The following is a 121896-nucleotide window of genomic DNA, read 5'->3' on the forward strand; positions in this document are numbered from 1 at the left end:
TTTCTTCTTTTTTAATATAAATTATTCTTGATGGCTATTTTATGTACATCTCACAGAAAGTTACCAAGGGATCCAATGATTTGTGGGAATCCCAGAATACTGGCTGGAATTGTCCCAAATTTGATAATAGACAAGAATGTAAACATCTGAGAAGCTCAACAAACTCCAAATAGGATGAACTCAAGAAGACCCACACTAAGACACATTCTAATCAAACTTTCAAAAACAAAGAAAGAATTTTGAAAGCAGCTAGATATTGTCATATACAAGGAATCATCAATAAGATCATAAGCACATTTCTTATCAGAAACTTTAGAGGCCAAAAGATTGGCCAATATAAATATTTAAAATGTTAGAAGAAAAGAAAAACTCTCAACCAAAAAATCCTATACCATCAGATCTGCCCTGCAAGAAATACTCAAGGGAACCCTACAGGCTGAAATAAAAGGACACTGGACAGTAACTCAAAGCTGTACGGAGAAATAAAGTTATCAAATCAGACAAATACAAGAGCAGTTACAAAAGCTAGTATTATTATAACAATGGCTTGTAGCTGTGTTTTTGTTTTCTGCATGATTTAACAGACTTAACACATTTAAAGAAAAAAAAACAATTCATGTAAAAGCTAGTCTTACTATAATTTTGGTTGTAACTCCAGATATTGTTTTCTACATAATTGAGGATACTGAGGCATTTAAAAGAATTATTAGTTTATGTTTTAGGACACACTGTGGATAAAGATGTAATTTTGTGATATCAATAACAAAAAGGGGTAGGGACAGAGGTTTTCTTATGTTATTGAAGTTAAGCTGGTATAAATTCAAAACAGAGTGCTATAAATTTAGGATTTTAAATTAAATCCCCATGGTAACCACAAAAAATATCTCTAGAATATACACAAAAGGAAATGAGAAAAGAATTTAAATGCTTCACACAAAAAAAAACAACCAAACACAAGAGAAGACAGCAGTGCAAGAGCAAAAGTGGTTATACTGACATCAGAAAAAAATACATTTTATTTTTTATTTTTTAAAGATTATATTTATTTATTTTTAGAGAGATGGGAAGGGAGGGAGAAAGAGAGGAAGGGAAACATCGATGTGTGAGAGAGGCATCAATTGGCTGCCTCTGGCACACCCCCAGCTGAGGATCTGGCCTGCAAAACAGGCACATGCCCTGAGTGGGAATCAACCTGTGAACTTGCGCTTCACAGACTGGCACCCAATCCACTGAGCCACATTGGCCAGTGCGTAATTTCAGACAAAATAAATTTTAGATTGAAAAACATTGCTAGAGATGAGGGGAAAATTATGATAAGTGGAAAACCAGCCATAAGAATCCAAATACTGTATGATTCCGCTTATATGAGGACCTTAGAGCAGTCAAAATCGTAAAAACAAAAAGTAGAATGGTGATAGCCAGTGACTGTGGGGAGGAAAGGAATGGGAGGTAATTTTTAAATGGGTATAGAGTTTTAGTTTTGCAAGAAAAAAAGAGTTCTGGATATGGATGGTAATGATGGTTATACAAGAATAAGAGTGTGTTTAACACCACTGAATTATACATTTAAAATTGAAATTTTATGTAAGGTGTATTTTAACGTAATTTTTAACATGAAGAAAACTACTGACAAATTGAATTTTGTTAGCAGTAAAACTTATGTTCATCAAAAGACACTATTAAGAGAGTAAAAATGAAAATCAACAGTCTGGGGGAAAATATTTGCAATACATGTTTACAGTTAAGAATTCATCTTCAGAATATATGAGGAATCCCTACAAACCAATGTGAAGCAAAAAAAAGCCAAGAAAAAACTTCAGTGATCATTTCTCCAAAGAGGATCTCCTAGTGGCCAAAAAACCTCCATTGAAACCGCACACACCAACAGAATGGCTATATTTTAAAAAGAACAATACCAAGCATTGAGGAAACGTGGAGCAACTAGAATTCTGATACAATGCTGGTGAGAGTGTAATGGCACAACCAGTTTGATAAGCTGTTTGACAGTATCTCCTAAAGCTAAATATATACCTACCCTAATTACCCAACAATTCTACTACTAGATATGTGGAGGGAGCTCTGCCCACAGAGACCCCCCCCCCCCATCTGCCATGGATGAGAGTAAATCTACCAAGACATGATCTGCTTAGGGAGGAAAGGTGGCCGATCTCTCAAAGGAGAAGGGCCAGGAGCCTGTTCCTCAGTGGGCTTTTGCTGGGCTCATTTTGCACAGGAATACAGGTAAAGCTCATCAATCATTATCAGGCAGTAAGGATCAAACAATAGATAACATACAAAGAACTTTGAGGGACTTATTCTGAGTTAGGGTCAGTTAGCTAAAGGGCTATAAACTTTGGAAACAAATTCATTTCATGCTTGGACCCTTATCAGAAATCTGAGGACATTCTTAGCAAAAAGCAGTTTCACAGGATTTTTTATATTCTTTCTTAGGACTAATAGCCCCAGGGGAACCCACCCTTTCCAGCACAGGGATACACTGCCCTCTGTCATTGTTTTAGGCTTAAGTCAGGCAGGGGAGTAAGGCAGCCAAGAGATTAGGAGACTTCTTGCAGACAGAATGAGGACCTCAGGCTATGTCAAAGCCGAGGGGCGAGGGTCCATCATCCCCTTTCTCTATAGCCCCCTGAAGTCCTTCCCTGAGGGCCCCTTCTTGACCATTCCTGTCTTAGGTCATCCCTCCCTTGAGGAATCTTACCCATCATTGGCTAACCAGTCATCCCCTCTGGGCCAAGCAGGGTGAAGTAAAAGGGGACACAGGCGGCACCTCTGCCAGGGAAATAAGCTTTGTCTCCTTAGTGGCTTATAGTCCCAAGGCTCTCACTCAGCCTTAGCCATGGGGGGTTACAGTTTCTGAAATCAGGCATGGCAGTTCCCAACATAGATACACACTCCTCCCAAATGACTGTACACTGCCACCCAAAAACACATGCAAGAATGTTCATAGCAACTAATTCATGATAACCCCAAAATGGAAACAACAAAAATGTTTCATCATTTATAAAATAATTGAATAAATGTTGGAATATTAATACAATGCAATCATGCATCAGTAAAGAAAGAACAAACTGCCCTGGCTGGGTAGCTCAGTGGATTGAGCACAGGCTGGGAACCAAAGTGTTCCAGGTTCGATTCCCAGCAGGGTACATTCATGGTGCAGGCCATAACACCCAGCAACCCGCACATTGAAGTTCTCTCCTCTCTCTCTCTCTCTCTCTCTCTCCTCTCTCCCCCTTCCCTCCCTTCCCTCTTAAAAATCAAATAATAAACCTTTTAAAAAAAAAAAGACCCTAGCAGAAATAAAGGTTACACTAAGTGAAATAAAGAAAATTTAAAAAAAAAATGCAGGATCTGAGGTCCCGCAACAGCCTGACTGAATCAGAATCTGAATTTTAACAAATTTACCAGTTGATGCATATGCATATTAACATTTGAGAAGCACTATTCTGTATAGCATTTTGATCAATAGTTACATGTATACAAGTATATATTTTCATCAATCTGTACATTTAAGATTATACTTCAGATTGTACATATTAATATCTATACACTTAAGATGCACTTCATTATGCCTTTTTAATGCAATACAAAATTAAGATGATCAAATGCAATGATTTTGTTTACTAGTGTACCCCCAAAGGCAACCAGAGGAGTTTTTGGGGGTGGTTAATATAAGTACAAACTCATGGATTCACATATTTTATGTATTTTTAATTTATTGATGTTTTATTCTATTTATGCTATATTTTTCCCATCTTTGACCAAAGGGAACCCATTAATCATCTGCTGGATCTTTTGCAACCCTGGAAATATCAGTAATTTCCTCACTTTCTAATATAAGAAACTGTTTCAAAGGTACGGGCCAAGTGGCCCAATGGATAATGCGTCTGACTACAGAATCAGAAGAAATGTTTCAACTCATTTTGTACATTTTCTGTCCAAATCTGAAAAACAGTCATTTTCCCAAGGATTCCAGGGACCATTTAATTTGAAATGGTAAAAGTTCCAAGCTAGGTACTAAGAGATCTCATTAATTACCTTCAATACTTCTGAAGAAGATAGAGAGTTGTGATTTGCCCTCTCAGATATCAGGAGTTATTAAGGAGGTTATAGATAGCATCAAGACCATGTGATGCTGATTCGGAGGGCAAAGTGATCAGTACACTAGACTCAAAAGCTCAAAAACAGTTACACATGGAACTAGACATATAACACAGGTGGCATGGAAGATAAGTAGAAAAGGAGGGGAAATTATTTATTTATAAAAATTATTAATTGGATGCCTAGTTCACATAATGCACAAAACTCAACTCTAATTAGGTTTAAAACTTAAATGTCTAAGTCAAAACTCTTCATAGAAGTTGTGTTAGGGCTCTTCAGAGAAACAGAACCAACAGGAAATATATGTATGTGTGTAAATATATATCTATATCTATGTATACCACATTTATTTTATGCAACTTTTATTTATTAAATATACATAAATACATATATTTAAATATGTGACTATTGCCCTGGCTGGTGTGGCCCAGTGGATTGAGTGCTGGCCTGAAAACCAAAAGGGTCACTGGCTTGATTCCCAGTCAGGGACACATGCCTGAGTTGTGAGTCAGGTCAGGTCCTGTAGGGGGTGTGGGAGAGGCAACCACACATTGATGACTCTCCTCCTGCTCTTTCCCCCCCTCCCTTCCCCTATGTCTTAAAATAAGTAAATAAAATCTTTTTTAAAACTCTTTTAAAAATATGTGAATATATAGTTTAAATATAAATATAGTAAATTTTTATGATTAACGAATTATATATTTTAATAAATGTAATATAACTGTGAGAATATATAATTATAATAATATAATATACTTTATATAATTATTAATATATGTATGGTTTTACTATAAGGAATTGTCCTCATGTGATTATGGAAGCTGAGAAGTCCAAGGTCTGCCAGTAGGCAAACTGAAGACCCCAAGAGAACCAATGATATATAGTTGTAGTCCAAGTCCAAAGGCTTGAGAACCAGGAGAGCACATGGCATAAGTTCCAGTCAGAGTCCCGAGTCCAAAGGCAGAAGACTCATGTCCCAGCTCAAAGGACTGTTAGGCAAAGAGAGAGCGAATTTTTTCTTACTCAACCTTTTCATTATTTAGGCCTCAACGGATTTGATGATGCCCACTCACATTAGGGGTAATTTGCTTTACTCAAATGTTAATCTGATCCAGAAATACCCTTCACAGACATACCCAGAAGAAATAACACACTTAAAGAGATTGCTCCAACTCATTAGCAAACTGAAACTACAAATCAAGACCAGAATGAGACGTAAATTTAATACTCATTTGATTAGCAAAAATTAAGATATCTGACAATTCCCAATGTTGTAGAGAATGTGTATCAACAAGATCTCATATATTTCTGGCACAGGTATAAATTAGAACAACCACTTTTGATAAGTTTGCAAAGTTGGCATTAGTTTACAAAGTTTGTTATTCGTAGACTCTGAAGGTTAATATTCAAAGTAATAACAACCAATACCACATGGGTACTGACCAATCGGATGCCTGGCCAACCAGACTAGATGCCAGGAGCTCTACTGGTGTGTACTGGCTGACCCTACATACCCTCCAACCCAGCAGTTCACCCCTAGTTGTGTATCCAATGGACACATCTGCTCTTGTTTATCAAGAGACATATTCATACAAGAATATGAATAGGAAGACTGCAGTTGGAGAGAAAAAACTAGAAATAACCAAAATGCCCATTAACGGAAGAATGGATGAATAAATATGGAATAGCCACACAATGGAATATTGTATAGAGCATGCAAAATGTGTCTAAATCTTTATTAACAGGAAGTCAGAGTTCTTAAGTCACAGGAGATTATATATACCATAAAACTCTTTTCAGAAAGTTCAAAAATAACTAAAACTGAACATTATATTTAGGTCACATATATATTTGATAAAACTATAAAAAAAGAGAGGGAATGATACTTACAAATCTGGCAAGGAGAAGCAGAGTGGGAGGGGCACACAGCTCTTCTAGCTCTTGGGTTAGGTGGTGGGATTATAGGTGTTCATTAGATTCTTTTTTTATTTTTTTTAAGATTTTATTTCTTTTTTAGAGAGGGAAAGGGAGGGAGAACGAGAGGGAGAGGAACATCAGTGTGTTGTTGCCTCTCATGTGCCCCCTGCTGGGGACCTGGCCCACAACCCAGGCATGTGCCCTGACTGGGAATCAATCTGGTGACCCTTTGGTTCACAGGCCAGCACTCAATCCACTGAGCCACACCAGCCAGGGAAGATTCTTTTATAAATACATACATACATACATACATACATACATATGTTCATACACAAATAAGAGGTCTAGTCCCCTGATGACAGTGACCATGAAGCAAGGATTATGATTCATCCAGTTCTATCTCAGATTCATTAAAAAATAAAAGACAATTTTGAAGTATGAGCAAAGACTAAGGAATTTTAAAGAATGACCAAGCCAATAAGGAAAGGAACTAAATATAACTTCTAGAAATGAAAAATATAGTAACTATAATTAGAAACTCAGAAAATGGGTTTAAGAATCAAATGGGTGCAGGTACTAATAGCTTCAGTGAACAGAAAGATACAGCCGAAAAAATATATGCAAAAAGCATCACAGAGAGCTAAAGCTCTGAGAGGATAAGAAGCATGAAGGGTGACATGGGATAGCCTAACACACATCTAATCAGAAGCCCCACCAAAAAAGAGAAAATGGGGCAGAGGCAGTATGTGGAGAGATAGTGGCTAATGATTTTCCACTGGTAAAGATATCTTCCTGGTAAAGATGTCAAGCTACAGATAACCAACAAACTTTAAGTGGAAGAAGTAGAAAGAAATTCTCACCTACAACATCATATTAAAACTGCAAAATCAAAGATAAAAAAAAATTTTAAAGGAGCCAGCAGCCAGAGGAAAGGCAGGTTGCCATCAAAGAGCAAGAGATACACTGACAATTGCCTACACAGAGCAACCACAGACACCCAGGGGACAGCGGGGTGGCCTGCTCAGTGTGCTGAGGAAACAAAACGGCCAACCTAGAAATCTATGCCCAGTTACAACAGACTTTTCAAGGGTCATGATGAAATCAAGGCATTTCAGAAAGGAAAAAAATGGAAGGATGGCCATTAGCAGACCATCACTAAATTAAATTATAAAGGAAGTTCTTTGAACAAAACAGGATCTCATATAAGAAGTGATCTTAGGTGGAAGGTCGGGCATGCAAGAAGTAATGAAGAACAAAGAAAATGCTAAGTATGTGGGTACTTACAAACAAATCTTAACTGAATAAAACAATAGTAAGGTCTGCTGGGCTTTTCAAAGATAGAATTAAAACATGACAACAGTAGCATATATCTCTGGAAAGGAAAGGAAAGAACAGAATTAAACTGTCTAAGATCCTTGTATTGGGGAGAGGGGAAGGAGGATAAATGATTAACTTCAAACTTTGGTAAGTTAAGTATATATGTTAAAATTTCTAGAGTAGTCAATAAAGGAATAAAGATAGAGCATAAGACATCCAAATAGCTGTAGACATGTTGAAATAAGAGACACTCAGTGAAAGTGAGAATCCAAGTCCCATTTCAGGATAATTAGACGGTGGGGAGAGGGGCAGGAGATGACATCAATGACAGAGGGTCTGGTGAGCCTGAATGAGGAGGTGGACCCCTGAGCAATGTGGAGTCAGAAAAGAGTTTCAGTTTAAGCATGACATGATCAGATTTGTTTTGAGAAACAGCACTCTGACAACAGGATGGATATAAACTAGATTACACACACACACACGATCTCAGAAAGATCATCAGAAATCTCAAACTTTGCCAGCAGGTGCATACACATGTCATCTATTACCATGCACAACTACATCTTGGTAGTTTAAAACCCAGAATTTTTGCAAGCAAGCAAAATGTGGAGGCTGCAGGCCATGGCCAGCCAAGCCAGGAATCCGCATGCACAGGACCCAACGGCTCGAGGAAGCGCCACTCCACACTGGCAGCTGATTCCCATCACTGCCATGTGCCATTGTTAGTGAAATTGAAATGCTGCTGCTTTGGCTTGATGCTTGAGATTAAAGTTATCTCTTGTGAAATAGAGAGAATGCTTTTTCTATGTTATGCTCAGTTGGAGAGGTCCTGGAGTGAAATTGCTTGAACTGTTGGTTATATCATTCTTTTTCTCATTACCATGGACATCCAGGCAGGGGCTCCATAACCTCAGGCCCTCATGACTCCACAAGTGTCATACTCCTGCTGAGACTCCATCCCTATTGATGTTATCACTACCACCACCCCTAGGAACCAGTGAAGCAGGGCTCAGCCATGCCACTTCTGGTGGAGCTGAAATTCAGCTGTAAACTGAAGGCCACGAAAGTGGGACACTGCATTGCACTCGAGGCAGAAAGTCCATGTCTTCAACTCTTGGAAGTAAGAAAGAGACTCTCCTGAAGAACGTTTAGCGGAAGTGAGACAGCTCCACGGTGTTTTAGAGATCAGTCATTTCCGCCTCTCCCAATTCTCATTAATAACCCATTTCTCCCAGGGTGCACACCTGCCACCAGGGGGCGGGGTTGAAATTTCCTCTACCATCAGCCACTGGTTTGTACCTGGAACCAATGCTCTTCTCCATTACTTAGGATCTATTGCTACAGCTGGTTCATATACTCAAAAACGTGTCCAATTATAGGGGGTTCTTTCTCAATGGCTTCTGGTCTACTTACCTATCACTGGGCTTCTGTTGTAGTCACCCCTGTCCATTGGCTGTATTTGTATATGTCAGGAAAAATCCAGGGCTTCTCTTCAGAGCTTCCTCAAACCTTAAGTAAATCAGTAAATGTAAATGTATCAGTAGATATCAGTGGAGGAGGATTTGCCCAATTTCTCTCAGAAATACTTGAGCCCTAGTTTGTACCCACCATTTATGGCATTTGAAAACAGCTTCTAAAAGGCATTTTTAGTTTCCTGGCTTGTGTGGCTCAGTGGATTGAGTGCCGGCCTGCAAACCAAAGAGTTGCTGGTTCAATTCCCAGTCAGGTCACATGCCTGGGTTGTGGGCCAGGTCCCCAGTGGGGGCCACATGAGAGGCAACCACATATTTATGTTTCTCTCCCTTTCTCCCTCCCTTCCCATCTCTCTAACAATAAATAAATAAAATCTTTTTTAAAAAGGACTAGAAAACAATAGTACCATTGATAGTACTAAATAAATGGAAAGTTTGATATAGAACATTGGCATAATATTCTTAAAAGAATATTATCTTTTGATATTTAACCAATAAAACCACAATATTTCCAGAAAGGAATAAGTATTTTCTGTAGAACTTATTTTGAAACTTGATGATAGAATGGGCCAATGTGTAAGATGGATTTTAAAATAATGATAAAATAAGTAATCACTGTCTGAGATGGAGAGTTTAAAATAAGACTAGTAATTTAATGGGCAATATAGTAACAGAAGAAATTATATATATTGATAAAATTTCAAAAAGTAAATATTACTCCATTCAGGAACAAGAATCATTTTGAATAAAACGCTTTTATTTCCCTATTTTATTGCAGTAAAATACACATAACATAAAATTTACCATCTTAACCACTTTTAAGTGTACACTTCAGTGGTATTAAATATATTCACCTTACTGTGCAACCACCTTCTGTCCCCATAACTCCTTTCATCTTGTAAAGCTTAAACTCTACACCTACTAAACAGTAACTCCTCATTTCCCCTCGCCCAGAGCCCTGGCAGCCACCACTACACTTTTGTCTCTGTCATTTCGACTGCTCTAAGTACCTCATTCAAGTAGAACAGCATTGCCTTTTTGTGACTGACTTACTTCACTTAGCAAAATATCCTCAAGTTTAATTCGTATTGTAATACTTTGCAGAATTTCCTTCTTTAAAAGGGTGAATAATATTCTGTTATATGTATATACCGCATTTTGCTTAGCTATTCATTGGTAAATGGACACATAAGTTACTTCCATGTTTTGGTGATAATGAATAATACTGCTATGAACACAAGTGTATGGATATCTTTTCAAGACTCTGCTGTCAATTTGTCTGAGTACATACACAGCAGATGAATTGCTGAATAATATGGAACTTCCATTTTTAATTTTTTGAAGAACAACCATACTGTTTTTCACAGCAGCTGTACCATTTTACTTTCCCACCGACAGTGTATTGTGGTACCTCAGTATTCATCATTAATTCATTCCAGAACTCATGATAAGTGCCAAAACCAATGAGTCCCAAGCAAGCACCCAGTGCTCAAACATTTTTTATCATCAGAATGTGACCAGTACAGGGTTTGACGAATTCTGAAGCTGATGAGTACCGAGGTGTGACATACAAAGATTCCAATTTCACCATATCCTTGTCAACATTTTTTCTTTTTTTTTAATAGTAGCCATCCTAATAGGTGTGAGGTGGTATCTCATTGTAGTTTTGATTTGTGTTTTCCTAATGATTAGTGATGATGAGCATCATTTCTGATTCTAGTAATTTGAATTTCTCTCCTTTTCTCTTAATGTATGTAGCTACAGATTGTCAATTTTGTTCATTTTTTTGAAGAATTTTTAGTTTTGTTGATTTTTCTCTACTGTTTTCTATTCTCTATTTCATCCATCTCTTCCCTAATCTTTATTATTTTCTTCCTTATTTTTGTTTTGGGTTTAATTTGTCCTTCTTTTCTTAGTTCCTTAAGTTGTAAAGTTAGGTTGCTGCTTTGAGATCTTTTTTGGTTTTTTTAATGTAAGCATTTATAGCTATAAATTTCCCCCTTTATACAGCTTTTACTAAGTCTCATAAGTTTTGGTATGTTTTATTTTCACTCATCTCTAAATATTTTCTAATTTCTCTTGTGATTTCTTTGATCCATTGGTTGTTTAAAAGTGTGTTGTTTAATTTTCACAATTTTGTTAATTTTCCACTTTTACCTTTCCAACCTTATTCAGTTGGGGTCAGAGATACTTTGTTGCTATCTAGTCATTTAAATCTACTGAGACTTAATTTGTGGCCTAATATATGGTCTATCCTGGAAAATGTCCCGTGTTCACTTGAGAAGAATATGTATGTTGTTGTTGGGTAGTGTTCTGTATATGCCTTTTATTCTAGGTGGTTTATTGGTTTATTGTGTCGTCTTCTATTTCCTTAATTATTTTTTATCTGGTTGTTCTATCCATTATTGAGAGAGGGGTATTGAAATCTTTAGATACTAGTGTGGAACTATTTCTCCCTTCAACTCTATCAGTTTTTGCTTCATGTAGCTTGATTGTTATTAGGTACATAAAAATATATAATGGTATATCTTACTGTTATATTAAAGCATGTATTAATACATAAAATCTTTAAACCATGTATTAATATATAATGTCCTTCTTTGTCTCCTGCTAACTTTTTTATTTAAAGTCTGTTTTGTCTGATATTCATAGAGCCACTCCTGCTCCTGTGGTTGCCCTTGCATGGAAAATCTTTTCCGTCCTTTCACTTCCTCCCTGTTAGTGTCTTGGGATCTCAGGTGAGTCTCTTCTACACAGCACAAAGTTGGGCATGTATTTTTATCTATTTGTGTTGTGATTGGTGAGTTTAATCTATTTACATTTTAAACAATTACTGATAACAAGGGACTTTTCTTCTTTTGTATTTAGTTGATTTTTTAAGCAAATGTTTAGATTCCTTTTTCATTTCCTTTTCTGTGTATTCCGGAGCTATTTTTTGTTGTTACCATGGGGTTTACATTTAACATCCTAAAGTTATAACATGCTAATTTGTATTTATATCAACAGAACTTCAATAACACAAAAAAGTCTGCTCCATTACAGCTTTTTCCCCACCCCTTTTAGTCGTTGATGTCATAAAACTACATTTTTATAAACTGTGTGTACAAAAACATAAAATAATAAGTGCATTTTTGTTCTAAATTATGTAGAAAATAGGATTTGGAATCACAAACCAAAGGTACAGTAATCCCAGCATTTACACTGATAATTGTTTTTTTATCTTTAAATGCATTAGTCTCTTAAATTATATAGAAAATAAACAAAAAGTCCAGTTACAAACCACTGTCACCATAATACTGGCTCTTATCATTGTCCATGTATCTACCTTTACTGGTATCTTTAGTTCTCCATTCAACTTCAAGTTTCTGTTTACTGCTCTTTCATTTCTCTTTGTAGCACTCCCTAAAGCATTTCTTGTAGGGCAGGTCTAGTGGTTACCAACACCCTTAGCTTTTGTTTATCTGAGAATGTCTTAACCTTTTCTTTACTTTTGCAGACAATTTTGTCAATATAGAATTCTTGGTTGACAGTATTTTCTTATAGCCCTTGGAATGTATTGACTACCCTCTTCTGGCCTCCAAATCTTCTGATGAGAAATCTGTTGATAATCTTATTGACAATCCGTGTATGTAATGATGTGCTTCTCTCTTGCTGCTTTCAAGATACTGTCTTTGTTTTTTTGAATGATCATAATGTTTCTCAGTGTGGGTCTCTTTAAGTTCATCTTATTCAGATTTGTTGAGGTTCTTGGATGTTTGGTTTTTTCTTTCATAAAATTTGGAAAGTTTTAAGCTAGCATTTCTTTCTATATTCTCTCTGTTCCTTTCTCTCTCTGCTCCTTCTGGGGCTCCCATAATGCTTGATATGGACCCTGGCTCACAGGGTTCGTGTGTTGTGGCTTCAACAAACAAATTCATATGGACTACAGAAGTCCTGTGGAGAAAAAGGGACAGCATGGCTGATCTCTAAGTGAGAGAGAGGGCCCCGACCCCTGCCTGGACAGGCTTTTATTATTTTTCTGGGTACATTACATCAAGGATGGTCCTCATTTACTATGCACAGGTGCACTGCAGGTGATTACCTTTTACAGATAACAAAGGAAAGAATGTTGCCAATTCAATGTTACTTCAAAGAGAAGGATGTTGGAGATCAAGGGGAAAAGTGGTTGAACTGGTTACACTGCATACTTGGGAGGTTTAGCATAGACTTTAGGAAGCCATTTTAAAGATATGCTGTAACCATTTGCTGCCTCAATACAGGGTGAGGGAGTTTTAGCAAAAAGCAAACCTTAAAGCATCCTAGGTACAATTCAGGTCTAATTCCCCACAGGAAAACAGATCTGTGAGTTTGGCTCCTGTGTGCTGACCTCGCTCCCTGTAGGTTTTCTGAATCAGGGGCTGGGCTACATTCACTACACCACACAGAACGGTCCCCTATAATGCATATGTTGGTTCACTTGATGGGGTCCCACAAATCTCTGAGACCCTGTTCACATTTCTTTCATCTTTTTTCTATTCCTCAACTGCAATATTTTCCATTGTCCTATCTTCAAGTTTGATGATTCTTCTACTTGCTCACATCTGCCTTCAAATTTCTCTAGTGAATTTTTAACTTCAGGTATTGTACTTTTTATCTCCAGAATATATTTTTAGTTTATTTTAGGTTTTCTACATCTTTATTGATGTTTTCAATTTGTTCATACATTCTTTTCATGATTTCCCCCACATATTTCTTTAGTTCTTTGAGCATAGTTAAGACAGTTGTTTTAAAGTCTTTGTCTAATATGTCTGTCATTAGGTCTTTTTCAGGGGCAGTTTCTGGTGGCTTATTTTTTTTCCTTTGACTGGAACACACCTTTCCTGTTTCTTTCTATGCTTTGGAATGTTTTGTTAAACAATAGACATTTAAATCTAATAATGTAATTACTGTGGAAATCATATTATTCCTATTCCCCAGGGTTTGCTCACTTTTGTTATTGTTTTGTTTATCGTGGGAGTGTTTTGTTTATTTGTTTCAGGCTGTATTTGTGACAAGGATCAGAGTGAAGTGTAAATTTAGTGTCTTCTTAGGTGTTTTCTGAGCCTTTCCCGGGGCAATGATGGCCAGTTTTTAATTTTCTTCATATATACAGTTGTTTTGAAGTGTCCTAGTTTTTAATATTTGGTTCCCCAATGGGGAAAAGCATGCAAATGAAGGGAGGAAATGGTGCTGGCCCTTAAATCCCCTGCAAGTCACTTCAGCAAGAAGGGGTACATCTTTCAACAACTGAGGTGGTGCAATGACAATGTATCCTTGTCTTTTTGTCTGCACCTCTGTGATCGGAAGCAGCAGCCATATCAAGACCCCCTATATTTGGAGGACAGGATCACTGTTGCCCACCGTGCCTCCCACACTCAGTGTATAAGCTGCTCCAGGGGCACATGCACAGCTGTCTGCCACATGGTGGGAGGTGGGAATTAGGTCACTGCTATTGTGCTAAGAGCTGAAATACACCAAAATTAACAGCAACTTACTGTCCAAGTTTTCCCTGGAAGTTGTGAACTTTCAATAGACCCCAGAGTTCCAAAACAGTTGCAGTGGACAGATTCTGCCAGTGTAATTGTCTAGGTGGGGAGACTGATTCCTGGTGCTTTCTCCTCTGCCACCTTCCTAATATGGAAGTCAAAAATAATTATCACATCATTAGTTTTAGACATGTTGTTATAAGGACAAGATTTCCTTTTTCGTTTGAATATAATTTATATACAGTAAATTGCACAAATCTAAAGTGTATAGATCCATGGATTGTTACATGTGTAATTGCCATCGAGATGAAGACATAGACATTTACAATACCCCATAAAGGCTCCCTGATGCACCATTCCACTTAATACCTCCCGAGAGATATTCTGAAGTCTATCACCATAGAGTAGTTTTGCCTGCACTTTATATGAAAACACAATCATACATAGTGTAATGTTTTGTGTCTGGGTCTTTTGCTCAATTTCATAACTATAGATTCACCCATGTTATTGCACGCAGTAAATTATTTTTAACTTTTGTTTAGTATTCCAGATATGACCATACTATCATTTGTTATCCATTCTACTGTTGATTAACGTTTGGTTTGCCTCCAATGTGGAACTGTTATAGAATGCTCATGCATGTCTCTTACTGGACACATGCATTTGTTTCTCTTGGGCATATCCTAGGAGCTAAGTTGCCCAGTCATACAGCATATGTTTGTTTAGCTTTAGCATATGCTGAAAAGTTGTTTTCTAAATATTTGTATAAATGTATACTCCCATAAGCAATGTACAAGGCTTTTAGTTTCTCTATCTCTTCACTAACTCTTGAACTTGTTACTTTTTAAAGTTTTAGCCATTCTAAAATTAGATGTGTATCAGGTGGTATCTCATTCTTTCTGGTCTTAATTTGACTTTACCTGAAAGATAGTGACAATTGAACTCTTTTACAAATGGGTATTAGCCATTTGGATATCTTCTTTTGTAAATAACCTATTCGATATTTTTATCTTTTTAAGACTTGGGTTGTAGATCTCTTTTTTATTGTTGATTTCAAGAGATTCATTGCATATTCCAGTTGCGAGCTATTTTTATAAATATGTATGGTAAACGTCATCTATAAATCTGTGGTTCACCTTTACACTCTCTTAATTTTATCATTTGTTATGATTTTCATGAAAAATCACCAGCCTTTCTTTCATAGTTTTTTTTTCTTATGTCTTGTTTAAGAAATTTTTGCCTACCTGAAAATTATGATGATATTTTCACCCTTGGTTTCTTCTAGGAGCTTTATCATTTTACCTTTCACATATAGGTCTATGCTCCATCTCCAAATAATTTTTAGGTACAGTGTGAGGTAGGGGCCAAGGTTAATTTTCTTCTATATCAAATATTTCAAAGATCTTCCTTTACCCCCACTGAATTTCAGTACAACTTAAGTTGTAAGTCAGAAAACTGTGCATGTGTGGACCTGTTTCTTCTCCTCTATTTTGTTCTATTGGTCTGTTTGTCTATTCTTGGACCAATTATATACCATCTTAAAGCGGTATCTGTCTTGACTTCTGCCTCTGGAAATAATGGTGTACTAGGCCAATGCTTAACTTTCCACCAAAATAACTAGGAAATTTAACAAAACATGAAAAAAAGTATTTTCATACAGTAGGCAGATAGTGCAGAACTATGAACCTGAGAGAAGGAAAACAAACATAGTGAGCCCTATGAATTACTCAGCTATCTGCCTGGAGATATAGATATAGTATGGGCCATTGTGCAGACTGGAAGATCCCAAGTAGAGTAGGAAGTCTTGTTTAGTTGAGGAGAAAAGAAGTCGGGGTCAATGAGCCTGAGGTAGCTTCAAGTAGCAGGGCAAAGTTACAGATAAGAAGAGCTTCGTAGAAAATAAAAACATCAAAAACAACATTAGTGCATTCTGACATCTAAGCCACATATAAAAATGGTGGATACCACAAGACAGGGCAATAAAAACATGTAAGGAGTTGTAAACTGAAAAATTATCAGACCTCATACAAGATGGGAGACGTTTGAGCTTTGGCCAGCCAGAGTGAAGAGTACTCACGAACACCCATGACATTTTCTGGAGATCTCAGGAGGATCGTGCATTAGCAGTAGGGCTAAATTACCCCCACCAGCCCCAATAAAACTTAAAACCAGTTCACAAAAGGTTAAATATAAGCTGAAAGTAACTTAGCTGCCTCATAGGACAAAGTCCAAAGTTCAAAGAGGAAGACACCAAAACTCAATAACATAACTTTTATAATGCCCAACATCCAATCCAAAAATAATTGACATGAAAAAAGGAGAAAGGTGTGGCACACAGTGAAAAGAAAAATTAGTAAATAGAAACAAAAATCAAGAATGAGAAAATGATGAAATTAGGATATGTTGAATACACTCAAGATTTTGAAGGAAAATATAAACATAAGAGAAATAGAAGATGTAAAAATAACTAAGTGGAATTTCTAGACATGAAAAATTCAGCATGAAAGTCACTGGATGGGATTAATAGCAAATTAGACACTAGAAAATAATCAGTGAAGTTGGAAACACAATAAAAATGATATAAAGTGAAGAACACAGAGGGGGAAAAGAAACAGAAAATGAACAGACTCAATGGAACAATTTCAAGTACTTGAATATGCCTGTAATTGGAATCTCAGAAAAATAGGAGAATACAAAGCTATTTTAAGAAACAATGACCAAAACTTGATGACAACTATAAAGTCATTGAACCAAAAGGCTGAAAGAACTCCCAGCAGGAGAAAAGAAAAAAAAAAACAAGAAAAGCACACAGTGGCACATTAAACACAAATTTCTGAAAACAACAATATAAGGAAAATGTTAAAAGCAGCAAATGAAAGACACAGTACAATCAGAGAAGCAAAAATTAAAAGGGAAGCAAATTTATTGTCAGAAACCATGCAAGTCAGAATATAATGGTAAAACATCTTGAAAGTTCTAAAAGGAAAAAAAATACCCTGTCAACCTAGAATATTACATGCAGGAAAAATATTCTTTTTTTTTTTAGATTTTATTTATTTATTTATTTTTAGAGAGGGAAGGGAGGGGGAGAGAGAGAGAGAGAGAAACATCAATGTGCGGTTGCTGGGGGTTATGGCCTGCAACCCAGGCATGTACCCTGGCTGGGAATCGAACCTGGGACACTTTGGTTCCCAGCCCATGCTCAATCCACTGAGCTATGCCAGCCAGGGCTTGAAAAATATTCTTTAAAAATTAAGGCAAATGGCTGAATTTTATGGTAGGTAAATTATACTTCAATAAATCTGTTATGAAAATAAAAAGAAACTAAAGATTTTTCAGAACAACCAAAAAAAAAAAAAACCTAAGGCAATTCATAATCACCAGACCTACACTTGAAGAGATAAAGGAATTTTTAAGGAACAAGAAAAAGGATACTAGATGGAAACATGAATTTACACAAAGGCGGGGGAAAGTGCTAGAAACAGCCACTGTAAAAACAGTTGTTCCTTTACAGCTGGGTAAAACTGAGTACGTGGAGGGCCGTACTCTGTCAAGGTCCTGTATCTGGAACTTGGTGAAAATGGGATTTCATCCTAGATATCTCTCGCTCCAGACTCCAAGTGTTTTCCCTTCTGTATCCCAAGTTTCTGTCATGCCTTAATTTCCAAGCAGAATTTAACAATCCAAGCAAAAGAATTTGAACAATTTGATTATTAAACTGTGCATTTTCAGTCAAAACATAGTGGTATAAAGTTTTTTCTCAGCTGACATTTTTACAAAAATAGTTTGCTCCTCTGGCTTATTTCCTTCTCTATGAAAACTGCTGCTGTTCTTTGAATTTGCAAGTGTAACCACCCCCACCTCTGTTCCCCTCTAATGCCTCAGGACAGAAGCCTGGCAGGCTGCCACTGAGAAGGTTATTTGACCACTCATCCTCCTGAGTGCCTGAGGCCAATAAACTATTTGATAACAGACTTTTCTTATTTTGTTTCCATTAGTATTGAAATGCTAATGATTCTCTCTTCCCAGAAAAATTACCATGGTAAAAATTTACCCTGTGGCATTAATTACTCATGTTTATTGATAGTTTTGCTTCTAGCAAGAGGTCAATTAATTTGTTTTACTTTTATATATAGGTGTTTGACAAGGGGGAATTATATGTGTAAATGCTACTTATTGGCTTATTCTGCTATACAAGCATCCCAAGTCTTGTCAGGGTTGCCTTCTCTATAATTCTCAAATCAATCATTTCATTTCTTTTTGTGAATTCTATCTTGAAAATAGAATGTTTTTAATCATTTTGTTCATATTTTCCTCTATTTTCTGGAATCATTTTAATTCATTAAAAGTAGGTGTAGTCTTTGTCTTATTGCTCCAACATCTGGGTCATTTATAAGTCCATCTCTATTGTCTGTTTATTCTCTTACTGATCAGTCACATTTTCTTGCCTTTTTGCATGTGTAGTGACTTTCTGATGTATGCCAGGCATTGTATATAAAGGACATTTGGAGGCTCTGTATGATCTCTCCTACCAGAGAAAGTTCTACCTTTCTTCTGTTAGGCAGATAGGGTAGGGACTAGTCACCTCAGTCGAAACAGGGGTTAAGTGAGACAAAGCTGGACTGTAGTGTTAGTTTGATTCAGTCTTCCTCTCATTCATTCCTGTTTTCTGGCTGGTCTTGAAAGATCTGCAGGAGATTCAGTCCCACCCTCTGTAGGTTCTGCAATTGACATTTTAACCTATTTTACTGCCTCCTCTTTATACACATCCAGCTTCAAGATCTGGAAAATTTATTGAGGGAAATAGCAGCTGTGTTTTTGCATCAGGCTGCACTTCTCTAGCTGGACTTTGTGTCCTAAACATTTTAATGAAGTAATCATGGTTAGAAGTCCTTGCTTTTCATCACTTGGAATATTTCTTGCCAATTCCTTCTGGTCCACAAAATTTCTGTTGAGGTATTAGCTGACAATCTTATGGGAGCTCCCTTATAGGTAACTAACTGCTTTTCTCTTGCTGCTTTTAGGATTCTGTTTTTGTCTTTACCATTTTGCAATTTAATTATGATGTGTTTTGGTATGGGCTTCTTTGAGTTCATCTTGTTTGGGATTCTCTGTGCTTCCTGAACTTGTATATCTCTTACCTTTACTAAGTTAGGGAAGTTTTCAGTCATTTTTCAGATAGGTTTTCAATTTCTTTCTGTCTCTCTTTTCCTTCCAACACCCCCATGATATGAATGTTGGTAACTCAAAGTTGTCCCAGAGGCTCCTTATACTATCCTCATTTTGTGGATTCTTTTTTCCTTTTGCTGTTCTGATTGAATGTTTTTTGCTTCCTTATATTCCAAATCACTGATCTGATTCTTGACTTCACCTACTCTACTGCTGATTCCCATAAATTATTCTTTATTTCAGTTTGTGTATTCTTCACTTCTGACTGGTCCTTTTATTATGCTTTAAAGTACTCACTAAGTTCATCAAGCATCCTATAACCAGTGTTTTAAACTGGTTATAGTGCATCTAGTAGATTGCTTGTCTCCATTTTGCTTAGTTCTTATTCTAGAGTTCTGTTCTGTTCTTTCATTTGGGAAATGTTTTTTGTCTCCTCGTTTTGGCAGCCTCCCTGTATTTGTTTGTGTGTATTAGGTAGAGCTGCTCTCCTGAGCTTGGTAGAGCAGCTTTATGCAGTAGGTGTCCTATAGGGTCCAGTGGCACAGCCTCCCTGATCACCAAACCTGTATGCTTGAACTGCAAACCCTATGTGCACTGTGTACACCTTCCTCTTATAGCTGAGCCTTGATTGCTCTTGACATGTCAATGGAAGGGATTTACCCGTAGGCCTATGAGCTACAAGGACTGGCTGTGACCACTCACGTCCAACCATCATGGAGGATCAGCTGTGTAGAGGGTCACCCCACAGATCAGGACTTACTTCCGTGGGGTTCTGGTACCAGCAGAGTCTACCATTTGAGTGTGTCACTTGTGGAGGTGGTTGGGTGGTGATGCTTCAACATAGTCCAAAGCTGTCCATTGAGTACACTGGTTCTGGGGCCTCCCAGGAGGTGCAGGTAAAGGTCATCCACTGCCTATATTCTTCCCTGGGTCAACTGACATGAGCTACAATGCAACCTGTGAATGGCTGCTACTTGTGATGGGCTTGGAGGTGCCCAGGCAAGGCCACACTGTAAACCAGGGCGGGCTGCTTCTAGTGCTAGGCCTGGTGCCACTTAGCAAGAAGTACAGGGCTTTGGACAGAAGTACAGAGGCTGCTTGTTTGAGAGATTTTAGGAAAATCTGAAGTGTGAGCCAAGACAAGCCATTCATCTGAAAAAGCCAAGGAAACAGCTTGGATAGGCCTAAAAATTAGGTGAAGCAGGGCTTCAGGGAATCACCTGAGTGGGCAAACAACATGAGCCTTAATAGTCTAAGGTTGATAGTCTAAGAGCTGCCAGCTCTTTGCGGGGAGGGCTCATCAAAAGAACAATGGCCTCTGCCAGCACTTCTGTCTGGAAGAAAGCTGTCCCCTCCCCTCCTAGCTCTCATCCTGATGCCAGACAATACAGCTCCTCCCCATATGTTTCTGGTGCCTTTTAAGCTGGTGCTCCAGTGCTATAGCTCAGAAAGAGTGAGTCTCAGAAAGTCCCTGCATGCCCTCTTTCTTCCTCAGCCTTAATCTCCACTGGTTTTCACAGCCAAAAGTCACAGGACTTCACTTCCTGGCACTGGAAGCCTAGGCTGGGGGCCTGGTGTGGGGCTGGGATCCCTCGCTCCTCACAGGGAACATCTGAAGCCAAGATATTCCTTCCAATTTGTATCTGCCACACGTGGATGTGGGACCAGCCCATTCCACTTCTTTGCCCCTCCTACCAGTCTCACTGTGGATTGTTCTTTAATTCCCTGGTTAGAGGATTTCTATTCAGCCAGATTCCAGGCAGTTCTCAATGGTGACTGTTCTATAGTTTAGTCATAACTTTGATGTCATTGAGATATACTTTTAATTGAAGAGACATGTGAACAAATTTAGCAACAAGTTGTCATTTTCTGTTTTTTAAAATAATAGTCCATCACTGAAAATTTTGAAAAAACAACTCATGAAATTCTATACGAATATAGAAATATGTTGAACAAAAATGGTAAAAAAAAAATCACATTATGAATGATGGTGATTTGTGTGGTTAAACAAAAATGTTTTATATTTTTGTGATAATAATTTATTATACAGGACCCAAATGCAATGTATAAACATAGTATGTAATGTTAAATTCAGTCATCTTTGATAATTTGCTGACTGTCAGTCCTGAAAACCACAACTTTATACATGTGTTTCTATTCTGCCATTATTAAGGTGTATTTGTCAGGGTAGGAGGATGGAATATATTTTATTTAACTATGTGTTTGCTTGATTTAAAACATTTAAATATTTAGATACATAGTGTGTAGGCCTCCATATGTACTCTTGCCCAGGATCCCACAAATGCTAGAGGCCAGCCGGCACCCAGACACCCCAACCACAAGTGTATTTCCAAACTAGACTGGTGCTCACTGAGAATTAGGGGTGAGGAAGGATGATTTAATGGCAGAACTCTCTATGAGGGCTGGGGGATGGCATGAGTGAAAAGGACAGGCCTGGGGGACTCCTCAAAGTGATTTTTCTGGGTCACAGTCCCTGTAGCTGGAATGTAGTCCAAGCAAGTGGTTTCAGGGTCAGTGCAGGATAGCTGCAGCAACAGGTGGAAACACGATTCTCCTTCTAGGGCTGGAAGAGAGGGAAAAGGCGTCAAGGCAAATAATCAGCTGCATAGAAAGAGGCCTGAAGATGGAAAGAGAATCAAACTGAAGTCTGACAGACTCCTCAGTTGAGGCCGTGGGAGCAAGGTGAGGACTCGGCAGGAGCAGACAGGAAAACAAAGAATGAGGAACCCCAGGCAGTATTCTGCAGAGCCAAGGACCTGGACCAGTCCTGCCCAAGGGCAGGAACAGGGTTGGGCTGGGTTCAGAGACCTGGACTGTGATTGAGCTGAAGAAAAAGCAGAGTGCAGTCCAGAAGGAGAGCTGTGTTCTTCCTGTGTCAGAAGCAGCTTGCCTGCACCACATTTCGACCCAGTTGCTATAGGGGGTGGCCTAGATGGCTGGACCAGGGATTGGGCATTCCTGGCCCTGAATGAGGAGAGGGAGTCTAGGCATATTAACTGATTGCTGAGAACAGTTGGCAGATGAGTTTTCCCTGGATCCTGAAAATAAGGGGTGCCTTACTTTTAATCAAGGACCAACTTGGGCTCCCTTTTCTCCATTGTGGATTAGGCAGGGTTTTATGTCAAATTATTGAAGGTTTGGAATAAGGGGACCAAGAATCCAAGAGGATTGACAGGAAATGCTTCCTGCCCTCTCTCATCCCTCAGGGTCTTTGCCTCTGGGTCCTCACCCCTGTTCTCCTGAGTGATGGGGAGGGAGGACGGGTGGTTCTCAAACATTGTAACTCTAGACAGAGGCTTTCCTTCTGCAGGGTCTGATCTCCCAGAGGCAATCAGCTCTCAAGTTCTTTTGTCTCCAGGTCAGACACAGAAGGCTAAGTTACACATTTCCCAAAGGAAACTGACTACTTTACTAAGGGAAAAGTCACATCAAAAGCAAGATACTACAAGACCGCAGGGATGGATGAGGCCACAGGGAATCATGTTTTATCTGGACAGAATCAAATTCAGCCTCAGGAGATTCAGCTGGCTCTAGTGTGGACACCAGATCATTTCTCAGAGACCCAGCCTTGCATGGTCCCTGGGGCTGAGCAATTCATCCCAACGACAGAGCAAGTGAATTCATGTTGTGGGCCCTGGCTGCCTCCTGGCCTTGCTGGGACTGAGATGTTGGTCAGCGTTGCATGGAATGAGCCAGCCTAATTCCCAGGAACAGAGAGAAAACTAACAGTTACTATGGACCTACCAGTGTGTATGTGGGCTTTTGTTTAATTCCTCCAACAAGCAAGATAGGCTAAGAGTTGGTTGGTGTGAGGTCTTAGGTGACACCCTTTCTTTTCCCATTCCTGCCCCCACCAGGTTTCAAATAGATATGAAGAAGGCTGAGAAGCCCTCAAAAAAAAAATTAACCATGCTCACAGTTGGAATGCTAATAGGAGTCTAGATTCAAAAAGGAGTCAGGTGACAATACCCAGTCCTGGTGAGGAGGTATAAAACAGAAACCGTTACATGTTGTTGATGGGTGTATAATTGATGCAGCATTTGGGGAGGAAATTTGGTGATGCAATTAAACAATTTAAGTGTGCACACACACTCCTTGACACAGCAATTTCATTGCCAGGACTTTATTCTACGGGTTTTCAAGTAAGCACAGATTTGTGGACACGAACATTCATTGCATCATTGTTTACCACAGTGAAAGAATAGAAACAAATGCTATCAATAGAGAACCAATACAGTAAAATAAATATTCTGCACCTATTAAAAAGAATGACATAGATATCTATATGTGCTGATATAAAAATATGTATGAGATATAGTCAATGAAAACCATGCAAAAAAGCCTTCTAATACTTGAACACAAAGTTCATTTGTGAACTTTTGAAGAAAATTGACTGTACATACATTTGCACTGAAATAGAAAGCATCTGGAAGGTACATATAACAAGAAACTGTGAACAGTGGCTACTGCTGGGGGAACTTTATTTTCTATTTTACATTTTTCTCTACTGCTTTAAATTTATTTTCATGAACATGTATTACTTTTTAAATGTAAAGGGAAAAAGTTAAAGTAAGAATAAGAGACAAATGAAAGGTAATTTATCAAAAAGAAGAAAAGAGAGAATTTGTCAAGTTAATCAATCATTAGAAAGCAAACTCAGCAATGGGGCCTGACAGTCAATAAGACATGGTGGCTGATTGGCGGACCCTTCAGCCAACTTGGCATCATGAACACGCTGCTCTCATCCATCAAGCTCTCACTCCTTGAGACCCATGTAGTCTTGCTGTGGGGCCCCCAATAACATGACTAAGGAGAAAACTGGTTCCCTTTCCCTCTTGAAACCAACTCCAGAGTCATCAACACATTAAGAGGGAAAGCACTAGTGGCCAGAACCACTGGTGGGATTTGCACCTAGTGATAAAGTGCTGCTCAGCCAAAGGAAAGGGCAGCAAGTCTGGGGGATCCCAGTCCCAGCTAATAGCAGGGTAGATCTCCAAACTGGTTACCACCAAGTCTTGCTACAGCAGTCTTGGCACAGTAGAGGTGATGACAGAGTTGTGGTGTCCCACAACAGCAGAAGGAAGCAATTAGCAGGACTGGGTCAGGAAGGCACCCAGATAACACAAGCTTAGAGAATCCAAGAACACTTCAGAAAAATCTACCAGAAACTGGAATGTCTGAGTAAGTCCTTCAGCATTTTAATCTAACGATATTCAGGTTTCATTCATTCATCTGATATGCTGAGGTCTTACTAAGTAGAGTAGTGAGCACAGGGGATACAGCCATGAATAAGGTAAGCATGGAATTTATTAAGTTGAACTGGATCAACATAAATACATTCCAGCAAGAGAGAAAGAAAAAAATCGATGAATTACCCAATTAATTGGTAGATTACAATTGTGAAAATAACTATGAAGGAGCAATCAGATCTAATCTAGTCATGTGTGTGTGTATGTGTTTTCTGGTCAAGAAAAGCTATAAAGAGTTACTTTTCAGGAAGTAAGGATGAAGAGGAATAAACATAGTGAAGAAAAGTGAGGGACATCATTCCTGGCAGCCAGGTACAGAAGCCTTGGAGGTCAGGAAACTGGTCTGTTCCAGGAACTGAGAAGATGACTGAATCCATGGAGAGAGGCAGAAGTGGAAGAGGTTGAGGCTGGGTGGGAAGAAGGAGCCAGAACTTTGCAGGTCATTTTGAGAACTTGGGTTTTATCCCAAGAGATCTAAAAAACAATCTTTAAAAAAATAATAAAAATTAAAAAACAATGGCATATTCTTTTTGTATCCAAAAGCTGGCAAAGTCTAGGGAACTTTCTTGTTACAAAGAATTTATATCCCCTTTTATAGGCGAGACTGATGTTCTACAGCTAAGGGGCTAGTTGCATCAGATTCAGAATCTAGCCCTGGCCAGTGTGGCTCAGTTGGTTGGAGCATCCTCCCATAAACCAAAAGCTCTGTTAGATTCCCAGTTAGGCGCATGTCTAGGTTGCTGCTATGGTTCCCCACTGGGGCACATCTGAGGGCCAATTGGTGTATATTTTTCTCCCCTTCTCTCTCCCTCCCTGCCCCTCTCTCTAAAATCAATAGGCATGTCCTAGAGATTAAAAAATAAAAATAAGGATTGGAATCTCGGGTCTCCATAAGAGCTCAATCCCTCTTTCTTCTGTCCCCAAATCACAACCTCATCATCTCAGTAAGATTTTGCTGTCTCCCCATCCAGCCTGCTATAGTCTTCTCCATTACAGAGAAGAAGAAGGAGGAGAGGAGGACAAGAAGGGAGAGGGGAGGGGGTGGAGAAGGGGAGGGAGAAGAGGGAGAGAATGAGAAAGAGAAGGAGAAGAAGAATGGAAATGAGAAGACTTGGCCTTATTGTCATTTAAGAGACGAGGGAAAGCTTGTTTCTAGAGCTGCCGAATTGCAGATCAAATGCAAACAGTACCAGGTGACTATGAGAGGAGAGCCAGACATCTGGCTTTGTGCTACTCTACTCTGCTTCCCTGTGAAAAACAGTAAACAACATTGCTAGAACCAAGGAGCTATGAATAAGGCAATTTTCAGCTTATTTTTATCTTTAGCAATATAAAGAAAATAGGACACATGTCTATATAATGCCATGAGTTGAAGGTAAAAATTAATTATAAGGATATGTTATTAGACCACAGAGAATGCAACTTTTATTTTGGGAATTTTCATGAAGTTCTAAACCAGCATTGCTGAAGTATTGTCTACTGACTTTTCCAAGTGGACCACATACAAATAGCTACTTTTAGGATTTGGGGGGTGGGGGGAAAAAACATATTGAACTTCTGGTCAAAATGGAGGCATAGGTAAAAACACTCCACATCATCATACAACTACAGCAAAAATTACAACTAGACTACAAAACAAATATCACCCAGATACATCATAAAATCAAACTGTATGGAAGTCCAACAACCAAGGATTTAAAGAAGCCATATTCATCCAGACAGATAGGAGAGGCAGAGATGTGGTGTGGCATGGAAAGGTGGTCCAATGGATGGTCCCACATTCACATGTGGTGGATAAAAACTGGGAGGGATACCTCAGGAGAGAGCAACCCCAGCCCCAGACCAGACTACCCAGTCCAGGGTTCCAGTTCCAGGATGATAAATCCCCATAACTTCCGTCTGTAAAACCAGTCAGAGTTGAGGTGGTAGAAGAAACTGCAGGATTCTCAGGAGACTCCTCTTAAAGGGCCCACAAAGGTCTCAGGACTAATGCAGACTCATTTCCTCTGGATTTCAGCACCAGGGCAACAGCTGGAAGGGCACAAGTGGCATACAGGGAGAAAGTGACATGACTGGTAACAGGTGAGTGGCAGGAAATAGCTTCCTCCGAGGCAAATCTCCAGAGGCCAGGCAATGGCATTGTCCCCTCTCTGAGCCCTCCCCCAACCCCGACAGAGCCACAAATGGTGAAATGTGTTGCCCTGCCCTGGTGATTACCTAAGGCTCTGCCCTACACAATTTACAGGTATCTTTTTCTACAATAGGTCACACTACTAAGGCAGGGAGTCAAAGCAGCTCTACCTAATACATAGAAACAAACATAGAGAGGTTGCAAAACTGAGGAGACAAAGAAATATGGCCCAAATGAAAGAACAGAACAAAACTCCAGAGAAAGAGCTAAATGAAATGGAGATAGGCAATCTATTAGATGCAGGGTTCCAAACACTGGTTATCAGGATGCTCAAAGAATTCACTGGGTACTGCAACAGCATAAAAAATACCCAAGCAGAAATGAAGTTTGCATTAAGTGAAATAAAGAAAAATCTACAGGGAACCAACAGTGGAGGGGATGAAGCCGAGAATCAAATCAACAATTTGGAACATAAGAAATAAAAAAACATTCAGTCAGAAGAGCAAGAAGAAAAAAGAATTCAAAAGAGTGAGGATAGAATAAGGAACCTCAGGGACATCTCCAAATGTACCAACAGCTGAATCATAGGGGTGCCAGAAGGAGAAGAGGAAGAGCAAGAAATTGAAAACTCATTTGAAAAAATAATGAAAGAAAACTTCCCTAATTTGATGAAGAAAATACACATACAAGTCCAGAAAGCACAGAGAGTCCCAAACAAGTTGGATGGGAAGAGGCCAGCTCTAAGATACAACATAATGAAATGTCAAAGATTAAAGATAAAGAGAGACTCTTAAAAGCAGCAAGAGAAAAGCAGGTAGTTACCTACAAAGGAGTTCCCATAAGACTGTCAGCTGATTTCTCAAAAGAAATTTTGCAGGCAAGAAGGGACTGGCAAGAAGTATTCAAACTGATGAAAAAGCAAGGACCTACATCCAAGATTACTCTATCCATCAAAGCTATCATTTAGAATTGAAGGGCAGATAAAGTGCTTCCCAGACAATGTAAAACTAAAGGAGTTCATCATCATTAAGCCATTATTATATGAAATGTTAAAGGGAACTATATAAGAAAAAGAAAATCAGAACTATAAACATGAAAATGGCAACAAATTCACAACTATCAGCAACCGAATCTAAAAAAAGAACAAACAAACTAAGCAAACAAGCGGAACAGGAACAGAATCATAGATACAGAGACCATTTGGAGGGTTATCAACTGGGAGGGGGAAGGGAAGAATGGGTGAAAAGGTAGAGGAATTTTGAAGCATAAATTGGTAGGTACAAAATAGACAGGGGGATGTTAAGAACAGTATAGGGAACGGAATAGCCTAAGGACTTAAGGTGCGTTACCCATGGACATGAACTAAGGTGAGGAGGGGATTGTCGGAGGGAATGGGGGTACCAGGCAGAGCAGGGCAAAGGGGGGAAAATTGGGACAACTGTAATAGCATAATCAATAATTTTTTTAAAAAAGAATTGGAATATAGGCTCTTCCAAGGAGTTTTCTCCATCCATAGATGCCACTGGGAGGGTGGCGGGGGATGAAGCAGCCAGGGGGGCTGGGCCTCTCTAGGAGGAGGCCAAGGAGGCCGTTTGGGCTCTCCCCCAGGTGTCCCCAGCCCTGGGGCAGCAGCTTAGTGCCCAGCAGTCCTGGAGGAAGCAGTGTGTGGAAAAGCAATAGATCAGTGGGTCCTGAGGCTCAGCAGTGCCAGGCTGAGGGTATGCAGAACGTAGAGTGTGCAGGCGGCATGGAACTACCGCCCGTGACACCCTCCTGTCTGGCTACCCAAGGCACCAGCAGCAGATGGTAGAGGGCAAAGATCAGCAGCAGTCCCAGCACCATGTTCCTGGCTACACACCATTGCGGCCGGGCCTGGTCAGGCCTGGTAACTCCATGAGAGTCTGCACCAGGATTGTGCAGGCCATGAGCACCAGCAGGAAGGGAACCGCAAAGGCCACTGTAGCATAGGACAAGCTGGCACGCCCAGCCATGCAGGAAACAGTGGACCACACTGTGCAGCCCCTGTTCGTGTACAGCGAGAGCAAGGCACAAAGCGGGCAGGCAGGCCAGCCAGGCAGCAACGCAAGCGGCATGGGTAGGGCCCCAGCCCCGCAGTGTGAGGCTGGCAGCCACCTGGGCCCGAAGTCAGGGCACCGGCCCAGCTGCAGCCTCAAGCGCTGATGATTACGGAGAAAGCCATTGCCGCGTAGGTGGACAGGTAGTAGGAAACCCTAGGCACACGGCAGGCAGCCTTGGGGAAGGGCCAGTTGGCTACTTCCAGGTATTAGGTGAGCCAGAGTGGCCATGTGAGTGTGAAGAGCACGTCGGCCAGGGCCAGGTTGAGCAGGTAGAGATGCAGGGCCTGGCCCAGGCTCCTGCAGCCACAGATGAACACTGCCAGGGTGGCCATGCTGGTGGGCAGCCCCGGGGCCCAGCGCCAATGTGTAGCCATAGCCACCACGATGAAGTGGGCAATGTCATCCCAGTGGCTGCAGCTGCCACCACCCAGGTCCCCAGTACTATTCATCTCGGACCTTGGACTAAGGAAAGAAGGTCACTGCAGAGGCTTACCACCTCCCCCCAACCCCTGACCCCTCCTCCTCAGTCCTTGCTGGGCAGTGAAGGGGGTGAGGACTGAGCTCACCCAGCACCCAAGAAGGATGGAAAGGAAGGGAAGGACTCCAGAGTTATTTGAAGTTGAGTGGGATTGTTGACAAGCTGTGGGAAGTGAGGAAAAGGCAGAGTCCCAGATAGCTTGGAAATTTCCAACCTGGTGCCTGGGAGGGTGGAGATGCCCCTCGCAGAGGGAGTGTGGTTCAGACATGTGGAGGCACAGGCATGTGCAGTCAGCCTGAGCAAGGCTGCACCACCTGGAAGTCCCACAGAGAGCCCTCCCCAAAAAGAACCCAAACCATCCAGATCAGTGGGGGAGCCAGCAGGGTGGCTCCCTGGAGGAGCCGTCTTATGATGCACTGATCCAGAGGACAGGCCCATGTACAGTGATCTTGGACTTGTCTTGGTAAAGGTCTTGCCCTGGGGCTTTCCTGGAGTACCTTGGGCGGAGCTGAAAAGGTTTCACAACTCTCAGGCCTTCCAGACTGTTTCCTACCCTCTTGCCTTTTGACCACAAAGAAGTCCTGTATCTGACTCAAAACACGGGACAGCAAAGCAAAAAGAGCACAGGCCCTGTGCACAGATGACGTGCTGTAGAACTGTGCACGAGAAACCGGTATAATTTTGTTAACCAGTGCCACCCCAATAAATTCAACAAAACTGGAAAAATAAATAAATAAAGCTGGAAATTAAAAACAAACGAACAAAAAAGAGCACAGGCCCTGGAATCAAGCAGATTCTAGATACACACATTTCCTTGCCATGTGACCTTGGGCAAATTACTCGGCTTCACTGAACCTGTCTTCCCTGCTGTAAAATGGCGATTAAAATACCTACCTCGGTGTTGCTGGGAGGATTATGAGGAAACATAAGTAAAACTCTGCGCACTGTGGCTGACAGTGGGGAGGTACTTCATAACCATTAGCTCCCTTCCCCTCTAGGCAGCGCACAGATAACTGTGTACACCCACACAGGCACACACGCAGCGTCAGAGACACAGGCACCCTGAGCAAACAAAACAACACAGAGGCATCTGGGCCTATTCCTCTTCTCTCCCCAAGGCAGGTAAGTGCACCAGCCAGTGTCCTGTTCCTATTTTGGACACATAAGCAAACTCCTAGGGTGCCCCCAAACTCGGTTCCTCCAACACCAAAATTCGTATTGCAATACTTTTGCCTTGGAACCTCTCAGGTTCCAAACCTTTGTGGAAACCTCAGGGAGGGCATTCCTTTCTTGCCCTCCCTCTCAGGCCTGTCCACCATGGCTCTAGTCCCTGGCTGTCCACCCTGAATCTGCATCCCACCTGATCAGTCCTCTCTTACCTCTTGCTGTTCTGGCTGCTGCAGCTCTCTCTGGAGCCCTGGGACCTGGCTTTAAGGAGCTGAGACGAAACAGAATCCACTTCCACCCACACATTCCACGCCCTCCCATCAACAGATTAATCCCAGGACATGACATGAAGGTCGGGCCCAACAGCTGAAGGGGCTGGGGCCCACCCGTGGCAGCTGTGAGCTGGGTTTGTGGTGTGCAGCCAGGACCCCGAGGGGTGGGAGTGTCACTGCAGAGCAAGAGGGCAGGGGGAGGGAGATAGAAAAGTATAAGGAAGCTCTGGCAACAGAATGTCATTGGGCTCACCTGAGGCAGGTTTTGGCTGCAGTTTGGGGAGCACATTTCCTGGTGCCTGGCTTCTCCTTGGGCTGAGGAGCCACTGCTGGAGCTCAAGATACTCTTGCTGCTGTCAATCCCAACTGCTCCTCCACACCAGCTGGCCAGCCCACTCCCCTAGCACCCTCTTTCCCACAGCTGCTGGGTGGGCCCTCCAGCCAAGCTTAGGGGGTGAGGAGTCCTGTAGCAAATAACCAGCTTACAGGCCAAGCCTTAGTAAACAAAAACCCTCAATCTAATGCCAGCTGTGAGGGGTTTCACTCAAAGTCCTGGCGGGAGACAGACTGGCAGTGGCATCCTAGAAGGGGTAATAAGAGGCTGGGATGCTAGGGGATCCAGGCTCTGCTTTCATGGGCTTCAAAATTTTCATGCAGAGGGGCGATTCTGGAAAGCAAGGCAGACTGAATCACATTGGACAGATCATCCTATGTACCATCAACGTGAGGAGAGCAGGGGTGCCCTGCCTGCCCACTTCTGACTTTGGCAGCTGATGGAGTGGAAAGTGTGCATTCTGGAGTCAATCAGGCCTTAATTCTAGTCTCATGTCTGACACAAAGGCATTTAAGCTTCCTGAATCCATTTTCTCATCTGTAGAACAGATCAGTATTTAATAATAGCATTTACTGAACACTTACTATCTGCCAGGCAACACTGTAAGCACTTTAACTCACTAAATCCTCACAGCAACTCAAAAGAAGTATTTACCATTATTAAACAAATTCTTCACATAAGCTAGCAAATGGCAGGAACCATTTTCTACCCCCCTCCCTCCCTGACCAGTGTGGGTAAATCTTAGCTAGTTTAAATCCATCCTGAGAAGTCCATTCTCCTTGCTAGTGATTGGTCTAGGAATGGAAATGTGACATAACCCTGACCAGTGGGATGTGAGGGGAAATCTGGGGTCTTCTAGGAGAACTTTCTCTTTCTTTGCACCTTGGGTGTTGGGTGACCCTGAGGTCAGCAGCCAATAGACTGAGAGCAAAGTTGAAAAAAAATCAGTCCGTGATGTCATCACAAGGCAGCCAGATTACCCAACACTGAGACTAAAACTATGTTATCTCTGGACCTCTTATGTAAGTGAAAGCTTCCTTATTGTTTTGACGCTCTTTATATGTAGTATGTGTGCACTACTACATATATACGTACTATTAGATGTAGATATGTGTGTGTGTGTATGTGAGGTGAAGGATGGTAATGTGATAGTCACGTTCCATTGAGAATTGCCACGCACACATCCTTCTGACTCCCCAGGACCTCCGGGACTCATCCCTGGCTTCCAGCGCTGCTCTAACAGGCGGCATCCCTCGGAGTTGTCCGCCTCCTGCTTCCCTGTAGGGGTCCAAGGAGCACTACCCAGCGTGCCCCGCCTTACCACCAGAGGCTGGCAGTTTCAAGTCCTGTAAAATGATGACTCAATGCCCATCTTTGTTAGCTTTGCAAATGTAAAAGGCCCAAGATAAAAAGAAATAGGAAGGAATGCTTCGTGTGGCTCGGTTCGGAAGGGCACAGGCAGAAGCAGGCACTTATACTCTGCCACACTCAATGAGTAAGTAATAAAACCTTAAAAACATGCATGCCTTTTAAATCCGTGCTGTCACTTCTAGGAAAGGAAAGTAAGTATGCAAAGGTGATTTACTGTGAGGTTTGCAACAGTAAAAAAAAATGGGAACAATCCAAATGTTCCTCAGTGGGGGCTTCAGTCAATACATTACAGTACCTCCCTGCAATGGAGTACTACACAGCCATCAACATCAACAATGTAAAACACACAAGGAATGCCATACAGTACATTAGCTTTAAAAACCAGATAATAAAATTTATTTAAAAATGTAAATAAAATAATTTCATTTTCAAAAACCCATGTAAAGGCATAGAAAAAATTTAAAGGTACCATTATACAAAGGAATTGAAAAGAGGAATGCTAGTAAACGTCAAAGAAGGCCAGTAGATGTCAAGAGAGAAAGCAGGGCCAGGTAGACAAGATATCTGTTTCAACCCTGGCCATAATTTGACCTGGATATATGACATTGGTTACAAGGTGGTAGATTCTGTGTCCTTCTATGTTCTTGCTGTGAAAGTGACATGGCACAGAGAAGCAAGAGACACTCTACTCTCACCCTGCAGTCACTCTACTCTCGTAACTGTACGTGGAGTCTTCTTCCCAGTGGGTGTGATCACCACCTTCTGAGTTTTGACTACAACCTGGCAGATATCCAGCACCAGCAGGAGCACCAGGCAGACGACAGCCGGGATGCAGGTGATCAGTGATTCTTTCAGAGACAGCAAAGTGAAGATAGCCCCTGGAATGGAAAGGCAGGTCTCAGAGGTTCCCTGTGGGCACCCAGGAGATGGCAGGAGCTCAGGGCTCTCCAGCCTAGGCTGACCCACTCCAGCTCAAGTCCTCCCATTAAGCACCACCCAAACTAGCTGCCCTTGTCTCCCTGGCCTCCCAGAGATCAGAAGCTTTTTGAACTAATGTAACCCCTCTTAGGGGTCAACAAAAAAAACAGGAACAATACAACCAAATAGGGCAGGGAGATGGCAAGACAGGCATTGGGAAAAAATTCTCCCTGCCCCAACACCTTTCTCAATCCTACTGGAGGGCAAGAAGACCAGGGGTTGATGGTGGAAGTGAAAGAAAGACCTGAAAATGAGAGAAGCTCCAGAGATGGAAATCAAGGCAGGGGAGGGGTGGCAGTGGAGGCAGCAATGGTGACGTGAGGCCAGAGGTACAGAAGAGCCCACACGTCTGGCCTTTGAAGAAGCAGCTGTCTTTGTACATCAGCAATACCTGGGGGCAGAGCTGCTGTGAGGGGGGACCCTCAGGACTTCTTGCCTCAGGTAAATTCTCTGCCTTTCTATTCAGGGGGCTCAGCTTCTTGTTCCCAACTGCCAGACACATAGGTCAAACAGCAGCTGCTACTCTATCCTGTCATCTCAGGGGTGGGATGGGGGAGAACAGTAGGAGCTTTTAGGCTGCAATACATCCTTATAATGGAATACCATGCAGCCAATAGAATTGATGAGGTAGAAGGTATATTTGGCATGAAATTGTGTTATAGTAGATGAGGTTTGAAAAGCACCTGTCCTAGTCTGAAGACCATGGAAACAGCACCACGGCAGGATGTGCTTCTGGTTCCAGAGGAACAGGGAGGAAGGCAACAGCAAAGGGGAACAGAGGAACAGCCAGGTCTTCCCATCATCCTCCCCGAGGAGTTCCCCTTCCCCCTGCCCAGATGGACCCCCCTTACCCATCATGAGCACGATCAAAAGAAAGTTACTGATCTCTTGCAGCTTCGGTGGGCCCAGGGCCAGCAGCAACCCGGCCAGCAGTTCCAGCCAGCCCACAGCCACTTGGTAGCTCATGGGATCTGGCTGATAGCCGAACACCTTCAACGGGAACACCTCAGCAAACTGCACGAACAGGGCTTTCTAGGGGTGGCAGGGAACACCTGTCAGCCACTCACCAAGGATCCACTCACTGCCCAGGTGCTCCACAGGGACGTTTGGTGCTGACATCAACTTCCTCAACAAAGAGCTAGTACTCTTGGCTGAGGTCAGCCTGGAAAGGAGAGACCCTCCCTGTGGGGCTGAGCTTTGGAATCAGTTACCAGGCTTCATGCTCCAAGGAGAAGGGCTGGATGGTGATGCAGAGATGGACTGTTTTTCTCATTGGACTCTAATGAGTCCCAGATTTCAAGAAGAGGAAGCAAGGAGGCTTGGGCATTCACATCTAGAGCCTAGACCTTGGGAATCCACAGCTTTCCTTTCTGCCTGGCCCCATTTCTCTTCAGGTACTATGCAGGGAATATTTAGGGATGGAAGAGGGGATGAAAAGGCTCATTAAACAGATTCCACCTTCTACAGTATACGCTGATACCCGGATTCTACTGTAGTAGACACAAGGGGAGTTAAGGGGGCTCACTCAGAGCGACTCATCATGCTGAGTCAGGCTCCATCCTGGGACACAACTTCACCCCATCCCTATGGGTGGCTACCTTTGCCTGCTCCCCCACCTCAGCGCTACCTCCCCTGCTCAGCAATGTCAGGAAGCTCTAAGCTGTCTGACTCTGGGGATGAAGTTGCCCAAACCCACAACCTTATGCCAGGACAGAATGGGAGAATCCAGGCCTGGGAGAGGGAGCTGGCAGGGGTCGCCAAGTCTGGCTTGGGAAGCTTGTTTAGTGGGCATAAGAACATGGCCACTAAACATTTCCCTAGAGTCTAGAACTAGACAGACGGCCTAAGGGCAACTTCTAGGCCTCCCCCTCACGCCCCATCCTCAGGAAAAGGTAGCTCATGGAAAAGGTCCCTCTCAGGATTATAAATTAGGAGTGTCCAATTTGGGTGCTACTTCCTGTCCTGCTGTGTAACCTCTCCACTCTCAGGGCAGGTTATCTGCCCTGGCAAGCGGGGATTAATAAAGCCCTGCCTCATGGGGCTCCGGAGAACTCAAGCAAAGGAAGGAGAGGAAAGGAGCAGGGAAGGAACTGTGTCCCTTTTTCCATTCTCCCCCTGGGTCCCGAAGCATTCCTCCTGCGGCTCTGGCTTTGCCTAGGCCGCCAATGCTCAGCTGGAAGGAGACGTGCCCAGTCCCTTCTGTCTACGGAAGATCCACAGAACTCAGAGAAACAGCCCAGGCAGGCGTCAACATCGACGTCAAGGTCCGGTGCTTTTCCCCTAGCTCTAGCGCCATCTCACCCAAAGGCAGGAGGGTCAGCGGGGCACAGGTGCAGGCAGACGGGGGGCGGGGCGCCGGGTACCCGGGTAACGGCGGGGTAACCGCTAGGGACCATCCGCCTGCTACCCACGCCACGCCGCTCACCATCTGCTGCGACACGGGAGCTGCGATCTGCTCCGAGAGCTTGGCCACCCCCGTGAGCGCGAAGAAGCCTCCCAGCAGGACGCGCAGAGCAGCAAGCAGGAGCGCCATGGCCACGCTGGCCCTCCGGGAGGGCGGGCTCACTCGCCGGGGTCAGGCCCGCCGAAAACCCGCCCCTGCCCCGGTTCACTTCCTCCCGTCTCCAGGCTCCCAGAGGACGCTAGCTAGAGCCTCCCTTTCCTCGTCTATCGTGAATGTTACCACCCTCTCTTTCGTCCCAGCACCCATGGGGGGGGGGGGGAATAGAAGGGGCGTTTGCCGCAGACGGGAACCTGGGACCCTCTTGGCTCTTAACTGACCAAATGAGTCCCAATAAATTACGGCAAAATCTCCCAGTCAATACAGACAGGGCGGAGTCAAACATAGGTATCTGGACGTGGCTTGTAGAAGCTCTCCCTTAGGATCAAAAGACCAGAGCTTCATCCCTGCCTGTCCCACCCTAGCTTTGAGATCTGAGCTGTCACCTAACCTCAGTGAGACTGCTACTTGCTTCTGTAAGTGAGGTTAATGCTGCATCAGTCCTCCTAAGTCTGTGACAGGCCTGGCACAATGCCTGGAACACGTATGAGCTCAAAAAGTTATTTGCAAATTAGATTAATTTATGAAATTATTAGTAATAAATAACTAGTCGTAAGTTGCCTTTTACTTTGCCTGAAACCTATTTTCCCTCTAATTTCTCACATCTGAAATTAGACTATAAAAATTGAAAATTCAGATATTTGTGCTATAGTAGGCAGTTAGGCATGAGCAGAGTAGATAAGTTACCATGGCCAGTGGTCCAGGGCTGGGGCTCCAGGTGCCTAGCAACAGTCAAAACTGGGAACAGAACTGTAGGGTGGGACTTTGCCCCCAGAGTGACAGTACCTCCCCTTGCATATCGCTGGTCATGTGATTTAGCCTCCCTGACCTTTCATATGGCTGGTCCTGAAGTTTGGATTCTCCCCTAACCTTTCCTCCCCTGGCATATAGTCAATTCTGCAGCAGACTCCCTTAGAGGAACAACAGGGGTCAGGACAACAGCCTCATCAGACTCCCTTGTACTACCACTCCCTTAAGTAAGCCCTCAGGACAATGAGGTTTTGACCCTCATCAGATAAGCTTAGCAACAGTCTCAGGTCTGCTGACCACAGTGGCAGAGTTTTGGTCAAACTACAGATAACATCTAGGCCTTAGTTATGTTTCTGCACTAGGCCCAGAAGAGCAGCAAGGTCAGGTAGGGCAACACCATGGTTGACAGCGACTAATGATCCCCTGCCTTGGTGGACCCATCAGTGGAGACACACTTGGAAAGCTGATGAATACATTGTCAAGATGCTCCCGAGACCTGCAGATAAAAGCCCTTAAGACAAAGAACCCAGCAAGTGTGCTCTCTCTTCTCCCTTCCCGCCCTCCTCCCTCTCCCTCTCTCTCCCTCTCCCTGTCTCTCCCTCTCCCTGTCTCTCCCTCTCCCTCTCACAATCTCACCTTTCCCCCAGGCACATTTTCTTTGCCTTTCTTTGTCCTAAGCTCCAAGAGCCCTTTTTCTGCCTCTGTATCTTGCTTCCTGAGTCCACACTGCCTAGCTGGCTCACTTCTTCTACCATGTGACTTTAAATAAACTTTGGCATGTCTTTGAGTTCCTTGCCTCTGAATTCTCTTCTTAGACAAATTGAAGGACCAAGGTCTAGCATCTGGTGCTGTTCCCCGTTAACACTTGCAGCTATGGGAAGACAGGCTTTCACAGAAAATCCCTACTGGCCACTCCTGGCCCATCTGATCTTACCTGGAAATCTGTCTAGACCTGGATGGACAAACTGGGCCAGACTGGGTCAACTATGAATTTTTTTACTCCCTCTCCCTCCCATAGCTAACAATGTTTGTCTACATTTTTTTAATGATAAAAATTTTAAAGGCAGCTTTCAGGACACAGGAAAATTACATTAATTCATATTTCAATGTTCACAAATAAACAGTTTTATTGAAACACAGCCACACTCATTTGTCTGTGTATTGTCTACAGTTGCTTTTGTGCTGCAACCTCAGAACTGGGTACCGTAGTTACCACCCATGGCCTGCAAAGCCTAAAATATTCGCTATCTGGCCCTTTCCAAAAAAGGTTGCAATATGCTGGTCTAGTGAGCCAGAGAGGCCCCCTACTGGAGTCTCAAACTCTCAGGCTGTTTGCATTTCCTGTTAGCCAAGCTGCTTAAATCTTTTTTTTTTCTACCTACCCTCAACCTGTTGCAGAAGGAGGCAGGCTGGCTGCAGACTAACATGTCCCAGGTGCTTCTAAAGGCTAAGCAGTTTCAACATCCAGGTGTGCTATCTGTTACATTATAAATTAGGCCTTTCATTAACTACATCTTGGTCACTAATCCAAATTATTCAATCACTCAATGAAACAGCTAAATTCTCTACGGTGGACTCTTAAAATTATAAACTATTATGTATAAATGCACAATGATTAAATTCCTCAACAAAAAGAGAAAAATTATTAAAGTATTTAATCACTGAAAACACATATCCACATTAAGAAATTATATTTTAGGATACTTATACAAAATTTAACACAATTATAGAATCTGATAAGCAATATACATTCACTATTCTTTCTCCTTTACTAATTTTTCTATCCTTGGAATTAAAGATGTGACCGCAAGTCTTAGAGCAGGGCCAGAGACCAACAGATTTCTTTGTTTTGACTCAGTCAAAGCTGAAAATGTAGCATCACATAAATAAACAGTTGAAAAAGGCAATAAAAATGTCATTGCTCTTTCATGGAGTTCTGGGTAACTTGTCTTTGCTTTTATCCAAAACTGAGTTACAGACATTGATTTAAATACTGATTGTAATCCTAAATCTGAAGATAACTTTGCTAGTTTTTCTTCTTCAAAATCCTTGAGATTACTATCCTGGTGATTCATAAAAGGATTAACTATCCACAAATTTCCTGAACGCAAGTCTTCTTCTGGTGGATAACAGTCATTGAACATTCGAGAAAGTCCTTCCAGGTGATCAAAAACAATGCCTGCAATGCTTCTCATATTTAAGCTTGATGAGTTTGAGAATTCAGAAAATGAAGGGAACATATCATAATCATTCTCTTGTGTGCGCTTCAACCACATCTTTAACTTTTCCTTAAATATATCCATTTTATTATACAAACTGAAGACTGTGGTCATAGTTCCTTGGAGACTTAAATTTAGTTCATTTATAAGTGAAAAAATATCTGATAAATAGGCCAGCCTGGCAACCCATTCCTCATCAAGAAAGTAACTGGCCAAATCTGAATGCTTTTGATTTAAAAAAATTTCAATTTCATGTCGTAATTCAAATAATCTTGTTAAAACTCTCCCTCTCGATATCCATCGTACTTCAGCAGGAAGTGGTAAATTTACACGCTCAGACTCCATTTCTTCACACAAAATTGTTAACATACGTGAATTCAATGCATTGGTCTTTATAAAACTTAAAATCTGTGCTGACTGTAGAAGAATTTCATGTAAGCATGGAGACAACATTTCTGCTGCTAAATGTTCACGGTGAATAAAACAATGTGTAAATGCCACTGTATTCATAGCAACTTCTTGAATTTTTGCCCTTAAACCAGAATATCTGCCAGTCATGCTTGCAGCCCCATCTGTACAGAGACCAACACAGTGTTTCCAATTCAGAGATTTACTATCAATATATTTATTTATTAGTTCAAATATTTCAATACCAGTTACTTGAGAAGGCATTTCAATACAACATAATAATTCTTCTTTTATATCACTACAATCATTATCAATGAAACGAACATAGCACAGAAGAAGGGTGATATTTGAGATTTCTGAAGACTCATCTATCTGAAGGGCAAACCACTTTGACTCTCTGACTTTCTGAATCAGCTGATCTTCAATATCTGCAGACAGTTCATCAATCCTGTGTCCAATTGTGTTATTAGAGAGAGGAATGGTTTTCATTTTGTCTCCAGCACTTGAACTCACAACTTCTGAACACATTTCTACTAAATATGGTTTAATTAACTCTTCGGCAGTAGAGAATGGCTTCTTGCTGGCAGCAATTTGGAAAGCAATTAAATAAGAAGCTTTCACAAGTGACTTTTCAACTAGTAAACATTTTTTAAAAGAACTGTTTTGACAATCCATCTCAAGAGATTTTTGTTCAAAAAAGTCTACTGGTTTGTTTTCTAATTCTGAATGTTTTGTCTTTAAATGATGAGAAAGATTTGCTGGCTTCATGTTTTCAGCAGATAAGATTTCTCCACAAATAACACATTGTGACCTTGGTGGACTTGCTTTTGATCCCGGATAGATAAGGAAACCAACCTTTAAGTATTCTGCATCGTAAGTCTGTAAAAAACCTATTTTTCTTTTTTTTGCAGGTGGAGAATCAAGTTCCACATCACTTTTCCCATTAGGCACAGGTAAATCTGAATGAAATAATTTTAATCTCCATTACTTTCAAGAATAAACTATGTTATTTATGTCTTTCCCCACACATTTAAAATTTATGTTTTACTATTTATTAAAGTAATACATGAAAGTTTAAACACAAACATAATACTTTCATGATGCCAATGAACACAATTTCTCCTTTGGCCTAAGCTTGGTCATTGACTGAAGTAAAACTGTAAGATGTGGTATATGATCTAGCAACATAATATATTCAATAGATTGCTGGAATTAGGGATGATTCCCCTGGCCAAGTGGCTCAGTTGCTTGGAGCGTCATCCCAAACACCAAAAGGTTGCAGGTTCAATTCCCCATCAAGACACATAACTAGGTTGTAGGTTTGATTCCCAGGGGTTAAGGGGTGCGTAGGGGTCCCAATCAATGTTTCTCTCTTTTTCTTTCCCTTCCTCTCTCTCTAAAATCAATAAACATATGCTCAGGTGAGGATTTTAAAAAAAGAATAAATTACTTCACTTTTAAAAAGTTTAGGCCCTGGCTGGCATAGCTCAGTGGATTGAGTGTGGGCTGCAAACCAAAGTGTCGCAGGTTCGATTCCCAGTCAGGGTACATGCCTGGGTTGCAGGCCACGACCCCCAGCAACTGCACATTGATGTTTCTCTCTCTCTCTCTATCTCCCTCCCTTCCCTCTCTAAAAATAAATAAACAAAATCTTTAAATAAAATAAAATAAAAATAAAAAGTTTAGGAAAAGAGAAAACAAATGTTGCAAAAAGTTAACATTTGGCGAATCTAAATCAAGGGTGTATTGGTGTTCACTGTGCTACATTTTCAATATTTCTGAATTTTTAAATGTTTTCAATTAAAGCTGGAGCAAAAAAGATTACTTATTAGTTTTAATGCCCAGTATTAGTGAGGGTGCAGAGAAATGGATGCTCTCAAAACACTCAAAACACTGTTAGAGGATAAACTGATGTAACTTTTCAGGACAGCAATTCTGCAACACAAATTTGGCCTGGTCTGGTATGGCTCAGTGGACTGAACGCCAGCCAACTGCCAGTTCGATTCCTAGTCAGGGCACATGCCTGGGTTGTGGGCTAGGGTCCCCGGTTGGGGGCGTGTAGTAGGAGAAACATCAAATCAATGTTTCTCTCCCTCTTTCTCCCTCCCTTCCCCTTCCTCTAAAAATAAATAAACTTTAAATTAAAAAACATGCTTTGAAGAAATAAAAGAAAGGGACCCTTCATAAAAGCTCATGATTTCTTTTTGAAAGACTAAGTTTTCAAATACAGTATATTAAGTGAAGTAAAACTATCATTAAAAACAAAAATCAAAAAGTGCTTTGGGTAGAGCTATGAAAGTAATTGAAAACATAAAGGTAGTGGGATTAAAGGCTGTAACATGGATTGGCCAACAGTTTACAGCCTTTTCAAGTATGAATTCAAATAACTTTCCCAATCACCAATTCCTCAGACATATAGTACACCTTTAGTAACTGACAACACAGTATTAAAAAAAAAACAAAACAGAAAGAAAAAAGAACTAAGGGTAAATCACTTAATGCTTTTTAAAAAAAATTGCATCTTGGTCATTATAATAGTTTATCTATACATTTGAAAAACAGCAGCACACACATGTAGGTGATGTCTGTCCACTCTACACATAATGCTTTGTGTGAACATGGATTCAATTTAGTTACGTATAAATGAAAATTATTATAATAGGAATAAATTAGATGTTCAAAGTATGTGATTTAAGAATTAATGAATGTCTTCACATTTAAGGAATTGTTGACAACTTTCTTTTCCTTTCTTAAAAAAAAAACACAGAAAAGAAACTCTTCATGTGGAAAGTGCAAGAGCACATACCTGTCTGACATTCCTTGTGTTGGGTGTGCGGTTTGCAAGAGATGGCCTTGGTCTGTGTGACAGGTTTGCACAGTAAAGCTTTGTTCTTTAAAAGCCTGGAGGGCTGGGAAGAATGAAGTTTCATGGCATTTGTCTGTGTACTTCCCTAGTGAAAAACAAATTCAGAAAAGAAAGAGAGGTGTTTTTTTTTTTAGTATCTTAATCATTGACAATAATTGCTATCAATTGAAAGGTAGCATATATCAAGAGAAATATAATGCCTCTGAAAGTATGAATCCAGTAACAAAAAGTGACTATGGAAAATATGCACTAATTCCTAATTCTTCTAATCAGTATTTGTCCCATTGACTGACTTTTAAAATTACTCTGCGTATATTAAGTACAATCAAAACAATGAAAATAATCTTTGCTCATTAAGAAAACTGACTATTCAGAAAAATTAGATCCAACCTCAGACAAATGCAAAAATATATTTCATATCAAGTAATGCCCTCAACATGAAAAATACTAACTTTAAGTCAATGGAGAACTTTCAAATGACCAGAACAAGAAGGAATTATTCTTAAATAAAACACAAGAGTTAAAAACAAAGCAGAAAAAGGTAAGACACATTTGACTACGTTAAATTATTTTTGTGAATAGAGGTCTTGATAACACAAAGTTGAAGGATAAGCAACAGTAGGAGAATGTATTTAAAACATGTTTTTTTGTTCATTTAGTTACTATTTACTGAATGTTTACTATAAGCCAGGCACTATTCTAAGCCCTGGGGATACAGCAGAACACAAGACAAAGTCCTGCTCTCCTGAGCTTTACATTCTAGAGGGAGGCACAGAATATAAACAAGTAAAACAAATATGTAATGTGCAATTTTAGGTAGTGATAAGTGCCATGCAAGAAATAAAGTAAGGCAAGGGAATGGAGAATGATGGTGTGGAGGAAGGGTAATTTTGGAGTAAATATTTGAGCAGAGACCTTCTGAATATTCAAAAGAGCAGACCAAGCAAAGGCCTGAGGTCAGAGGATTCCAGGCAGAGGACTGTAGGTGCAAAAGCCCTGGAATGGAAAAGAGCTTGACTGGCTTTAGGAATATGAGCAAGAACAAGGCTGAGATAAAGTAAGCAGAGGCTGGAATGATACATCTGGAGAGGTAGGTAGAAGCCACATTGTATAGGATCTGGAGGATCGGAGTTTAAAAAAATATTAGGACTGTATTTTAAGTGTGATGAAAAGCCACTAGAGGCTATGTTTAAAACAGATAATATATGCAATAGTTTTGAATTATGTAATTCAAAGGCATGAAAGTATGTATGTAAGTTTTCTATGCCTGTCTGCCATCAAACCAGACTCTATCTTGAACACAACCCAGTTTCTTATACATTCTTCCAGAGATGACCTCTGTCAGTGATTTTCAGTAAGTGTGCTGCAAGAATTTTTAAAACATGCTATACCTGACTATTCAGCCAGGTGCAGACTTCTCCCTTAGACTGTCAAATAAAAATTAAAAAATGACACCAGCCAACCAGTGAGAATGAATCAAAATTACACTGATTTTTTTTGGTCAGAGCTGCAAAAAGTATGTATTTTTTGGTGTGCTGCAAAATTTCAGTGATCAGTTTACGTGTGCCATGAGGGAAAAAAGGGTGAAAATCACTGATCTATGAAATAAGTTGCTTCTGGCTGCAAATGGTATCATTATTAGCAAGGTGCTGCACCTTGCATTCTCACTTACCAAGCTATCTTGGAGGTATACCACATAACTTTGTATAAAGCTGCCCCCTAAAGGCTTTATACACTAAATGTAATTCAGGTAATTTGAAGTGTCTCTGCAGCTGAACAATTAAATGGTACAAATCTTTTGCTGGTATAAACAATTCTGCAATAAATATCCTTACACACAAATTCTACATGTGCTATTATATCTATATAATAAAGTCTTATAAGTACTGCTCGATGGAGCAGAAGTACAAATCTGTACATTACACATTCTAATTATGATGGTACTGCCAAATTGCTTTCCATAGAAATCATCAAATTAAATGACCTTCAGCAATGTACGTGAGCCAGTTTCCCGGCACTCTAGTCAACACAGTGTTATCAGACTTTTTGCTATTTCTCAATAAGTGAAAAATTATCTACTAGTGGTGTCATCACGACCTGGCCAAATGGCTCAGTTGGTTGGAATGTCGTCCCATACACCAGAAGGTTGTGGGTTGGATTCCAGGTCAGGGCATGTGCCTGGGTTGTGGGTGTTGTCCCTGGTCGGGGTGTGTGCAAGAGGCAACTTGGTCAGTGTTTCTCATATCAATGTTTCTCTCTCCCTTCCTCTCTCTCTAAAATCAATAAACATATCATTAAGTGAGGATTTTTTAAAAATTTGAATAGTTGTGTCGTTTAATAGGTATTTTTCATGGTTAAGCATTATTTGTATTTCCTCTTTTGTGAACTGTCTATTCATATCATTTGCCCTATTTTCCTTTATCCTTTAAAAAATTCTATGCATATTTTTTCAATGGGTAACTTGTGACATAAAATTAAAAGATTCAAATTGTAAACAATGAAAAATAAATCTCCCTCTTAACTCTCCCTCAGTTGAGTTTATTTTCTCCACAGAGGCACCACTATGATCTATTTATCATCGCCTGCCTTCCGGAAGTATTTTATATATATGTACAGGCATGTGTTTTGTTTTTAAAATAGAAATGGCCGTATGCTATAGTTTTGTGGGTTTTTGCTTACCCACTGCTCTATGTCTGTACACATATAGCTGCCTCATCCTTTTTAAGCACATAGTATCCCACTGTATGGATATAACGTTTAACTACAGCCCCAACAGAGTCACAGTGCAAGCTTGTGCAGGGGACTGTACTTGCCAGGCCATGTGATGTGTGACTAAGTATGAGTTGGAGAGGGGTAGATTTTAGGCTCTACCCATGTAGGGCTATTTTTTTCTAAATAGTATTGTACAATAACTCAGGATGAACTCACAGTGGCCGTGATCACTGATAAAATAGTTAGGTTGTTTTCAAGTTTCTGCTATGAACAATGCTGCCATTATTATCTGTGCACATAATCCATTTCACAAATGTGTGAAATATATATGAAAAATAAATTCCTAAAAATTGAGTTTCTGAGTAAAATAATAGTTACACTTTAAATTTTAACAGGTTTTAACTAAATTGTCCTCTGTAGCAGTTTTACCAACTGCTATTAGCAATATGTAAAAATGCCTTAACAGTGTTATCGATCATATTTTTCTTTGCCAATCTGAGACAACTGTAGTTCTAACTGGCATTTCTATAATTTTGAAGATGATTATCTCTGTGAATGCCTAAAAACTATTATTTCCTAGTCTATAATCATACTTCTTCTCATTCTCCCCATGGAAAATAGGTCTTTAGTGATTCATAAAAAATTCTTTACATATAAAAATAAAAAACTAGCCTTTAATTACATGGATTGCAACCTTTTCGTGTTTTCATTTGTTTTTTGACTTTGAAATGTAGTTGAAGTTCCCTAATACGTGTTTTATGGCTTCTGGGTTTTGTGGACTAGAGTTTCCCCACTTCTGTATTAAAATTCTTTCCTACATTTTCCTAGTACTTTTAGTAGTTTTTTACACTTAAGTCTTTTCTCCATCTGGTGTTCATTTAGGTTTAACTTGTGAGGTAGAAATAAATCCAACCGTGTTTTTTCCCCGTAAGACTACTCAGTTGTCACAACACTACTGAGTAATCTAGATTTCTTCTACTGATCTAAAAATGCCCCTTTTATTATTCCTAAATTCCCATATGTATTTAGATCTATTTCTGAATTTCCTTTCTACTGAGTTTGTCTACCTACTCACAGCTTCAGTATGTTTTTTTAACTATGCAACTTGATAAAATTTGTAGTTTTCCTATCATTTTGGAAACTACCTATTCCTCTTCTTTATTCTGCTTTTTCAGAGTTTCACTGAAGATGTCTAAGCAGTGGAGTCACACAATCCGATTGGTTTTAAGATCATTCTGGCAACAGAATGAAGAAAAAAACTGCAAAGGGCAAGAATGTTAACCAGAAGACAGGTAGCTCATCACAATAATCCAGAAGAAAAATGCTGGTGGCTCAAACTAAGGAGGTAGTAAGGAAGGAACACCAGAGAGGAAGTCTGGGAGGAATAAAAGGGTCCTGGTGTAGACGTATCGCTTGATAGAGCTATTAGTCACAGGCAGTTAGACACATGAATCTGAAACTCTGAGGTCAAGGCAAAAGAAATAAAACTGGGAATCAGCCACCACACAGGTGGTGTTTAAAACTACAAGAATGTATATGAGTCCTGTAGGAAGTGTGCAGACTGAGAAAAGGGACAAGTATGATGACCTGGAAGTTGAAGAATGTATTTCAAGAAGGAAGGAAAGATCGACGGTATCAAATGTTACTGAAAAAATGAGCAGAATGAAAAGTGAAAATTGACCACTGAATGTGGTAAGAATAGAAACTGACAGTGACCTTGATGAGCAGTTCCAGTGAAGTGATGCAGACAAAAGCCTGACTAGAGGGAGCTAAGGAAAGACAATGTAAGAAAATGGAGGCAGAAGTAGAGGCCACCATCAGAGGAGCTTTTCCAAAATGAGAGCAGAGAAATGGGACATTGGCTAGAGGGCTATGTTGTTAAAAAAAGATTTTTTTTTTCAAGAAGCATTACTGCATGTTTTTGTGCTGATTAAAATGATGAGTATGAAGGGGGGGGTAGATCCAGCATATATAAAGAAATCCTATAAATCATTCAGAAAGACAATTCAACACAAAAAATGGGGAAAATTAAAAATACAAAATTTAAAAATTCAAATGTTCAAAACTGAAATAAAAGCAAACTCACTAATAAACAGTGACATGCAAAATAAAACAGTGAGATACTACTCAACAGATTGGCAGAAAATATTTAAATTTGACACATTTAACGATAGTGAGGCTGTGAGAAAGAAGTGCAATCATAAACTGCTGATGGTAATAAAAACAGGAATGGCCTCTCTGCAGGGCAATTTAAACACTAAAAATGAAAATCTGGTTTGACCCAAAAATTCCTCCCTTCCATACCTACACTAGACAATACACCTGCTCAAGGAGAAAGCTACAAGGATATTCATTGTAGCAGAGATTTTTAATAGTGAAAAACTGGAAGCAACATAATGCTTGTTAATTGGGCAATGGGCAAATAAAATGTGGTACCTACATACAATATAATACTATAGAGCAGTCAATAGGAATGTACCAAATCTATTCGGTACACATGGATATTTTTAAAAATAGTATTAAATATTTTCCATGGACTTGTATATATGAATGCAAAAGATTAAAAATGGTCTGAAAGGACACACACCAAACTCCTAATAGCAATTACATCTAAGAATATGAAAAGTGATTCTTTTAAGAAGAACATGAAAAGATAGGAGGAAAAAACACTAAGCAAATAGGCCAAATCTGTCAATGGTTGATTCTGGATGATGGGAACACAGAAGGGCAGGAGATGGCAAAGCACATGGCTCTGGGCCAAGTCCAGCCCACCACCTGTTTTTGTAAATAAAGTTTTATTGGAACACAACCACTTACTGCACTGCAATGGCAGAGGTAAAGGGTTGCAACAGAGACTGTGTGGCCTGAAAAGCTCAAAATATTTACTATCTAGACCTTTATATAAAAAATTGCTGACCTTTGCAGATTTTCTTCTTTGTACATTCCTATATCTTACCATTCCCCCAAATTTAAGACCATTTAAATAACTCGAAGGACATTCACACTGAAGTCCCAGAGAAACAAAGAAAAAACTCTAAAACTGTCAATTTTTTTAAATTACAGAGTACTACACTATTTGTTATTATTACACTTTTTTAGACCAAACTGAAAATTTCAGTCAGAGCTATTCTGTAACATAGTTTAAATGACTGGTTAAATTGAATTACAGAAGGACTCCACACAGGAAGACATATACAGGGTGGGGCAAAGTAGGTTTATAGTTGTGAGTATGTGAAGCACAGAGTTTATTCTTGTATTATCATTTTTTAATTATTACGTTATTTTCTATATGAACAACTGTAAACCTACTTTTGCCAACATACAAAGATAAGGCAGTCACATTTAAATGAGACATATGTTCCTGAAAACTCTGAATAATTTAAAACTAACAAGACTAATTGCTCCATACATATAGAGGATGGAAGAGTAAATAAGTCTTTAATCAATATAGAATATTTTCATTATACATAATACTTATCAATATAAAACATAATACTTTAATTATATGATGTGGTTAATAACAAAATTATTAATTCTATACCAGTGATTTAGTAAAATACAATTTAATGTGATTTTAAAATATAATTTGATGTATAGTATATACTACACAAATGACTACAACGTTAACCTAATGACAGTTCTAATGTAGTATACTGCCTGAAATTAAATAGAAGATATTATCATCCTCCAATAACACAAATAATGGGAGAGTTAGGTGGAATCAAATTAAGACAAGCTATCTTTCCACATTATAATGAAGGGTGGTCTGATTCTCTGAAAGACTTCTGCTAAAGAATGAATCTAATATGGTTTGTATTTTCTCTCATTGTGGATTTTTCTCTTTTACTTTTTATTGAATTTATTGGGGTGACACTGGTTAATAAAATTATGTATGTTTCAGTATAAAATTCTATAATATATCATCTGTATATTGTATTGTGTGTTCACCACCCCAAGTCTTGTTCTATCACCATTTATCTCCCCTTTACCCTTTTCTACATCCCCTACCCCACCTTTATTATGGATTTTAAAAATTTTAATTTATTGATTTTAGAGAGAGGGGAAAAGGAGAGAAAGAGAAACACTGATTTGTTGTTTCATTTATTTATGCATTCATTGGTTGATTCTTGTATGGGTCCTGACAAGGGACTGAATCTGCACCCTTGGCATATTGAGACAACATTCTAACCAACTGAGCTACCCAGATGGCTCATTGTGGACTTCTTGATATGCAAACACACTGTCCATCTTTTGCCTTGCCACCATGGAATAGCAATCCACATCTAGATCATCTCCTTCAAAAATAGCACTGTTGTTGAAGTAAGGTCAAAAGCCTATGTCAGTTACTTCACTGTTGGTTGATGTACTGAAGGCCCAGGCTAATTGTTAGGGCCCTCTTCCTGTTACATTTTTCTTTTTCTTTCCTTCTCTTTCTTTCTTTTGTTGCTTCCAAGATGGAAAACAAATGTTTGGGGACACATCATTAGCCATAAGAAGTCACAATGCCCCTATCACTCCCCCTTCCCGGTATATATTAAAGCTGTAATAGCTTGTGGCAAATTTCACAAATGACATCTAGATGGTCTGAGTGAGAACAATTAAATTTTTAGGAATTCTAAATTCTTTAGTTCCAAAAGTGGAGAAATCCTATTGTTAGATTTCAACAAGTAAAAGAATAATTAAAACTGTAAGTAAATGGGCTACCATCACAAAAAACACAGTAAATATATGGACCAAAAAGTTCGTGACCAATAGACTACTTCAGCAGAAACAAATGGTCATTGATGTCCTTCATCTTGGCAAAGCAACAGTACCTAAGACAGAAATGTACGAAAAACTACCTAAAATGTGCGAGACCACACTAGCCGTCATCTTTGTGTTTGTATTCAAAACCTGTCTTGGTGGTGGCAAGACAATAGGCTTTGGCGTGCTGTGTGATTCTTTGATCACACCAAGAAAAATGAACCCAAACACAGATTTGCAAGACTTGTCCTATATAAGTAGAAAACTTCAAGGAAACAGAAAGAGGAACACAAGAACAAAATGAAAAAAGTGAGGGGGGCTGCAAAAGCCAATGTTGATGCTGGCAAAAAGTGAGCTGGGAATTGGACAAGAGGAGAAAAGATTCTTCAGTTAGTTTATCTGTAGTGATTGTGCAGATTTTTCATGAGAGGATTAATAAATTAAGAACTTAAGAGAATCCGACTTCCGGCAAGATGGAGGAATAGGTGGACGCACCGTACCTCCTCGCACAACCAAGAACAGAACAACAATAATTTACAACAATGATTTGCAGTCATAATATCAGAACTGTCAGAGGATTTATCTAAATGGAAGTCGGACAGCCAAGAAGTTGAAGTAGACCCGTACATCCAGACTGGTAGGGGATGACGAGCCGAGCGGGCGTGGGGCTGGCGCGGTCGCAGGCATGCGTAGGTCGGGGGAAATTTGGCGCAAAATTGGCGCGACAGCAATCCGGGGAGCAGGAGCACAGCGGTGCAGCGGTGATCCCTGAGTACGCAAGCAGCGGCTGGGGGAATCAGTGGGGCAGCGATCGTGGACCAGGGCAGAGCTCTTGGCCCAGAAGCCCAGGGAAGTGTCTGGCTCCAGGAGTACGAACGGTCACCATTGATCCCTCCTATCCCCGCTCCCACCCCTGCCCCCACATATAACGTCACAATCTAGCGACTAGGGCGCCCAGCCCCGGTGAACACCTAAGGCTCCGCCCCCTACCATAACAAGAGCGACCAGACCGGAGAAAAAATAAATAAATAAATAAAATAATAGGAGAGACAGGGAAAGACATAAGACATGTTTCCAGCAGAACAGATCAGTCCCCCAGGACTCATCCTTTTGAGTGACCAAGAAATAGCCAATCTATCAGATGCACAGTTCAAAACACTGGTAATCAGGAAGCTCACGGAACTGGTTGATTTTGGATCCAAATTACATGAAAAAATGCAGATTACCATAAAAGGGATGCAGGAAGATACACGGAGGAGAGCCAATAGTGAAAGGAAGGAATCTGAGTCTCAAAACAACACAGTGGACCAGAAGGAAGATAGAATCAACCAAGCAGGAAAGCATGATGAAATAAGAATTCAAAAAATCGAAGAAAAGCTTAAGACCATCGAGGACACCTTTAAACGTTCCAACATCCGAATTATAGGGGTACCAGAAGGGGAGGACCAACAAGTGGAAAAGTTATTTGAACAAATAATAAAGGAGAACTTCCCCAATCTGGCAAAGGGAACAGTCTTCCAAGAAATCCAAGAAGCTCAGAGAGCCCCAAAGAAGTTGGACCCAAGAAGAAACACACCAAGGCACATCATAATTACATTAGCCAAGGTAAAAACGAAGGAGAGAATCCTAGAAGCAGCAAGAGGTAAGGGGACAGTAACCTACAAAGGAGTTCCCATCAGACTGTCAGCTGATTTCTCCAAAGAGACCTTACAGGCAAGAAGGGGCTGGAAAGAAATATTCCAAGTCATGAAAGACAAGGACCTACATCCCAGATTGCTCTATCCAGCAAAGCTCTCATTTAGAATGGAAGGGCAGATAAAGTGCTTCTCAGATAAGGTCAAGTTAAAGGAGTTCATCATCACCAAGCCCTTATTTTATGAAATGCTAAAGGGACTTATCTAAGAAAAGAAGATAAAGAAAAGACATGTATAGTAAAAGGTCAGCAAACTCACAAATATTAACAACCACACCTAAAGCAAAACCAAAAGAAACTAAACAATTAGAACAGGAACAGAACCACAGAAATGGAGGGCACATGGAGGGTTAGCAGCAAGGGGGTGGGAGGAGGAGAGAGGGAGAAAAGGTATAGAGAATAAGTAGCATAGAATATAGGTTGAAAATAGATAGGGGGAGGGCAAGAATAGTACGGGAAATGTAGAAACTAAAGAACTCATAAGTATGGCACATGGACATGAACTAAAGGGGGGGAACGTGGGTGGGAGAGGGGGTACAGGGTGGAGGGGAGAGAAGGGGGGAAATGGGACAACTGTAATAGCATAATCAATAAAATATATTAAAAAAAAAATGCAGCCCTGAAATCCCTTAGGGAAGGAGCTGCTATAAATTTTTCTTAACTAGCTAAAGGTCCCTTTGAAAGACAACTTGGAATAGAGCATGTCCAAGTGCCAATGAGGACTGATGAAACCCTCCTCTAGGTTTGGCTTCAACAGTTCTTTGGCAGGGTGGTAGATGCATGTCCTTCACAAGAATGGGGTGGTGTTCCCTCTGGAATGTTCTTTTCTCCTTTATTTGCTCTTATTCTAAGCTCCTAGAGAAAAAAACAAGAATTCTAGGCTCTGCTTTCCTCTGTCACCTCCATATCTCTGGAGGTGTTTTGGGAGCTCACTGTAGAGTTGAGAAAATGCTTGCTCAGGAGACCCAGCCTGCTCCTCCCAGCTGGCATATCATTGCTGCTGCTGCCCATGGAGGTGTAGCTAGAAGGCTGGGACTGTTGGTCCAATAGCTGGTGTAGTCACACCAAGGACTACTGTTCAAATATCTAGGTACACGACATAGTCAATGAGGAAGGCAGAAGGCTCTGGAACTGCTGAAAGTTTAAGTGGGACTTCCAGTCAAGATGGCGGCATTGGCAGACATGGCTGGCCTCCTCATACAACCACGCCAAAATTACAATTAAAATATAGAACCACTACCCTAAGAACTGTCAAAAATCAAGTTGAATGGAAGTCTGAGAACTATAGAATTAAAGAAACGCATCCATCCAGACTGATAAGAGGAAAAGAGACACAGAATGGGCTGGTCCCAATCCAGGTGTAGTGAATATAAATTTGGGAGGAATACCTTGGGAGCAAGGAGTCCAGGCCCCTCAGCCCAGGATTCCAGTGCCTGGAAGATAAGTTCCCATAACTTCTGGCTGCAAAAACCAGTGGGGATTAAATCAGTGGAAGAAACTTATCGAGTCCTGAGCAGTTCCTCTTAAAGAACACGGACTTACTCAAACTCATTCTCTCTGAGCTCCAACACTGGGGTAGCAGCTTGAAAGGTACCAGTAGTATACAAGGAGGTACTGAAGTATCTAGCATCAAGGTGCGAGTTGGGGGACAGCTTTCTCGCAACCAGAAAGGTGGGCAGAGGCCACTGTCCCTTTTCTGAACCCTCCCCCAACAAGCCACAGAGCTGGCAGGAAGGTGCCATATCTGAGACTCCATTAACTTGGCTAACACCATTTTGCCCTACCTTAGAGATGCCTGAGACTGCATCCCACCCAACTTAACAGGCCCACCAAACTGTTAACAGTGACTTTTCCATATGAATGGCTGGTCTTGGCTCATACATCACAACTTCCTAAATCCTTTCAAATAAGAAACAGCTGGCCTCAGTGAGCCCCCCTGGCCCCTGTACCTCTTGCTAAGTGGCCCCAGGCCTGGCACTAGCAGCAGTGAGCTTACATTCACAGTTTGCCTTTGCCTAGGAATCTCCAAGCCCAGCACAAGTAGCAGCCATCTCAGACTGCTTTACTGCTCATGGAGGGTGACCCGAGGCAGAACACAGGTGGGGGCTGACCTTGGCCTGCACCTCTGGAGAAATGCCAGAGCCTGTCCACATACAGTGTACAGCTACACACCACATCAGAGCACCACCACTCTTTCCCTGCATGGCTGATTCCCCATGGAGGGCTATGGTTGGTGGTAAGTGGTCACAGCCAGTCCTTGTAGCTGACTGGCCTGGGTAAATCCCTCACATTGACCTGCCAACAGCAATCAAGGCTCAACTACAAGAGCAGGGGGTACACAGGCCCACAAAAAGGGTGCACCTGTGCCACCAGACCCTACAGGACACCTACCACATTAGGCCATGCTACCAAGACAGGGAACATCATAGAAACAAACACAGGGAGGCTGCCAAAACGAGGAGACAAGGAATCATATAGCCCAAATGAAAGAAGAGATCAAAACTCCAGAAAAAGAACCAATGAAATGGAGATAAGCAATCTATCAGATGCAGAGTTCCAAACACTGATTATACGAATGCTCAAGGAACTTAGGGAGGACCTCAACAGCATAAAAAAGGTCCAGTCAGAAATGACGGATACACCAATTGAAATAAAGAACAACTTAAAGGGAAACAACAGTAGATTGGATGAAGCCAAGAATCAAATCAGTGATTCCAAATATAAGGAAACAAAAAACAACCAATCAGAACAATAAGAAGAAAAAAGAATCCAAAAAAAATGAGGATAGTATAAACAACCTCTGGGACAACTTTGAGCATTCCAACATTTGCATGATAGGGGTGCTAGAAGAAGAGAAAGAGCAAGAAATTGGAAATCTACCTGAAAAAAACAAAGAAAGAAAACTTCCCTAATTTGCTGAAAGAAATAGATATACAAGTCCAGGAAGCACAGAGTGTCCCAAGCAAAATGGATGCAAAGTGGATGGATACAAAATGGATGCCCACTCCAAGATGCACCATAATTAAAATTTTAACCAAAGGTTAAAGAGAATCTTAAGAACAGCAAGAAAGTAAGTTAGTTACCTACAGGGGAGCTCCCGTGAGACTGTCAGCTGATTTCTCAAAAGAAACTTAGCAGGCCAAAAGGGATTGGCAAGAAACACACAAAGTCATGAAAAGCAGGAACCTACAGCCATGACTGCTCTATCCAGCAAAGCTATCATTTAGAATCAAAGGGCAGATGAACAGCTTTCCTGACAAGGTGAAAAACTAAAGGAGTTCATCATCACCAAGCCATTATTATATGAAATGTTAAAGGGATTTATTCAAGAAAAAGAAGATCAAAAGTATGAACAATAAAATGGCAATAAATACATACCTATCAACAAATGAATCTAAAAGCAAACTAAGAAAACAAAAAGAACAGAGACCAAATCATTGATACGGAGAGAGTCTGATGGTCGCCAGATGACAGCAGGGTGTGGGGAAATGGGTGAAGAGGTAAGGGGATTAAGAAGTACAAATAGGTAGTTATAGAATAGCCATGAGGATGTGAAGTACAGTATAGGAAACGGAGTAGCCAAAGAACTTATAGGCATGACCCATGGACATGAACAATGGTGTGGGGATTGCATGAAGGAAAGAGGAGTGCTGGGTGGAGGGGGACTAAGTGGGGAAAATTAGGACAACTGTAATAACATCATCAATAAAATATAATTTTATTTATTTTTTAATAAAATATAATTTTAAAAAAAACAAAAGAAAGTTTCAGTGAGATGGGTTCCTCCTGGGAGAAAGTGGCTGTGGAAACCTCATCCATGTTGGGCCGGTCACTTCCTAAAGAGGTGTACTCTGTCACTACCTCCCTTTCTCCAGGCTTTTGGCTTTCTAAATGAGAGTCAGAGTCATCCAAAAACTCTAGGGGTGGAGAGTGTGCATCAGTAACTGTCCTTCCATCACCAAGTGGCTTCTCGCTGGGTTTCTCCGAAGGGTGCATCACCACTGTCCTGTCACAGAAGCTGCTCCTCTCCAGCACAGCCTTTTTTTCCCTTTCACTCTGATCTCTGGGGCTGACTCTTTCTCTTTCTGAGGGGCAGACACAGTGATACTTTTGGCTGGCCCTTCCCTGAAGGTGGAACGTTCTCCTGTGTTTGGTTTTGTCCTAGGGGCAGTATCTCCCTTCCTTTTTGGCATGGAATTTCCCAGAATGCCCTGGATAGCCTTCAGCTAGATCATCATAGAACCTTGGTCTCAAAGACTTCCCTTCTTCCTTTTATGAACCTTGCTTGGTTCTTCAATTTTATCACTTTGAGCTCAAGAATTCATGGAATTACAAGGACTATCTTTGGAATTAACCTTAAGGCTGCAGGTTTTCTCTTCTACAAACGCCATTTCTTCTAGAGAGCAGTTGGCATGGCGCAAAGGGGATCACCCCGACAAAAGAAACTACCACGTGCTCTGAATCAGGCAGCCACTGGGAACAGCCCCGTCCACACCTGTGCCAGAGGAATGCGAAGAAGATGAGGAGGAAGAATTTTTGCAGCAGGATGAGTCCCAGGACAAACCTTGCTGTGCAGGCCATATCATCCTCCTTCCAGGTTTTCAGGTGCTTGAGGCTGCTTGCCACTCCAGAACTCAACACAGAGCTATGGGCTGGCCATCTAGAGGGGGCCCAACCATTGCACTTGCAGGAATACCCTTCTGAGGTGCTGCTCCAAAGGTACTTGACCTTGGGCAGCTCCCATGCAATTGGCACCTTTCCCCCTTCTTTCCACTGCCCATCACAGTTCTCTAGATTTCAGAGATGCCAAAACACTTTGGAAATGTCAAAATGCTGCAAGATTTACTAAGGGCTTCGGTTAGGTTTCCAAGCCTACAGTGTGTTTCTGTGATTACCAAACACTTCAGTTTACACAGCACTACTTCAGAGACATCAAAGCACTTCAAAAGACTCCAAGTGCTTTAAGGTCTACACCTGGCTGCCAGAGCCGCAGCCCTTGGGCAGGCATGCAACCCGGGGGCCCGGAATGCAAAGGCCCACAGCGCAATGCAGTATGTGGCCCTTCTTGCTCCCACAGCCCTGCCAGGAGGGCCACCTTTTCCATCCCTTTGCCACCACAGTCCTGACTGCCTTCTCCCCAACCACCCCGATCCTGCAGCCACCATCAGAGATCTGACTCCATGGGACCTTTATTATTCTAATTCTAGCAAGGCTCCCTTTATTAATTCATGGGTATCAAACCAAGCAAAATTTCAACATCCATTTCAACAACCTTGTACAAACTTACCACTTGCTTTACCACCTTCACATTCTTTATTAGCAGGGCTTATGCTGTCTTCCAAGTTAAAGCCTCTTTAAATTATGGCAAAGTTGAAATGTTTTGATAGCTTTGGAGTTAGCAGGTATGGCTTGCCTGCTCATGTTTATATCCTTAATACCTTGGTGGGCTTTAAAATTGGAAAACCGGGGCAGGCTGGGTGGAGAGGGGCAAAGAGGGAAAAATTGGGACAACTGTAATAGCATAAACAATAAAATATTTTTTAATAAAATAAAATTAGAAAACCAGCTATGACTTGTAGTAAACCTTTTCGTTTCATTTGCCAGCTCCTTTCAAATCATCAGAAATACTTCATGCCCTGACTGGGTGGCTTAGTAGATTGGGCGTCATCCTGAAAACGTAAAGGTCACCAGTTTGATCTAGTTGGGACACATGCCTGGGTTGCTGGCCAGGTCGCCAAAAAGGGGTGTGCAAGAGGCAACCGATTGATGCTTCTCTTGCACAATGATGTTTCTCTCCCTCCCTCCCCCCCTCTCTAAAAATAAATAAATAGTATCTTTTTAAAACTACTTCATGCCTTACCATAGATGATAGCTTGACCTTAGGAATGCAGTATGTCAACACTGACCTTATAGCCGTGTTGCTAGGATTTTATCCATTTATTCCATTATCCTTGCCTTGTTATAAGATCATTTTGTGAACTAAAGGGTGTACCTGCTTTACTGATGCTTTGGTTTTTAGGAACATTATCTTTAATATTCTTCAGGATGCACTCTCCTAAATTAACAGGATGAGATATCACAGCAGTAGTCTGGCAATCAATCTTCACAGAGTTTTATCACATTTAATTTCTGTTCCAAATTTATTAAATTCTGGGCACACTTTTTAGCACTAGCACCACCATTTAATGAATCTGAATGACAGTTATTTGATATAAAAAATGATTTTGAATTGTATCAAGAGCAAATGTTAAGAGAGCAGCCCACAGTCACCAAAACACATTAACCTAACATTAGGTTCATGTGATATTGATAAAGAATGAGAATTTTGTTTTCCTGCTAAGTGATGCTGACATAAGACAATAATGACATAGTTTGTAGTCCTTTTAGCCTGCCAGATTTGAAATTATGCATTTCCTCAAATTTTTTTAATTTTGGGAAGCTTTATAATATTTCAAATTTGAGACATAAAGTGGGGATTTAAATCTTTTTACTTTGCACTATGTTCAGCCTGGCATAATTCAAAGACACATACAATGACACTATACTGAACTTCTTCAAGAGACTTTCTAGTCTAAAATAAAGATACTTGAAAGTAGCAAAAGAGAAAATAAGTAACCAGATGGAATTAAGTATTTAAAGAAATTAAGACACTAGACATAAATAATAAATCAAGAATGCATTCCTATTAATAATGTAATTTTAAGATTTGAAAACAAAAATTAATGTATAATATTTACTCCACTTTTTTTAAAGACTAAGCTGTAAATAGAAATGTACTCAGATAGATATTAGAAGGTTATATACAAAATGAAAATAAAGTGGCATTATCAGGCAAATATTAAAAAAACTTACATCTTTGATGATCTTTGCTGCGTCTGTAAAAACTGCATCTGTTAAAAATTAAAACATAATGTTATTATCCATAGAATATACAAAAGTAAACACCGAAAGCAAGAAGTTACCTTCTTCTCACTAAGGTGATCTAGAGCCCAGCCCAAAACTTCTCAAATATGGCCCAAAATTACTCAGCCTCAGTCTCATCTGGAGTTCTTGGTAAAGGTAAGGATTCCTGAGCTACAATCCCCTCCTACTATATTAGGATCTCTGGTGGTAAAGGCAGCTGTATTAAAATTATTTGGGTTCTTAAAAAAATAAACCATACATGCCACTTCCTTCCCGATCCATTCCAGCCAGCTTGCTACCCACTTCCCTCCAGGACAAAGAAGCATGTTTCCTCATATACGTGTAAATAACAGTGAACACTAACAGCTACAATAACAGCTACACACACTAGACAACCCTCATTTCCACAGTCTAAACAAATGCCTTTATGCCAAGTCATACCTTTTAAACCACTGTTAGTGTTCCCTGTGGACTGGGCAGGAGATACTTCTGCTAATGACACCACACAGGTTATAACTGGTGTTGTATTTGTCGTGACAGAAGGGAGCTCCATTGAAGCAGTTGGTGCCTTAGAAATACTCACTGCTTAAAATAAAAGGGTAAGACCTAGTATAAACAAAAGGGTCACACACACACACAGAAAAACCATGTAACAACTAAATTTTCAAGAGGCACTGCAAATATCTAACTCTGTATAATTTGTGCTGGGTGATACTGGTCAGATTAGTGTTCGTTAGAACTTAAAGAGAGGCTGGTTCTCTAACATTATAAACTTCAAATGATATTTAACAGGTAAAAATATAATGCACTGCCTTCAGGGTTAGCTGGGCTTTTCCATTCATGAATATTAAAACTTCTACACCTATGTTGCTTCACTAAAAATTTAATGACAATTTTTATAAATAAGTTGATGACATAGGTGTAAATAAGCTTTGGTCCGTCCACATAGGAATGCCAGTTTTGTTAACCTACATTACAGAATGAAAATTCTACCACCTGCCTGAGTAATCTCAGGGAATGGATGGTAACAAACAAGATTAGCTAGAAGGCATATCTGGATGATGATTAATAAGATTGCAAAGGCGAAGAAGAGCCAGACTATAAGGAGCCAAAGCACATGGAATCTGTCAATTGAGCAGCACTCCAGGCTTTGATCAGAAAACATAATGTCAAATGTTTTTAATCTAACTCAGAGAAGTCCTACTTCAGGGAACTACTTTAAAAACATGCCATCTATCTATCTATTCATATGGATATTTTGACCACATTAGCTGTCCTACTTGCAAAATTATTTTATTCTTAGCCAAGAAAAACATTGCTACCCATGAAGAAATGGTCTACTTTATTTTCTGATATAATTAATGTGTTGTTCTTTCTTCCTTGGCTACAAACAAGCTCTGGATCAAATCTTACCAGTCACAGAAACTATATTAACATACTTACATCCTCTCCCTTTGCCTGCCCTAATTTTCTATTTTTATTTTTAGTTTATTAACTGAATAGCATCTATCCCTAGTGTGGTTATTTATATATGGATAAAGTCAATCAAAAGCAATCAAATCTAATTTTCCTATAAAATTAGTGCTTCTACATTTATTATTCTTGGTGTTTGATTATGACAGCAAAAAGCATCAGGATTAATTTTCCCTCAAGGGCAATCTTTAAGGATTCTTACAGGAAGATTTAAAGGAATTATTCAGGCTATCTGAATCCAGTGAAATTTTGTTTTTATTACATTATTTACAACTGTGTATGCTGATATTATATCCTAGCACTTACATAAAGATCCCATTAGCCAAATTTAATTTTACCTTTACTTTGTGAATCAGGGCCATTTGTAGTTTGCTGATGACAAAACTCCAAGACACAAAATAGATTACAAAAATATTTGATGTTTCCTTGCCATTTTATGGACTCATTTAGCTTACCCTGTCGTTTACAAGCATCACACTTGGCCATCTGAAAAAGAAATGTAAGAGAGGATAGGCTTAAAACAATAAAATAATAAAAAGATAACATCATGAGTCGGTTGAGATCACATAATATAAGACTTCTACCAATGATACATCCATAAGGAGTTAATATCCAAAATTTATAAAGAACTCAACACCAGAAAAGCAAACAATCCAATTTAAAAATGGACAAAGAACCTGAGTAGACACTTCTCCAAGGAGGACATACAGATGCTCAATTCATCTTTTCATATGTCTAACATCAGTAAGATATCACCTCACCCCTGCTGGAATGGTTATCATCAACAAAACAACATTCAAGTGTTGGTGACGATATAAAGAAAAGGGAACTCGTGTGCACTATTGGTGGGAATACAAATGGAAAACAGTATAGGAGTTCCTCAGAAAATTACAAATGGAAGTGCCTTATGATACAGTGATTCCACTTCTGGGCATTTATCCAAAGAAACACAAAATACTAATTTGAAAGAATATATGCACCCCTATGTTCATTATGGCATTATTTACAATAGCCAAGCTATGGAAGCAATCCCAAAACCCATCAACAGATGAGTGGATAAAAAAAACTGTGGAAGATATATACAATGGAATATTACTCAGCCATAAAAAGAATGAAATTGTTCCATTTGTGACAGCATGGATGAATCTAGAGAGTATTATGCTAAGTGAAATAAGTCAGAGAAAGATGACTATCATATGATTTCACTCATATATGGAATCTAAAAAACAGAATAAATGAACAAAATTGAAACAAACACATATATAGAGAGAACAGACTGATGATAGCTAGAGGGGAGGGATGTTGGGGGACTGGGTGAAAAAGGCAAAATAATTAAGAAGTACAAAATAGTCACAGAGATGTAGTGTACAGCATAGGGAATATAGTTAATAATACTGTAATAACTCTGTATAGTGCCAGGTAGGTACTTGAAATATCAGGAGAACACTTTATAAAATATATGATTGTCTAATGATTATGCCACATATCTGAAACTGATACAAAATAGTATTAAATGTAAACTGCAATTGAAATATAAAAAATATATACTATGGTTAAAAATATATATTCTTGGTCCCAGTCACAATGAAGGCATAGGTAGACACACCTCGCCTCATTACACAACTATAAGAAGGAATACAACTAACTCAGAAACAAAAAACACCCAGAACTGCCAGAAAATCACCCAAAACTGTACAGAAGTCAGACAACCAAGGATTTAAAGAAGCTATATTCATCCAGACGGGTAGGAGGGGCAGAGACGGGGAGTTGAGCAGTTAGGACTCAGTGTGGCAGCAGGCAGAGGGGCACAGAGGCAGTGAGGCAGCGAGGCACTGGCTGGCAGGACAGGCAGCCCCACATTCACATGTGGTAGATAAAAATCAGGGGGACACCTTGTGGGCAGCAAGCCCCACCCCAGGCCAGACTGAGCAGCCCAAGGCTCCAGCACTGGGGAAAATAAAGATGCATAACTTCTGGCTATAAACCCAGTGGGAGTTAGTGAGGCAGAAAAAACTGCTGGTACATACACAAACCCATCCACCCTGGGAACCACAACCAGGACAGCAACTGAAGGGGCACCAATTGTATATGGGAAGTGGATGAAGTGACTGGACATGGGGGTGAGGGCCAGACAAGTCCCCAGAAGTTAGCCAGCAGCAGCACTGTCCCCTCTTTGACCCCTCCCACACACACATGGTTGCCCCGCATTGGCAAATAGCCAAGGCTCCACCCCATATAAGTTAACAGGTGCACTGAAAGGGAATCAAAGCAGCTCTACCTAGTACACAGACAAAGGGAGGCTGCAAAAATCAGGAGTCAAAGAAATGTAGCCCAAATGAAGGAAGAGAACAGAGCCCCAGAAAAAGAACTAAGCTAGAGGAGATAGACAACCTATCAGATGCTGAGTTCAAAACACTACTAGTGGTCAGAATGCTCTAAGATCCCACTGAAAACAGCAAAAGCATAAGGGAAGAAATGAAGGCTTTATTAAGGGAAATCAAGAAAAATCCACAGGAAACCAATAATGAAGGGAAAGCAGCCAAGATTCAAATCACTGATTTGGAACATAAGGAAGAAATGAACATTCAACCAGAACAAAATGAAGAAACAAGAATTTTAAAAATGTGATGACTTTAAGATGACTCTGGGACATCTCCAAAAGGGTCACTATCCGAATCATAGGGATGCCAGGAGAGGAGGAAGAACAAAAAATTTAAAACTTACCTGAATAAACAGTGAGAGAAAACTTCCCTAATTTGCCAAAGGAAATAGACATACAGGTCCAAGAAGCACAGAGAATCCCAAACAAGTTGGACCCAAAGAAATCTTCAACAAGACACATCATAATTAAAATGTCAAAGGTTAAAGATAAAGAGAGAATCTTAAAAGCAGCAAGAGAAAGGCAGACAGTTACCTACAAAGGAGTTGCCATAAGACTATCAGCTGATTTCTCAAAAGAAATTTTGCAGGCAAGAAGGAAATGGCAAGAACTAGACAAAGTGATGAAAAGGAAGGACCTACAACCAAGATTACTCTATTCAGCAAAGTTATTATTTAGAATTGATGAGCAGATAAAGTGCTTCCCACACAAAGTAAAGCTTAAAAGAGTTCATCATCACCAAACCCTTATTATATGAAATGTTAAAGGCACTTACTTAGGAAAAAGAAGATCAAAACTATGAACATTAGCCCTGGCTGGTGTGGCTCAATGGATTGAGTGCCAGTCTGCGAACCAAAGGGTCACTGGTTTGATTTCCAGTCAGGGCACATGCCTGGGTTTTGAGCCATGTTCCCAGTTGGGGATGTGCAAGAGGCAACCACACATTAATGTGGGGTTTTTTTAAAGATTTTATTTATTTATTTTTAGAGAGGGAAAGGAGGGAGATAGAGCGAGAGAAACATCAATGTGCAGTTGCTGGGGGTCATGGCCTGCATCCCGGGCATGTACCCTGACTGGGAATTGAACCTGCGACACTTTGGTTCGCAGCGGGCGCTCAATCCACTGAGCTACGCCAGCCAGGGACACATTAATGTTTCTCTCCCTCTCTTTCTCCCTCCCGTCCCTGTTCTCTAAAAATAAATAAATAAAATCTTTAAAAAAAAACTACAAACATTAAAATGACAACAAACTCACAACCATCAACAAATAAATCTAAAAAACAAAAACAAACAACTAGAAAAGGAATAGAATCATAGATATGGAAATCACTTGGAGGGTTAGCAGCTGGGAGGAGAAAGGGGGAAAAGGTACAAGGAATAAGAAGCATAATGGGGTAGGTACAAAATATACAGAGGCAGGTTAAAAACAGTATAAGGCAAAAGAGAAGCCAAAGAACTTGCATGCACAACCCATGGATATGAACTAAGGGGGGATCGTGGGAGGGAAGGGGGGATCGCTAGAGGGAAGAGGGGAAACAGGCAGAGGAGGGCAAAGGGAGAAAAATGGGACAATTTTAATAACATAATCAATTAATTATACCTTTAAAAAATATATGTATTCTTCATTGTTTCATATAGATACCCTCAACTGAAAAAAAATATAAAAGTTGATCTCCTGTTTTCTAAAATTACCAATGAAGAAATCTAAAAATAGGTTCTGTCTTTAAAAGATTAAGAGGCAGCATGTTGCAGTAGGAATAATATGGGCTTTGGAGTCATAAAGACTTGGATTCATTCTACAAATATCTAATGAGGTATCTTGAGCACTAGGATAGGTTGTGGTCATATCAATCTAACTATGAAAATGACATACCTCTCCTCAAGAAGATTTTATCTTCGGGGTTAGGGAGACAAGTAAACAGATGACTTCACTGGAGTGTTATAGGTGCTGTCTAGCTTCATCTGCCAGCTTCTTTAAGGACATGTTACTCTTTTCCTTTATTTATAAGCTGGCAATCATATTCCTACCTCTTGGGATTCTGGTGGGGATTAAATACTTACGAAGCACTGGATAGGTTTTAGTGGTTCAATTAACCATAGCTTTCATTGTTAGCCTTTCAAAAAAGTAATTTTTTTTTAAAAAGTAGGTCAGTCATAGTCATTTGACCTATGAAATAAGAACAAGGTCTGACTTCAAATTCCTCAGAGTAACCTTCTGTATGACAGCCTTAAGGCAACTTAACTATATAAAGTTCTAACTTGAAAAAACTCCTTGTAAGAAAGCAAAATTTAAAAGGAACATACCCTTGAATAACAACAAAGACTCCACAAATTCTATATTCTTTAGCCCAAAGAGTTCAAGTTTATAATCAATTGAATCTTGCTTCAGGAACCCATAGTTTATTTTACCCAGTTCTAAACACAAAATTTTATTCACATAATCTGAACACACTTTAAACAGAAAATAACTTTTACAAACTTCAGAATACCGAAAGTTGTATTATATTTACCTGGTAAAACAGAACTGTGTATTTGGACATGCAATCTTCACAACAAAACTCTTCTAACTTGCCCTCCAACCGATTTTCTACCAAATTAGAGGATGTCTGTGAACAATAGCTGCACATCCTACAGTAGTTTCCCCACAGTTCTCCAAAGTCACGAGCAGAAAGGTATTTGCAAACTGAGAACCAGAAAGGATGAAAGGAAGAAACATCAAATTTACATTAACTTGAAGGAGGTAAAGTGAGACTCTACAGTCTTAGATGCCAACTTTAAGTTAATTCCTAAACACTGGACACAATTATTTGCCTCTAGGTTAAAGGACAGTCTCTATACTCACAAAACAAACTCATTATCACCTTTTACATATCTATATTCAAAACACACGTGGTATGCAAGTTTCTTAAGTCAAGAAGCCATAACTGCTTAAGTACTTTCTTCACAAATATGTGGAAGAAGAAAAAGATTTCTGAAGTCATAGCTCTACTTATAAAGAGATTTTTTTGTATCTTTTTTTTTTTTTTTTTTTAAAGATTTTATTTATTTATTTTTAGAGAGGGAAGGGAGGGAGAGAGAAAGAGAGAGAGAGAGAGAGAGAGAGAGAAACATCAATGTGCGGTTGCTGGGGGTTCTGGCCTGCAACCCAGGAATGTACCCTGGCTGGGAATCGAACCTGGGACACTTTGGTTCCCAGCCCGTGCTCAATCCACTGAGCTACGCCAGCCAGGGCTTAGATTTTTTGTATCTTATACCAGGGGTTCCCAAACTTTTTGGCACCACAGACAGGTTTCATGGAAGAGAGTTTTTCCACAGATGGGGGTGAGGAGGATGGTTTCAGAATGATTCAATCACATTACATAAAATCTTACCTCATGTTGTGTGGGCCAGTTCCTAAGAGCCATGGATCCCAGGGGTTGGGGACCCCTGCTCTATACTAATATCATCGATCTAATGTTTCAAAAGTTTTTCTTTACTGAGATTATTGTAACATTTAAAAAAAAGATAAACTTTAAAGTGAGTTAAATGTAACTCAAAAGCTTCAAATTACACTTCATAAAACAAAAATTTCTTGAAAATTAATTGTGGATTAATAGCCCACCTCGTAAGGACTATTTCATAACAATCACATGCCCTGTGGATAAAACTGAACTTTTTTCTTTACCTTCACTACAGAATGGCTTATCAACCCCTGAGAATCGTACAGTCTCCTTTATAATTTTCTGTAGTTTACAGTAGTCACACATTGCTATAACTTTATTTTTCTTTTTGTAGTCATCAGAGCAAGTCTTGCCACAAAACAGAAACATTTTACCCTGTAGAGAAAGAATAATCATTAAGACCTAATTAAACAGTTGCTTTATCTTTAAGAAATCCTTTTCCTTCTCATTTCAAAACAAATTAAGTGACTATCAAAGATGAAGAGACAAAAATGCTTTTATTGGGTAAGATTTTATTCAATCCCTTTCATGATCTCTCTTTACCTTATAGAAAAGCAGCTCTGGTTTTGTGGCAAACAGATGGTTACAATGCTGACACTTGAGTTTAACAACTGCATGGGTTGAAGCAACTTGCTGGGAGTGTGCAGCAAGAGGCTGAAGACCGGCTGCAGCAGAGCCAGTGATGGGGCTGGGGGAAACTCCAGAGATGTTACCTCCTCCTGCTGATGCTGTTGACTGGGATGGTGGGCTTACTTGGCCCTGAGACAGCGGCGCTGCTGAAGAGTTTGTTCCTTTTGGCTTGTTAAATATATTCTAAATGGACACAAATGAGGCAAAGATTTTTAACAATTGAGAAATAATGAAACTTGGTGATTCTCATTTTTAATAAGTTAACTCCCATGCAACATTTCTTTAAAATGTATGAAATGGTACATAGATAGAGTTTAAATGGCATACTTCCAGAATAGAAGGACTGAGAAATGTAGGTTTTCCAGACAAAGACCTCTAGTACATATGACCCTAATAAATTAAACCAGGTCTCCCCTTTCCCCCAAGATCCTCCTCCACCTACACTCCCATCACAACCAGTCTCTAATGGCTATGAAAAGTACAGTGACCACCAGCAGTGTCTTTCTCCCTACTAGCAGGGCACTGCATTGGACATCATCCCACCCTGGAGGATCACTAAACTCCACTTTCTCTGAGAGTGAGGACAAAATGTGACAAGTGTAGGCTTACAACTCCGTTCCAGGAGTCATTATGTGTCTGGCTCAGGATGAGAGGAAGGCACATATAAACACATCACCATACCATGTATCCAAACCATATCCTAGCTTCCACAGTTGAACAGAATTTTTTTCTAACTTAATCTTTTTTAAGTATGGACCTTCGGTAGTGAACATTTTTGCCACAGACCAATGCCTAAGAGAACTGCAGGAGTAAAATACCTTAGGCCATACCTGGAAAGCCACAACACAACTGGAGCTGCAGAAGCTGTATATAGTTCCACTGGACATAGCTAAATGATACTGAGGGACTGCTGAGGTTTTACAACTATGACACGAAACCTGGACACCTTGGTAACCAAAAACAGAAACCAATGAGTAAATTACACAGATGGACAAATAATCCAAAAATGTGTTAGAATAAAAACACAAATAATAATATACAAAACAAAAATCAAGGAACTTTATAATATCTTGTAAAGTTAACAACATCCTCAATTAAGTCCCATTTACACAAAAACTAACTTGAAACTTATGTGGTTTTTTTTCTTTTCATATATGAAACTTAAAAAAAAAATCTCAACTAAGGAAATCTGTGAAAAACTATTTTCAATTAAAATCAGTTCTCTGAAAGTAAAACAATCTTGTGTCTTTATTTAACCATATAGATTATTTTACAACAAAATGAAAGAAAACCCATTACATTCTACCACAGTTATTAAATCTATAAATGTCTCAAATTTAAACATTACCTGAAGAAATAACTGTCTTAACTCTGTAAGCAGATAAGCAATTAATAGAGCAGAAAAGTTCAGTTTTGCCTGAGTCATTCGTAGTCTCAATCATTTCAGCTGAGGGCCTCAATGATTTTCCCAAGGCATACGGAGGCATTTGGGCTGAATTCTGTTAAGAAAATAAAATAACATTCACATGCCTAAGCATACAGTACATACATACATATTGTTTAAGAAAAGAAACAAGAATAGCTACCTACAACCACTGCCTTTGGTTGAAATATTTGAGCATGACAGTGAGGCCACATCAAGTATAGACTTTTCTGAAAGTTGGAATGTGGGTAAAGTAGGTTTTTTCATACAATAATAAAATGTAAATAGAAGAAAATCAGTAACTACTCAGATGTACTAGCGACAACAAAACACATTAAAAGTAATGAATTAAATAGTCATACTTTTCTCATTGCAAATAATCACAGAAGACCAGGTAATCCATGAACCAAAGGGCCATCTCAGTGCAGACTTGGACATCCATCTAGGAGAGAGTCTACCACCTTTCAGGTTACTTAACTAGTAAGACCCTCTAGGAGGAGGAGACAGAAATCATGTTTAATGTATATTAGGTCATCTTACAGAACTGCTTGTTTACAAGCTGAGTTTCAAAATAAAGATTGCTCATAAGTTCATTTGTGTTTTAAGAAACAATAATAATAATGGCTACTATTCATATAGATTACCAATATTATTACTTATTTACTGAGTGCTTCCCATGAGCCAGGACCCATGTTAAGCAACTTATATGCACTGTATCATAGAATTCTTTAAACACAGTAAAGATACTTTAAAAAATTAACAAAAAGTTTAAATTATCTTTAATTAGATTAGACTAACAAATAAACAGAAAAGTAAGAGATTACACTTATTTCGTCTGACTCCAAAGTCCAGGCTCCCAACCACTACAGTAAAACTGTCAATGACACAGTATAAGGCCTCTCAGTAAGAAATTACATGGGGAAGTAAATGGTGAGGTTTCATTACATAATTTTCCTGGTAAGAGAACAACATCATTTACAGAGTACAGTTGATAGAGTACAATGTCAATAAGGAAATTAGGAATGATTTTTGGATCACAATATAAAAATGGATTCTGTGACAGTAGGAACCAGATTGCCAAAAGTCATAACTCTTAGAAAAGTAATACTTTTCAAAGATGAATGTCTATCACCAACTGCTCAGAGGAATTAAATATAAATCAAAATACTTGCTAACTAAAAAAAATTTTAATTATAACTTACATCTTTTTTAAATACATACTTTTTAAAGATACCAAACTATTTAACAATAATTAAATCGACACAAATTGATATATTTAGTAATAAAATGAATCCATTATTTTTTTTAAGATGCTATTTATTTAAAGAGGGGAAGGGAGGAAGACAGAGAGGGAGAGAAACATCACTGCGTGGTTGCCTCTCACGCAGACTCCACTGAGGACCTGGCCCACAACCCAGGCATGTGCCCTGACTGGGAATCGAACCTGTAACCCTTTGGTTCACAGCCCACGCTCAATCCACTGAGCTATGCCAGCCAGGACAATATGAGGGTTTTCTTTATTATCTATCACACAGATTTCAGACTCATACACGGCAAATCATGAAATTACACGTGTGAATTCCCAGCCATGAAAGAAACCCTAAAAATGACCTCGTTCACATATATCATCTCACTGCCACAATCAACTCGTACAGCGCCAACTGAAGGGAAGAGCTCACTCTTTTTCTTTGTGCATTACACCCTGCACAACCACCTCCGAAGGTGTGGGCCTGACCATATGCAACAGGCTGACCCTCATACCTGCTTGTATGCTGTGACGCTTGTTGAGGTAAAAACCTTCTGGGACTGGCATGGGCCAGAGCTGCTATAGCAGTAGCTCCCACAATTCTCACAACAGTTCATGGTGAGGTTGTTGGCAGAATGAAATTTTGAAAAACAGGCATCACTACAAAGACAATGTACTGCATTTTGATGCTTCACTTCAAATCGAATCTAGGAAATGAAAACATATACACATACAAAATAAGCAGAGCCAGTTAAAAATCTCTGGTCTTTGAGCAGAATCCCAGTAAAAGTAAAATGTGACTTACATCAGCATTCTTCTGACACACACTGCACTTCGTCAAAATGCTATTGGTATATATGGTGACGACAGGTTTTTTCTTTAGCTCATAAGAGGAAAGGCATGACTGGCTGCAGAAATCTTTGCTAGGAGAGGAATTTTCAGATCCGGTTGCGATCACATTCTTTGGATTTAAAATGTCTCTAAAAATAAATAACAAAGGCAAAATGAAATGTGTTCCTCATAACTATAATCTCTTCCTCTCTGTGAGCTAAAATAACTACATTTACTGAGGACAGCTATTGTGTAGCAGAAAATGGATGACCCCGCACCGGGCATCTGGAGACCTGGGTTTAATGATTAAGTTCTGTTACTTGTCAGCTGAGTGGCAATGAGAGAGGCAATTACTATCTCAGTTTCCTCATGTATAAAATGGAGTTTATAATACCCAGTTTATAGATGTATAAAAAAATTATTTAAAAAATATATCCAGCTAGAATCCCATGACAACAACAGTGAAGCTTAAAGCTCCAACCAGGTTTCAGTCACGAAGCCGACGGAATGAGCGGCCGTCCCCCAACACCAGACCATGAAGTACTTGTCCTCCTACTAGCCACTGGCTGCCAGGAGTAAAAATATGGATGATACAAGAAATAAATTTAAAAAAAAAATAAGTTGAAATGCAGGATTTGGGAAACAGTAAACCACCAAAGAGTAATATAAAAAATATTAACATGATATACAAAATTAAGCTATAACTGAAGGCAGCAAAGAAACAGACAAAAGGACTACTAAGGCATGGATGGTATCAGAGGACAGAATCAAGAATAAGACAAAAGAACACAAATAACTGAGTTGTTTTGTGAGAAACCTGGAGTTGAGTTCATCGATGCAATCGGCACCCACAGTAAAAACAGAAGCTAAGTATTACCATTCTTCTAACAAGCATAAAAACTGAAGTAAATAGTCAATAATTAGAAATATTGGTGAAGGCCACAAAGTAAAAAAAAAAAATTAATGGTAATATTATTATATATTACAACAATCTGTACTAATTACTATGTGCCAGACATTGTTCCCTTTACTCAAATTATCCACTTTAATTGTCAGAAGAACTCTATGAAGTATTATTATAATTGCCATTTTATAGATGAGGAAACCAAATCAGAAAGGTCAAAGTCACATAGCTGGTAAACAGTGAAGTCAGTACAGAAATCCCAGTAGTCAGATTCTACAGTCTATGGAATTAATCATTTCACTATTCTGCCTCACATCCTGTACCTTTAATATACAGAACTACACCATGGTGAACTATGAAAGAACAGCAACAATAATAACGTACTTTAATTTTCTAAAACTCACCTACCCTTAAAAATGCAACAGTGAATCTTAGAAACCAAGTGGATATGCTTATAATACATTTACTAACTTTGAAAAGTGATTTTTCTCTAAAACAGAGCAATAAAGAATTTTATTTACTGATGAGAATCTGTCAGTGTCATAATGTATGTAAAAGTAAACCAATGAGAATGTCTTTAATGAAAATCTATGCACATAAATATAAATGCATTCTAAACTTATGCATCCAAATGAATGTTATGCCTTAATATTTATCTAAGAAAAATCATACATCTTCCAACAACATGGCTCAAACTTTTTTCTGGTTTCAATTTATAAGAGTTCTAAAAACTTCTTAATTTTATAGCTAGACAGCATGTTTAACAGCATGATTCAGTTTAACTATGACAGTCAGCTAATAAGGCATCAAATAACTTTGGAAATTTTGAAAAAATCAAACCGATACTAAAAACACAAATGTGTCATATAACTTAGTCTAAAGGAACATTTCATAGGCTCTGAAGGTAATGCCCAATCAAGAGATTTAAAAGGTTTTTGAATAACAGCAGGTAAAATGTCCCTGACACAAATGACATTGTTAAGAAAGATATATGCATTTGGATGTATAAACTGTGTTATGTCCTCCAAATTTTAATTGGTTTCATTTGATATTTGACATGTTGAAAGAGAATATCTAAAAACAGAAAGCTAAATTTACTCTTTGAAGTCAGCTTCATGAGAATGACATAAGAGAGTTAAACTAAGGTTTTAAAATGGCATTTTGGAACAAAACAAAATTTTAACAGCTAAGTAAAATATTTTAAAATTCCTCTTTATTTTCAGTTGGAGATTTCCATTTTTACAGGACCTACTTTTATATAAGTAAGGCCATTACACCAAGCAGATAAAGAAACTTTTCTTTATCTCCAAAGACAAAATAGGGGGTTATACATTATGGTAAGTATACATAATAATATTAACTTTATTAATAAAAATAGTTAAGATCCCACTTACTAACCATTTCCTGTGTGCTAGGTCCCGTACTAACACTGTCTCATTAAAATCTGAGGAAGCAGATACTATCTGCCAATGAAGAAACTGAGGCTTAGAAAAATAAAGTATCTAGCACAAGGTTATACAGTTAATAAGTAATAGAGCCATGATCTAAAACCAAGCTCTTAACTTTTCTTGCTCTGAATTAGTGACTACTGACAACACACCGTATTCCTAGAATTACACTTCCACAGGAATAGGCAAAACATGCCAACTTCTGCAAAGGTACTAGCGTAGAAAAGGAATTTTACGTGACTTTGCTGCTATTTCTTTCTCTTTCTGAATCTATGCATTACTTAAAGCAACGATTCCCAACAAAAGCTCACAAGGATTTTTTAGAAATACGCACATTATATTTATAGCCATTTAGTTTTTACCTTCTAAGAATTAAACAATTTTTACATACTATATATTATGAATGGCATTATTTTATTCTATATTTCAGTAACATCAAAGATAAATAATTTTGAATGGTTGTTGTCTATGCTATACTTCCTTTTCTACACTAGTACCTTTGCAGAATTTGGCATGTTTTGCCTATTCCTGTGGAAATGTAATTCTAGGAATACGGTGTGTTGTCAGTAGTCACTAATTCAGAGCAAGAAAAGTTAAGAGCTTGGTTTTAGACCATGGCTTTATTACTTATTAGCTGTATAACTTGTGCTAGATACTTTATTTTTTCTAAGCCTCCGTTTCTTCATTGGCAGATAGTATTTACTTCCTCAGATTTTAAGAATACATGTATAAGTAGTCCTACAATTTCCACAAATCATGTTATTTCTTTCCCCTTTAAAATTTAAACTGAAAAAGATAAGGAAAACCGGTTTAAGCAATACTTTTAACACCAAGTCATTTATTTAATATTACAAACTTTAGAATCTGCAAATTTCTCAATTTGCTAAAAAGCTATTCCCATAGAAATGTGTTAAAGAGATTTAAAGTAGCAATAGCACGTTTGAACTGAATGAACTATATACACACTAAAAAAGTAAAAAGGGGATGTAATTAAGAATTTTATACTTTGAGCAGTTTATGCAGGTTTTCTTCGGAGCAGATGATGGTAGGCCGACAGGTGAAGAATATCTGGTGATGCACTGCAGGGAGCAAAAGAGCTGAGTAGATCCTGTCTTATGATACGCAGTTTGCCCCTTATAAAGCATTGTCTTACAACCAAAACAAACAATCTGCACAGCGATGGCTGGAACTGAAGAAAGCAATCTACTTGGTCCAGGTGATGCAAGAGGAAACTGGAAACCTGGGGTCAACTGTTGGGCTATTAAAAAAAAAAGTTTTAGTATCAACACAAACACATACACATTCTCTATTTTTAGGACAATTCCATCAGTCTTAAAATCCAACATGAATGAGGCAATAAGCACTCCAGGGGATTTCAAACTTTTTAAACCAAGACCCATAGTAAAAACTACGTTTCATATTATAACCCAGGACACATATACATACATAGTGTATGCATGTGTGAATATAGTTTAATACCTAAAACAGAAGTTTGATGAAATAATGTTTCCTTATTACACACATCACACTGATATAACCTTATTTTGTTCTACTTTTAAAATGCTAGTCAAGCCCTGGCTGGCGTAGCTCAGTGGATTGAGTGCGGGCTGGGAACCAAAGTGTCCCAGGTTCGATTCCCAGCCAGGGTACATGCCTGGGTTGCAGGCCATAACCCCCAGCAACCGCACACTGATGTTTCTCTCTCTCTATCTCCCTCCCTTCCCTCTCTAAAAATAAATAAATAAACTCTTTAAAAAAAAATGCTAGTCAAGACTAGTACCCAGTCTGAAAAGTGCTGCTTTATCTAAAGGAAGAAAAAATTTATACAAAGAGGTACGTTCCCTAAATTCAACTAGTCAGAATGTAACAAATACTAATCATAATTAACTTTTGCAGTTCTATTTCTTACCAAGAGGACTGTCACTGACTGAGAACACAGCACTAATTTTCAGTTCACTTTCTTGAGTTTTTGGCTTTGGGGAATGTCCATACTCCTTGAATGGAAAAAAAAAGAGAGAGAAATGAATACAGTATTAGTATCTGAGTAAACTAGAAATTCAGGCAAAAAGTAATTGTCACATTCATCTCTTCTACATTCTAATTGTAATCACCTTCACAACTACCTCAAGTCAAAATTTTACAAGTTATTAGATTTAATCTTTACAAAAAGGATCTTTCAGAATCAGAAAATCTTTTATTATGGTTATATCTACTTGGCAAATGTAATCTTCCTATATGAGTAAAACACAGCTTTTCGATGCTGAACACTACCCTTTTTAAGGCTGTGTTTATAAGGGAACATAAAATTAAATTCAATCTGAATAATTTATAGTTTGTAAAATCAGTCATTTTAGCCAAGAGACTTACAGCTGTCATATCTGTTAACAGCAGGAAAAACATAAGAGTTTCAATGCAATCTGCTCATTACACATAAACTCATCACAGCCCAAATCAGATTTACCTTTAACATATTCTTTAAAATAAAATATATGAAATGAAATTTTTAAAATACATATACCTATCTTGTAAAAAACTGTCTTTATTCTGAGATCACAACAACCATCCTAATTATTTGGGAGGGGGGATGTCAAAATAGCCTTATGTATTTCAAAATAAAAAGTTTTCAAAATAAAAAGCTTTTTAAAAGTATGACTTTTCTGAAATAATGGTGATAATATATCATAGTTGTATTTTTTAAATTTTTATTTTATTGATTTTGAAGAGAGAGGAACGGGAAGAGGGAGGGAAGGGAGGAGGGAGGGGAGAACATCAATTCGTTGTTCCATGCATCTATGCATCCAATGGTTGTCTCTTGTACGTGGGATGGAATCAGCAACCCTGGCGTACTGTAGGACACTCTAACCAACTGAGCTACCTGGCCAGGGCTGGTAGTTATATTTTTTAATCTACCTAAACAAAGCAGAAATAAATGACTGATACAGCAGGTCCCAAAGTTGGTCAAGGTCAGAAAGACAGTAAGTGTACAGATGCACTTACTACCAAACTCAACTATCTCTGTTCCAAAACCCATGTTATCCCCCCATAGATGTACCAATACAACAAAGCATATTTACTGTAATAAATTCAAACCCTGACCCCCAATTTAAATTAAGTTCCTCTGTTGAAGTCTCTCACATTTCCCTTTTACTCACAGCACCTGTGATAGTATATCATTTCATATCAATTTGGGCGATAATCTGTTTAACATCTAACACCCTTCCTTTTCCCTGCACACACACACTAGACTGGAAGGACCACGTCTACCACAGGTAGGGTAGGGACCATAATTGTTTTTCCACATCTATACACTCAAGGACCAGCACAGCAAATGTAACACAACAGAATACTATGGGTTCTGACAGCAGACAGAAATAGATGTGATCTTGGTTCAACAAGTTATTTAATCTTTCTTAGTTTCAATTTCCTTATCTATAAAATAGGTATTATATAACCCACTATGCAATAGAAAAAAAAAAGAATAAAAGAATAATTAATTTCACCTCTGAGTGACACTGAAACTCTATCCTAAAAGAGGAGAAAATTTTTGCCAGGCTATCTAGTTCAGGATACCACAGGCAGAAGAAACAGCAAGTGCAAAGGCAAGGAAACAAAACTCAACAAAATATATTTTAGAGTAAAATGCTAATAGTCTGAAGGAGCATAGATTAGAAAAGTGGGAAGGATGAGTGATGATAATGAAGAGGGAAACAAAGGCCTAAACATGGATAGTTTGGATGTCGCACTAAAAACTGTATGCTTGCCCTGGCTGGCGTAGCTCAGTGGATTGAGCGCGGGCTGGGAACTAAAGTGTCCCAGGTTCGATTCCCAGCCAGGGTACATTCCTGGGTTGCAGGCCATAGCCCCCAGCAACCACACATTGATGTTTCCCTCCCTCTCTCTCTCTCTCTCTCTCTCTTCCCCCCTCCCTTCCCTTCCTAAAAAATGGATGAATAAAATCTTTAAAAAAAAAAAAACTGTATGCTTTATCAGCCTGGCTAGTGTGGTTCAGTGGATTGAGTGCTGGTCTGTGAACCAAAGGGTTGCCCGTTCAATTCTGTCAGGACACATGCCTGGGTTGCGGGCCAGGTCCCCAGTAGCGGGTGCACGAGAAGCAACCACACACTGATGTTTCTCTCCCTCTCTTTCTCCCTCCCTTCCCCTCTGTAAACAAATAAATAAATAAAATATTTTGAAAAAAGTTTATGCTTTATCATACATGAGGAGACAGGACTTTAACGGGACTATGTCATCAGAGCTATAGATAACAATGTCATCACTATACAGGTTTTGATGAGGACTGTGACTGAATGAAAAAGGATAAAGTAGCAAATTGTTATAAAAGTCCAAATGAAAAAAATGAAATAGGAAGAAAAAGAGACAAAGTCAAAAATATTTTAAAAGTAGAATCCACAAAACCGGACAAATGATTACTGTGGCAGAAGAGGAGGAAGAATCTACCATATGGAGGAAAAATAAGTGTCATAGATGCCATCATTCCCACCCCACATTCCTGCAGACGCTCCTCAGACCTCTTCTCGCACAGCACTCTAGGAAGGTGTGAGGTTGAAGAGTGAGACAAAATCTAATTTGTATTCCTGTCTTGGAAAAATACTGGCTTTGAGATGGAATGAAAAATAAAATTATTATTTATTATTATTTATATTATTTATATTTGTAATATGGCCTTGTTTATGAAATAAAATTAGTAACTACAGAGTACAAACTAAAACAATGGTCCAAAAAGAAAAAATAAGTCATTTTCTTGCTGAAACAACTAACTAACTAGTCTCTCCACATTGACCTCCATAAATTTTCATCTGGGTCCCCTACAGGGTAGCCCAGTACTCCTCCCAAACATATTTAACTTACTCTCCCACTTAAAACCCTACAATGCCTTCCCATCACTCTCAGAAAAAAGACTGAAATTCAGAACAAGATCCGTAAGATCCCGTGTAATCTGGCCTCCAATTACTTGCAGAGCCTCATTCTAGAAGCAAGATAGCACATGCTCTGAAGTCTGACTACCTGAATTTGAATCCAGTCTTTGCCATTTATGACCTGTGATCTGTAATTAAACTGCTTGACTGCTTTGTGCTTTGGTTTCTTCATCTGTAAAATGGGAATGGCATGGTTGGGAGAATGGTGGCTGATACAACCTAAGCACATATAAGTATTAATAAGTTAATATGTCATTAAAATATGTATAACATATTGATATATTAATGCTATCTATTAGCACTGTTGTTGTAATCGTCATCACCATCATCATCCTCACTTCACACCTTTCTGTTCCAGGCCCACTGGTCTTGTATTTCTTCAAAAGAGCCATGCACCTTTCCACTCAGGGCTTTCCTACGCGCAGACCGCCATCTGTAACACTTCCCCTGCCTTTGCCTAGTCTAGTCATTCTTCATAACTCAGCTCACAAATCCGCCCCTCGGGGAAGCCTTCCCTAGTCAGCCTCTGTCCCCAACCAAAGCTAGGTCAGATTCCCCATTTTGTACTGTGCTTCCAGAGCACTTGTCATACTTTATAATTATCTGTTATTTGATCAATTACTTGTGTAATGTCTATCTCCCCTACTAACCTGTATGCTCTATGAGAGAAGGGACCAAGGTGACTTTGGTCACTTCCTGGATCCCCCCGACACAATACTTAAGAAAACAAAGGGCAGATATAAGAGAATTAAAAAAAAAAGGTACCAAGCATGGGACGATGATAACACATACTTTCTTTTTACAAAATGAAATATCATATAGTTACCAAGATCTTTTTTCATTCAAAGAGCAGAAAAATAACTTACTAATCTAATAAGAAAAAATAATCAGTTTGGGTTGTTTTAACTTAAAAGCTAGAAATTATCTAACTAAACATTTCAGTTCACCTGATACAAAAGAAGGAATAAAACATTTTAAGTAAAATGAAATTCTTACTTGAGCATTGTCAGGTTCTTCTTTAATTTTCTCCAGAAGGCCCTGCTGCGGTGCCATTGCTTGGCCACATTCACCATCCAAAGGTTCTTTCATTCTAACTTTTTAGTAAAGGAAGTCCCCAGTCTAAACTAATAGATTTCTTCTTGGTAATGGATAGCTGGGCTCCTAAAACACAACATAAAGGATTGGTACTCGTGTTTATTCTTCCTTTTTTCGTGTTTATCTATATTAAAAAATTTGTGTTGAGCACGAGGCTTTAAGGTTGCGTATTTGGGAAAAAAGCTTTTGGGGGGCCATGACTAACTCTATTCTTTCTTCCTGCCTTCCGCTCCTTTAGCAGCTACCTTCACATAAGAAAACTGTTTCTGGCATTAGCTCCCACTTCCCTAATATCTTTATAGACAAGCACTCTGGTCTTTCACATTTTGAAAGTCACAGAGGGAATGAGACCCGCAGACCAAGGCACGGGAGGAAGTTAGCAGCCCTTAGGGGAAATGACTCAGAAATGGTTTTTGACTCCATGAAAATTAGTACTTGGAGACCCACCTCAGATTTTTATTTCTCGAAGTGGGGCACATTGCGCTCCGCACCCCACCTCTAATTTAGCCTTTACTGGACGCCTCCATATAACAGCCCAATTTCTTAGTCTAAGATGCCATCACAGGTGAACAACAGGTACTCCTTCCATAAGGGGGACCACCTGCACTTTCCACGGTCTCCATGGGAGCCATGCCCAGGGATGAGACCCTCTGAGCTCTGATTCACCTTCGCCTTCCTGTAAACAAGAAATTCTATGTGCCATTCAGCAGACTTTCCTTCCTATAATAGTAAACACACTAGACGGGACGTAGGAAACCTGACGCAAAAGGGTAGCTCCACTAAGTTGTTTTGAGGAAGGCAAGCCAGACTTGGAATGGGCAATTGGTTTAAAAGCCTGAGAGGAATACGAAATGGGAACTTCGATCCACCTGCCACAATAATAACAATGTATGAGCGATCATCTCTCCTTCGAGTGTCGCATTCGCTCGGAAACTCTCGGCCCCACCAATAATTCCCACGCGCGTCACCGAGTACAAACAGTGCAACTTCGCAGCGGTTGGAGAAGAGGAAACCCACAGACGCCAGTCACAGCCTGCAGCGAAATCCGCACCGCCTCAGCCGCTCGGTGCGTCCAGCACCGCCCCCAACCGGTTCCCGCCCCGTCACGTAGTGTGACTCCGCCCCGCACAGCACCTCCCGCACCAGACGCGCTTACCTTCTGCTAGCCTCCGTACTGCCGCGCATCACCCGCTGGAAAAGAAGTACAGGACCCAAGAACCCGCTCCCAGTTCTTAAAAAGAGAATTATCTCCTCTTACCGGGATTCTCCCGCGTGATCCATCACACGCAATACCCAAACAACTGCGCGTGCGCTGCCTTAGGCTTCGCCCTCTTTCCCGTCATGCTCCAGTCCTGAGCTGAGAGGTTCTTCCCAGCATTCCTCTTTCCTTAGTTATGGTTGACTTCTTAAAGACACCAAGACCCAATTGTGAAAAGGTAGAGGAAGGGATTTGGGGGAGAATATTAAGGGCATTAGATGGTGCAGTAAGTGCTCTGCAACATTCTTTAATGCTCATCTCCAGAAAGAACATAATAATAAATAATAGCTAATATTTATTAAGCCTAAAGCTTGCTAAGCACTTGACATGCATCATACCGCTTAGTCCTCACCAAAGCCCCAAGAGGTACAAATTTTTATCTGGGAGACGTAAGTGAAGAGATTAATCAAATTGTTTAAAGTCAAGATTTGGTATTTTTTCATTCAATGTTGTTTTGGAAATACAGCTATGATTTGTGAGGCTGTCGATTCATTTTTGACTCCTGTGTAGTATTCCATTTTAGAAATATGCTACAATTTAACCAGCTGCTATGGATGGATGTTCGACTTGTTTCCAATTTTTAGAATACTGCTGCTGTGAGTATTCCTGTTTTTTGTAGCACACATGCATATATGCTGTTTATTCCTAGCAGTGAAGTTTCTTGTTCTATATTTGTAAAACTTAACTGAATAATATCAAACAGTTTTAGAGAGTAGTGGTTTCAGTTCGCATCCACCAGCCATATATGAGAGTTCCGGTTGCCACATATCCTAAAATTAAAGATAATTACTACCGTACATATCTTCAATTTTAACCATTCTGATGTGGGTATAGTGGTATTTCATTGTGGTCTTAATTTGGGTTTCCCAGGTTACAAATAGTCGAGTCCATTTTCATATTTTTGAGTCTCTGGATATCCTCTTTTAGGAAGTACCTGTTCAAGTCTCTTACCCATTTTTGTATAGGATTATCAACCATTTTCTTACAGATATGTATTCTGGATATGAGTCCTTTGTTGAATATACATATGTATTACAATTATCTTCTCCCATTCAGTGGGCAGCCTTTCCACTGTATTATTAGTGCCTTTTGATGAACATAAAAGACCTTTATGCTCAGTGGTTCTTGTATTCTGTTAAGAAATGTCTTCCTACCAAAGGTCTTTATCAGTTTCTGGAACTGTTATTTGTCTTATTTAGATCTACAATCCACCTAAAGTTGGGTTTTGTGTATGGTGTGAGGTAAGTCAAATTTCATTTTTGTCATGTGAATTAAACTGATTAAATGCTATTTTTTAAAAGATTTTATTTATTTATTTTCAGAGAGAGGGGAAGGGAGGGAGAGAAACATCAATGTGTGTTTGCCTCTCACATACCTCCCCCCTGGGGTCCTGGCCCACAACCCAGGTACGTGCCCTGACTGGGAATCAAACCGGCAGCCATTTGGCTCCCAGGCCCGCACTCAATCCACTGAGCCACTCCAGCTAGGGCTAAACTCTGTTGTTGAAAAGTCTGTCCTTTTCTTAATGCTCTGTGTTGTCACCTTTGCATATATATAAGTTGCCTATAAAGGTGTGGGTTTGTTTCACGACTGTGTAATACTTTTGTCCCTCTTTGTGGAAATACCACACTGTCTTAATTTCTATACCAGCTTTATAATAAATCCCAATATGTGCTTCAAGTTTGTCTTGACTTTTCTTGGTGCTTTGCATATTCATATAAATTTTAGAGTCAGCTTGCCAAATGCAACAAAATTTTCCTTATAAACTTTAGAAACAGCTAGGATTTTGTTTAGTAATGCACTAAAGCTGTAGACGTGTTTTGGAGAATTGGCATTTGTTATTCATTGTGTTGAATTGTGTCCTCACATGAAAAACATATGTTGAAGTCCTAATTCTCAGAATGTGAATGTGACCTTATTTGTAAGTAGTGTTGTTGCAGATACAATTAATTAGGGTGAGGTCATATAGGTTGGCCCTTAATCCAAAATGACTAGCCGTTGTAAAAAGTGAAGACATAGAAACACTTAGTGGGAGAAAACCAGGAGACAACTGAGTCAGAGGTTGAAATTGCAAGCCAAGGAATTCCAAGAATTGGTGATAAACATCAGAAGCTAAAAAAAGCAAGGAAGGATTCTCCCGTACAGGTTTCAGAGAGACCAAGGCTCCACTGACACCTTGATTTTGTACTTCTAGCCTCCAGAACTGTGAGACAATAAATTTCTGTTTGTAACACTTTGTTATAGCAGGTCTAGGAAACTAAGATAGCATTATATATGATTGAATCTTTCAGCCCATGAAATGGTATATCCCTTTATTTAGGTGTCTGTAATTCCTCTTAATGTTTTTATAGTTTTTTAAGTGTAGGGATCTCACATCTTTTTTATGTTTATTCTAGATCTTTGATATTTTATGGTCATTTACATGGTAAGACTTAATATTTTAAATAATTTTCAGTATAAATATAGAATTACAATTAACCTTTGTATATTGGTCTTGAAGCCGGCACTCTTGCTAAGTTCACTTATTAATACTAATAGTTCATCCATATATATGTATACTTTTATCCATATACAGGGTCCAGCAGAAGTAAGGCCCACTTGAATTTGGTTTGTTGGGTAATAATATGGGTATAATGATTTATAGTTTTAACTTGAACATTTCACCTAAAATGTCACATCGTGTGCTTGAGTGTGATATTGTTATATTACAGAATTACATGCTTATGGTAATAAAAGATTTTGTAATTAAAAGGGGAGTTATTTGTGCCAGATCCTGTATTTTAAAATTTTCTAAGTTTCCAACTATATAGAGAATAATGACAAATTTCTTTCTTTCTTCTCAAGCATGTAACTTTTATTTCACTTTTTTAATCTATTACATTACCTTAAACCTCTAGTCATGGGTTAAATTGAAATGGTGATGTTGGGTATCTGTGTCTTCTTTATGCTATATTGCTTTCAACATAAAATCATTTTTATACAGGGGTGGGCAAAAGTAGACTAATAATAATAATACAATAATAAGTAAATAATAATATAAGAATAAACTCTGTTTTGGGTACTCACAACTGTAAACCTGTTTTCCCACCCCTGTATTTGCTTTAGAATTTTTGCAATTACCTGTGGGGGATTACATATGATAAATTGTTTGCAACACCACCCATGAAGAGGGAGATTCTATTTCCCACTCATTGTTTTTGGGTTGGCCTTTGAATTATTTTGACTAATATGATATGGCAGATGTGGTATCACTGAATTCCCAATCATGGTCTTCAATAGTCCTTGCAGGTTCTGCTTTTATTTGCTTGAAACGTTCCCACCACCATGTCATGGTTAGATGGGTTAAACGGCTGAGTGATGTAAAATCACAGGCAGAGAGCAGCCCCATGGCCAGCACCAGCCAAGGCCCCATACACGCAAGTGGAGCACCCTTAGATCCACCAGGTCGTTAGATGACGGCAGCCTCATGAGCAAGCCCACGCAAGATCAGCGCAACTGCCTGACTAAGCCCAAATTGTAGAAAAATTAATAAATTAACACATGGTTCTTGTTTTAAGCCAGTAATTTTGGGGTGCTTTGTTACTTTGCAATAGATAAGTTATAGAATTGATACCTAGAAGTGGAGTACTGCCATAACTAAAACTTTAAAAATGTGACATTACCTTTGAGGCTAGGCAGCAGGCAGAGTCTGGAAAGCCAGCAAGGAGACTGTTGGTAGAGACTGGAAGAACAGTGGGGAATTGTTGTTGGAGGCTGGACAGCCAGTGTTGTGGGGTGGCAAAATGTGTGCCAGCGCTGCCACCTATACGAACTTGGAAGAGAGAAAATGTACTTGATGAACTCGTGGGTCTGGCTTGGGAGGTTTCCAGGAAGAATATTCAAAGTGCCTATTGATCTATTTTACACACCTATGGTAAGGTGCTGCAAAAAAGAAATAAGCTAAAGAAGGAACTGTTTCATTTTCAAGAAGAAGGTAGACAAAATATAAAGGGTCCAGGAAAATCTCTCCTACTAGCAAAATATCACCAAAAATAAGAAATGGACCCTGATCCATATGGCTCAGTTGGTTGGGTATCACAGGTCAGGGTGCATGTGAGGGACAACTGAACAATATTTCTCTTTCACATCAATGTTTCTTTCCCTCTCTTTCTCCCTCTCTTCTCCTCTCTCTAAAATTAATAAGAAAGAAATGGCTTCAGAAGAAAGGTTAAATCTAGGGCATTGGCCTTGAAGTTAAGATCAACTTGAGTGCAGATGTAAGACCACGTTAGGATTTAAACAATGCCTCATAGACCTTCTAATCTATACAAAGGGGCTTCTAAGAAACATAAGGGACTTGTCCCATAGCAATCTGACACCCACAGTGGAGAGAGCTGTGTCTCAGAAGTATGTGTGATTTGAGGGGGCATGGAGTGAATCCCAGTAAGATTCATAAAGTACCTACAAAGCTTTTCAGGGAAATATTTTGGCAAAATCAAAATTTTAAACCATAAGGAGTAGTAACAGCTTGAAATTAAAATGATCTCTGGGTTCCCAACTTTCTATGGCCAGAGAGAAGCTGGAAGAGCTACTCAATTGCAAATATGAACCGTTTCTTATGGAAAAGAAAAGTTTCTCAGGGGAGACAAAGTCATGAGCCCAGAGGGGAGAAGTGAAAGCTCCCCCAAAAAAAGGAGTGGGGAGATTATGAAATCATTCCCAGAGAAGAAAACAAAGAACATCCCTGTCTGTAGAGTTTGAGAATCTGACAACAGGTGCCCAGGTGGTGAATTACTATGGGTCAGTGCTGTCCGTTCTTTCTCCTTTTGAACAGGAATGTCCGTTGGAGTCATTATGTCTCTGTATCATCAGGTATATTAGGAAGGGGAGGAGCAGGGGAACATGTGAGTAGGTGGCTTGCTGCAGTATATGCTGGGGAGAGCTCTGGGAGATCTCACTGTTCTAAGTTAAGAGTCTGTACCAATTCTTAAGCCACCACACACCACCCGAGATGCCTGGTGCTTCTGCACTCTGAGCCCTTTTGGAGTCCTGTGGAGGGGATGGACTTCATTCTAGGGAGAGCCCACCCCTGCATGTATAAGATAGTTTCCTCCCTATATAAGTTACCACCCCTCCATAAGCTTCTAAACCCTTCCATTCTTTATTATTTCCTTTCCCATTCTTTTTGCCCTTTGTATGTATCCTTTTTTCATTCCTCTAATGCCAGTTTAAGAAAAAGACATATTTTTTAAACCTTTATTGTATTTTTTTCCATTACCATTTAGTCTCCTTATGCCCCCTCCCCACAGCAATCACCACATGTCCATATTTTTAATCACAATTTAGTCCTGTCAATTCTACTCCCAAATATTTTTCACTGTTTTGCTTTTTGAGGGAAGCAGGAGAACATGTCTGAAGGGCTCATCTCCTGCCATTCTGCCCCATGCCAGGAAATGAGCCTGTCATGAGTGGGAAGTGGTGGGGATTCCAGGAGGCCAAGGTTCATCCTATGGCTGGAGAAAGCCAAGGATGTAAGCAGTTCGTGAGTCCTGTTTACCACCCACATATGCTCCCAAGACACTCCATGGGGGAACAGAGGGGAGGGTGGGAGGACCCCAGATCCTCTTCTCACCCTGTGTTAGTGGATAGGGGGTGGCTTTCTTTCCAAAGCTGTTCCAATTTTATTTGGAAAGAGAACATCTGTAGTACTGGAAAGGCATGTCTGTCTGTTTGTCTGTTTACCTGCCTGCCTGCCTACCTATCAGTGTTCCTCCGTGGTCTAGAGGGGGCTCTGTGCTTCCCTGACCAAGCACCACCACCCCTACCTCTAGATTATTGGTCTGGGCGTCAGAGTCCCCTCCCTACCTTGGCTCTATTGGACTGCCTGACTTGGGGAGTGGTTATGAATTTAATTATTTTATTTTTCCAGATCGGTAGATTAACCTGTCCATCAAAAGCAGGCCAGGCCTTCTTTACCTCTCCACCTCTCAGGACTGCCTGGCCAGTCCCTAGAGCAAGGAAGTCCATAGCTTACCTGGGCCTGGGGGCAATGGAAGAAGTTTTAATTAGGGAGAAGCAGTGTATATAAATGTGGGCCAGTGAGTTTTATTTAATGATGCATTTAGGTTTGAATATGTTTATCTGCAAAGAATATATGAAAATAAACATTCATAGCAACATGCATATATAGGCAGGCATTTTTGTAAGTTGTCTGTGATTTAAATTACTGTGAATATGGGTGTGCATGTACAAGGAAGGATATAAGGAGTTGAATATTAATTAGGCTGTGACATTATCCTCAGTAGTTTCAGGCAACCTTGACCATGACAAGACAGATAGGCAGCTTTCTGCATGCTGTGTCTCTCTGGGACCAGCCTCATGCCCTCCCACAATCTTAGACTTTAGAGTTGGAAGGCACTTTGATGATTACATGATCTGAGGCTTGTGAAGTGCTTGAGTCCCTGGTGCAACATTCTGGAAGAAGTCTCCAGTCCCTCTTTATGCACCTTTCAAGACAAGGAGTTGCCCTGGCCAGGTAGCTCAGTTGGTTAGAATGCCGTCCCAATACGCCAAGGCTGCAAGTTCAATCACCAGTCAGGGCACATACCTAGGTTGCAGGTTCTATCTCTGGTCAGGGTACATAGGCAGCCTACCAATGTCTGCCTGTCTGTCTGTCTGTCTCTCTCTCTCCCTGCCACCCTTTCTTTCTCTCTAAAATCAATAAACATATCCTCAGGTGAGGATTTAAAAAAGAACCAATGAATGCATAAATAAGTGGAACAACAAATTGATGTTTCTCTCTCCCTCTCTAAAAATCAATAGATAAAAAAAAAATTTAAAAATACAAGATACCTCCAAAACTACAGGCTGGAGAAAAATCAGACTATTTCAGCAATGCTGTTTCATTTCAAGGCAGATACATTTCCTAACAAATGTTTATCAGCAATAAATGAAAATCTTTTCTGAAGACATTTTCAGCCTTCTAGAATTTGGTTAGTAATGCAATGCATCTATAACATGTTAAATTCAAATGTGATCTAAGGAAAAATAATTGAGAATGGGTCATACATTTTTGTAAGTGCTTATTTAATCAGCTTCATATCTAATATGTAAAAATAAATTTTGTATGCAAAAAAACAAAAAGACAAGGAATTGGCAGTTCACTGGCAGCTCCTTTCACAGTGGGCAATTCTGCCTTCAGGAAGGTTCTGATCACAAGCCAAGCCACAGAAAGGTATTCCTCTTCTTCCCCTCTTCTGCCTTCACCCTCACTTATGTAATTCAGCTCTGGGGTTTTATCAGTCATTGTATTAAAGTTATCAAATACTGTTTAGCCAGAGCCAGTACTGGGCACTAGAGACACATAGATGGATGAGGTAAATTTTGGCTTTTAAAGTTCATGACTTGGAGGGAAGGCAGACATGGAAAAATTATCAATCAGAATAGAAGAGAGAGTGATTAACTTGGCCTGGAGAAGGGAGGTGGCTTTCAGGTAAGGATTCATGGAGGTAGGAAGACACCTGAGTTAAATCAGAGGGCAAAGTCAAGCAGAGGGAACTCTGTAGTCAGTGCTGCATCCTCTCCCAACATGCTCTCTTGCTGTGTCCTTAGCTCTGGGCTTTTCTCTTCTGCTAAGCCCAGAAGTCCAGAGAAGAGAAAATAGGCTTAGAAATCCCTAAGGCCAGGGCAGGGTCAGGCAGAGGTACCGGCAGAGCTGAAAGTACCACCACAGAAACCCAGCAGTCAGCCAACTGCCCCATGGGGCCCAGATCTATGCTTGACTCCCCTGTGGGAGAGTCCCAGAGGAGGGGACAGGCCCTGATGCTGGAAATCCTTGTCCTAGCTCACAAATAGAGCTTACAAGACAGTGTGCTAGCCCAGGAGGCAGCCCTAACCTCTGGCTCTAGCGGGGGGTCCAGACCCCTGGCCCAGAGTAGGAAAGGCCGTGGAGGAAAAAAGGAAAGGCAATGGGCCTGATCTGGCTGAACAGCTCTTGCCTCATGGACCACTATTATGGACTTGGGCTTCTAATTAACGCTCCTTGACATTCCAAGCACACACACACATCTGTCAGCACTCCATGGTCACATCAGCCCAGCTCAACACTGGTCATCGATTCTCAAACTAGACAAGGTTCTAGGGCACTGAGGAGGAAAAAAGGAATGAAGCAAATGAGTTTCTACTGTGCCAGGCTCTAAAATAGTGTTGAGTGCTTCAAATTCATTTATTTTATTTTTTTAAAGATTTTATTTTTATTTATTTTTATACAGAGGGGAAGGGAAAGAGAAAGGGAAGGAGACAAACATCAGTGTGTGGTTGCCTCTCACATGCTCCCCACTGAGGACCTGGCCCACAACCCAGGCATGTGCCCTGACCAGGAATGGAACCGGCGACCCTTCAGTGTGCAGGCTGGCACTCAGTCCACTGAGCTACACCAGCCAAGGCTGAAATTCATTTTTTAATACCACAGCTCTCAACTTCAGCCTTGTCCTTAAGGAAAGTTACACACTATATTAACAAAACTTATCTTTGATTGGTAGATTATTAGAGGACTTTGTTTCAGTATTTTACATAACAATATATTATCAGAAATAAAATATTACTAGCAGTCAAAATGACAAATGCCCAGTATATCTGTAATTTGTATGGATTAGACAAGAAAGAATCTCCAAAGGCTTTTCCAGCCTTAATAATTTATGATTCAGATGCAATAACTAAGTGTATGTATAGATAAAATACATACATGCTATTTCCCATTTTTTATGGAAAGGGTCTGGCATTAGCATTGTAGTACTGACTTCTGTCCACTCTCTCATTCTTCTCAGTCCAGGTAGTGGCTTCTCCCAATGGAGAGTTAGGAAGGAGAAACAAGTGCAGTCTAAGCCTCCTTCTCTTTTGTTTCTACTTGGAAGCAAGTTGTCACCAGGGAACATTAGTTCAGGTTTTATGGGGGGGGGGGGGTTGTTTTGTTTTTTTGGTTTTGGTTCTTCTCTACTTTAAGTCTCACAGCAGCAGGCCTTGCCATGAGGGAAGGTTATAGCCTCCAACCTGGCCTTTTCCAATGAAGGTGACATATGCTTATTTACTATTTCTTGAGTCTTATTTCTCAACTGGTTTATAAGTTAGTGGGGAAGAAGAGTGCTAATTATTGGAGTCCCTTTCAACCCCCAATAATTTAGTGGAAGGAATGCTAGAATCAGGACATACAAGTCGAGGTTGTAATCCTATCTGCCACTTATGAGTTGTGCCCTAGAGTAAATCACTTACCACTTAAAGCCTCAATTTCTTAACTGATGAAGGAGTCTAGGTTCTTGATTATAAGCAACAGAAACCAGGTCTGGCTATTTTAAGCCAAAAAAGGGAAAATATGTGGTAAAGATATTGGTGACTTACAGAATGATGAGAATTAAAAGAAAAGGTTTTCATAATGAGCAGAACCAGAAACCTCCCAAGATCTGTCAGCCAGAATAGCTTGATCCACATCACTGCTGTGGCTGAAATAAACCTGTGCCAACATTCTGTCTTTCTGTCTGCATTAGCTAAGTGCCAAAATAACCTTCCAAATTACAGAGGTACACAATGAAAGTTTATTTCTGTCCATCATGGGTGCTCCTGGTCTTGTGCCCTTCCTGGGCAGCTCTCCTTCAGGACCCAGTGATTCAGGGACCCAGACTCCTTACATCTTGTGTCTCTGTCCTCTTCTATGTCCGTGGAGTCCTCTCCCATTCAGCTAGTGGTGGGACAAGAGAGGGAAAAGATCATACGTGAGAGGTTTGTACAAATCAGGCCTAGATGTTAGGCTTCATTTGTATTGACAGTGCATTGTCCAGAACCCAAGTCGCATGGCTGCACCTAACTAGAAGGAAAATGTAGTCCATCTATATGCCCTGGAAAATAAGAAAATGGGCTTTAGTGAACATTTGACTGTCTGTCACAACATCACTCGAACAAGATGTAAAGTTCTGAGAATGGTCATCTGATGGCCAAGTGTAGGTTGCATGCTAACCTACTGGCCATATGAGAAAGAAAATACAGGAAGAATCTATCCTTCTTTACTTCCATGGTGAGAGGAGGCAGTAGGAGGCAGTAGGAGGCACAGGAATGCCCTCACAAGGAAGAATTTCCCTCAAAGGGGGATCAGGGCGCTTAGAAACTGGGGAAACTTGGTTGCCAAAAAATGACGAGTGTCCAGTCTATCTGTAATCTGCATGGGTTAAATAAAGTCTTTAAGGGCTTTTCTTAGCTTTAATAGTTTATGATTTGGATGCAAGAACTAAAAATCCAGACATTTCTAGACATTTCTAATAAGGGCAGTAGCCCTCTCTGAGTCAGTCCTAAGGGCCTCCCTCACTCTCAGAAAAGCAAGTAATTCACAGAACAAAATAGTATTTGTCAATGTATGGGAAAATGTTAGTGGTAGAACCATATAGTCTAGGAAAAGTATGATTCAGTAACATAACATGTTAAAATAGAAAACAGCCCAACAAGGTCATGACCTTAAAATATTTTTTCTAGGTTTGCCGCTATTGGGTTAGCCAGAAAGTTGGTTGGGTTTTTTCCATAAAATGGCTCTAGTAGCACTTGGTTGTCTTTAACTTCATTTGCACCAATTTTGTTAGATTGTATTGTGAAAGCTATCATATCAGCATGCATTTAAAAAAATTAAAATTGGTGAATTTTTGTGTAGCCATGTTAATACTAAAGATGGAATGCACAAGATTTTCAGCATATTATGCTTTATTATTTCAAGAAAGGTAAAAATGCAACTGAAACACAAAAAAATATTTCTGCAATGTATGGAGAAGGTGCTATGACTGATTGAACATGTCAAAAGTGGTTTGCAAAGATTCGAGCTGGAGATTTCTTGCCAGACAATGTTCCACAGTTGGGTAGGCCAGTTGAAGTTGGTACCAATCAAATGGAGACATCATTTGAGAACAATAAACATTATACCATGCGGAAGATAGCTGACATACTTGTTAGGTAGGGTAGATAGTAAATCAAGGTAGGGAAGTGGAAGGAGACAAGTCTCACCCACTAACTCAGCAGTCCTGAGCCTGGCCTAGTAGTATTGCCAGGTGTTGCAACATCACAAGAAACACCATGTTAACACCTTGAAATTCTATGTATTGTTTCCACTATCTGGGAAAGAAAGCCTTTGAAACTATGTATTCATCCCTAGGTCTAGGAGAGGGAAAAGGAGAGGGTCCACGGTGCCCAGAGGAAAAGCCCATAAAACACCTTTGGTCAATTGCCTACCTCTGGTCACTAACTGTTTTACCAAGGAGTCCCTAGTGCTTACAGAAAGAGCCCATAAATAACTTTAGGTAATTGCCTCAACTTTAATCAACTTCTTCTTGTCATGTATCTGTTTTACAACAAGATATTCAAACCTAGTCTGGAGCAAGATAAGAATTCAGGCTAACAGACCCCCACACATACCTATGTTTGGGTAGTCGCATTCCCCCAGGGAAGCTGGCACCACCTTTACTCGTCAGTCAATAAATAATTTCTTCACCCCCATCCCACCAACTATGTAAGTCCTCAAGACAAAGGACCTGATACCCTTGCCACTCTTGCCTTTTGCTGCCCTTACCTTGACCTGCCCCGAAGCTATGCCTTTTAACTCTGACCTCAGCAAGGCTAGCGCTCTTCCAAGAGAATGTATCACCAACAAACCTTGCTTACATGCTACTAGACTTGCTGACCTGTAATTCTTTACTGCCTCAGCCAGGCAAGAAGAACTGAGTTTCTCCTGTAACATACTCAGAATATCCAAATCAATAAAGTTATTGGTGAAAATGAAAGATATGTCTTATTTTATGGAAAAACCCATACAGGCTTTTTGGCCAACCCAATACTAAAAGATACCTAATGGTAATGGAGAACCCCCAGCCTATGCTGTTCTGGAACAGCTGTGAGGTCTGATTGTACACCACCAAGAAGCATGACTCCCAATGCCAGAGTTTGGTGAAGAGGAAAGGAATATTTTTTTAAGATTTTTATTTACTTATTTTAGGGAGAGGGGAAGGGAGAGAGAAAGAGAGAGAGAAACATCAATGTGTGGTTGCCTCTTGTGCGCCCCCAACTGGGGACCTGGCCTGCAACCCAGGCATGTGCCCTGACTAGGGATGGAACTGACAGCCCTTTGATTCGCAGGCCCGCGCTCAATCCACTGAGCCACACCAGCTAGGGCAAGGAATTGTTTATTTAAAAGTTATCCAGATTTAGAATAATGGCAGAATTCTGCCATTAAGTCCCATTCCCTTTAAAACACACACATGCACTCACACACACACACACACAGTCCTGCCTCCCTTTGCCAAATCAGGCCAGTTTCAGAATATGCCAGTCAGTGGCACCATCTTTTAGGAAAACAGAAGTCTGTAGTTCAGCACTCCCAGTCATAGTTCAGTATCCCAGGCATCTTCCATTAGTCCATGCTTGGCTGGGCAAGTCCTGCAATTCCCAGAACCATCATCCATATTGCCCTGTTCCCCAGGCAGGGTTCTCAGCGGTTCTCTTTCTTTCTCCTGCTCTTAATCCAAAACCACATGGCACCTCCTTGTGGATCAGACCTCATGGTGGGCTGCAGGTGGCCCTTTTACACCCTTTCAAACCGCATGGCTGCCCACCCTTAGTTTTAAATACTTAGTCTTAAATACTCAAAGCTTCTTGCATGACCTCATCACCAACTCCTCTCACAATGAGCTATATTTGCCAATTCTCCTGTATTGTGCATATAGTGATTTGGCTGCCATCCCCACTCAGGGCAAACATGACTGAGTGATCCAGGGGCCTCCACCTTCCCTGGCTACCTGACAAGTCAGGATACACCCTTAAAGTCAAGTGCATGCCTTTTGCACCTTTTGCACCTTTTGTCCCAGGGCGGTAGCACAGTTTCCCTTCAGGGAAGATGCCGCTATCTACAGGCCATTGTTATGAAAAGTATCATCTGCTTCTCCCCTTCTCTCCGACCATGAGCTGTGAGAGAACATGCTCTGTACCCTGTTTCAACAGTTTTGCCCTACATTAATTCTCAAGTAGACTTCTAAAACCTAAAATAAATTAACAGGTATAAATTTTAGGGCTTATTCAGGTATGGAGGAAACTTTTTCATGGCCAATTTACATCCAAATCTGAGACCTCATGCTTCTACATTGGCAGAAAATTTAATCTGCCACTGTTAGCATTCCCAAGAAGATTGACACCAGAGGTAGGTATGGGGCCCAGGGTGGGTCTCACCTGCCACCAATGCATCATGGAGGCTCTGCAGCTATTGGCTCAATAGTCATCTGGTTACCTCAGAGATGGCCATTGCCCAGTCTGCATGTTATCACTGGGACCTTGGGGCATGAGCATCTTCAGCAAGGATACAACTTCTTTTTTTGTTTTGAATTTTTTAAAATTTATTTTTAAAGAGAGAGACAAACATCCGTTTGTTGTTCCAGTTATTTATGCATTCATTGGTTGATTCTTGTATGTGCCCTGCCTGACCTGGGGATCGAACCTGGCCAGGGAAAGGATACAACTTCTTTTTTATTTTTATTTTTATTTTTTCACTTTCCCGAACTTTATTAAAGAAAAAGCAATGATGGCAGATCTCTACAACATGGTCAATTTTCTGGGATTCTTCCCTTGAAAATGTGATGTGTGATTGCAAAACACACATCAAAGCATACATGGTTTAAGTAGGTGAGAGGCTGAAATTCTAAAATGTTCATCTTCCAACTTTCCCCAGTTTGTGGTCTGTCTTTGGATTGGCAGTAATTGGCTGAACAGCTACTATGGCTTCATTAATTTTTGTCTGTAGCTCCCTGAGCTCTACTATATGTAGCTATTGCAGAATTTGAGCAGCTTCAATTAAGAACTGCATCTCCTGTGTCAAAATCAAGAATATGCTTGTCTAAAGTAACAGGCAGTCCCTCTTTTGTTTGATTTGCTTTACAATTGCATCCTGTGTCAGGCATTCCTAGACCAAATGCACGTTACCAGGTAATCATCATGATGCTGTATCTGAAGGTTAGCCAAAGCCATTACACCAGCCTTAAAAATCAGGATTTACATCCAAATTGATCAGCGGCTCTGCATTTTCAGCTGCATTGTCAGCATTTTTTATTATCATAGTATGAGTCCTTGTATTTTTTCAGCGTTATCTCCATATTCAAGTCTAACAGCTAAACCAAGAAGCCAGTCAATTGCGTCTTGTCCATCTTGGATCCTGAAAGGACAGTTAACATCTGTGAATACTTTGCAGTTGAAAGCGGCAGGTAGTGGAGAGCTGTCAGCTTGCGTCAGAACAGGGTCCCGGCTTCTTGCTCTTCAGCCTGGAGAGGAGAGGCGCAAGGCGGGAGGGGCAGGCACCCGGGATGTGGCGAGAGGGCGGGCAAGTGCCTGGAAGCTCAGAAATCAAGGACACAACTTCTTATGCTCAGGATCAAGCTTTTTCCTACCAGTGCTGCCGAAGAACATACGGTGCAGGTCCCTGCAAGTCACACAACTGTAAATAGATCGTCTACATCTTCCTAAGTTTCTGAAATCTTTTCTTCCTTGGTCTTCTCTAAGGTACCTCCCTGTCTCCTCAAACCGCACATACACCCACGAATATACACTCTCTCCTTGAATATTTGCATAATTTTTTCAATCAGATTGATTTTTACAGAACATTAGACCAGCTCTTGACTTCCAAGATTTTGTTCCTACCCAAAGCCCTGATTCAAGGATGCAAGGTGGGAAAAGTACATAGCAAACCATAAAAATTAATATACCCAAAACTAGATAACTGGGACCAGGATTTAATCTTTTTTTATGGTGTTCCCTGCCCCACCCCACCCCCAGTCCTGTTATCAGAAGCAATCAGGTGGACCCACCACTCTGGTTCTCCTAAAGTTGTTACACAAAAGCTAGGGTCTGTCTCTCATTGATATTTTTTACTTGTAAGACCACTCATTTATTAGAAGCAGGAGCCTGCACATTTCATAGGCTGACCTGCTTTATCTTGATTAGTGAGACAAATTTTATTAACCTATAAATGAAAATGTATCTTTTTGTGAGGCACTACCTTTGCTAGACAGGACTATTGGCTGAAAATGACAGAAAACAAAGTCAAAGTAGGCTAAAAACTAGAGAATCTATTGGCTCACATAATTTGGAAGTTCAAAAGTTGGACATCACAAATGGCTGGATCAAGGAGGGGAGGTGTCAAAACTGTCGTATACAAACAGAATCTGAGTACTCCATCTCCCAGGTATTGTGATTAGGTCAATGATCAGTGATGGTCATTTGATGGAGTTAGCACCTTGTCAAGATTTCCCCCCACCCCCAAATCACCAGGAAATAGACTTCTATATCCAGTGAAAATATCCTTCAGGAATGGAAGTAAAATAAAAACATTGTTAGAGGAGGAAAATGAAAATAATTTCTTGCCAACAGACTTGCTCTAAAAGAATTGCTAAAGGAAGTTCATCAGATAGATGGCAAATGATATCTGAAGGAAACCTGGAGTTTCAAGGATGGAAATGGTAAACATATCTGGGTAAACATATAGACTATTCTTCTCCTCTTGAGTTCTTTTTAAAATATTTAATAGTTGACAACAAAAATTGTAACACTGTTTGATGGGGTTTACAACTTGAATACATATGACAAGTATAACATAAAACATAGGGAGAAGAGGGGGGTGGGCTGGGATGGGAGTAAAAGACAGAGAACTGTATTTGAACAATTAAATAAAAATAAATAAATAAAATAAAAATTAAAAACGTAGGGAGAAGATATATGCACTTACATGGGAATAAAAATTTGACTTGAAATGGTCAAATATCGATTCTAGGTGGACTATGAAAAGTTACTTATATTTATCGTGATCCCTAGAGCAACCACTAAAAATAATATACAAAGAGATATGGTCAGAAATGCAATAGATAAATTAAAATGGAATACTAAAATGTGTTCAAATTAGCCAAAAGAAGACATGAAAAGGGAACAAAGGGAATAGAGAACAGATAATAAAATGGTATACCTAATGTCTGTGTACCATATTATGAAGGCAAGGATAACTGTTGGAGAAGTTAGCTTCGGTTTCCAGTCCAGTACAACAGGTCCTTAAATAATGTTTCATTATAAAGTTGATGACATGCCTTAGCAACCTAACACTTGTTTGTATCAATTAACCTAAGGTAAAGTTGACTTCATCCTACTTCACTTCGTGGAACGTTGCACAACCTATCGGTGATAACTGAGGACTAAGTATATTCAACATCACCAAAGCGTCTGAAATGGTCAATTAACTGCAGAGGCTATTTAGGGACCATAGCAGTAAGGATCAGGAGGTCTTTTGGCGTGGACATGGCGTTGACATGGGCCTCATATTTAGACTTTCCATAGTATTTCTAGTAGTATGGTCAAAGACAGGATTGCAATCAGTTCATCATTCAACTTGGTACACCTTACAGTCTATTATGGCTCAACAGTACATTTATTTGACCCTACACTTAAATATCATTTAAAATCTACAATAATTTTTACCACACAGTTTGGGATTATTTTAATTTAAAATACTAAGAGCTCCCCAAAATGGAAGAAGCCTGAACCCCCTATCTCTGCGAATAATTCCTTTTACTGGGGCTTTATTGTGTACCTGACACTTCACTTCCCGAGCCTATGAGCAGGCACTGGAATTATCCCAGTTTCAGGGAAGAAGAGATGGGGATTTACAGAAGTTGCCAACAGAGCCCACTCTCGAACCCAGGAAATCTAACTGCCCAGCCTGGGGACTGAATCAACGCCCAAATTTGGTTGCCACCTAAGTAAGGCTTCAACGGTTAAGATCCCCAACCCCCCCAGGCCCTAACTCCCCGCCCCTCACCCGCCTCAGTTCCTTTCCCAACGTCGCCCTTCCTAACGTAGGGATAGGAGCCCCCGCGGCCGGCTGCGCTGCGCATGCTCGGCCGCAGAGCACTGCGGGAAAGGGGCTGGGCCTGCGCGGCCTTCCCGTCCCGTCGAAGTTCCTGTGAGAAACCTCGCGTGGTAAGCATGCCGGAGTGTAGTTAGTAAGCCTCAGTCCTGGCTCTGGTTTCGGTCTTTATTTCTGTCCCAGGGATGGGCGGAGAGTTCCGCCTGTGGAAGGGAGGGGAGGGCAGCACGTAGGGCAGGGTTTCTAGAGGCGCTGCCGCGCGTGCGGGTACAGCCGTTAGGGAGGTCGGAAATTCGGAGGTCGGGGCACGGCTTGTGTTTGTGGTCGCCTTTATCCTAATCGAGTCGGGGCCTCCTTGCCCCCTACTCCCAGCGTTTCTCGCCTCCTGGGGCTTGTGCGTCCTAACTGGGCTTTCAGTCTTGAGTGTCCGCGGTTCCCGTTTCTTAAATGTTAATGTGGTAACACTTGTGGCTTCATTAAGTAATGATTTTATTCAATCTTCAAAACCTGGGACTCCTTTTGCCAATTAAATTATACATGGGACCTCAACTAAAAAAAACAAGTAATTACTTGAAAGTTTGACTCTTGATGAATTCGGACTTGAAATGGAACTAGATATAGGTGCAATCTTTATCACTTTATTTCATTATCTTGCTTTAGTGTACAGGATTGAGAGTATCTTGGTTTGGAGTGGACCAGTGTTTGCAAACGAAAACTTTTTCAGCTTTCCCAGGAGTCAGTAGTGGCATACTTTTCAATTAAAAGCTGGAAAGTAGATAAGTGGAAAATTTGCTCTTAAGAGGTGGATCACCAATAACATCTGACAATTACTTGTATTCCTCATCACAAATTTATAAGACAAGAAGCCCTTAAAATTGGTAACAAGAATTAAATTACAACACTTTGCCCACTTAACTCCTAGGTTGAGGCAAGAGCATTAAAGGAGTAGATGTTCTTGCTCAATAGTGAATTTGCTTCTAGGGTTTTCTCTGTGTGTGCAAAGGGATAGGTGCAAAGCTGTAGCCTTCCTCATCAAATGACATAGCTACAGGAAATTGAACTATATTTACCCAATATGGCAGGAAAAGCTATTTCCCGAAGGTCTGTTAATCTAATGCAAATTATTTCTTTGGATATCTTCAAAAATACTTAACATTTGGTATATAACATATTAAGTATATCATGATTTTATTAGTTTTGTTAAAGTAATTTTTATTTAAAAATGAATTATAAATGAAATATTTGCTGAACCTTAAAAGCTATTTGCGAGATTAATTTTAAAGTTTTTGTTGTCCAGAGTCCTTCCTGATACAAACCCTGTCTGCTTCTCCAACTTCATTTCCTTCCACTACCACTTTTGCATTTTATCTCCAACAGTAACTCCACTCCTTATAGTTCCCATATACTTGTGCTTTTGCACATGCTGCCCCTAAACCTGGAATAACCCCCATTATTGCTTCGCAGAAACCTGCTTTAAAACCTAGCTGAAATTCACCTTCTAGAAGACTTTGAGCATCTTCTCTTTCCTCGTTTCTGATTTATATGCATAGCATTTACACTATTGCAATTTTTATACTGTGCTAGCCAGGGCATTATGAGTGTAGAGACATCCTAACCCCAGTACCAAGGCACTTCATAGCGACTCTTGTTGCCTACAAAACTAAGCATGGACGTTTTAGTATAATCTGAAGACCATTTAGTCTCAGTCATTTTATTTTTGCTTGTATCCATAGAGGACACCACCTTCATTATTGTAGCTTTATAGTAAGTACTCAACTTTTTTCTTTTTTGAGGTTGTCTTGGCAACTCCAAGTTCTGTATACATTCTGTACACATTAGAATCTTGAAAGTTCCACAAAAACTCCTGCTAGTATTTGGATGTATAGTTCAATTTAGGGAAAACTGACTAATAAGATTAAGTCAGTCAATGAGCATGCTGTCACTCTCCAGTCATTTAGATCTTCCTTAATTTCAGCATTATTTTGATTTCAGTGTAGAGGTCTTGACATATTTAATTTGGTTTATTACTGCATTTCATTAGATTTATTCCTGTATTATTTTATGGTGCTATAGAAAATAGTTATTTTTTAAAAGATTTTATTTATTTTTAGAGAGGGGGAAGCGAGGGAGAAAGAGGGACAGAAACATCAGTGTGTGGTTGCCTCTCACACTCCCCCAGCTGGGGATCCAACCCACAACCCAGGCATGTGCCCTGACTGGGAATCAAACCAGAGATCCTTTGGTTTGCAGGCTGGCATTCAATCCACTGAGCCACACCAGCCAAGGCTATTTATTCCTTTTCAAGATTTATATCTTTTAATTTTTTTCCTTGCATTATTGACCTGTATAGAACCTCTAGTACAATGGTGAAGAGAAATAAAATTTTTAAACATTGACCTTGTATTAACATGATCCTGCTAAATTCTAGTAGCTTTTTTTGTTTTGTTTTGTTTTAATTCTATTTGTTATTGGGGGAAAAGGCATTCCTTAGGGTATGGCCCCCTGGTGTCTCAACTGAAAGGCCAGGTCTCTACCAAGGTTCCTTTACTAGGCTTAATTCAACTGTTTTTAGCTCTGCAAAGCTACTATAATCTCTTCTCAGCTCTTTAGCCTCCCAGCTGCTATTTTCTGCTAGGTCTTTGGGATTAGTAGGAATGCAGTTTAGGAGTCAGCTAATTAGTGGAGGAGGAGGATATTTGTATGCAAACTTGTAGGCTTCCTCTGGTTCCCTCACCTCCCAGATTGTGCCTCTGGAGTTCCAACTGCTTTGGCAACCCAGAACTCCTGTCTCCTTAGCTCATTATACTGTTGTTTTCAGTTTGGGCTTTTTCCTCTACTCTGTCCTGAAAAGTGTCCTCAAGGGTAAAGCCTATTACATAACTATTTTTAGTGAGAAGGTTTAGCATGCCAGGCTACTCTGTTAAGCCTAAATTTATCAGTTTTATCAATCTGATAAAATCTGGAGCTGAGTTGGTTTAACCACTGAGTAGAATTTGAATAGGCAAAAGTGACTTGTAGGTTGGAGAACAGTGTGAGCACAAGTGTAGTGGGGAGGAATTAAAAGATTAAGGTAAAGTGGTTTGAAGCATCAGGTTAACATAAACAATACTGTGCTAATTTTCCAGGAGTGTGTACATTCCCTCTGGACGTCTGTTTGTGTCTGGAAGTAACTCCTAATAGCTTGTAATTTCTTTGAGGCCTCATGTTTAACTTTAAAAATTAATGTGAATTTTGTTTTCTTCTCCATGACATATCCTCTGTGTGTGTGTGTGTGTGTGTGTGTGTGAGAGAGAGAGAGAGACAGACAGACAGACTTATCCCTCTTTTGTTTAAAGATCTCTAGGACTTTAAAGTGCATCTGGAACATGAAGTCATGGATTTGTTTTTCATACATGTTTTTTGCTTTGTTTTTCTAATAGCTAAAGAAATGTTTTGTAACACTTTACCGTGCCTCGGGAATATATTTTATATTCATTAATTACATTTTTGGGTACTCTCCATTATTTATCTGTTTGTGAGATGACTGCCATATTTGAAGTGATTCCAAGTTGCCAAAACTAATTGATACTTTCTTTTTAATTGATGCTTAGACTTGCATAGCATATTTACTTTTAGGTGAATAGAATCTACTTAATGACAACCTAGTAATTAATTTCCAAGCTATTTTGCTTTATATAAAGCAAAATGGGCTAGGCAGTGGCCATAGGAGCTTTTATTGCACCTCATAGTCAGATCTTATTTTAATTTTCTACCTTGGGCTAGGAGCTTTGAGTAGAAACAGGGTAAGTGGATGAGTCCCAACCTCAAAAATAAAAGACAATGGAAAAATTCCTTGGGTTTTTTTTTGTACTAACTCAGAATAAAACCACAGACCTGGAATTACTCCTGTAAGAACTATCCATATCTATTTTAGTTAGCTTCTGCCCTCCATCATCATGAATTGTAAAGCCTGTTCAGAAAAGAGTATGTTTGTCTTGGTGGGGGGGTGATCAAGGAAGGGGAATCCAGACTTGTACTCTGCAGCCAAGTAAGGGTAGAAGGAAGGGCAAGAGTTCTAAAGGATTTACAAAGTTAGCAGCTACCAGAAAAGTGGAAAGTAGATCTCAATTAAGAAAAAAGAATACAAGGAACCGTTCTGTCCTTGAAACAGAAGTGTGGGGCTGGGCAATCAAAAGTTTCTCTTGAAGTTCCTAAAGTATTACAAAATGGAATTATTTTCAACCCCTGAATGTGAGTTTGGATTTTAACTATTTACCAAATAGGAATTCATTGATCTAGGAGGGTTGTTTCACAGGCATGAGGTGTGATGGGAAAATAGATTTAAGACATATTTAGAAGGTATATTTGATCCAGTTTGGTGATTAATGTGGAGACTGGGAATTTAGGCTTACCCCTAGATTTCTGGTTTGGGAAATTAGGTGTATATGATAGTACATTTACCAAGAAAGGGGCCATCTGTGAAGCAGGTCAATGGGGATAATATAAAAGTATGATTTTTAATTTCTTGAATTTGATGAACCTGTGAAAAATGTAATGGAGGTATTTAATAGGCGGTTAGGTATATAGGCTGGAGTTCAGGGATGTATGGGGAAACTAGCCTACAGGTGTTAGTTGAATTCAAGGTTGTACCCATAGAGCAAGTGAGAAGAGCCCTGGGTATCAAGAAGTGTCCAAACCTTCAGAGAATTTTTATAAAGGATTATATGAGCCAAACCAATGGCACGTGCTGAGGCGCAAGATCTCACGTGCTCTGGAGAACCCTGGCTGATGTGGCTCAGTTGTTTGGAGCACTGTCTGTGAACTGAAAGGTTGCAGGTTCAATTCCTGGTTAGGGCACATGCCTGGGTTCTGGGTTTGGTCCCAGTCAGGGTGCCTGAAGGAGGCAACCATGTTTCTCTCCTCTCTCTTTCTCCCTTCTCTTCCCTCTAAAATCAGTGAGCGTGTTCTTGGGTGAGGATACAAAAAAAAAAAAATGCTTTAGAGAGTAACCATTTTGAAGTTTCTTTTTATACATTTGAAATCAAGGAGGGAATGAAATTACATAAAGGTCAGAGAAAGCAAGGCTGGGGTTGAATAAAAGGATAGTTAAGATTATTAGCTGTCTTGAGGGTGGTTACATTTTAGGAAGAGGAGTCTAAGAGGGGGCATTTCGGCCCTGACTAGTGCAGCTTGGGTTAGGTGTCAACCCGCAAACCAAAAGGTCACCGCCTGATTCCCAGTCAGGGCACATCCCTGGGTTGTGGGCCAGGCCCCCTGTTTGGGGGATGTAAGAGGCAACAGCCTGCCAATCTTTCTCTCCCCCACTTTCTTCCTCCCTTCCCCTCTCTCTAAAAAAATTAATTTGTAAGTAAATAGTAGCATTTCAAATGTGTGTTAAACTAGATGCACATAGACAATGAGCAGGGCTTTCTTAAGACAAAGATAAACACTTACAGGTTGGGGTGTGACTACCCACTATGACCCGCCCAGTTAGGAATTTATGATCAGATCACTGTGTGAAATTACTTTCCATAATTACTTTCCTCTTTTTTTTAAATTTTCAAAAAAATTTTAATTTTAGAGGGGAAGGGAAGAAGGAAAAGAGGGAGAGAAACATCAATGTGTGGTTGTCTCTCGAGTGCCCCCAAGTGGGGACCTGGCCCCACAACCCAGGCATGTGCCCTGAGACTGGGAACCCAACTGACAACTTTTTGGTTTGCAGGCTGGCACTCAGTCCACTGAGCCACATCAGCCAAGGCAAAAAAAACCTTTTTTCAAAAAGAAAATATTTACTGATTTGAGAGAGAGTCAGCTGCCAACCCCTGGGAAAAGAAGTGGGTGGAGAAAGTCTCTGGTGTGCTCAGTGGAGCCTATTGCTGGGTCCTCCGTCCTGAAGGCTTTATCTGAGGTCTCCTGGGAGGATCTCAATACAATATCCATCGGCTTTCCTGGTATGTCTGTCTCCTCAGGGTCGTGGCCCACTGATTTATCAGCACTAAGGTAGTGGGTCAGTAGTCATTGCAGCTGGTCCTGATGTCAGGCATGGTGTCACTCTGCCTGGTTTTGCTGCTTTTTCTGCTTTTCTGGGACTGGAGCTGAAATGCAGCTGAGTCCCAGATGTCATCTCCTGGGCTTAATGTTTAAGGGAGTGCTCGTGCAGGGCTTGTAGTTTTGCCCATTGCTAGGAGTTCTAGCCACCCTGGGGTCCTTTTCCACCCCTGAAGACCCTCTGTACCTGGCCATCCTTCCTGCTCTGCTCATGCCTATCTAACTGCCTACTATACTTACAGAAAATTACTGTATTTAAAAGAACTAATTTTAAAATCAGCACTTGTCTTCAATTTATATTTTATTTTAGGTATCTGAAAACTGTTCCTCAAGAAGAAAACCATTAGTTTGGAACTGGAGGAGTCCTTTACATCAAGTACTCAAATGAAAGAATCACCAACAGAGGTTGAATGTGACAAGGCAGCAGCACCACAGTTGCTGCCGCCTGACAAAATTAAGACAGAACCTGACAATGTTCAGGTACTTTGTCCTTTTTCTACAGCATCATTGAATTATAAATTTTAATTACTGGTATTTAGATAGTGGTTTATTGATTGAAAGTTTTTAATGCTGTTAAAAATTTAAATACCAAAGCAGTTGATCAAATAATACAAGGTACAGTGGTGTTCAGTGCAAAACCAAGTATATGCAAGAATGTGATTTGAGAGAAGAGTAAGCTGTTTGGAATTGGGTATTTGTATGGATAAAAGGATTGCTTAGGATGTCATGGGCCTAAGGTTAAAACATTTTTTTAATCATTTTAATTTTTTAATTACAGTTGACATGTATTATTATATTGCTTTCAGGTATATAGCCCAGTGATTAGACATTACATAACTAAGTGATCATCTCGGTAAATCTTGCACCCCTCTGACACGACACATAGTTATTAGAATATTATTGACTGTATCCCCTATGGTGTACTTTACATCCCCATGACTATTCTGAACAACTTCTTTGAATTGTACTTCTTATTCTTCTTTTTAATTATATTTTGTTTACACTATTACAGTTTTCCCACTTTTTTCCACCTTTGCCCTTGTCCACCCAGTCCCCACTCCCTCAGGCCCATGTTGCCATGTCAGTGCGTCATGTATGTATATTCTTTGGCTAATCCCTTCACCTTCTTTCATTATGTACCCCCCTCTGGGCTCCCCCCCCCCACAACTGTTGGTCTGTATGCCTCTTATTCTATTTTGCTCATTAGTTTATTTTGTTCGTTACCAATTGTACTTCTTAATCCCTTCACATTTTTCACCCATCACCCCAGTCCCCCTTCCATCTGGCAACTGTCAAAATGTTCTCTGTATCTATGAATCTGTTTCTGTTCTACTTGTTTATTTTGTTTTTTAGATTCAATTATTGTTAGATACGTATTTATTGTCATTTTTATTGTTTATGGTTTTTGTCTTTTTCTTAAAGAAGACTCTTTAACATGTCTTATAGTACTGGTTTGGTGGTGATAAACTCCTTTCACTTTTTCTTATTTGGGAAACTCTTAATCTGACTTTTGATTCTAAGTGATAGCTTTGATTCTAAGTGTCTAGGTCCTTGCTTTTCATCACTTTGAATATTTCTTGCCAATCCTTTCTGGCCTACAAAGTTTCTGTTGAGAAATCAGCTGATAGTCTTATGGGAGCTTCCTTGTAGGTAACTAACTACTTTTCTCTTGCTGCTTTTAAAATTTCTCCTTGACCCTGGCTGGGTAGCTCCATTAGAACATCATCCCGTTACACCAAGGCTATAAGTTTGATCCCCAGTCAGGACCTATACAAGAATCAACCAGTGAATACATAAATAAGTGGAACAACAAATCAATGTTTTTCTTCCTTCATTTCTTTCTTCCTCTTCTCCAATACTACCAATAACTAATTATGTTTTTTATTGTATTTTATTTATTAAAGATTTTATTTTTTAGAGAGGGGAAGGGAGGGGGAAACAGAGGGAGAGAAACATCAATGTGTGGTTGCCTCCTGTGCACCCCCACCAGGGACCTGACCTGCAACCCAGGCATGTGCCCTAGACTGGGAATTGAACTGGCAACCCCTTGATTCGCAGGCCAGCACTCAACCACTAAGCCACACCAGCCAGGGCCAGATTTTATTTATTTTTAAGAGAGAGGGGAAGGGAGGGAGACAGAGCAAGAGAAACATCGATTGGTTGCCCCTCACACGCCCCCAGCTGGGAACCTGGCCTATAACCCAGGCATGTGCCCTGAACCAGCAACTTTTTGGTTTCAGGCTGGTGCTCAATCCACTGAGCCACACCAGCCAGGGCACTAATTATGTTTTTATGCTACTGCCTCTATTAAGTTGTAGAATAAATAAGTTTTTAATTTTAGAATTATTTCCTTTATAATTTTTTAATACAAATTAGTTTTATGTTTTTATTTTTAAGCTTAGATATTGCATGCTAAAACTATAAAGGATTAATTGATTCAAGGTATGAGTATTCTTTAAGTAGGGCCAAATTTCTGTGGAATATTTGCATATTAAATTTAGCTGAAATTTCTAATGAATCAAAAAATAAATTCAGTTTTAATTTATTTCTACTATTCTGCTTAGAAATACCCTAAAGAAATCAGTATCCAGCAAGGCTCTAACCTCCCATTGAGTTGTAACAGTGTGGAATGTTGTCTATCTAGGAAGTATCTGTTGCATTTTCAATCCATACATTCAAAAACATAGATCAAGTTTAGATAGATTGCCTGCTGCTGTGAAAAAAAATCCTCCCTTGTAAAACTCATTCTGCCCAATCTAACAATTTTTGTGTTCAAGGCCTTTATAAAGACAAGTAACCGAAGTCACACTTAGATACGCAGAAAACAATGAGGTAATTGATTGGTATTATTAGCCAAATGTCACCAAAAGGGGACTGCTTACCTATGTACTATGGTTCAATTGTTATGCAATTCACTGAATAGATTTAAGCATAATTTATCATTTTCAATCAAATAGTTGTTTAAAACACATTGTATTCATTATTTTCATTTTTTTTTTTTAGGAGTATTGTCAAGCCCAACAGTCTCAAACTAAGGAGAATGAACAGAAAATAAACACTACATTTTCAGACAGTGGTAATAGAATTATTTAAGTTGATCATGTTTATTCTGACCAATTGATAGACAATTATTCTACTTTTTTAGAATGCCTTTCAATAGTACATTGTATTGAGTTTTAAGTCCAGAAGTAACCTCTAAAGTAAAATGAAAGAATGCATGCTTAATTTTATGTAAATACTGATTCTTTTCCTTCTTGTATTGTGTTTATAGCTTCACAGTCGACTACAGACACTCAGCCTTCTCTGGCATCATCTGGCATGAACAAAATGCTTCCTTCAGTTTCAACCACAGCTGTTCAGGTTTCCTGTTCTGGTTGTAAGAAAGTTCTCCAGAAGGGGCAGACTGCTTATCAAAGAAAAGGGTCCACTCAGCTTTTCTGCTCCACACTGTGCATCACTGAATACATTTCATCTGCCAGTACACCAGCTCTTCCCAAGAGAACTTGTGCAAACTGCTCAAAGTATATAATTCTAAATTATGCCTCCTTCCATACTTTCCTACCTATATCTTGATCAGAGTCTTGGCTGTAGTTTTCTACATTTTCATCTTACTCTGAAGAAGTATCACCTTGGTTCAGGGAAAAGAAGTTGCTGCTGCTTTCAGTTCCTCTAATTCTTTAGAAATAGTTTGTTGTTCATTGAGAGATTTGCAGAATTTAAAATATAAGTTGTATTTCTCTTCTGTAAACAGTGTGACCTCCAAAGCTTATTTTCCTGTTTTTTGTTTTTTGTTTTTCATTTGAAATTCTCCAGCAGTGGGATTATTGTATGCCCATTTTATCATTTAACTGTGTATGGAGCGACCTACTTAAAAAATCATACAACAATTATTTTGGATCTTCCAGGGTATAAATTGTTGCTTTTGCAATGGTAAATGAAGTTATTTAATTATTTTGAGAAATTGAATAGTCATGGGTATATATAGATGGATATAATTCTCTCAGGATTTCTGTGAGCTATTGTTGTGGTCTTAGTTGTTTCTTTTCTTTCTTTCTTTTTTTTTTTTTTTTTACATGTGTAAGTCATTTTAGATACAGAGAAAGAAACTAGTAGTAATTTCATAATGAATTCATGAAAAGTGTCTCAAAATATCTTACTGCACTGTACTCATCCTTGTGATGATGCAGTGACCCTGGGTAATGAAACCGTGGGAAGTGAAACCTTGCATAAGCAGGGAGGGGGGACTGCTGTAATGCTGAAGTTTGAAAAGTATCAAGAACTTCTTTGTTAATAGTCCCATCTGTTTTGTTAAATGTATATAAGAATTATGAATATTAAATAATATACTTTGTGATCAGCACAGTACTGGCATGTTGTAAGAACTCATAAATGTTAGCTATCACTATTTTTATCTTAACAAACTCACAAACTCTTTAATGGTTGCTTCAGTTCCTCATTTGGCTACTGCTTCAGGTCTTATCTATTACTTGAAGTCTTACTCCCTGGAACTTAACTTACCTTTCTCTTGTCCTTTTTCAACCCTTTAATCCTATACTTTGTCTTTTTTCTTTTTTGCTATGGGCTGTATGGCACTCTTTTTAGCCTGCTTTCCTCTGCAGAATCATAAAACTGGAAGGGACCTTGGAGATCAACCAGTCCAGACATTTTCTTTTGATTTTGAGGAAATAGAGGCCCTGAGAAGTCAAGGTATCATGTTGCTATGTTTGCAGTTTACCCATTATACATGTTTAGCGGATTTCCCAAAAAAATTGAAAAGGCTGAAGCAAGAAGGATTTTAGTGTATAAGTTGTTTTCTAAGGCAGAGGAGTTGAGTATGAGCAAAAATATGAAACAAGTTTTGCTTTCTTTGGAATAAATTTTTTTTTATATAAAATACTATTTTATTGGTGGTAGTAGTGCCTAGGCTAGGAGAGGCCATCCATTGTTCGGGGGAACCCGTGCCACTTTCAAAACCTTTTTTTTATTCCATATTCATTAACCTCTTGAGAACTATAGTTCTCAAGATTTTAGCTAATTATTGTTACTGTTGAGGTTTTGTAGCAATGATTTAAAATCTACATTGAGTTTATAAAATTCTTACATTTCATGAACGAGATGAAAAATAGCTTTGAAAATGATATTTTAAATCATGTTAGAAAGATAAGGTTTTTTTTGAGAGCCGTGTATGTAAGAAGTATCATTTCTGCCCTTTCATGTCCCAGTTGGAACCAGTTAGAGATCTTGAGAGCAATCAATAGAGTTTGAAATAACCCCATGCGCTAATGCTGATAGCATTTATTTGTAGGAAAGTTGTTCGGACCTATGCTCGGTTTGTTTAAGCTAATTTTAGTCACTTGTAACAAAAATCACTTTTTTTTAATCCCCACCTAAAGACATTTTGTTTTTCATTGCTTTCGGGGAGAGAGAGAGGAGGGGAGGGAGTAAGGGGAGAGGGAGAAAGAGAGGAGAGAGAAATATCGGTGTGAGAGAGAAACAATTGCCTTCTAGTATGCATCCTGGCCAGGCATTGAACTCGCAGTCAGTATATGTGCCCTGGCCAGGAATCGAGCCCACAGCCCTTCAGTCTATGGGATGATACTCCAACCAACTGAGCCACACTGGCCAGGGCCAAAATTTACTTTTCGAGTTTTTATTTATAAGGCTTTAGATCAAAGCCAGCAATCTAGTGTACTAATAGCAGCATAAACCAGTAAGCATTTCCAGAGTTCCATACCTCTATCAATGCAGTTTCTTCTGCCTCCTTTCCAATCAGGTTAATTTTGTGTCTTAAAAGCCTGCCTCAAATATCTTTACCTCTTGTCTATTCTCACATCATTCCTTCCTCTTTTACTTCCCTACACCCATCCAGATTAATTGTTCTGTGCTGTTTTCATAGTGTTCATAACTTCCAAAGCATTCGTCTAAAAATTGACACTACCCAGTTTATTTTTCCCCTAGCAACAATTACTTTATTTATTTAAAATTAAAAAAAATTTTTTTCTATTACCATTTAGTCCCCTTGTACCCCCTACACTATCCAGTTTAGAAGATGAACTTCTTTAACATTAGGAACTGGATTATAGTAATCTTTATATCCCCAAGAGCTAAACACTGCTTGGCACACAGTGAATCCTAGAATTTTCTGTCATGAAGTACAAGGATAGCACAACTCCAACTGCATTTAGAGCTATATTTTAAACCAGTAAAATGATTGATGATGTGTTAATGAAATGAACCTGTTATTTTTGGTACCATCTGTTTAGGAAGGTAGAAAATCATGCATAGTACACTAAAACTTTGTAAGTGTTGAAGTGTGAAAATGGTGTTCGTTTTAGGGGCGTTTTCATCTGAAAAATTATTGTCCTGAAATACTGATATTCTGGGGTTCTAGCTGGCGAGGTATGTTGGTATTTTCTCTAGTGGCAGTTCCCAGATTTTCTGGTCTCTAGATCCCTTTACACACTTGAAAATTAGGAAGACCCAAAGCGTTTTAGTTTTAGATAGGTTGTATCTACCAGTATATACTGTGTTAGAAATTAAAACCTAGAAATTTTAAAACTGTTTAGTTAACTTCTTTAAAATAAACTCAGTGCATATTGACATATTTTTATGAAAAATTAGCCATATTTTTAAAAATTTATTGAGAAAAGAAATTCTAAGAATAATTCAGTGACCATGTTTTTATCAGTTTTACAAAATTGGCTGAGTTTTCATATCTACTTCTGTATGCAGTGTGTTGTAAAATACCATTTTGGCTGAAGTCAAAAGAGAATCTGACCTTAAACTGTAACTGGAAAAGGGAGGTCCACTCTACTAGGCTTTCAGATAATTGTGAATGCTCTTTTGATACAACATCAGAAAACAAGTGCTAGTTGTAATGTGTAATCTGAAACCATAGCAATGAAGTTTTTGTACTGTTAAAATAAAATTTATTGGTCTACAGGGTCCGGCACAACTAACACCACCCTTCAATTACAAAATCTTTTATCATAAAACCATAAGCATGTAATTCTGTAACAACAATATCACACTCAATCACACCATATGGCATTTTTAGGTGAAATGTTCAAATTAAAACTATAAATTATTGCACTCATATTATTACCCCACCAACCACACTCAAACAGGCCTTATTTCTGCTGGACCCTGTATTTGTACTTTGTTTTTTTTACCCATAAATGATTTTTGCTATATCATCAGAAAATATTGGGTCACTGAATTATGCAGATCTTCCTAATGTTGATGTATTTCATTATGCAATATTTTTTAAAATCATTTTTTAAAAGATATTCTGGGGGTTCTAGAATCACTAATCTCATCAGGAAAGTCTTAAGTGATAAGGGAACAAGTAAGCTGGAGGTGGCAGATAATTTTCCAAAATTCTTATTTTCAGTGAAAGCTCAAATTTTATCATTGGCAGTGAATACTGCCAGTTTTTTGTTGTTGTTGTTTTGAAGTAACAGTTTTACTTTATTCATTGTTGAGAAAATATCTGCCAGGTATAAACTTCTTAATAGTTTGTCTAATTGTTCTTTCAAGTAAAAATGGGTTTCATGGAAAAAGTAGCTATCTTAGGTTGTAACTCTTAACATTACCATGTGTGGTTTTCCTTGAGACAGCCATCATCCTTGGGTGCACAGGGATAACCCTATGTCCTATTTCATCACACAGAATATTTAAAAGATGTGATGTATTCAAGGATCAAGTTTCATAAAGCAAATAATTTTTACAGCAAGAGCTTGGCAATTATAACACTGGTACTGGCACATTTGTGCCAGTGCCTTGATTTGTGCTAAGGCTCTGGCAGCTTTACCCACCTCTGCTTTTTTTTTTTTATTTCCTCCCAACTTACTGAGGTGAAATTCACATGACAAAAGACCATTTCGGTAGGATTTAGTACATGACAGTGTTGTACAACTACCACCTCTAGTTACAAAATGTTTGTCAACCAAAGTAAAATGCCTTATGCATTAAGTAGTTTCTCCCCATTTCCCTCTTCTTTCCCCTCAGCCCCTGGCAACCACCAACCTGCATTCTATATATGGGTTTATCTGTTCTGGATATTTGGAATCCTGCATGTGATCTTTTAAGAGCCTGGATTCTTTCCCTTAACATGTTTTTCAGGTTCATCTGTGTTGTAGCATGTATATCAGTACTTTGTTCATTTTTATAGCTAAATAATATTCCACTGTGTGAATACACTACAGTTTGTTCATCTTTTCATTATTGATGAACATGTGGGCTAACTATAGTGAATAGCGCTGTTACAAACATGCATGTACATATACTTTTTTAGGTACTTATTTTCAATTCTTGGGGATATAAACCTAGGCATGGAATCACAGGGGCCCACTATTGCTTTTGGATCATGAGGTAAAATGTACAGGAAAAAGTAAAAAATACCTTAATGTGAAATAGTTTTGATCTTGTGGATTCCCTGAAAGTATCTGGGGGATCCCAGGGATTTGCAGACCACACTTTGAAATCTTCTGTCCCGTAGATTTCAAAGTTGGTCAGGTATGAATATGTGAGTTGTCATCATTTTATTATCTCTAGCACCAACTAATGCAGGTTAGGTAATTAACCTTAGAGCTGCACTATCAGATGTGTTTTATAATTCCTACTTCACAGACTAGTAAATTAACATTTAGGGAGTATAAATGACATAAGTAAAAGAACTGGATACCAAATTCAGGCTTTCTAATTTCGAGGCTAATATTGTCATTACTGTTTCACAGTTCTTTGGGTGAAAGAAACAATAGGGGAGAGGGTTGTTGGAGGGGGTGATTTTTAGCTTATGAAGAGAAACTATAATTATGGTAAAACTGTTTCATGGTGCCCTTGTTATTTATTTTTAAGAGACATTTTAAACCTAAAGGATGTGATCAGTGTCCAGCTGGAAGATACTGCCTCTAGCAAAAATTTTTGCAGCCAGTCTTGTCTAAGAAAACTCTCTGTTATGCTATATACTGACAGCGTTTCGACTAAATGCAGCATGTGTCAGAAGACTACTCTCGTAAGTTGCATTTTGTTAACCTGTAGGGACTCTGATCTGCTTAAATACCAGAATTTTCACTGAATCTTTTTTATTTTTTTTATCCTAGATTCAGTATGAAATAAAATATCAGAATGTGAAACAGACTCTTTGCAGTAATGCCTGCTTCTCGAAATTTCACTCCGTTAACAACCTCATCATGAACTGTTGTGAGAACTGTGGGACTTACTGTTATACTAGCTCTGACCTGTTCCATATACTTCAGATGGAGGGACAGTTCCATTACTTAAATAGTTCAAAGAGTATTTTGGCATGTAAGCAGGTAAGAAGAAAGAAATGTCACCTAAACTGAGGACCACTCCATTTGAAATTGACTGCATAGGACTCAAATGAAAAATTGAAGATTGAGTTCCTTCCATTAGTTGATTTGTGAATGGTTTCACTTTAGGAAAATGTTCGGATATAGATTTTAATACTATTGGGAACAGTTTTAGTTGGTAAGATGAAAATGAAATAAAAGACTCCTGATAGTTCCTTCTAGTAAATTCATGATAGGTGCTATATGGAGATTTTCCTCAAGAATCTCAGGGTGAGCATTTTACCTTGAATAAAGGCAAGCAGATGGAAACTTATTTATAAGCTACAAATAAAGGTAGCAAAAGTAACAGGAGTCTACTGGTGAAACTGAGCCACAAAAGTGTTTTTGTTTTTAATTCCATTTATCACTTTAAACCTAAGTAAGGTTAAGGTAAATCAAGAATGACACGTTTTTTCTGAATCAGTCATAGAGAGGAAATAAACCAGTGAGAAATAATCTGCTAGTGTTGACAGGACGACCTTGGGTGGATGATCCTGAGCAGAGAAGGTGGCCTGCTTTGGAAGACTGAGATGAACTCAGTGGTCTGAGCCCCTTTTAAGAGGTGGGACTGTCCCAATATCTTGCTAGTTTAGATGATACTTTGAGATGCAACTCTATCCCTGTAAGTTCTTTCTAAAAAACAAGCAACTGAAGATGGGATTCTTAAAAAACCACACACAGTTCACATAAGTCATTTGTGAACCACATATTTTTTACGGCAACTGGCCACACCAGAGAGTATCATGTCTTGGGACCAGAAATGGGAGAATGAAGGGCATGGAAGCCTTCTTCCAAAGGCAAGAAATGTCATTCCTGATTTTCCTTCTTTATTCCTCACATTCATTAAATAGGTCTTGTCCTGTTTTTAAGATCTTGTATTGAGTGCTTATTCAGCCTGTGAAATGGGGCAGGGCTGATTGGGGTAGCTATGTTAAAAAGCACCACTTAGGTAGCCCTGGCCAGGGGGCTCAGTTCATTGGAGCATCACCCTGTTCACCAAAATGTTGCGGGAGACATCCAATCGGTGTTTCTCTCTCTGAAAATAAGTCATTAAACATATACTGTACTCTAGTGAGAATTTTTTAAAAACAAAAAACAACTCCTAGGCTCTGGAATGTTAGCTCATTTGCTTACAGCATCATCCAATATGCCAAGGTCGTGGATAAGATCCCTGGTCAAGTCACATAAAAGAATCAACTAATGAATGCATCAATAAGTGGAACAACAAATTGATGTTTCTCTCTCTAAAATCAATAAAAATTTTCAAAAGTTATTTTTTAAAAAGTACCACCTAATACTATGCACAGTATTTAAGATATTGTGTAATAGTGAAAATGGAGAAAACCCAAATTGTTAGTGAACTATGATCAAGAATTAGACAATGTTCAATTCTATGAAACTAAAAATGAGGTGGCTTTTTAAAAAGCAGTTGTTTGGTAGAAATGTAATGATCTTGGCTACATCTTCTTATAGAGTATATTAAATATTAGCTTTCCCATGTGACTACATAATTTTAAACTATACCCCTATTGTTGGTTAATGTTAGATATTGGTAAACTGTTAGTGATTTCTCAAAATATAAAAATTTATACTAATATCCCTGGCTGGTGTGGCTCAGTGGATTGAGCACAGGCTGCAAACCAAAGGGTCACCAGTTCGACTCCCAGTCAGGGCACATGCCGGTTGTGAGCCAGGTCCCCAGTGGGGGCCACGTGAGAGGCAGCCACACATTGATCTTTCTCTCCCTTTCTTCCTTCCTCTCTTCCCTCTCTAAAAATAAATAAATAAAATCTTTTTGTAAAAATTCATACTAATAAAGGATAAAAATACAAAATTTTTAAATTATGCTCTGCTTTTTGTTTCCTTGTTTCTTCTAATACCCTGTTCTTTCATAGAAAAAGAAAATTTGTATAAAGTCTGTTCATTTGTCTTTGTACATTATGCCCCCAAAAGCCATCATGGTTAACTTTGTAAGTCCAGAAATGATGGTTCCTGTTTCACTAGAAAGACTAGGCGATGAACCTCACAGTTTCTGTCCTTTTCTTTTGTGCAATTACTGCTTATTGAACACACTGTAGTCTGTACCTCTTGCTGCTTGAATGCTTCCTCTCAGTGTGCCTGCAGTTTTTACCATGTAAGCTGGCCTAGAAAAAGTGACTCCCTCATCTTGTAAAGTATGTTAAACCCTTTTCTAGCTCCTCCTCAGCACCAACAGAAAGCTTTCCTGAGTTGATGTCCAAGTAGGCATTGAGGAACAGCCTACAGTGATAAATATGTTCTTTATTTGTAAATTGGCTTTGATTGTCTGGGATGGTGAATGTATTTTATGACCACTTTCTTCATTGCTTGCATGTGTGTTATAATTGCTATTATATATCCAACAAATAATATAGTTACCTAATGGAGTGGTCAGTTGCCTGCATTTTAATCTTTGTAACTCATGGTGGCACCTTTTCTGGTTTTTAAGAAAGTAAAAGTGTGGCTTCCCTGTCATTAGTTGTAGAGCAATAGTATTGGATATATTTTTATGATAGTATGTTAATAATTTGTCATATACCTGTAATATATTATTTTAATCTCTAGCAGAAACCAGCCAGAACGCTTACATCTGGTCTTTGCAAATCATTGAAGCCCTCAGATGAAATGATTGAGATCACCAATGACTTGGGGAAAACAGAGCTTTTCTGCTCTGTTAATTGTTTCTCTGCTTACAGTAAAGCTAAGATGGAATCTTCTACAGGTAATTACTTGCTTAGTAATCAGAGGTTTGGTAACTCCTGAAGAATATTACTGCCTCCTTTAATGCATAACCTTGATTTATTTCCAACTTAGATTTAAAAGTCAAAACAATTAAAAACTTGTTGCAAAAAAAATGGTGTCCAGTATTTTTGTATAAAAGGAAGGCTACTTCACCACCAGACGTTTAATGTTTGTAAAGATTGTTGTATTAGAATAGGATCTGGTACTTAGCCCTGCTTTGTTAAAAAACAAGGCTTTACAATTTTCACATAAAGTAAAGCCAGTTGGAAATAATTTGAAGTTCACTAATAGAAAAGCACAGATAATCCAGGGACAACAATACATTCTCTCAAAGATCCACATATAGGACCAGTGATGCTATTTACACACACAGTGCAGTGAATGATGCCCTTGAGACTTATACATCTGCAAACTGGCTTATTACAGAAATCTCTACGAAACTAGCTTAGACAACAACCTAGTTCCATTTGCGTTGAGGTTTGTGATTCTTGAAAGAATTAGAAGTGATGCCTGCTAGGAGATTCTATAGGAGTCTCTTCTGTTCTTCATGGTAATTTCACAGATATTTGCTTGAAATTTCAGGCAATTAGTATAAAGGCTGAGAAATTGTATGCAAAGGTAAAATACAAAATGATAGGAAACGTAAATTACTGGTTTAATCTTGTTACTGATGTTATCCTCAAGAACCTGGCTTTACCTAAGCCCTAAAAAAATCATTCCAGTACCCAGCAATACCTAAAGTTATTAGATAATTTGCATTGTTCATTGAAAACACTTGTTATTAAATAGTATTTTCTGATTGATTCTGTCTGGTTTATAAGAAATCTTTTTATCTTTATTAGTAAACATTTCCATGGTGCATGATACTTCAATGGAGCTCCTTTCTCCAGAGAAGCAGTTTTCTCCAAAGAAAGATACAACTCCAGTTATTAGCAATATAGTGTCATTGGCAGATACTCCTGCTGACCCGCCCATCATGAACTCTGATGTCTTACAAGGTAAAAATTGATGTGACATTTGACATATATACTGTTTGTCATAATTGATCAATCTGTATTCTAAATGTTCTTTGTGTTGCCTGATATGAAAGAAGCAATTATAGTTTATGATGCTGTTTTATAGATTATAAGATCTTGAATTTATGCTTTAACAGGTACAGTTTCTTCAGAAAGAGGAAATGTCCTATCAGATGTAAGATTTTTTTTGCTCTTTCTTAAGCTTTTCCTTTGTAAACGTGTGTATCTGAACACATTATTCCTATTTTGATCCTAGACCTCAAAAAAATAGAGCAGTAAACACCTTTTGGTATTTATATTCAGTTTCCCAAATATCAAGTTTGACATTGTTGTTAATAAGAATATTTAAACAGAAGTATTGCTATTTATAGTTTTTTCCTTTGAGTTCTTATTTTTCTCAATATTAAGCAATTCTACTCCTGAGCAATAAAAAGTATTTTAGTATTTTTATTAAAATTACATACCAAAAGACCCTTAAGCAGTTAATGTTGAATCTAGATCGCAAATAGATAAATTATAAATTGTTAATGTTTCCCCCTAGTGGTGCTCATACTATAACTCACCAAGTGACTTTATTGTGTTATTAGAATAGGTGCGTTTGATATTTTAATTGTTTGGAAACTGTTAAAACAAATATGATTTTCTCACTTTCTACTAAAGGTTTCTAAGAGTTTACCCAGCGAGTCAAGTAGTGGTGTTGCTAATAGTAGTGTGGAACACCCAAGCCTTTTGCCATCTTCATCAGTACTCAGTCAGCATACAATTGGCTCCAGTATAGAAGTACAAAAAGACCAACTGTCAAACCAAGATGCTACACGCAATAAGAAATCTATGAAAATACGTGATAGACTATATCACCCAAAATTTACATCTAAAGTACAGAAAGCTAAAGGTAAATCAAAAAGTATTAAAAAATTTCAGTGTTCAAATTTTCAGAAGATAGAAACCAGTGTTAAAAAGGATGTGACATTCTGTTACTCATGCCAGTTGTTCTGCCAAAAAAAACATAGCTGTGGAGGACAGTCATTTGCAACCCAAGGAATTTCTAATTGGAAAAAAACTCTGAAAAATTTCAGAAAGCATGAAAAAAGTAAAATGCATTTGAAGTCATTGCAGTTTTGGAGGGAATACCAGTTTTGTAATGACACTGTTGATGACAATTCACCCATTCATTCAAAACAGATGGAAGGAAATAAAAAGTACCTAAAGCTTATAATTGAAAATATTTTATTTCTTGGAAAGCAATGTTTACCCTTAAGAGGAAATGACCAGTCTATTTCATCTGCGAATAAAGGCCATTTTTTAGAACTGTTAGAAATCAGAGCAAAAGATAAAGGAGAAGAAATATTTAGACTTATGAGTTCACAAGTTGACTTCTATAATAGTACGCAAATACAAAATGATATTATTGAAATAATAAAGACTGAAATGTTGCATGATATTGTGAATGAGATCAATGTCTCCTCAGCTTTTTCATTAATATGTGATGAGGCAACTTACAGTGCCACTAAAGAACAGCTTTCAATTTGTATAAGATACCCACAAAAAACACCAAAGGCTATCTTAATTAAGGAGAGATTCTTGGGTTTCATAGATGTTGAAGAGAGGACTGGTACCAGTTTACACAAGTCTATCACAACTTACCTGCAGCAAATTGGACTTGATTTGAATAAAATACAAGGCCAGGCCTATGATAGTGCCAGTAATTTGAGAATAATATTCAATGAAAGTGCATCGGAATTCAAGAAGGAAGAACCAAGAGCTTTATATGTACATTGTTATGCCCATTTTTTGGATTTAGCAGTAATTAGGTTTTGTAAAGAAGTAAAAGAACTCCGAAGTGCTCTAAATACTCTTGGTTCTTTGTTCAACACTATTCATATGTCTGGGGAAATGTCTGCAAATTTTCAAAAGATTTATAAACTAAGTCAAAACAAACCTTGCAAGAAACATATATCACAATCATGTTGGACAGTCCATGATCATACATTATTATCTGTGATTGAGGGTCTTCCAGAGATTATCGAAACATTGGAAGTTGTATCAAGCCATTCTTCCAACACAAGTTTGGCTGATGAATTGAGTGATTTGTTGACACTGGTTTCCAAATTTGAATTTATCTTTTGTTTGAAGTTTCTTTATCGAGTATTAAGTGTTATAGGAATTATTTCCAAAGAGCTTCAAAGTGAAACCATAAACATTTTTTCTTTGTCTTCAAAAATAGAAGCAATTTTGGAATGTTTATCATCTGAAAGAAATGATGTCTGTTTCAAAACTATCTGGGATGGAGCAGAAGAAATATGTCAAAAAATAACCTGTAAAGGTTTTGAAGTTGAAAGACCTTCTTTTCATAAAAGAAGAAAAATTCAGAAAACAATAGATCTTGGCAATTCAGACAGTGTGTTTTTTCCCACCTCAACAGAAGAACAATATAAAATTAATATTTATTACCAAGGATTAGATACTATATTACAGAATTTAAAACTATGTTTTTCAGAATTTGACTATTGCAAAGTAAAGCAAATTTCAGAATTGTTACTTAAGTGGAATGAACCATTAAATGAAGCAACAGCCAGACATGTCCAAGAATTTTATAAATTTGATGCAGACATCATCCCAGAACTTAGATTTTATCGGCAATACGCAAAGCTCAACTTTGTCGTAGATAATGATCATATCAGCTTCATCAATCTTGGCCATTTGTTTATTCAGCATGGTCTTCATAATAATATTCCTTGCATATCAAAGCTATTATATATTGCTTTGTCTTGGCCGGTTACCTCAGCAAGTGTTGAAAACTCATATTCTATACTGCCTCGTCTTAAAACATATTTATGTCATACCATGGGACAAGAGAAGCTTAGTGGCTTGGCCCTAATGGCTGTTGAGCAGGAATTGGTAAATAAACTGCTGGAGCCTGAAAGACTCAATGGAATCGTGGAAAAGTTTGTATGTCAGATAAAAGAAATATAGTACTTGCTAATTTGAATTTACCAGAAAGAATTTTTTATTTCTGTTGGAATTGAACAGCTTTTATTTCAGATTTTTGTCTCTTAGCATTTTTATCTTCAACTTGCCTTTTTCACTTTACATGGTATTTTTGAGATTGTCCCATGTCAGTACATGAAGAGTTTCTTGATTCTTTTTTTTTTGTACAATTGCATAAGATTTAACTGTATGGATGTACCATAATATATGGGAATAGTCTCTACCAAACAGACATTTAAATTCTTTTTTGCTACTATAAATAATGCTGCATTTAATAACTTTGCACGTAAGTCAGATAGCACATTAGTAAGATAAAATTTTAAGTTAGAATTACCAGGTCTAAAGATTTGTACATTTTTGATGGGCATGCTGCTTTCTACCAGGATTGTGCCAATTTACAGTCCCACCAACAATATGTGAGAGTCAAGTATTTTTATCTTTACTGATCTGTTAGTCAGATAATAGTATTTTAATCTCTGTGAAGATTAAATCTCAGTGGAATTTTGCACTTTCACTTAAGGACGAGGTTGGGTGTCTGCTTGAGCCATGTGTAACTCTTTACTGTGAATTATAACATTTAAATATTAAAACCAAATATTGCTGTTTTTTTGTGTGAAATAATAGCTGGATGACACAATAGGAATTCTAAACCTACTTTATGAAAGTATAACTTTTTCAGGTAACTCCAAAAGGACTCTTTATCTACCTTTATACTTTGTAAAAGTTAACAAAGGAAATCTGTTCCTTAAAGATCTGAAAGAATTTAGTGGTAAATATAGCTGTGCCAGGTATCTCTTTCCTTTTGGGGGAAATATTTCTCTGGCACTTTTCTCTTGCTGTTTCTTTCATCAGTTTTTATAATCTATAATTTTTCTAAAAAGAGCATCCATTTCATGGAGGATTTCCTTTCAAATGTATTTGCTTAGAGTTGTAGAAAGTATTCTCAATTTCTTCTATATGCTAACACTCTTTATTAATCTTTCTCTACATATTTGCTTTCTTGATTACATAGACTAGTGATTTTTCATGCATTCTTAGATTTATCATTTCTACTTTATTTTTTAAATTATGGTTGATTTTAACATACAAATATGAAGAACACAGGTAACATTTAATCCTATTGAACCCTAACATTTTTCCATGCTCCCAGATTTTATTCCTGAAATATTATAGATCAAATTAAAGCTCCCTTAAAAATCTTTTCCTGATAACATTTCCTTTTTCTCTAGTGACAATAATTATTTGGTGTTCATCATTCCATGGATGCATAGTTTTATACTTAGCATACAGCCTTGTTTATAAATTTTACATAAAACTGCATAAGTTACATTGCACATATCTTTCTGCAGTTTGCTTTTTTCACTCAAAATGTTTTTTAAGACTTACATGGATTTTTTCATTTATTTTAACTGAAGAATAAGCCATTATGAGTATACAAGTTCATCCTTTATTTAAATGGATAATATTGTATGGTTTACCACTTTCATTATAATACTCCAAAGATCATTTTTATATGTGGTATGCACTTGTACATTCAACAAATATCTACTGAGACACTATATACCACACATTATTCAAGGTGCTGGAGTTCCAGCAAGGAATAAAATGAGAACCTGACTCCAATGAAACTTAGCTTTTTAATATAGAAATCTAAGACAGATACTACAAGAGGTTGTTTACTAATTATTTTCATGTAGATAGATGATAATACAGAAGATAATACTTGTATGCTGTACTAGGCTAGGATAAAAGATGAGACTTTGGGAGCTGTGGCCATTTAAGGCCTTACCCAGCCACCCATCCCTGGCACACTAGCTCAGAAGATCTGCTCTAGGGTGTTTCACTAAAAGAGGACTTGATGAGTTGAGTCTGTACATACCTTCCACTTTAATTAGACATTTTTTCATTCCCACCAATAATAGCAGAGTGTCTTATTCCATATCCTCGCCATCATCTAGCAGTGTCATTTTACTCTTTCTAAAAAATTCATTGACTTCAACTTTTTTTTTTTTTTTTTTTAAACCATGTAGAAAACAGTTAACCTTCCCTGGCCAAGTAGCTCAATTGGTTAGAGTGCTGTCCTGATATGCTAAGTTGAGGGTTCCACCCCCAGTCAAGACGTGAACAAAACAACCAATGAATGCATAAATAAGTGGAACAAGTTGATGTTTCTCTCTTCCTTCCTCTAATAAGTTTTTTAAAAAGCAATTCTCTCTACTTTTGAATGCTTACTGCATATATTTTCATTATTTTCTGTAGCATTATGAATACTTAACACAGAACTTTTCTCTGAAGTCTTTGTCTACCATGTATTTTCCATTTTCATCATTCTAGCTATTTGCAGTTGTAGTTTCTACCTTGTCATGGAAGCAAGAGTTAATTTCAAGAAGCTAGGTTTTAAAAAATTTTTTCAAAAACAATTTTTATAGTCAATAAGCCGGTAATGCAAGACCTAGACCTGAAAAAGGAAACAAAAATAAAACAGCCCTACCTCCTATGTAGGCTAGTACTTTTCTCTGTGTGTAATGGTATTTCATTTACTTCTCACAACCACCTATTACTTTATAGAGGAAACAAAGACAGATATTACAGATCACAATTTGTAATGGTGAAGATAGGATCTGTATATGCAGGCAGTAATCCCAAAGCCCATTCTCTCAGTCACTCTGCTCTCCTACCTTTTATACAGACTTAACCACAGATCTTCCTAATTATGAGATTAACTACCATTAGATGCACTACCATTAGTGCATTAAAGAATCAATATGGCAGAAGTAAAAGTGTAGTTTTTCAAACACTAAACCCCAGGCTCAGCATTTACAACAAATTTTGGTGACAAAGTAACCAGTGGTCCCAAAATAAGATTAGGTAGTGACAAACTCAAAAGCAGGTACAAGACCTGAATGACATTGGTTATCTGTATAGGTCATGGAGGGAAAGCAACGAGATGCCTGATGGCCTTCAGAATAGATCTCCAAAACCAATAGGTTCCTCCTGGGAAGCATGCAGAGCAGTTTGAAAAGAGCCAAAACAAGAAAGGCCCCTGAAGATGCCAATTTGCAAGTAAATTTAAGGGGACTGCTAAATTCTGAAGGTGGTTGAGTAGGCTAGGTCCTTACAAACTCTTGAGACCAGCAGGCCTAAGCTTCATGCCAAAACAAAATCCATTTAAGGAGTAGTTGCTGACTATAGAGACCAAATTGTGAACAGGGGCAAAGGAAAGACTGCAGATTGAAGTGAGGGAAGAGAAGCAAAAGATCTCAGCAAAAGTAATAGGATGTGGTTGTACAAGAGGCAGTTGATGTTTCCCTCTCCCATCTCTAAAATAAGTAAAATATTTTTTAATCTTTTGTTTTTAAAAAC

The 121896-nt window shown here is 39.2% G+C and overlaps 3 protein-coding genes and 1 pseudogene across 22 annotated transcripts; 1 reads left to right on the forward strand and 3 right to left on the reverse strand.

Annotated features, from left to right (window-relative positions):
• Window positions 1-32967: 32967 nt before the first annotated feature.
• On the reverse strand, window positions 32968-36250 carry TMEM35B (transmembrane protein 35B). The gene is made up of 3 exons (XM_028512618.2): window positions 36003-36250; window positions 34429-34609; window positions 32968-33477 (listed from the first exon to the last, which is right to left on the reverse strand). Exons 1-3 carry the CDS (start codon window positions 36108-36110, stop codon window positions 33302-33304), a joined length of 465 nt encoding a protein of 154 aa, XP_028368419.1. The 5' UTR covers window positions 36111-36250; the 3' UTR covers window positions 32968-33301.
• A 2011-nt stretch (window positions 36251-38261) lies between these two features.
• Window positions 38262-79531, reverse strand: ZMYM6 (zinc finger MYM-type containing 6). Of its 12 annotated transcripts, none has more exons than XM_036025747.1 (16): window positions 79394-79531; window positions 78139-78303; window positions 74115-74199; window positions 73211-73463; window positions 69828-70002; window positions 69538-69729; window positions 67702-67852; window positions 67184-67299; window positions 66267-66536; window positions 65948-66098; window positions 64794-64966; window positions 60243-60390; window positions 58873-59016; window positions 58381-58418; window positions 42321-42465; window positions 38262-40473 (listed from the first exon to the last, which is right to left on the reverse strand). In XM_036025747.1, the coding sequence occupies exons 2-16, from the start codon at window positions 78229-78231 to the stop codon at window positions 38642-38644; spliced, it is 3966 nt and encodes a 1321-aa protein (XP_035881640.1). In that variant the 5' UTR covers window positions 78232-78303; window positions 79394-79531; the 3' UTR covers window positions 38262-38641. The 12 variants fall into 12 exon arrangements, 10 of the variants coding, with proteins under 10 accessions (XP_035881640.1, XP_035881641.1, XP_035881639.1 ...); XM_036025748.1 differs by having other exon boundaries at window positions 79496-79514; XM_036025746.1 differs by lacking the exon at window positions 79394-79531 and adding an exon at window positions 79107-79325.
• Window positions 79532-93008: 13477 nt separating this feature from the next.
• LOC114496894 lies at window positions 93009-96510 on the reverse strand (annotated as a pseudogene).
• On the forward strand, window positions 96415-121507 carry ZMYM1 (zinc finger MYM-type containing 1). Of its 9 annotated transcripts, none has more exons than XM_028511433.2 (11): window positions 96415-96502; window positions 102727-102896; window positions 105420-105492; window positions 105688-105937; window positions 107019-107123; window positions 111276-111432; window positions 111521-111733; window positions 114356-114509; window positions 115372-115527; window positions 115683-115720; window positions 116206-119123. In XM_028511433.2, exons 6-11 carry the CDS (start codon window positions 111376-111378, stop codon window positions 118516-118518), a joined length of 2931 nt encoding a protein of 976 aa, XP_028367234.1. In that variant the 5' UTR covers window positions 96415-96502; window positions 102727-102896; window positions 105420-105492; window positions 105688-105937; window positions 107019-107123; window positions 111276-111375; the 3' UTR covers window positions 118519-119123. The 9 variants fall into 9 exon arrangements, with proteins under 9 accessions (XP_028367234.1, XP_035881652.1, XP_028367232.1 ...); XM_036025759.1 differs by lacking the exon at window positions 107019-107123 and having other exon boundaries at window positions 114353-114509; window positions 116206-116437; window positions 117770-119123; XM_028511431.2 differs by lacking the exon at window positions 107019-107123 and having other exon boundaries at window positions 114353-114509; window positions 116206-121507.
• The last annotated feature ends 389 nt before the right edge of the window (window positions 121508-121896 follow it).

This window comes from Phyllostomus discolor, chromosome 5, assembly GCF_004126475.2.
Source record: "Phyllostomus discolor isolate MPI-MPIP mPhyDis1 chromosome 5, mPhyDis1.pri.v3, whole genome shotgun sequence".
Lineage (NCBI taxonomy): Eukaryota > Metazoa > Chordata > Mammalia > Chiroptera > Phyllostomidae > Phyllostomus > Phyllostomus discolor.

Excerpts from the sequence above, each read along its gene's own strand:
- TMEM35B (XM_028512618.2), bottom strand. The coding sequence starts at position 36,110 with ATGGCGCTCCTGCTTGCTGCTCTGCGCGTCCTGCTGGGAGGCTTCTTC. Across the intron at positions 34,610-36,002 it reads CTCCCGTGTCGCAGCAGATG|AAAGCCCTGTTCGTGCAGTT; the intron begins GTGAGCGGCGTG and ends TGCCACCCCTAG. Across the intron at positions 33,478-34,428 it reads TTTGATCGTGCTCATGATGG|GGGCTATCTTCACTTTGCTG; the intron begins GTAAGGGGGGTC and ends TTTCCATTCCAG.
- ZMYM6 (XM_036025747.1), bottom strand. The coding sequence starts at position 78,231 with ATGAAAGAACCTTTGGATGGTGAATGTGGCCAAGCAATGGCACCGCAG. Across the intron at positions 67,853-69,537 it reads GCGTCACAGCATACAAGCAG|AATTCAGCCCAAATGCCTCC; the intron begins GTATGAGGGTCA and ends TTTTCTTAACAG. Across the intron at positions 59,017-60,242 it reads CCCTGATTCACAAAGTAAAG|CAGTGAGTATTTCTAAGGCA; the intron begins GTAAAATTAAAT and ends TTTTATTTTAAG.
- ZMYM1 (XM_028511431.2), top strand. The coding sequence starts at position 102,801 with ATGAAAGAATCACCAACAGAGGTTGAATGTGACAAGGCAGCAGCACCA. Across the intron at positions 111,734-114,352 it reads GTATTTTGGCATGTAAGCAG|CAGAAACCAGCCAGAACGCT; the intron begins GTAAGAAGAAAG and ends TTTAATCTCTAG. Across the intron at positions 115,721-116,205 it reads GAGGAAATGTCCTATCAGAT|GTTTCTAAGAGTTTACCCAG; the intron begins GTAAGATTTTTT and ends TTTCTACTAAAG.